The sequence below is a fragment of the Dendropsophus ebraccatus genome, chromosome 4, assembly GCF_027789765.1.
Source record: "Dendropsophus ebraccatus isolate aDenEbr1 chromosome 4, aDenEbr1.pat, whole genome shotgun sequence".
Taxonomy (NCBI): Eukaryota; Metazoa; Chordata; class Amphibia; order Anura; family Hylidae; genus Dendropsophus; species Dendropsophus ebraccatus.
In genome coordinates, this window is record NC_091457.1 from 135,918,191 (window position 1) to 136,037,780 (window position 119,590).

At 45.2% G+C, this 119,590-nt stretch overlaps 1 protein-coding gene across 3 annotated transcripts; it reads right to left on the minus strand.

The window, feature by feature from the left end:
• Positions 1 to 44,205: 44,205 nt before the first annotated feature.
• EFCC1 (EF-hand and coiled-coil domain containing 1) lies at positions 44,206 to 119,093 on the minus strand. Of its 3 annotated transcripts, XM_069967106.1 has the most exons (9): positions 118,362 to 119,093; positions 110,464 to 110,864; positions 61,037 to 61,161; positions 59,309 to 59,435; positions 57,871 to 58,036; positions 55,053 to 55,211; positions 49,674 to 49,743; positions 48,576 to 48,722; positions 44,206 to 46,862 (listed from the first exon to the last, which is right to left on the minus strand). In XM_069967106.1, exons 1-8 carry the CDS (start codon positions 118,887 to 118,889, stop codon positions 48,595 to 48,597), a joined length of 1,704 nt encoding a protein of 567 aa, XP_069823207.1. In that variant the 5' UTR covers positions 118,890 to 119,093; the 3' UTR covers positions 44,206 to 46,862; positions 48,576 to 48,594. The 3 variants fall into 3 exon arrangements, with proteins under 3 accessions (XP_069823207.1, XP_069823208.1, XP_069823206.1); XM_069967107.1 differs by having other exon boundaries at positions 44,206 to 48,722; positions 59,309 to 59,432; XM_069967105.1 differs by having other exon boundaries at positions 44,206 to 48,722.
• Positions 119,094 to 119,590: the final 497 nt, after the last annotated feature.

Below are 119,590 nucleotides of genomic sequence, written 5' to 3' on the forward strand. Positions count from 1 at the left end.
GGCCTCCAACCTGGCACCCTCCAGCTAGATGTTAGCAATACATGGGTAGGTCTCCTGTTACCACTCCATAACTGACTCTCCTCTCCAGATCCGGCCTTTGGGGTGTGCGACCTGTGTGCTTGCACAGGGCGCCTCACTCCCGGCCAGCTAGGGGGCGCTCTGGCAGATAGAGAGCTGCACTGCACATCTAACTTAGAAATGGAAGTTAGATGTGCTGCCTGTCTGCCGGGGCGCCCCCCCCCCCCCCCCGCAGCTGGCCGCCTGCCTCTTCCATGCAGCAGGGGTGAAGAAAGCTGAGGGAGAAGCACGGAGAAAGGGAGAAATGGGACCGAGGAGGAGGCACAGACAGAAGGTGGGAGAGACAGCAGCTGCACGGGGGAGGGCAGACACACAAGAAGTGCTGCAGGAGACACGGCCCTCCCGGGAACAGGCAGGTCAGAGCTGTGGTGCCGCTTATACAGAACACAATCACCAGCACTGAGGAGAGGAGAAGGGCTGCCATACAGGGCCGTCTTACCCATTGGGCAGGGTAGGCGGCTGCCCGGGGGCCCTTGCGTCCTAGGGGGCCCCTGCCCTCTGGGACATACCTGTATTTTTTGCTTTATAAGACGCACTTATAAAACTAAGGGCCACATGTATCATCCGGCGACTGGCTGTTTTTCGGCGGAAAGTGCCGATTTGCGTCTTTTTTTAAGCAAAAATGGCGGATTTGCGAATAAAATATTCGCAAATCGGCACTTTCCGCCGAGTACGCCAGGGGGCGGAAAGGGGGCGGAAAAGGGGCGGAGAGTGGGCGGAACGGAGGGCGCGGACTCAGAGTCCGCGCGATTTATCATCCGTTCCGCCAAAATGTACGCCGAAAACCTACTCCAGTCCTCAGCTGGCGTAGGTTTTCGGCGGTGCGCAACGTCGCGCACGGGATTTATGTAGAGGCAGTCCGCCTCTACATAAATCTCCGTAGCGCCGGAGCTGCGGGGGCATTTTTACGTCCGGCGTAAAAAACGCCGGACTTAATAAATGCCTCCCTAAGTGCTTCCTATAAAGCGAAGGCGGCTCCCAAGCAGTGCTGAGCACCGCAAGGAAGCCGTCCCGCCCGCCCCCGGTATTGCCGCTCACTATGCATATGCATAGTGAGCGGCCCTGAGCGACCCCCTCCGCCCGCCCCTTCTATCGCCGCTTAGCTGAGCCGATCAGAAGCCCAGGAAAGTGCAATGAGCAGCACTTTCCTGGGCTTCTGATCGGCTCAGCTAAGCGGCGATAGAAAGGGCGGGCAGTCCAGGAACTCACCCGTCCACCGGCCCCAGCAGCTGATGTCTCCCGTCAGCGCGCACTCCCGTCATCCTCCGGGCACAGGCAGCGGGGTACAGAGACGCTGCCTGTGTCCTGGATGTGTCGTGCAGCTGGACACTTCCGGCACAAGCAGTTTCTCTGTACCCCGCTGCCTGTGCCGGAGGATGTCGGGAGTGACGCGCTGTCGGGAGAGGAGCTGCTGGGGCCGGCGGACAGGTGAGTAACTAGTTTGTTGTTTTGGGGGACACTGGCTACTATAGGGGTACTGGCTACTATGGGGGGCACTGGCTACTATGGGGGGTACTGGCTACTATGGGGGGCACTGGCTACTATAGGGGGCACTGGCTACTATGGGGGGCACTGGCTACTATGGGGGTACTGGCTACTATGGGGGGCACTGGCTACTATGGGGGGCACTGGCTACTATAGGGGTACTGGCGACTATGGGGGGCACTGGCTACTATTGGGGGCACTGGCTACTATGGGGGTACTGGCTACTATAGGGGCACTGGCTACTATAGGGGCACTGGCTACTATAGGGGTACTGGCTACTATGAGGGGCACTGGCTACTATGGGGTACTGGCTACTTTGGGGGTACTGGCTACTATGGGGGCACTGGCAACTATGGGGGGCACTGGCTACTATGGGGGCACAGGCTACTATAGGGGTACTGGCTACTATGGGGGGCACTGGCTACTATGGGAAGCACTGGCTACTATGGGGGGCACTGGCTACTATGGGGGGCACTGGCCACTATGCGGGGCACTGGCTACTATGGGGGTACTGGCTACTATGGGGGGCACTGGCTACTATGGGGGGCACTGGCTACTATGGGGGCACTGGCTACTAAGGGGGCACTGGCTACTATGCGGGGCACTGGCCACTATGGGGGCACTGGCTACTATGGGGGGCACTGGCTACTATGGGGGGCACTGGCTACTATGGGGGCACTGGCTACTATGGGGGGCACTAGCTACTATGGGGCACTGGCTACTATGGGGGGCACTGGCTACTATGGGGGGATTGGCTACTATGGGGGGTACTGGCTACTATGGGGGCACTGGCTACTATGGGGGGCACTATATGGGGGGCACTATATGCAAAGATGTGGAGGATTTGATGGCGGCGGTTGGGGGGGGGGGCAATTCGCACCTCTGCCCAGGGGCCCATAATGCTGTTAAGACGGCCCTGCTGCCATAGTGTGTGATGAGGAGCCCTGTACACACTGGAGGCTGCCATAGTGTGTGATGAGGAGCCCTGTATACACTGAGGAGGCTGCCATAGTGTGTGATGAGGAGCCCTGTATACACTGAGGAGGCTGCCATAGTTTGTGATGAGGGGCCCTGTACACACTGGAGGCTGCCATAGTGTGTGATGAGGAGCCCTGTATACACTGGAGGTTGTCATACTGTGTGATGAGGAGCCCTGTATACACTGAAGGCTGCCATAGTGTGTGATGAGGAGCCCTGTATACACTGGGGAGGCCATACCTCCCAACCGTCCCGGATTTCGCGGGACAGTCCCGTTTTCGGGGTGCTGTCCCACGGTCCCGGAACGGCCCCCAGTGTCCCGCATTATATGTGGCCCCAGCGAAAAAAACAATAAACCAGTAACTCACCTGTCCGCCGGCCCCAGCAGCTCCTCTCCCGGCAGAGCGCGCACTACCGTCATCCTCCGGGGCGGGCAGCGGGGTATACAGACACTGACTGTACCGGAAGTGACCTGCAGCCTCTGTCATGAATTACTTCCAGTACAGTCAGTGTCCGTATACTCCGCTGCCCGCCCCGGAGGATGACGGGAGTGCGCGCTCTGCCGGGAGAGGAGCTGCTGGGACCAGAGGACAGGTGAGTTACTGGTTTATTGTTTTTTCCGCTGGGGCCACACAAATGGGGGGTATTGGCTACTGTGTGGGGCACTATATGGGGGATTGGCTACTCTGTGGGGCACTATATGGGGGATTGGCTACTCTGTGGGGCACTATATGGGGGATTGGCTACTATGTGGGCACTATATGGGGGGATTGGCTACTATGTGGGGCACTATATGGGGGATTGGCTACTATGTGGGGCACTATATGGGGGATTGGCTACTATGTGGGGCACTATATGGGGGCATTGGCTACTATGTGGGCACTATATGGGGGGATTGGCTACTATGTGGGGCACTATATGGGGGCATTGGCTACTATGTGGGCACTATATGGGGGATTGGCTACTATGTGGGGCACTATATGGGGGATTGGCTACTATGTGGGGCATATATGGGGGATTGGCTACTATGTGGGGCATATATGGGGGATTGGCTACTATGTGGGGCACTATATGGGGATTGGCTACTATGTGGGCACTATATGGGGGATTGGCTACTATGTGGAGCATATATGGGGGCATTGGCTACTATGTGGGGCACTATATGGGGGGCATTGGCTACTATGTGGGGCACTATATGGGGGATTGGCTACTATGTGGGGCACTATATGGGGGCATTGGCTTTTATGTGGTGCATACTATGTGGGGCACTATATGGGGGCATTGGCTACTATGTGGGGCACTATATGGGGGCATTGGCTACTATGTGGGGCACTATATGGGGGCATTGGCTACTATGTGGGGCATATATGGGGGATTGGCTACTATATGGGGGGATTGGATAATATGTGGGGCACTATATTGGGGATTGGCTACTATGTGGGGCACTATATGGGGGGATTGGCTACTATGTGGGGCATATATGGGGGATTGGCTACTATATGGGGGGATTGGATAATATGTGGGGCACTATATGGGGGATTGGCTACTATGTGGGGCACTATATGGGGGGATTGGCTACTATGTGGGGCATATATGGGGGATTGGCTACTATGTGGGGCACTATATGGGTGCATTGGCTACTATGTGGGGCATATATGGAGGATTGGCTACTATGTGGGGCATATATGGAGGGATTGCCTACTATGTGGGGCACTATATGGGGATTGGCTACTATGTGGGGCACTATATGGGGATTGGCTAATATATGGGGGATTGGAGACTATGTGGGGCATATATGGGGGGATTGGCTACTATGTGGGGCACTATATGGGGGGGATTGGCTACTATGTGGGTGTAACCGGTAAAGACCGGGGGTATGTAGCTTCTAGTCAGCCTCAGCTGGGACCATGGATGGAAGGTGCCCAGCACCCTGTCATCGAGCGAGATGGGTGTATATTAGTCCATAATATACAATGGGGCTTCCCATTTCATTGTGGAAGGAACAACCATGCATCTGTACCATCTGTTACTGCAGCTAAGTATTGTTTTCTGTAATAAATCTCTTATTTTTCTATAATTCTGTGTGGTTATAGCCTTCTCAGACTATTATCAAAAGCAACCGGTTACAGTGGGCATATATGGGGGATTGGCTACTATGTGGGGCACTATATGGGGGGATTGGCTACTATGTGGGGCACTATATGGGGGCATAGGCTACTATGTGGGGCACTATATGGGGGCATTGGCTACTATGTGGGGCACTATAATGGGGGATTGGATACTATGTGGGGCACTATAATGGGGGATTGGATACTGTATAGGGCACTATTCAGTCAGCAGCATGTGGTGACTGTAGGGGAGTGGCTATGGAGGGTTGCTATGGGGCGTGGCTATGGGGGCGTGGCTATGGGGACCGCGGCGCACATGTCCCTCTTTGCTCTTTGCAAAAGTTGGGAAGTATGGGGGAGGCTGCCATAGTGTGTGTGATGAGGAGCCCTGTATACACTGGAGGCTGCCATAGTGTGTGATGAGGTACCCTGTATACACTGGAGGCTGCCATAGTGTGTGATGAGGAGCCCTGTACACACTGGAGGCTGCCATAGTGTGTGATGAGGAGCCCTGTATACACTGGAGGCTGCCATAGTGTGTGATGAGGAGCCCTGTACACACTGGAGGCTGCCATAGTGTGTGATGAGGAGCCCTGTATACACTGGAGGCTGCCATAGTGTGTGATGAGGTGCCCTGTATACACTGGAGGTTGCCATACTGTGTGATGAGGAGCCCTGTATACACTGAGGAGGCTGCCATAGTGTGTGATGAGGAGCCCTGTATACACTGGAGGTTGCCATACTGTGTGATGAGGAGCCCTGTATACACTGAGGAGGCTGCCATAGTGTGTGATGAGGAGCCCTGTATACACTGAGGAGGCTGCCATAGTGTGTGATGAGGAGCCCTGTATACACTGAGAAAGGCTGCCATAGTGTGTGATGAGGAGCCCTGTATACACTGGAGGTTGTCATACTGTGTGATGAGGAGCCCTGTATACACTGAGGAGGCTGCCATAGTGTGTGATGAGGAGCCCTGTATACATTGAGGAGGCTGCCATAGTGTGTGATGAGGGGCCCTGTATACACTGAGGAGGCTGCCATAGTGTGTGATGAGGAGCCCTGTATACACTGGATGCTGCCATAGTGTGTGATGAGGAGCCCTGTATACACTGAGGAGGCTGCCTAGTGTGTACATAGCTCTGTCGTGTGTCTGTGTGTGTGTGTGTACATAGCTCTGTCATGTGTCTGTGTGTGTGTGTGTGTGTGTGTACATAGCTCTGTCATGTGTGTGGGTGTGTGTGTGTGTGTGTGTGTGTACATAGCTCTGTCATGTGTCTGTGTCTGTGTGTGTGTGTATAGCTCTGTCATGTGTCTGTCTGTGTCTGTCTGTCTGTCTGAGTGTGTGTACATAGCTCTGTCATGTGTCTGTGTGTGTGTGTACATAGCTCGGTCATGTGTCTGTGTGTGTGTGTGTGTGTGTACATAGCTCTGTCATGTGTGTGTGTGCATAGCTCTGTCATGTGTCTGTGTGTGTGTACATAGCTTTGTCATGTGTCTGTCTGAGTTTGTGTACATAGCTCTGTCATGTGTCTGTGTGTGTACATAGCTCTGTCATGTGTGTGTGTGTGTGTGTGTACATAGCTCTGTCATGTGTGTGTGTACATAGCTCTAGCATGTGTCTGTGTACATAGCTCTGTCATGTGTGTGTGTGTGTGTGTACATAGCTCTGTCATGTGTCTGTCTGAGTTTGTGTACATAGCTCTGTCATGTGTGTGTGTGTGTGTACATAGCTCTGTCATGTCTGTGTGTGTGTGTACATAGCTCTGTCATGTGTGTGTGTCTGTGTACATAGCTCTGTCATGTGTGTGTGTCTGTGTACATAGCTCTGTCATGTGTCGGCCTGAGTTTGTGTACATAGCTCTGTCATGTGTCTGTGTGTACATAGCTCTGTCATGTGTCTGTGTGTACATAGCTCTGTCATGTGTGTGTGTTAGTGTGTACATATCTCTGTCATGTGTCTGTCTGAGTTTGTGTACATAGCTCTGTCATGTGTCTGTGTGTCTGTGTACATAGCTCTGTCATGTGTCTGTCTGAGTTTGTGTACATAGCTCTGTCATGTGTCTGTCTGAGTTTGTGTACATAGCTCTGTCATGTGTCTGTGTGTGTACATAGCTGTCATGTGTGTGTGTGTGTGTGTGTGTACATAGCTCGGTCATGTGTCTGTGTGTGTGTGTGTGTGTGTGTGTACATAGCTCTGTCATGTGTGTGTGTGCATAGCTCTGTCATGTGTCTGTGTGTGTGTGTACATAGCTTTGTCATGTGTCTGTCTGAGTTTGTGTACATAGCTCTGTCATGTGTCTGTGTGTGTACATAGCTCTGTCATGTGTGTGTGTGTGTACATAGCTCTGTCATGTGTGTGTGTACATAGCTCTGTCATGTGTCTGTGTACATAGCTCTAGCATGTGTCTGTGTGTGTGTGTACATAGCTCTGTCATGTGTGTGTGTGTGTGTACATAGCTCTGTCATGTGTCTGTCTGAGTTTGTGTACATAGCTCTGTCATGTGTGTGTGTGTGTGTGTACATAGCTCTGTCATGTCTGTGTGTGTGTGTGTACATAGCTCTGTCATGTGTGTGTGTGTGTGTGTGTGTGTGTGTATGTGTGTGTCTGTGTACATAGCTCTGTCATGTGTTGGTCTGAGTTTGTGTACATAGCTCTGTCATGTGTCTGTGTGTACATAGCTCTGTCATGTGTGTGTGTGTGTGTGTGTGTGTGTGTACATAGCTCTGTCATGTGTGTGTGTTAGTGTGTACATATCTCTGTCATGTGTCTGTCTGAGTTTGTGTACATAGCTCTGTCATGTGTCTGTGTGTCTGTGTACATAGCTCTGTCATGTGTCTGTCTGAGTTTGTATACGTAGCTCTGTCATGTGTCTGTGTGTCTGTGTACATAGCTCTGTCATGTGTCTGTCTGAGTTTGTGTACATAGCTCTGTCATGTGTCTGTGTGTGTACATAGCTGTCAAGAAGGGCCGGAGCGCGGCAGCAGGCTTGCGTGCAGGCCCGCATGACTGGGCTGGTAGGCTGGCCTGCTCACGTGCTGGGGAGCCTGGGGGCGGGGGGAAGTTAATAAAAGGGGCCGGCTTCCCGCCTCAGGCTCAGTTTGAGCGGGAGCCGTGACGAGTTGCAACTCCCCCTTACCTTCCCCTGCAGAGCGGCCATGGCGGAATTGGAGGCAATCCTGGAGCGGCTTCGGGCTGCTGCCGGCGGCGATCGCGGATGGCTGCAGCGGTTAGAAGGTCTGTTGGCTGAGGCGCCGCCTCCTCCCGGTCCCCCGTCCCCGGTGCCTCAGCGTAGGGCGCGCAGGTCCCGGCCTCCCGTTCGTTTGAGTCCGGAGCCTGTCGTGCCCAGGTCCCGGCGGCGCCCACAGAGCCCCGATAGGGACCCTCCAGTTCCGGGTAATCGGCGTTCCGCCTCCGGGCGCCGGTCCCGGGCCGGGAGGAATCTGACCAGGCGGCCGGGCCTAGCGGCGGTGTCCGGACCTCCTCCCGGCCACAGGGGGGGTTCGGGCGCTGCCTCTGCATCTGCTCCCATCAGCTCCCCTGCGGCGGCGCCTGGTGAAGTTCCGGCTGGGCGGCCTGCCTCCCGGCAGACGATACAGGTTGCTGCAGAGGTCCACCCCATTCCCCTGCCCATGAGGTCTGCTGTGCTGCGTGAGCACGGGGTGCAGGCCCGTGTAGCCCCTCCCCCTCAGTGTTTCCAGAACGGTGGTCTGGGTGATCCCCAGGGCCTACTTGCCTCCCTGAGCCCGGCCCCCAGCGATGAGGTTGAAATGGAGGAGGGTGAGCTGGTGCGGTCTGGGCGCGGGCCCTCTGCGGTGAGGGGAGATCGTCATCTGGGAGTGCCGTCGTCGGCTGGCGGGCCCACAGCCCCTGCGCAGCCCGGTGAGTATGTGTCCTTGTCTTGTCCGTTTCCTCCTATTCTTATGTCTCAGGGTGTGGGGGTTAGTCCCTCGGGGGGGTCTGTGACTGTGCCTGGGGTGAGTGATAGGGCGTCTGGTTTGACTGAGAGGGTTGGTGAGGGGGCGTTTGGTTTGAATGAGAGGGTTGGTGAGGGGGCGTCTGGTTTGAATGGGGCTGTTGGTGAGTTGGTTGGTTGTGTCCGTGCATTGCTGGCGCGCTGCAAGGCGGGGGGCGTTCTTGGGGGAGGGGTTAGCCCAGTTGCTGCGTGGGTGCCGGTGCAGTCGGAGGCGGTGGCTGTGGGCCAGGGGGGTGGACCCGCGGGGGGTGGGGCGGCAGCGAGAGGAGCTGGGGTGGCCGTCTCGGTGCAGACTGAAAAGGAACGGGATGGGGAGCTAGTGCGGTTGGATGACAGGGCCCGGGGTGAGGTTTATGTCTGTTTTGAAGGGGCGTTGGGTGCCCATCTGAAGCAGGAAGTGAGGGAAAAGATTTGGCGTGATGAATACGTCGAGATTTTTTCCCTCCTGCCCTTGGAGAAATTTAATCTTGATAAGGGGAAAAAGGAGGACAGTAAAAAGGAGGAGGAGGAAAAGAGGAGATGGAAGCTTATTCCGCAAACATTTATGAATTGGCTCCAGGCGTTTGCGATTATGGCAAGCGTCATTGGGGAGAGGGCGCCCGAGCATTGCTCGGCGCTGTTTTGTTACATGGATGCTATTAGTGAGGCTCATCGGGTGTATGGGGGTCAGGCTTGGCTCCGGTATGATGAGCAGTTCAGGCAGCGGAGGGCGATTAGACCCGGCATTAAGTGGGATCACAAGGATATAGGGCTGTGGCTGCGAGTTATGGCTCCGGTGAGATATGGTCAGCCCTTTCAAGGGGGGGCCGGCTCGGCCGGCCAAGCCTCATCCGGAAAGTCTCAGAGTGGCCAGCAGGGCGGACAGAAGTCCGGTTTCTGTTGGCAGTTTAATGACGGGCAGTGTAAGTTCGGGGCCAGTTGCAAGTTCAAGCATGCATGCTCGACTTGCAATGCCTCTTTCCATGGGTCAGCAAGATGCTTTAAGAAGGGGAAGGGGAGGCTTGGGGGAGGGGGTGCTGACAAAGGGGGTGACGCCGGTGAAGCTGGCCGCGATGGTCCCACATCTACTTAGGTTTCCGGATAGGCAGCGTGCGGATTTGTTGGGGCGGGGTTTTCGGGATGGGTTCGTTATTCCGGCCCCCGACCATGTGGTGCCGCCTACGCTTAGGAATCTGAAGTCTGCGTATCTGCATGCCGGGGTTGTATCTGACAAGTTGAGGAAGGAGGTTAGGTTGGGAAGGATGGCGGGGCCGTTTGCCGAGCCGCCGGTGGTGGGGTTCGTGGTGTCTCCTCTGGGGGTGGTGCCCAAGAAGGAGCCGAATAAATTTCGGCTTATACATCATCTTTCTCATCCTCGGGGTCAGTCGATTAATGATGGCATTGACCCGGAGCTTTGCTCTGTGGTTTATACATCATTCGACGAGGCAGTAAAATGGGTGAGACATTATGGGCAAGGGGCGCTTCTGGCCAAGACCGACGTGGAAGCGGCGTTTCGGCTGTTGCCGGTTCATCCGGACAGCGTGGGCTTGCTGGGGTGCTACTGGGATGGGGCTTACTATGCTGACCGTTGTTTGCCCATGGGGTGTGCTGTCTCATGCGCTTACTTCGAGGCGTTTAGCTCGTTCCTGGAGTGGGTGGTGAGGGACCGAGCGGGGTTGAAGTCGGTTATACACTACCTGGACGACTTCTTGTGCATCGGTCCGGCTGGCTCCCCTGTGTGTCGCACGCTGTTGGGTACGGTGGAATGGGTGGCTAGGTCCTTTGGGGTTCCGCTGGCCCCGGAAAAAACGGAGGGGCCTGCAACGTCCCTGAATTTTTTGGGAATCACTCTGGATTCCGAAAAAATGGAATGTCGGCTGCCGGAGGACAAGTTGCTGTCCTTGAGGCATGAGGTGAGAAGGGCGCGTGGCCTCAAAAAGATCACGCTCAGGGACCTGCAGTCCTTACTGGGAAAGCTTAACTTTGCATGTCGGATCATCCCTATGGGTCGGGTTTTTTGCCGGAGGTTAGCTGGGGCAACTTCGGGGGTGAGGGCGGCGCACCACTTTGTGCGGCTGACCAGGGAACATAGGGATGACCTGGCTGTTTGGGAGAGTTTTCTGGAGCGATATAATGGGCGATCCATCATGCTGACGGGAGTGGTGGAGAATGCGGACTGTGAGTTGTACACGGACGCGGCTGGGAGCGCTGGGTTTGGAGCTTTCTGCCGGGGACAGTGGTGCGCGGGAGTGTGGCCGCCGGAATGGGAGGAGGTGGGGTTGTTGCGAAACCTTGCCTTTTTGGAGCTCTTCCCGATTCTGGTGGCTGTGTCCCTGTGGGGAGACAGTTTTCGGGACCGGAAAGTGCGTTTTCATTGTGACAACATGGCGGTGGTCATGGCTATCAATAATTTGACGGCCTCATCGCCTCCGGTGATCCGTTTGCTGCGGCAATTGGTGTTGGAATGCCTGAGGTTGAATGCGGGGGTAGTGGCTGTTCATGTTCCAGGTGTTTTGAATTCAATAGCCGATTCTCTTTCTCGGTTGCAGTTCGACCGCTTTCGTCAGCTGGCGCCCGGAGCGGAGGCCGAGGGGATGGCATGCCCGGGGCACCTGTGGAGACTGGCCTTCGAGCGGCAGGGGGATTGATCCGTAATTCCTTGTCGGCGGGTACGTGGGCAGCTTATGAGGCAGCTTGGGTTTTGTGGTCGGAATGGGTGCAGTCCGTGGGTGCTGGGGATAGTGATGATGAGAGGGTGGTGGCTTTGCTTTGCTGGTTGGGACATGTGGCGAGTGAGGGTTGGTCGGTGGCGAAGCTGAATAGAGTTGTGTCGGGGCTTGCGTTCGGGTTTAAGCTGCGTAGGATGAGGGATATCACGAAGGATTTTGTGGTGGGGCAAGCGCTTAGAGGCTTCCGGCGGGGTAGGGTGTCGCGGGATTCTCGTAGACCTGTTTCCTTTTTGTTGTTGGAGCGTTTGGGTGGGATTCTTGATGGGGTTTGCGACTCGCCTTTTGAGGCGGTTTTGTTTAGGGTGGCGTTTTCCCTGGCGTTTTTTAGGGCTATGCGGGTGGGTGAGCTGGTGGCCCCTAGTAAAAAGGTGGCTGGGGGTTTGCAGAGGGATGATGTGGTTCTATATCCTGATCGATTGGAATTTTGGCTGAGGAAGTCTAAAACGGATCAGCTGGGCAGGGGAAGGCGTGTTGGATTGGGCGCGGTGCAGGGGGCAGTTATGTGTCCGGTTCGTTGTCTAGGGGACTACTTGCGGGTGCGCCCGGAGGGAGGGGGGTCGCAGTTGTTGTGTCACGGTGACGGGGGCCCCCTTTCCCGATATCAATTCACGGCTGTTTTTCGGCGTTGTTTGGAAGTCGTGGGGTTGGATAGCGCCCGTTTCGCCCCCCACTCTTTCAGAATTGGGGCAGCTACGGAAGCAGCCGGTTGGGGGTTGGACGCTGGTGTGGTCCGGCGGATTGGGAGGTGGGAGTCGAGCAGGTATCGATCCTATGTTCGTCCGCAGTTGCTCGGGTGAGTTTTTGGTTGACAGGGGGGGGTTGGTGTAAGGAGGGTAGGTGCTGGTAGGGGGCTGGGGGTGTTTGTTTTGTTTGCTGCGTGTTTGGTGACCTGTTGTTTTGTTGTGGTTGTCGTTTCAGGTGGCACCCCCTGCTTGGTGTGGATTTTGGGCCATTCTTTCGTGTCTAGGGGGGCTCGGCGTGCGGATATCCGGCCAGACGGCAGGCAGCTCGGGTTTCCCAGGGATACTGCGGTCGTGCGGTGGCTGGGCCTCGGAGGTATGGTCTGGAACAGAGTTCTCTCTGAGGTGCATCGTTTTGTAGTCCTGGACCGTGCCCCCGACGTCTTGGTCATTCACGCGGGGGGAAATGATTTGGGTATCCGCCCGATACGGGATTTGATGAGAGACATACGGCATGATCTGTTGCGGCTGTGGGTGCAGTTTCCGGGTTTGATTGTAGTCTGGTCCGAAATTGTGCCTCGGTCGTGCTGGCGAACGGCTAGGTCGGTTGAGCGCTTGAATAAGGCTCGCATAAAGGTGAATCGGGCTGTGTCGGCTTTTGTGGTTCGGAATGGGGGTTTGGCCGTGCGGCATGTGGATTTAGAAAGTGGTAGAGGGGCTTATTGGTTGGATGATGGGGTCCATCTGAATGCTGTGGGTTCGGACCTGTGGGCATTGGGCCTTCAGGAAGGGATTGAGAGGGCGCTAGTGGTGTGGGGCAACTCGCAGGCGGCATGAGGTGTCAAGGCCTGCTCGTGTTGGCGGGGGAGGTCCTTGAAGTTGGTGGTAAATTGGTGAGGGATGGGACGGGGCATCACAGGGGATGACTCCTCCCATCTCGGTTATGGTAACATCTGTGTGATCGGCTGGCGCAATTTTCGGCTCTCTAATGGTGTATCAACCGAGAGTTAGGGAAGTGTGGTAGCCAAAAGTTTGGCTTGGAGCCTCCGAGCCGGGAGGTGGACGGCTGGGGCAGGATAGTGGTGGTAGAGTTTAAAGTTCCCTAACTTGGGGCGCCAGCCTTTGTAGCTTCAAGGACCTTCCTTGCTTTGTTTGAGTATATTTCAAAGTATTTTATTAAAGGTATGTTTTAATATTTGGTGTTGGTTATTTGTTAATAAACATTGGCTGCTGTGGCCAGATTTATCCAATCCTGGTGTCGGTGTCCAATTTCTGTGGGGCAGTCGGGAAGTGGTAGTTGGGTGGCACGTGGGTAGTGGGGTGGGTGACTCCGGGTGGGGGGCTGGTAGGGCAATTCAAGGAGGGGTATGATGCTCGGTCTACTTTGAGATTGTGGAGCAGGGTTACGGCCGGGCTCTACAATGCCAAAGTCAAGAAGGGCCGGAGCGCGGCAGCAGGCTTGCGTGCAGGCCCGCATGACTGGGCTGGTAGGCTGGCCTGCTCACGTGCTGGGGAGCCTGGGGGCGGGGGGAAGTTAATAAAAGGGGCCGGCTTCCCGCCTCAGGCTCAGTTTGAGCGGGAGCCGTGACGAGTTCCCACCCTCCCTCCCTTCTTTGTTCATATTGTATTTCTATTGTGAGGGGGTTTTTGTAGGGATTGGGTGAGGCCGCGGGGTTAGCTGGGTTGTCATAGCAGTTATAGGCGGGGGAGGTCCTTGAAGTTGGTGGTAAATTGGTGAGGGATGGGACGGGGCATCACAGGGGATGACTCCTCCCATCTCGGTTATGGTAACATCTGTGTGATCGGCTGGCGCAATTTTCGGCTCTCTAATGGTGTATCAACCGAGAGTTAGGGAAGTGTGGTAGCCAAAAGTTTGGCTTGGAGCCTCCGAGCCGGGAGGTGGACGGCTGGGGCAGGATAGTGGTGGTAGAGTTTAAAGTTCCCTAACTTGGGGCGCCAGCCTTTGTAGCTTCAAGGACCTTCCTTGCTTTGTTTGAGTATATTTCAAAGTATTTTATTAAAGGTATGTTTTAATATTTGGTGTTGGTTATTTGTTAATAAACATTGGCTGCTGTGGCCAGATTTATCCAATCCTGGTGTCGGTGTCCAATTTCTGTGGGGCAGTCGGGAAGTGGTAGTTGGGTGGCACGTGGGTAGTGGGGTGGGTGACTCCGGGTGGGGGGCTGGTAGGGCAATTCAAGGAGGGGTATGATGCTCGGTCTACTTTGAGATTGTGGACCAGGGTTACGGCCGGGCTCTACAATGCCAAAGTCATGTGTGTGTGTGTGTGTACATAGCTCTGTCATGTGTCTGTCTGAGTTTGTGTACGTAGCTCTGTCATGTGTCTGTGTACATAGCTCTGTCATGTGTGTGTGTGTACATAGCTCTGTCATGTGTCTGTCTGAGTTTGTGTACATAGCTCTGTCATGTGTCTGTGTGTGTACCTTAAAGGTGTGTGTGTTGGGGGGGGGGGCGAAAAAAAGGTTCGCACAGGGCGCCATTTACCCTAAGGCCGGCCCTGCTCCTCTCTATATTAATCTAGCACCACCCACCTTTATCATACTGGAGGGAAAGAAGGGGAAACTAGAGCTGCTATTTTGTCAACACTAGCAGGTTACACTTACAATTAAAAAGGTATCAGGATCCCTTACACTGAACTGGACTGAAGCAATATTTATAAAATTCCAGCTATTATAATTCATGTCTCTAGTGCTGTCTCTAGTTCTGAATAAATTGGTAGTTACATTGGCTACCCTTAATTATGTTTGTGGCTGATGCATTACAATGAGCCTTTCCTCTGTTATTCTTAATGGCGCTGTACGAATGAATTGCACAGGATTGCTTGTGTACGCGGGGGGAGCAAACAAGTGAAGTAAATATACTACAGAGTGTAATAAAACACAGCGCACACCAATTAGAGACTATTCCGATGCCAGGGTTCCACTTCTTTAAAAAAAAGCTTCCTTGTATTAAATCATTACGGATCCTGTATTCCAATGGCTCTTAGACACTGCTCCACCAGCATCCACTTTCTGAAAAATAAAACTAATGAGTCATTTTCCAGAAGATTATTATACTTTCCATCCATTAGCGGCATAATTTCTACCCATCGTTTGGAAATATAACATTGTGTAATAAAAACCAAGCAGAGTATTGTTTAGGAGTGAAATTCGCAGCAGTGCAGCCCGGTTCAAAGAGTCATTTTTCCTTTTATATTCTATCAGTCCCAGGAAATTGGTTATTTTGCAGAATGGCACGAAATCCTATATTCAGTCTCATAAAAGTATTCACAAAAGGCGCTTTACCATTTAAATGCAGGTAGAAGCTTTGTATTTTTTTTTTCACGGATAAGGTTATTGAAGAGCCAGAAATAGAACAGCCGGGAGGATGATGTACGCTGGCGGTGAATACTATGCCTTGAGATCTGCTAAAAGATTTAACATTTTTTTTCACTTTTTCAAATATGTCCTAAAGCAACCATCAGAAATATAGATTTAGCTGGTTACAGTGATCAGAGGATATGTCAATGTCACTACAAATGAATAGTCTGAGAAGTTTATTCAATACAAGATGCTTGCTTCTCCAATGGGGGTAGCTACAAGTGTACGCTTAGGGGTCCAGCTACTGTCACATGAATGTGCAAGGATTGGGGCAACAGATGTCTTTGCATAAATTATTTTCCTGATTAAAACTAAAACTATAATGTTCCTCATGGTCACTAGCCTGTAGTTTATTTCGCTATAAGTGTTAGTCAATTTACATTTATTATGACATGTTAGATTGTTTAGATTTTGGACTAAAGCCAACTTTCTATGTAAGCGCGCATCAATCTGCTAGATCGGTGCTTGCCTACCAAACCTACTACAGTCCATGCAGACCTTGCTTTACACAAAGAATAATAAATTTATTACTTACCTCTCAATGCTCCCCGGTGTCTTCCTGTCTGTTTCCTGCTCACCACAACCCCCTGCTCCCACCTCTGAAGCTGTCTCTGCAGTGACTGGCTTTTCAACCAATCACAGGCCAAGGCGGACTGGCTGCGGCCAGTGATTGGTTAAGCGGCTTGTCACTGCACAGACAGGTTAGAAAGTGGCGGTGGCGGCTGCAGTGAGTGAAAGCAGGCATCAGGACACTGGTGGAGCCTGGAGAGGTAAGTAATAACTTTATTATCTTTTAGGGTACAAACCCACTTGCCGGATCCGCAGCAAGTCCCCTCGCTGCGTATTTTCACCGAGACTCGCTGCGGATCCCGGCCCTATACTTTTAATACCAGACAAACTCGCAGCAGGGATGTACATCCCTTCTGCGAATTTGTCCGCAGCCCGCCCCATTAACCCCCCGCCGGCTGGACACTATACATTACCGGGTCCCCGCTCCTGCTTGCTTCGGGGCTACCGGTGTCTGCACGTCCTGCTCGGCCAATCAGTGCGCTGCGGCGGGGCAGCGCCCTGATTGGCCGGGCAGGATGTGTCGGGAACCGCCGAAGCAAGCAGGAGTGGAGACCCGGTAATGTATAGTGTCTAGCCGGCAGGGGGTTAACGGGGCGGGCTGCGGACAAACTCGCAGCAGGGATGTACATCCCTGCTGCGAGTTTGTCTGGCATTGAAAGTATAGGGCCGGGATCCGCAGCGAGTCTCGCTGCAAATACTCCCCTTGCTACGGATCCGGCAAGTGGGTTTGTACCCTTATACTTTTTTTTACCAGCTGCTGACCGCTCACCTCCTATTATATGGAGAGATGAGTGTTCAGCAGCCAATGATTTTTAAACTCTCTGAAAAACAATGATCCTCCAATCTCATTATTACTGCCCGATTCTGCCAGATTGGGCAGATAATCACCCTGTGTAATAGGAACCTAAGACAGATGTTGACTAGGGGTAAATTTTTGAATATGTTGAGGCTATATTTTGCCTCAAAATTTTGTCTGTCCAAAAATATGTCAGAAAAACAAACCTCAGACTAAGGCAAGAGGTCCACCAGAGTGAGAGACGCCATATATAAGTGCACTACGCTCTAGTCAACAGATTATACTAAACAGACAATCCTTCTCCGTTACTAGGATATGGATGTGGATATAGCTTGTGTCTTGTATCAAGGTAAGAGTACGTGGTTACATGCACATGCACCACCTCAGACATACATACCAGGATGGAAGGACCTAGAAAGAGGCAAGCCTGTGGTCAGTCCTCAACCCCTTTTAGGGAGGATATCCTGTTTGGGAGTAGAATATGTCCCATTGGTGAAGTAAGCTAAAAGATTGAGCAAGGGACAGTCAAGGACCCCTATAATACACTGCAAGCAATCCTCAGGATGTACCCTTCTTCTGATCATCTAGTCTGGGCAACATTTATTTCCTTGCTTCTAGACTGTAAATTGTACCCTGTGCCATAAGCTGTATCCATGTTTTCCAGGACTCCCTATGGCTATTTGAATGCTAGTGGTATTTAAATGCTCTTTTGTGTCTGCAGCATTAAAAACACTGTTTTATGTCTATCTATGCATCTCCATGGCAACAGACTACAAACAAACTGTGTAGTCAGATTCTGTAGTCATATTCCCTCTAAGTTGCCTTACTTATTATACTTATTGTTTTCATACATTTGGCAAGGCATCAGTGGAAAACATGTATAGCTGGAGATTTCAACTAGACAGGGTTTATAGCCTGCCACCATAAATTCACAAAGCTCTGTATAGAATGTGTAGAATAAGTCTATAAGAAATGTTTATCAAGTTGCTTTAAATGTCATTTTAGATGCATTAAAAAGAAAAAAAAATGATTTTAAGGAAGACATAGGCTTTTAAAATATTTTTAAAAAGGGATTATAAACTTTTGGCGTTTATTTTAGGTTTCTACTTATATTCTGAACATATGTGCTGTGTGGTGTAACAGGTAGAGAATACAGTGTGATGAGTGGTGTTACAGGTAGTAGATGTGTGCCGTGTGGGTGTGAACACAATGAAATGATAAAGTACTGCAAATAATTCAGTAACACAATGAAACTGCAGTGTGTGAACACAGCCTAGATGTTCTGCAACAGCTTTGGGTGGGGAATGTGCAGGGTGAAGGACTGTGATGAACAGCTGAGGGAAAGCATTGCATTCTGGTACCTGTAGTACTGTGTACAACTGCTCAACCAGGAAGTAAAGCCACACAATAAAGAACAAAACCTCCCAAAACAAATGGATTTTTAGTAGTTTCAAAACGGGGATAGATAGGTAAGTAATGCTATTTGCTACTGCAGAAGGTAAAAAAATTTTTTACCTCTACCTGGAGTTCCCCCTTAAACCGTATGTCAACAAATTGCTAGTTTTATGACTTATATTCCAGGGTACAGCTATTTGGTATAAGTAAAATATCTTTTTTTGTATCTGTTCATAATAGGTAACATTTTCTATGATCACATGGACAGTAAGAGTGACAGGAGGTGTTAGTAATTATTGCATTTGCTCCTCATAGCTTTTTCCCTACAGAGTTCAGTTCTGTGTGATAGAGTGAAGAAAAAGAACAATTCTTTTCGGTGTCACCGTGCCTCATTGCTTGTTATCTTTTCCTCCTGTTTCCATAGCTACCAGTTATGTGCCGCTAGAATTAAATTAATTAGAAACACAATGTCACTTTTGCTGGTCTCCAGGTCACCGTAATGTGACTCATGGTCAGGTCACCTCGATAAAGACTGCAGGCTCTGCTTGCTCTGTTTGTGGTTTGCAGTACTTAATGTGAACAATAACCACCAGCATGAGGTCACCTCATGACAGGTTCTCCAAGTAACAGATTGTCAGCACCTGAGTGGATTGCAAGCTACGGGTCCCCTAGTTGCTGGAAGCCTACTACTATCAACCTTTTCAAAGATTGCAAAGCAAAAAGCACTGTTCCAACAAGAAAACCAATTACTTTTGTTTCAATGAATGGCTTAGACATTACAATTTTGAGCTAAGGAGCGCAGACATCTTCATAAATCACAGTTTGCAACATCTGAATGCAATTTCCAAGGGCACGTCTCTTCAGGTGGATCGATTGACTTGCATTCTAATCAAGCGTCGCCCAATACCAACATGTCAGGATGTGATGACCTGACTGTGAATGGCAAGCAGTCACCTGACTAGATAGCAGGGAGTCTTCATCCATTTTGGAGTTGACTATCAATTATAATCAAAGTTGTGGCGCTATCTATCTCCAGCGGTAATTTCTGATTGAATTGTTCAAATGTTAAGGACATGGTGGGGGTCAGGTTTTAGTTTGGTTAAAACCAAATATTTTACCGAATATTCCAATTCAATTGTTAAAAATCTACCTAAGGTTATTGTTCTGCGCCACCCACTGTATTTTCAAAACAGCAAATGTCAAATGTAATTTAAAGGTTCTGCATATTGTATGGCTTCTCAGTTTCTGGAACCTAAAATTGGCTAATGGGCCTTAATATAATATTAGTTTATATGATGCAGGGAGCAATAGATACAGTGACTTTTTTTTTTTTAATCTTGGCAATTATTGTATATATGTTTTGTGTATGCTCACTCATGAGATTTTTTAAAGGCTATGTTTTTTAATGCAATTAATTTTTATTAGAGTTATATAAATATTTCAGCAGTAAGACAGGAAGGACAGAGCTTATATAGCCAACGAAAAAGGGGAAAGGCAAAAGACATGAGTACTTTTGCCATAATATTTAATTGTTAAAGGTAATCTGTCACTAAGTTTATGGCGCCTTAATTGAGGGCAGAATAGACTAGTGACAAAAATGCTGAACAGATTGGTGTATTACTTACATCATTTTGTTTAGCCGTTCTCCTAATATGCCTTTCGGCTGCTGATTGACAGTTAACTGCCTATACACAGCATGGATAGATAACTGCCAATCAGCAGCTGGTAGGCTGAGTTTTCTGCTGCTCATGAATATTGAGGACTACTGGGCTCATGCACATAATAGAGAGGACTACATATTGTCCAGGTAATTCAGAAAGGTTCCATTACTCAGTGAGCACTATTTGAACTGAGCGCAGAGGACCTGCCCCAGCAAGTGTACAGACTGTAATGCACAATACAAAGAATTATTGCATACTGTACAGGTCTCTGAAGTGAAGTTTATGTGGCCCTCTAAATAGTGCGCAAGATACTTACACTGTATGCCCTACTGCTCAGTAAACACTCACTGGGCTGAGCACAGAACAAGTTTATAAGGTAGTAACACATACCTCTAATTAGGGCTGGGCGGTATACCGTCAAAATACAGATACCGTCTCTGGCATCGGTTAACCGACCTCAACTCTGCCAGGACGGTATCTGCGGTATTTCTCCCCTCCCTCCTCCTCCTCCTCACCCTGCGGCCGCATGCTCTGCTCCCCTCTGTTAATCTTCCTGAGGAGGAAGACTGGAGATGTGACAGGCTGCGCACAGGCGTGCTGTGTGCTCAGTGCTGTTGCTGCTTCCGGGCGGCTCTGGAAGCTGCACGGTGTGCCCTGCCTCCTCTCTCCCGTACATAAAATGGCTGCTGGGGTCAGGTATGGGTCAGCACATCCTCCCCCCACCGGGCACCGCACTCTGTCCCGCACAGGAATCCTCCTCGCCTCATCTTTTGGCAGTGGTGAAGCAGCCGTGTGTGACGATCTGCCCGGGACGCTGCCGGCAGATATATGTGCTACAGCACTGAGTGACAGGGGGCAGAGGATTCCTTCCTGTGCGGGAGAGAGAGGCCGGGGGAGCATGGAGGTGCTGACCTATACCTGACCCCAACTGTATGTGCGGGAGAGGGGGGGGGGTCCAGAACAGCATGTGACAGTGACTGGGGGCAGATATTAGATAGAAAGGTATAGGAGCTAGAGAGATAGATAAATGATAGATGTAATGATAGATAGATAGATAATAGATAGGAGATATCTATCTATCTATATACTGTCTACCTATCTATCTACTATCTATCCCCTATCTATCTATCTATCTATCTATCTAGTAAGTAGATAGCCTACGGCACTCAAAGGGTTAATGGTGCGTAATGTACTGTAGATTTATTCAAAAAAACATAGTGCAGCACATCGGGTTTTTTTTTAATAAATCTGCGTTTTGCACCGTTAACCCTTTGAGTGCCGTGGGCTATCTACTTACTATTTGAATACGGTCAAGAGTCAAGACCTAGGTCCGCTGGCACCAACCCAACGCCAATTGAGCAGTGCTGCTTTTTCTCTTTTTTTGTATCTATCTATCTCCTATCTATCTATCTATCTATCTATCTATCTATCTCCTATCTATCTATCGATCTATCTCCTATCTATCTATCTATCTATCTATCTATCTATCCATCTATCTCCTATCTATCTATCTATCTATCTATCTATCTATCTATCTATCTCCTATCTATCTATCGATCTATCTCCTATCTATCTATCGATCTATCTCCTATCTATCTCCTATCTATCCATCTCCTATCTGTATGTGTGTGTGTATATATATATATATATATATATATATATATAATATATATACACACACACACACACACACACACACACACTGGGGTAGATTTCTCAAACATGGTGTAAAGTGAAACTGGCTCAGCTGCCTCTAACAACCAATCAGATTCCACTTTTCATCCCTCACAGACTCTTTGAAAAATGAAAGGTGGAATCTGATTGGTTGCTAGGGGCAACTGATCCAGTTTCATTTTACACCTTGTTTGATAAATCTCCCCACAGTATAAAGATAGATATAGCAAAAAATATAGGCAGCACAATAAACAAACTGTGGGTGGCAGCAGATGAATCCCAGACCTTGGATCAAGTCAGCTAGTAAAAATATTCTGATGGTAATACAAACGTGAAAACGTGGATTTATTCCATATAACAATGTGCAGCAAACTTCACAAGTAATATACAACGTTTTGGCATCTCCTACACCATTTTCAAGTGGCACTTTTAAATGGTGTAGGAGATGCCAAAACATTGTGTACTACTTGTGAAGTTTGCTGCACATTGTTATATGGAATAAATCCACGTTTGTATTACCATCGGAAAATGGGGTTTTCAAAAGGGGTGTGGCTTTTAAAAGGGGCGTGTCATAATTATCGTTCAATTTATCGTTACCGCCGCTACATGTACGATAAACCGCGATATTGATTTAGGCCATTATCGCCCAGCCCTATCTCTAATCACGCAAACCAGAAGGGAAACTGTTGGTTTTCTAGTTACCCTATAAGTCTATGTTTAGGGCATGTCCACGCAACGTAAGTTAAGTATTAATCACGGCCATTGTTGCCGATTTGCAACACAAGACTCCCTGCTTGTTCTGGGGCTGTCTGTGTCTTCCGGTGTTTTTTTCTTCCTTCTGCTGCAATGACACCCCTGGCCACTAGGGTTTGCAAGCAGCCAACTGCTCTAGATTTATGGAGGCAGTTTGTCTGTACCTGCTACTGCCGTCTGCCAATTCAAAGCCACATGCACCTATTTAAACCAGCCCCACCTGCTCTTTCCTGCCTGAGCATTATTGGAGTCTAGCATTCCTTCTGTCTGCTGGTTCTGCTGTATTCCCGTGTATCCATACACGTGCCTGTTCTTCAGTTTATGCTTTCTACCTGACCCTGGTCTGTACTGCCTGCCCCTCTCATTGCTGATTCGGACTGCCTGACCTACCTCTGAACCCGCCTGCCCTGACCCTTCGCCTATCTGACTACGATGCCCGTCTCATCCCTGATACTGTACTCTCCTGCTGATGATCACATATACTCGGCTTGTTCCCTAAGGCCTTGCACCCAATTCTGTCTGGTTCTTGGGAACCAGCTTCTGCTCACATTGGGACCACATTTGTGGAGTGACCTGGTGTCCTCTAACCGCAATCCAGTTTCCGCATCCTGAAACGGGATAAAAGGTGAAGGCCTAGAGCGCACTGCGACTCACTGGCATGGCACCAAGCCAAACCCGTTAACTAGCACAGCGGATCCACAATTGCCGTCTGTTACAGGGCCATACAACATGTTTCATAGTGATTGGTCAAATTTTCTCTTTGAAAATAATGAAGCCTGTAGAAACAACATCTGCAGATATGAGAATAATGTCTCTAATTTACATTCAAAGGGACAATATTTTCTCTACATTCTACAGGATATCATTCAGACCAAACAATTAAGACAGATGCCTCTTTCACACTTTATCATGTATTGGAGTATATAACAAAGCCATTTAATTGGAACTCTTCACGGTCTGCATCATGGGAATCGTTGTACAGATACATTTATTGTACCAACGCTCTAAACGGTTTGTTGCTGTCAGCATCTGTATTATACCAGAACTGGAGCCAATTACATCCACACTGTACAGATCCAATCTGACACTATATACATAAAATATATCACATAACAGGACAATTCAGCTATTCAGAAAAGGATGTGACTAGTAAGTGACCTCAATACCAAACAACAAGACCTATGGGGTGTACATATTGGTGGTGGGCCTGTTCCTCCTCCCCTTCTCATCTATTTTAGGGCAAAACTAAGTTTGCTGACACAGTAATATCCATAGATACATTTATATTGCTCTATAGTAGCCACAGGTGCAAGCATCAAGGAAAAGAAAAACTTAAATGGATTTTCCAGGACTTTTTCATTGAGGGATTATCCTATGGGTAGGCCATCGGTAGCTGATCGTTGGAGGTCTAAAACTAAACACTCCCACTGATCAGCTGTTTGCCAGAGAAGAAAGATGTGAGAGAAGGGATTACATACCACTGGCTGAGAAAGGCTGTAGACAGAGAAAAAAGCACACATAAGGTTGTAGGGGAGAATCACATAGGCTGTGTACAGTTGTAGAAAGGAAGCAAGGATCACTCAGCAAACTGCAGAGGCTTTATAATAGGAATTAAGAAAACATTTGAATAAAACCAATAGAGAATTTTTTTGCCCTATAATAAGTACAAGGCAAGAATAGAAACAAGTAAAACAAAGTTTTACAAAGCAAATGTGTCAACTGTTTGTACATTCGAACTCCACCATGGATTTAACCCCTATTCTAGTAGCTGATGGAATCTGTCATAAATCTTTACTAATAAATAAAAAAAAAGGGTTGACCGATGGACCCCGTAGTAAAGGAACAGGGTTAGTTAATTTAAAATAGTGCTTGAGATAGTAAAGTGGGTTGACATAGTATCTGTATGGAAGAAGATGCTAGATGAAGGATCAGCTGAGTTCTTGTTTTTGTTTCACAAATCCTTTACAAAGGAATGGCAGCATTGACTGTGAGATTTGGATTCTATAGTGAAACATTTAGGCTATATTCACACAACATATAAACCACGGCCGTTATTGGGCACTCAAATAAACAGCCGTTATTTAAAGTACCAAAAAATGGGTGCTGTTTCCAATGAAAATTGCATTGAATTCTATGGACAACGGCCATTGTTTTCATTGCCGTCAATGGAAGTCATTGCGTTATGAAAAGAATGGCTGTATAAATTGAAAACAATGGACGTTCTTTTCATAAAAAGTACATTGTGTGAAAGGTTATTAGTGTCTATGGGGGTTGTGTAAATTGTGTACGACTGCAAAGTCGGCTGTTTATGGCTTCCACAAACAGTCTGGAGATGCCTGGGAAGCCACCTTCATTGTACCCTTTAACTAATGCTGCGTTTACACGGAACAATTATCGTTCTAATTTTCACAATAACGATCGCATTTGAGCGATAATCGTTCCGTGTAAACACAGCGAACGATCAAGCGGCGAGCAAGAAATGGCTCATTTTGATCTTTAAACATGTTCTCAAATCGTCGTTCGCAGATCGCTTTGTGTAAACAGTCTTTCACCGATTCACCCTACGTGAAAGATGGGCTTAAGCAATCTTAAAAACGATTTTTCTAACGATTTTTCTAACGATTTTTCTAATAATTTATTAGTCTAAACGCTGATCGTTATAAAACCAAATTGTTGCTTCAAAATCGTTAAACGATCGATTGGGCGAATTATCGCTCCGTGTAAACGCAGCATTAGACTTTTCAATTCCATTTTCATATAGTATGATTTTTGGCTATTATAAAAGAATCGTCCCATGAGTCCTTTTCAGACAACACATTCTGAAGGTCTATACAGCTGTTTTAAAGTAAAAGGATATGTTTGCACACCGTATTTTTTTGGCCATTTGACAGACGTCCACATGGCGCTCAAAAAATGGCCGTTATTTGTACTATGATGGCTAATAAAAGACAGTGTGTGAACATAGCCATATACTCTGTTTTCACAGTAAAATTATACTTTTTTTTTTAATTTTTATGCTTTTATGATTCATGCTGCTGCTCATCTGTGCTGCTGTGATTGGACCTTGAACAGAATCAGTCTCCTTCCCCCACTGGCAGCTGACAGTATGGTCCTTTCTAATTTCCCAGCTATACTTCCATGATTATGCCGAGGTGCTGCTCCATTCTTGACAGGCATGGTGGAAAGCTATTTTTTAGACTCCTCTAACTTTTTTAGACTACTCTGTAGTGAACAGATCATGACTATGCAGAGCACTGGCTATAGTAATGGTGTGTTTACACAGAAAGATTTATCTGACAAATTTTGGAAGCCAAACCCAGGAATGGATTTGAAAACAGGAGAAATCTCAATCTTTCCTTTATGACCTGTTCCCTGTTTATAGTCTGTTCCTGGCTTTGGCTTCAAAGATCTGACAGATAAATCTTTCTGTGTAAACACACCATTATGCTACGTTTACACGGAACAATTATCGGGCGAATTTTCGCGATAATGATCGAATTCAAACGATAATCGTACGTGTAAAGGCGGCGAACAATCAATAAATCATTCATTTTGATCTTTTAACATGTTCTTAAATCGTCGTTCGTCGTTCGCAAAAAATTCGCTGATCGTTCCGCGTAAACAGTCATTGCGTGATAGTCCGGCCTCCGCAGCAACGCCCGCCGCCCAGCCCCCCGCTCATCCGCAGCCCCCTGCTCCGGCTCGATCGCCCCCCCCCCCGCCGCCACCCCCGCCGCCGGCCCGATCGCCACCGCCGGCTCGATCGCCACCCCTGCCACCGCTCTGATCGCCACCCCCGCCGCCCCGATCGCCAACCCCGCCGCCGCTCCGATTGCCACCCCCGCCGCTCTGATCGCCCCCCCCCCGCCGCCGCTCCGAGTGCCCCACCCGCCGCTCCAATCGTCCCCGCCACCCCGGCCTCAAGCATACGTTACCTGCTCCGCGTAGCAGGTCTTTGAAATCCCCGGCTCCCCTCTTCAGCGCATTCATTGGCTGAAGAGATGAGCCGTTTGAAATTCCCGGCTCTCCTCTTCAGCCAATGAATGCGCTGAAGAGGGTAGTCGGGGATTTCGAAGACCTGCTACACGGAGCAGGTAACGTATGCTCGTGACGGGGGCGATCGGAGTGGCGGCCGGGGGCGATCGGAGCGGCGGCGGGGGGGCGAGCAGGGCGGCGGGGGTGGCGATCGGGGCGGGGCAGGGGGCTGCGGTAGAGCGGCGGGCCGGGCTGCGGTTGAGCGGGGGGCCGGGCTGCGGTTGAGCGGGGGGCCGGGCTGCGGGCAGGCAGGGCTGCGGGCGCGCAATCGCAAAAAGATTTTTCCGTACGATATATCGTACCGTCTAAACGCTGATCGTTATGAAAAAAAAAATTGTTACTCCGACATCGTTAATCGTACGATCGGGCCAATAATCGCCTCGTGTAAACTTAGCATTAGACACAGTCAGTGCTCTGTTCAGCCCTCAGCTCAGCAGGTGGACAGGTGCATAGAACACCAGGTAGCATTTGAGAATCAGTTCAGTAATTAATGTTTAATCTTTACTGAACTTCGATATTTATTAGTGGGACATCCCTATAATGGGAATTATTATGACTAGACCTTTACTGAAGACTCGCTATAATATTGTTCACTGCTATCAATTACAGGTATAACATTACAGTGTGCAGAATGGAGATTTTACATTTCTTGTTGCAAAGGTCGTGTCAAGCTGAGATATCAGCAGAATACCCTTCAGGTGATAGGAGTTAGTTTTGTTCAGACACTCTCTACTCAGGCAGAATTCATCGCTTGTAAGGAAACTCTCTGTATTCTGTGTGACTTGATGAAATAAGTGCTGCTCTTTGTGGCTTCTCCTACTTGTGGGATGTATTTTGTCTTGATGTCTCTAAGTATATCTTCCCCAGTGAATAATAGTTCCTGTTTTCGAATATAAATTTGCCAGCGAAATGTCCAATTTATGGGGGGGGGAATGCAAATGTCACATTGCTCAACAATCCCTACATCCAATAAGCACAGGAAATACTTACTGCAGGCATACATCCTAACTTTCCCTCTTTTGGAGAAACAGTCCCTACTTTTGACCCATGTCCCTCCTTGCTCCTTAAAGCGACTCTGTACCCACAATCTGACCCCACAAACCACTTGTACCTTCGGATAGCTGCTTTTAATCCAAGATCTGTCCTGGGGTCAGGTGATGCAGTTATTGTCCTTAAAAACAATTTGATTTGATACATAGAAGAATAGGAGCAACCCTCTCCCACTTCTAGAATCCTTAAAAATGTATCTTTATTTCCTATAAACTCAGCAGTGAGACATCAATACAGCGGGGGCCTTAGGCCTGGGCAGTTACCTGCATTTAATGCGCCCCCTGTATTTACACTGCTGTCATTGGATCCCTTCACTACTATGTGTCTTTTAAAAAAAGGCTGAGAGCTTGACTCCTGCTGAATGGAGTGGGTCCTTGCAGGAGTAGTGTCAATGGTTTTGTTCTTTGTTCCTTTGAAAAAATTCTATTTCCCTGTGATTTTTGTGCTAATGATTACATTCAAAATCATTGAAGTGTATACATGTGGCGGAAAAAATAGATCTTCACACAATGGATTATACACGTCCCTCTTTGAAATAAACAAATTGGAGGCATTAACCTGGCAAGCACAAATAATAAGCATCACTTGTACCCTTGTACTTGTACTTCACTGATGTCCAGGAAACCACAGGTACTGGGCATCATTGGTATCCAGGCAACCACGTCTGTTGGGCATCACTGGTATCCTGGCAACCAGAAGTACTAGGCCTCACTGGTATCCAGGTAATAGGCCTCACTAGTGTTCAGGCAACCACAGATAATGGGTATCACTGGTATCCAGGCAACCACAGGTATTACCAGTACCCAGGCAACTACAGGTACTAGGCCTCACTGGTATCCCAGCAACCATAAATGATGGCATCACTTGTATCTAGGTAACCACAAATGCTAGACCTTACTTGTATCCAGGCTACCACAGGTAGTATGCATCAATGATATCTAGGCAACCACAGGTTCTAGGCCTTACTTGTATCCAGGCAACCACAACTATTAGGCCTTACTGGTATCCAGGCAACAACAGACTATGGGTATCATTGGTGTCAAGTCAACCACAGGTACTAAGAATCATTGGTATCCAGGCAACCACAGGTACTGGGCCTCACCGGTATTCTAACAACCACAGGTACCAAGCCTCACCAGTATCCAGGCAACTACAAGTACTAGGCCCCACTGGTATCCAGGCAACCATTGTTACTTGGGAAAGTACTACAGTAGGAACAACACTCTCTTTACTTACTCTCACTCTGGAATACTTTGACTAATCTGCCCCAAGTAGCTCCACATCAACATAAATGCCCTTCAGGGCTGGGAGAAACACAACCATGTAACACAAAATATGGACTCTGATAGGCTAGAAGATAGAGGAAGGCCCTGGATGAGGTAGCTTACATATAATAACATCTTATAGAATAGTACAGAGAATGAATTACAGTTAACCCTTCTAGTAACCCTCCTTCAGCTGTGCCTTTACTGCATACAATACAGCAACTACAATCTTTCAGCCCCGAGCATATACAGAAAATAGTACCAACCTACACACTAGATATACAGCAGTGAAACACCCGCTCTGAGACACTGAAAATTTGCAATAGTAAACAAATTACTCCGCAGCACCACAGCTCCCTGTCTGCCGCAAGTACCCTGTATCCCCTGATTTCTGTGACATCATGGTTCCACTGGAAATGCCAGCTCAGCCAATCAGAGACTGCAGTGGTATCCCACCTCAGTCACTGACTGGCTGAGCATACAGTCCTATGAGACCGCAATGTGACAGAAACTGGGAGAATAAGGAGACTTTTTTTGTTTTTATATATTTTGCCAGAACTACCCCTTTAATACTTTTGCAACTCACAGATTTGTGATATTGGTTTGTGATTCTTGTTTCTTAAGAAGTTAGTAAACAGGTCTAACATTTATGATTCTCTATCTACTTTGTTGAAATATGATATTTAGTTTCAGATAAATTGTTATAAATTTCATTTTTCTATTAGGGAGAAGTTTGCTTCCACCAAGTATGTGTAATTTTAACCTCAGAAAGTTTCACTCATCTGAGGTACGATGCGTGAAGTCCCTGGAAGCCTGCTGTTCAAACAGGGGAGAATTATGGTGCATTTACACGAAACGATAATTGGCACGATCGTACAATTATCGATGTCGGAGTAACGATTTTTTTTTCATAACGATCAGCGTTTAGATGGTAAAATCGGAAAAATCGTGATCGCGCGCCCGCAGCCCGGCCCGGCCGCCCGCTCGCAGCCCGGCCCCCCGCTCATCCGTAGCCCCCTGCGCCGGCTCGATCGCCACCCCCGCCGCCGCTCCGATCGCCCCCCGCTCCGGTCGCCCCCCGCTGCCGCAGCTCCGGTCTCCACCCCCACGCCGCCGCTGCTCCGATCGCCCTCGCCGGCCCGCGACCATACGTTACCTGCTCCGCACAGCAGGTCTTCGGTCTTCCGACATCCCCGGCTCCGCTCTTCAGTGCACTGATTGGCTGAAGAGGGGAGCCGGGAATTTCAAACGCCTCCTCTTCAGCCAATCAGTGCTCCTCTTCAGCACTGATTGGCTGAAGAGGACCCGTTTGAAATTCCCGGCTCCCCTCTTCAGCCAATCAATGCAAGGCAGCACTGATTGGCTGAAGAGGAGCCGTTAAAAATTCCCGTCTCCCCTCTTCAGCCTATCAGTGCTGCCTTGCGCGAAGCAGGTAACGTATGCTCGCGGGCCGGCGGGGGCGATCGGAGCGGCGGCGGGGGTGGCGGCGATCGGAGCGGCGGTGGCGGGGGGGCGTCCGGAGCGGGGGTGGCGATCAGAGAGGCGGCGATCAGAGCGGCGGCGGGGGTGGCGATCAGAGCGGCGGCAGCAGCGGGGGTGGCGATTGAGCCGGCGTGGGGGGCCGGGCTGCGAGCGGGGGGCTGGGCTGCGGGCGGCCCGACTATCGCGCGATGACTGTTTTCACAGAACGATTGGCGAATTTTTGTCGGACGACGAACGACGATTTGATGACATGTTGAAAAATCAAAACGAACGATTTCTCGTTCATTGTTTGATCAATTGCTGCGTTTACACGTACGATTATCGTTCAAATTCGATCGTTATTGTGCAAATTCGCACGATAATCGTTATGTGTAAACGCAGAATTAGTTGATCAAATAGATCCCACTTTTAAGAAACAAAAAATAAAAAAAGATACTTTTAAAGAGTTTATATTTTTATTATAGTGTTGTAATTTTTATATAATTCTATTTTAGCTTATCAAATGCATGTGTTTTATGTTAGTTTGAGGAGTTTTAGAGGTGATAGGCAGTGTTAACAATGAATTCAATGACTGCTTGACCCAGGAAATTTGAATTTTGAAGCACCTGTGGGTCCTGACTATAAAGCTCGAGAAATATCTATGTTTGTAATAATCTGATGAAGAGGGCTACCCTCGAAACGTATGGTTTTTACGTCATATTAAAAAAGGTGTCTAACAATCTGACCCCACGACTCTCATCATCTATCGGACTACTATCCGTGGCTGATTCGCTCTGCACCAGGCTTCCAGGGACTCCTTGCATCGTACCTTAGATGAGTGAAACTATCTTGGATCTTCTCACCGAATTTACGGACCCCCGGATAGGCAGCGGGCATTAAGTTGGTTCAGCTAAAGCTTCTGGCGGTGTCAGGCTCGTAGCGCGACCGCCAAAGGTGAGCAACACCATATCTGAATTAATTGGACACAATATGCTTTGGTAATACACTATGTACACCGGGTGCTGTTTTCTTCTACTTCCAGTAATTTTAACCTCAGCACTACACCTCTGCGTACGCCATTGAATTATCTATTGTATACAAAGGATGGCTAATTTATATGAAGAACAACATGGGGAGGGACATGTCTCCCTTTGGACACTGATCTTATGAATACAGATAAAAATGGATCATGTTCTGTGTAGAATACAAGGTCATAGCACCAGCAGATGTGGAGCAGACAGGGGTGAAGAACATGCTGTAATAGTAAAGGAAATGCTCCCTGCTGCTAATGTGTCAGAAGCAGACAGGCGCGTTAAGCCCAGAGCTCGGCGGGATATCCGTCTTTTATTGTCTATGACAGGTGTATTCCTCCTGCAGCGGCAGATTGAGTCAGAGCAATGTAAACAATTATTAATGAATAAATCTGCACTGAAGTTCCTGATCTGAAATAAATGAACCTCATCTATGATAAACACTTTATAAAGTGCTGCGGTATCTTTTATAAGTTATGTCGGCTTCAATTTGGGAAAATGAACCATTAATAGGACCAGAGTCTAAGACAGCAAAGTCTATTTCCTACCGCATTACCAACAATATCACTGGAGAAGCCAGTTCATCTTTTTGATTGCTCAGAAAGAGACATCTCTTCCTTTTATGACTTGTCAACATACCTTTTTTTGAAAAGCAATGGCTCTCATAATACCTGATCTGATATGTCATGTAGCCGTAGCCATAACCCCTTAATGACAAGGTCTCTTTGGGCTTTACGCATCAATGTTTCTTTTGTTTTAATCAGTATATTAAAGGATAGGGGACAAGTTAGAGATTGCAAGGGTCCTAACCCCCAGCAATCTCCAGACCAGCCCCATAGAAGCCAGGGGCCGATCAGGAGATCAACAGGGAAATGAAGGTCAGACCCCCCTTGTGACCTGTGGATAGGGGACATGTAAGTTTTAATCAGAGAACCACTTTAAAAGGTTTTTCGTGTTAAAACATCTTATTCCCTAAGATTGCTAGCAGTCAGCCCCCCCACAAGTGGTGAATTGCGCATGTTCACCGCTACTCCATCCATTGTCTATGGAGCCCACTTTTTTCAGCAGTTCCCGTATAAAATGAATGGATGCTGCACACATGGGCAACTCTCTGCTCCATTCATAACAAACATCAAGGGCCCCATTCTGGAAACTGTAGGCAATCCCAGCAGTCATTGCCCTTGTAATCTGATAGTTACCCCTATCCTGTGGATAGTGTATAAGTTAGTTGATCTTGGAATACCCATTTAGGCCGGGTTCACACGTACCATATCCGCAGCAGATTTTAGGCGGGTACCTACCCATTCAATTCAATGGGTGGCATACTCTCAGCAGGATTGTCATTCCACTGTGAGTATGTCAAAGTCAGCGCCCTTGAGCCTCGCAGCCCAGGTACATACTTTACGGGGTCCCTGCTACTGCTTGCTTGCCTTGTCTCCCGCCACTCAGCCAATCAGTGCGCTATGACGGAACAGCCACAGCTATGAGTATGTCCTCCCATTCAAGTGCACAGGCAGGTATTTGCAGCAGATTTAGCTGCGTACTTGCAGCATAAAATCCGCTGTGGATAAGGTACGTTTGAACCTGTCCTTAAAGGGGTACTCCAGCGTGGGGGCACTTTTGCGCTGGGACCGGGGACGAGGTGGCCGAGGCAAAAGACGTCCACTCATCTCCCCGGTTCCAGCAGCGGGTCCCACATCGCGGCACTCCGGTGCCCGGTTCCCGGCCGCGAGACGTGACGTCTCAGGTCCGCTCAGCCAGTCAGTGAAGGAGGCGGGATCCCGGGCACCGGAGCGCAGGGATGCAGGAGCCGCTGCTGGAATCTGGGAGGTGAGTGGATGTCTTTTCCCTCGGCCACCTCGTCCCTGGTCCCAGCGCAAAAGTGCCCCCATGCTGGAGTACCCCTTTAATAATTTTCCTCATAAATCTAGCTGTCTCACATCTTGTTTTACTCAGGATTTGTATTTTTTAATTGGTACATATAACAATGATTTACTTTTATGAACTTTTTCTGGGGAGGAATAGGTGGGGAAAAAAATTACCTACTAGGCATAAGGTAATGGCTGGCCTGGGAGCTGTTGAGCTTTTGTTAGGCCTTTGAATGGCATAGCAGCCATATTGAGGATTCCCTTTAAGCCAAGGCAAAAACATTGTTACCCTAGAGGCTGCCATCCTAAACCCAGTGGTGATTTTCATATCCCCATTGCATATACTGTAAGCACTACTCACAGCACAGGAGTGCTCCTTTTATAAAACTTTACTCTTGGGGCAATCCTAGGAAAACTGTGACTGTTGCCAGGCAAAAGCCCACAAGTGGAGCAGGTGGAAGCAGTGATGACTAAATGTTGTGATGGCAATGAAGTTTAAAGGGTACTCCTGGCAAACACTATAATTAAATATTGTGACCATAACCTGAAGATATACAACTTTGTAATGTACATGCATTTCAAGTTTGGTATCCTTACCCACTTTTTTATGTATGCCTCCCCCACCCGAGGTCTTGTAGTCCAGATTAAATTTGCAGCAAGTGCCATCTTCAGAAATGACTTCATAGTGTTGTGAGCAGTAATCCCCCTCGTGGGTCGGGCTTCTCATGAATATTATTGAGGACTACTCGTGCTACTAATAGGTGAGGACTACTCGTGCACATAATGGAGAGGACTACTCGTGCACATAATGGAGAGGACTACTCGTGCACATAATGGAGAGGACTACTTATTGTCCATGTTATTCAGGAGGAGATCTTAGAATCAGCTGCACAGAACAATGTAAGTGATTCATCATTCTGTTCAGCTTCTCTGTCACTAGTTTATGCTACCCTTAGATAAGACAGCAGAAACCTACTGATAAACCTACTTTTTAAGGAAGCACCTAGCATTAACAATTTCTATACAAAAGAATACCAGCCTTAGCACCAAAATGATCAACATTTGTTTTCGTATGCTTGACAACACATGACATCACAAGACCTTACAACATCCCTACATTGTGGAACTCCAGGAAACAAGACCATGTGTCATAATTTTCTATGACATCACAATGATGCAGTTGCATAAAATGAATTGTGCACTGCTAGGACTGCTCTTTTGCAGGTGAGGAGGCCTGGAAGAAAAGCTAGGGAGTAGCTGATAAGGACCACTTATAGGACAAAGGATGACTATGCGAGGAAGAGTGCCTGTGCTATCCCTAGAATCTCTCATAAATAGGTCGCGTTCTGAAACGGTAGGCAGATGATAAACGTGACCCAGGGTGATATGCTATCGTCACTTGTTCGGTAAGAAATAAATTTATTTTGTCCCCTGACATTAAGATCTCCAGGGATTTTCTTTGCCTTCCTCTGGATCACTCACTCTCGATGCTCCAGAAGACCACAAGCCTCATTATTTATAGAAGTCCCATGAAAATGAAAAATGGGAGGAAGTGCCAGCCCTGAGTGCCTTTGACAGCAGCCGGCCTCCTGCTGCAGCTCTTTCAGTGGCAATGTCACATACCAGGGTGATGGACTGACTGCTCAGCCAATCAGTGACTTGGGCGAGACACCACCCCAGTCACTGACTGGCTGAGTGGCAATCGCTCACCCGGGCTGGAAATATAGTAACATAATACTGAATCAGACACATGCCCTGAGACTCCTGACAGGCAGACATAGTGACTGTATTTTATAAGCAGACCAGTGGCGCACGGATGAAAGATACTGAGCGGCCTACTGGGTATCTGGCAGATTGTGAGTATAAGATAATTCCTTGCATAAGCATATACTTTTTTTTTTAGCAGATTGTCGGTTCAGGCCTGTACAGTATATACATTAGTTTTGCATGGTAGGAAAGGTTTTAAATGCATACTACACATGTCCTATCTGGAGAACTTTAACATTGACATTAATTCTATTCAAATAGGCAGCAAGTTGGATTGTTCAATATTCCAGGACAGAGGAGAATAGTGGAGACAATTAATCAATGCAATCAATCTGCTAGGTAGAAATCCCTTGCTGCCAACGCAGTAAGAAGTCTAACAAAGACTGAGTGCTCAGGCCGCTTGTGTTGAATCATCTGGGACTCTTAAAGTACAGTCATTGTTTTTAGTTACCTGGAGACCAGAGTTGCTGGCGTAGTGTCAGCTATAAAAGTTTTATGTCAGGCTTTTACTTTTTATGTTAAGAATTTTTGCATATTTAAAGAAACAATGACAGTACCCATCTTGGATCGGCAGTTGTTTTATGCCCCATCCGCAAATAGAAAGTTACCTTTTAAGGCCCCAGACAGTTCTAGTGTATGGCCAGATTTAAAAGAATACTCCAGTAAAAAAAAAAAAAAAAAAAAAATCAAGGCAACTGGTGGCAGACAGTTATACAAATTTGTAAATTATGTAAGAATCTTAAGTCCTCCAGTACTTATCAGCTGCTGTATGTCCCGCAGGAAGTGGTGTATTCTTTCCAGTCTGACACAGTGCTCTCTGCTGCCACCTCTGTCCATGTCAGGAACTGTCCAGAGCAGGAGAGGTTTCATATGAGGATTTACCACTATTGTGGACAGAGTTGGGAGCAGAGAGCGCTGTGTCAGCCTGGAAAGAATACGCCACTTCCTGCAGGACATACAGCAGCTGATAAGTACTGGAAAACTTGACATTTTTAAATAGAAGTACTTTAAAAATCTGTATAACTTTCTGACAACAGTTAATTAGTTTTTTTTAGCCCTTTAATGAAGCCTACAGATATTCTTGGTCCTTTGAGAACCAACTCTCTTATCAAGCGGAAAAGCTTTAGCTTGCTGCTATAAGTGTGATCATCCAAAACCAGCACAATTATGACTTTTTATTCTTCTCACACCATTACCACAGCAGATAAAACACAGGGGGTCAGTTTGCTGGGGAGTTCATGGAATAAATAACTACGTGCCTCCTTTTATATTTTGCATGTCTGTGTGAACTCTTTCAATATTCTGCACCGTACCTGCATATTAATGAAAAGCCTTACTAACAGCCCTGCGACTGTTCACTAAGCAGATAAACAGGGAATTATTTCATTACTTCCATATAGAAAATTAGAGGCACAAAGTGCAGAACACTTCCAATCATATATAAACAAATTACAGCTCATTGACATGAGAGGGGAGCCGAGTTGAATGCAAATGTATATTGTAAACTATTTTGCATGATCAACATCACATAGGGGCAGTTCATGTAGTACAATGGCAGCTTCTTCACATGATCAGACCCACAGCACTATGCCTATGGAGGACACTGGGGGCGGGGCATGGTCACATGCGCCTCCATGTCGGCCATCTTATGGACAGACTCACCACGGGGCAGAACAGCACAGCCGACAGGAGGGGGAGTCTGTTTTTAGCTGTATGAGGTAGACAGGGAGCTGCTGTCAGTATATACAGTGAGTACTTTTACTAACACTGTACTTTGAAGAAATTTACTATAAAGTGGCCAACCACTTTAAGTTTCTTACGTTCATCCTCTGCACCATTTTTGTGCAGTTTGTTGTTAAATCCCTATGCTAATAAGACTTGGTGCACTGGGGCCTTCCCGCTTCTGCACATCTGGCTTTGGCCCTTTGGCTTGCTGCCCCTTTTGTTAGTTTGCAAAAGAAGGAGTTTTTTTCAATACCCCTATGTAGTACCATTTTGTTGGTGTCCGCACAGTAGTAAATTAAAGCTTCTGCAGATTATAGGTACAATTACAAAGCGATGATCTGCTGTAGTAGGATACAGAGGATGAGGATATGCTAGCAAAGTGAGGGACCAATGATGTCTGGGCATCAAACTCTGCAGAAGTAAAATATAGCTCCAAGAAGTTCTCTAAGTCTGGTCCAGATGAAGTAAAAAGGGAAGAATACAGAGAAGACGTCCCCTTGAGTCATTGATATCAGCGCTGTAATCACTGGTATGTTCTGTAGTAATGATGGATGAAACAACAACTCCCAGCATTCCCATACTTGCTTAGATCTTACAGAGTTTTGCAGTAGTAATTTTTCATTAAAAAAATTATTTTCAAAAATTAAAAATTTTAATTCCCCCCCCCCCCCCCCCCCCGATTAGCCGGCCATTGGCCATCACCAACACTTATCTTACACTAATGAGACGAATCATTTGTCAGCCATTTCAGCCGGCTATTATATCATGTGTATGGGCATCTTAAAGGGGACTTGTCATCAGAAAATCACTTATTGTTTAAATTAAGAATGGGTACTCCGGCGCTGGTAAAAAAAAAAAAAACAACAATCATAATAATAGTTTTTACATTTACCATCTGTTGTCTCTGTTTAAATTTTCCACTGTTTGCAGGTCCCTGAAGCTCCAGTTGATGGCTTAATTTTTTCTTTACGTCCTGGTTTGGGCTTTCCCATGATGCACTTTGTCTCCTGTGATGTCTAACTGACTCTGTAAAACTGTTAGATGGCTTACATCTTGCTCAGCCAATCAGAGCTGAGCAAATTTTGATCTTAGTGTTTCCGTTTTTCCCTCCTCCCCTTCTAAGAGCTCTAGCACTTTCAGTTTTTTATCTACAAGCCATGTAAGTGCTTGTTTTTTACAGGAATAGTTGTACTTTGTAATGGCGTCATTCATTTTACCATAACATGTATGATGGAATTCCAAATATATTATTTATGAAGATATAAATAGGTGAAATCGCAAAAAAGAATGCAATATGGTAACATTTGGGGGGTTCCTGTGTCTACGTTATGCACTATATGGTAACAGTGACATGATACAATTATTCTATAGGTCAGTCTGAACACAACCATATGCAGGTTACACAGATTCTCTAATGTTACATATTTTTTTTTAAATGAAATCCTTTTTTTTGGCAATTAATTATAAATAAAATGGGACTATTGTGACGCTTATAACGGTTTTATTTTTTCACCTACGGGGCTGTATGAGGTGTCATTTTTTCCGCCATGATCTCTAGTTTTTATTAATACCATATTTGTGAAGATCGGACGTTTTGATCACTTTTTATTAATTTTTTTATATATATAATGTAACATAAAATCGGTAATCCGCGCACTTTTTCCCCTCTTTTCGTGTACGCCGTTTACCGTTCGCAATGACACTTGTTATATTTTAATAGATCGGACAATTACGCACGCTACGGTATATTATATGTTTATCTATTTATTTATTTTTATATGTTTTATTTATATAATGGGAAAGGGGGGTGATTACAACTTTTATTGGGGGAGGGGTTTTGGGGTAGTGTGTTAGTGTTTTTAACTTTTTTTTTTTTACACATTTGAAGTCCCTTTGGGGGACTTGTACATAGATTACTTTGATTTCTACACTGATGAATGCTATGCCATAGGCATAGCATTGATCAGTGTTATCGGCGATCTGCTCATTGAGCCTGCCTGTGCAGGCTCAGTGTAGCAGATCGCCGATCGGACCGCATGGAGGCAGGTAAGAGACCTCCAGCAGTCCGTTTTACCGATCGGGACCCCCGCAGTCACACTGCGGGGGTCCCGATCAGTAAGTGACAGGGGACTCCCCCTGTCACTTACACTTAAACGCCGCGGTCGCGCCGCGATCGCGGCGTTTAAGGGGTTAATGACACGCGGCAGCGCGATCGCTGCAGCGTGTCATTGCCGGTGAGGTCCCGGCTGCTGATTGCAGCCGGCCCCCACCTGCTATGAAGCGCGCTCCGCTCCGGAGAGCGCTTCATAGCGGGAATAACACCCAGGGCGTACAGTTACGCCCTAGGTCGTCTGGGGACAGACTTCCATGGCGTAACTATACGCCCTGGGTCGTCTAAGGGTTAAGAGCGACCTGGGTCCCTTTAAGAGCGAAATATGTCCGTTTAAGAGCAAAATGGGTCCTTTTAAGAGCGACCTTGGTCCCTTTAAGAGAGAAATGGGTCCCTTTAACCCCTTAAGGACAGAGCCAATTTCGATTTTTGCGTTTTAGTTTTTTCCTCCTTGTGCTTAAAAGGCCATAGCACTTGCATTTTTCCACCTAGAAACCCACATGAGCCCATATTTTTTGCGTCACTAATTGTACTTTGCAATCACAGGCTGAATTTTAGCATAAAGTACACTGCGAAACCAGAAAAAAATTCAAAGTGTGGTGAAATTGAAAAAAAAAAAGCATTTTGTTTATTTGGGGGAAATGTGTTTTTACGCCATTCGCCCTGGGGTAAAACTGACTTGTTATATATGTTCCTCAAGTCGTTACGATTAAAACGATATGTAACATGTATAACTTATATTGTATCTGATGGCCTGTAAAAAATTTAAACCATTGTCAACAAATATACGTCACTTAAAATCGCTCCATTCCCAGGCTTATAGCGCTTTTATCCTTTGGTCTATGGGGCTGTGTGAGGTGTCATTTTTTGCGCCATGATATGTTCTTTCTATCGGTATCTTGATTGCGCATATATGCCTTTTTGATCGCTTTTTATTACAATTTTTCTGGATTTGATGTGACCAAAAATGCGCAATTTTGCACTTTGGGATTTTTTTGCACTGACGCCGTTTTTCACGCGAGATCAGGAATGTGATTAATTAATAGTTTGGGCGATTACGCGCGCTGCGATAGCAAACATGTTTGTTTATTTATTTGTTTACTTTTATTTATAACCTGGGAAAAGGGGGGTGATTCAGACTATTATTAGGGGAGGGGGCTTTTTACTATTAACAACACTTTTTTTTTTACTTTAACACTTATACTAGAAGCCCCCCTGGGGGACTTCTAGTATAAGTGCTTTGATCTCTCATAGAGATCTCTGCAGCATAGATATGCTGCAGAGATTCATGAGATAGGCACTCGTTTACTTCCGGCTGCTGCAGCCGGAAGTAAACGAGTGCCGAGCCGGGGACGGCGCCATCTTGGAGCGGTCCCCGGCCGGCTTCAGAAACGGAGATCGCTCCTCCGGGATAACATCCCGGGGGAGCGATCTCCGCCACTAGACACCAGGGAACAGCTGAATCCGGTAATCGGATGCAGCTGTCATGTTTGACAGCTGCATCTGATTACTGTATTAGCGGGCACGGCGATCGGACCGTGCCCGCTAATACCTACGGTCCCGGGCTACAAGCGGCACCCGGGACCGCCGCGGTTCAGAGCGGGGTCGCCGCGCGGCCCCGCTTTGAACGTCCTTACCGGCATCAGGGCGTAAATTTACGCCCGATGTCGTTAAGGGGTTAAGAGTGAAATTGGTCCCTTTAAGAGCGAAATTGGTCCCTTTAACAGCGACCTGGGTCCCTTTAAGAGCGATCTGAGTCCCTTTAAGAGCGAAATGGGTCCCTTTAAGAGCGAAATGGGTCCCTTTAAGAGCGACCTGGGTCCTTTTAAGAGTGACCTGGGTCCCTTTAAGAGCGAAATAGGTCCCTTTAAGAGCGAAATGGGTCCCTTTAAGAGCGACCTAGGTCCCTTTAAGAGCGACCTGGGTCCCTTTAAGAGCGAAATATGTCCATTTAAGAGCAAAATGGGTCCTTTTAAGAGCGACCTGGGTGCCTTTAAGAGAGAAATGGGTCCCTTTAAGAGTGAAATTGGTCCCTTTAAGAGTGAAATTGGTCCTTTTAACAGCGACCCGGGTCCCTTTAAGAGCGATCTGAGTCCCTTTAAGAGCGAAATGGGTCCCTTTACGAGCAAAATGGGTCCCTTTAAGAGCGACCTGGGTCCCTTTAAGAGTGACCTGGGTCCTTTTAAGAGCGACCTGGGTCCCTTTAAGCGTGAAATTGGTCCTTTTAAAAATGAAATTGGCCCCTTTAAGAGCGAAATGGGTCCTTTTAAGCGTGAAATTGGTCCCTTTAAGAGTGAAATCGGTCCCTGTAAGAGCGAAATGTGTCCTTTTAAGAGCGAAATATGTCCCTTTAAGAGCAAAATGGGTCCTTTTAAGAGCGACCTGGGTCCCTTTAAGAGCAAAATGGGTCCCTTTAAGAATGAAATTGGTCCCTTTAAGAGCTAAATGGGTCCCTTTAAGAGCAAAATGGGTCCCTTTAAGAGCAACCTGGGTCCCTTTAAAAGCGACCTGGGTCCCTTTAACCCTTTAAGGACATGGCCCATTTTCGTTTTTACGTTTTCGGTTTTTCCTCCTTGTGTTTAAAAGGTCATAGCACTTGCATTTTTCCACCTAGAAACCCACATGACCCCTTATTTTTTGCGTCACTAATTGTACTTTGCAATTACAGACTGAATTTTTGCATAAAGTACACTGCGAAACCAGAAAAAAATTCAAAGTGTGGTGAAATTGAAAAAAAAAACGCATTTCTTTTATTTGGGGGAAATATGTTTTTACGCCATTCACCCTGGGGTAAAACTGACTTGTTATGCATGTTCCTCAAGTCGTTACGATTAAAACGATATATAACATGTATAACTTATATTGTATCTGATGGCCTGTAAAAAATTCAAACCTTTGTTAACCAATATACGTTCCTTAAAATCGCTCCATTCCCAGGCTTATAGCGCTTTTATCCTTTGGTCTATGGGGCTGTGCCAGGTGTCATTTTTTGCGCCATGATGTGATCTTTCTATCGGTACCTTGATTGCCCATATACGTCTTTTTGATCGCTTTTTATTAAATTTTTTCTGGATTTGATGCGACCAAAAATGCGCAATTTTGCACTTGCAATTTTGCACGCGGCGATAGCAAACATGTTTATTTATTTATTTATTTGTTTACTTTTATTTAAAACCTGGGAAAAGGGGGGTGATTCAGACTTTTATTAGGGGAGGGGGCTTTTTACTATTAACAACACTTTTTTTTTTTTTTACACACATATACTAGAAGCCCCCCTAGGGGACTTCTAGTATATACACTTGGATCTCTCATTGAGATCTCTGCAGCATATCTATGCTGCAGAGATCCATGAGATCGGCACTCGTTTGCTTTCGGCTGCTGCAGCCGAAAACGAACGAGTGCCGAGCCGAGGACGGCGCCATCTTGGACGCGTCCCCGGCCGGCATCAGTAACGGAGATCGCTCCTCCGGGACAAGGTCCCGGAGGAGCGATCTCCCCCACTAGACACCAGGGAAACGTTGCCTCCGGTAATCGGAGGCAGCTGTCAACTTTGACAGCTGCCTCCGATTAGCTAATTAGTGGGCACGGCGATCAGACCGTGCCCGCTAATAGCAGCGGTCCCGGGCTACTCGCGGCACCCGGGATCGCGGCACTTCAAAGCGGGGCCGCCGCGCGGCCCCGCTTTGAAGTGCAAGTGAGGACATAGGACGTACCGGTACGTCCTATGTCCTTAAGAGGTTAAGAGCGACCTGGGTCCCTTTAAGAGCGACCTGGGTCCTTTTAAGAGCGATCTGGGTCCCTTTAAGAGCGAAATGGGTCCCTTTAAGCGTGAAATTGGTCCCTTTAAGAGCGACCTGGGTACCTTTTAGCGTGAAATTGGTACCTTTAAGAGCGAAATGGGTCCCTTTAAGAGCGACCTGGGTCCCCTTAAGAGCTACCTGGGTCCCCTTAAGAGCGACCTGGGTCCCTTTAAGAGCGACCTGGGTCCCTTTAAGAGCGACCTAGGTCCCTTTAAGAGCGACCTGGGTCCCTTTAAGAGCGACCTGGGTCCCTTTAAGAGCAAAATATGTCACTTTAAGAGCGAAATGGGTCCCTTTAAGAGCAACCTGGGTCACTTTAAGAGCGACCTGGGTCCCTTTAAGAGCTACCTGGGTCCCTTTAAGAGCTACCTGGGTCCCTTTAAGAGCAAAATGGGTCCCTTTAAGAGCGACCTGGGTCCCTTTAAGAGCGACCTGGGTCCCTTTAAGAGCGACCTGGGTCCCTTTAAGAGCGACCTGGATCCCTTTAAGAGCGAAATGGGTCCCTTTAAGAGCGAAATTGGTCCCTTTAAGCGTGAAATTGGTCCCTTTAAGCGTGAAATTGGTCCCTTTAAGAGTGAAATTGGTCCCTTTAAGAGCGACCTGGGTACCTTTTATCGTGAAATGGGTCCCTTTAAGAGCGAAATGGGTCCCTTTAAGAGCGACCTGGGTCCCTTTAAGAGCGACCTGGGTCCCTTTAAGAGCGACCTGGGTCCCTTTAAGAGCGACCTGGGTCCCTTTAAGAGCGACCTGGATCCCTTTAAGAGCAAAATGGGTCCCTTTAAGAGCGAAATTGGTCCCTTTAAGCGTGAAATTGGTCCCTTTAAGCGTGAAATTGGTCCCTTTAAGAGTGAAATTGGTCCCTTTAAGAGCGACCTGGGTACCTTTTAGCGTGAAATTGGTCCCTTTAAGAGCAAAATGGGTCCTTTTAAGAGCGACCTGGGTCCCTTTAAGAGCAACCTGGGTCCCTTTAAGAGCGAAATAGGTCCCTTTAAGAGCAAAATGGGTCCCTTTAAAAGCGACCTGGGTCCCTTTAAGAGAGAAATGGGTCCCTTTTAGAGCGAGCTGGGGCTCTTTAAGAGCGAAATATCCCTGGGTCCCTTTAAGAGCGACCTGGGTCCCTTTAAGAGCGAAGGGAGCCACGTTGCTCTTAAAGCGACCCAGGTCGCTACTAAAGGAATCCATGTCGCTCTTAAAGGGACGGGAGCCAAGTTGCTCTTAAAGGGATGGGACCCAAGTCGCTCTTAAAGGGACGGCACCCAGGATTAAAGTTAAAAGGAAGTCACTGGTAAAGGGTCGCTCTTTTCAAGCACTATGTATTTCCCTGGAAATGCAAATCTAGTTCTCATTTTCTATTTAACAATCTACTAAGCCTAATAATAAGCTGACACTTTATGTTTTATAAATATTACTTTCTGGCAGTGTCCCCTTTATTAACACAGACAGGATTACAGTATAAGGTGACACCTTGTATAGATAACACACCATTCTTAATAGCAAATTTTCAGCGCTTAGCCTCCCCCTCCCTGCACAGGTAAAAGAGCATGCCTAGAAATTTCTTGCATACAATTGAATAGGGTCTGCTCCAGATTACTGTGTCTACATCTAAGGGGCTGTAAACCATAGCTTTAAATGCTGTAAAAAAAAAAAAAAAGCAGCTTAAGCAAGATGGTGCCTTGATAATAAAGTACAAAAAATGTAATTAAAAATTTAATAATAGACAACAATAAGCTCACATAAAATATTTGGGTGAAATGAGTTATAATTTTTTTTTTTTAAATAAAGCACTATAGAAATTTAACTAAATGAATTGTCAAAAGACTAAAACAAGATAATTTATTGAATACAATGGACATTATTAATTCAGCTACAAATTATGCATATTATATTTATTCACACCATTGCAGCCTGTATAAAAATAAACCCGCATAGGATGAAAATATGATAATAAGTGCCAAGCTTCAAGCTGATCAAATATTTTTTAGACATATTTCATAAAAAGAAACCCTATAAGCACTTTTTATTGAAATACCTGCAGGGGTAGAAGAGATTGGAAAAAAAATCTTTATTAACCTTTTTTATTAACATATCAAGCTCTATGGCGCCTAATCTACATATAAACTCTAATGTAACCGTCTGTCAGATGTAAATATATTTCTTCATGTCACCATTTTGCTCATTTTATCTGTTGTTGGAGTGATCAGTTAAGTTACTTAAAGGAGAAGACATCTATAGCAATGTTCATGTGCATTATACTAAAAGCTATGTTCACATGACAATTTTTCATAGTTTTTTTATTTTTTTTATTTTATTGACCTCCGTCATTTTGGGTGCACATCATTACCGTTGGTACATTATTCTAGTTTAGGCCCTTTGATGTGGTTCTTTTTTAAATGTCTGAATGTCATGAACATTAATTTGATGTCCGTGCAAACAACATGTGTTTAATACACTATGGGGGGAATTTATCAAGGGCTCTGTGCCTATAATTAGGTGAATAATTGGATCTATGAACCAACATTCTTTTTTAATCTACCTGTTTTGAGTATTCACCCAAATGTTAGTATAATCCGGGATTAGTGCCCAATTTATCATTTGCAACTTTTTAAAAAGTTCCACAAACAGGTGCAGGCCTACATCTGGTCAGTACCAGGTGAACATGCTTGCGCAATCTTTGAATTTTTTGCGGCTTTTTAAATTGCCAGTGCTAGATTTTGATAAATCAGTGTCAAGATATTGGAACAAAATATACACCAATCCTCATTAGAAGAGTTACACACTTTAGACTCTTTAGTAAATGTCCCCCAGAAGCTGCCCCAGAAGCTCTCTGCTCCAGCCCTGCGGTACCTGCACTCTCTTCTCTCCTGACTTTCACACGCAGCTGCTGCTGCTGCTGATGACATCACAGGTCAAGGACAGCAGGAGAGAAGATGAAAGCTGAAGCTGGAGCTGTGACCTTCGGGGACAGGGAACTGGGGGGCTACTACAGTGGGACCTATGATGAGGGGGGTAACTACAGTGGAGCCTATGACGAGGGGGGGTTACTACAGTGGAGCCTATGACGAGGGGGGGTTACTACAGTGGGACCTATGATGAGGGTGGGTGGGATATGATATTGGAATCTATGATGAGAGTGGGGGGTTACTACAGTGGGGCCTATGATGAGGGTGGGTGGGATACTATATTGGAACCTATGATGAGAGTGGGGGGTTACTACAGTGGGGCCTATGATGAGGGGGGGTTACTACAGTGGGGCCTATGATGAGGGGGGTTACTACAGTGGGGCTTATGAGGAGGGAAGGTTACTACAGTGGGACCTATGATGAGGGGGAGTTACAACAGTGTGGCCTATGACGAGGGGGGTTACTACAGTGGGGCCTATGATGAGGGAAGGTTACTACAGTGGGGCCTATGATGAGGGGGGTTTACTACAGTGGGGCCTATGATGAGGGGGGTTACTACAGTGGGGCCTATGACGAGGGGGGTTACTACAGTGGGACCTATGATGAGGGGAGGGTTACTACAGTGGGATTAACAAAGGGAAGGGGGGTTAGTATAGTGGGATTAACTGGAGGAGGGGGATTGCTACAGAGGTATTAACTAGGGAAAGGGGAGGTACTACAGTGTGAGTGGGAGAGGAGTGTCCTATGGGAAGATGGGGTTACTACAGTGGGATTAAATAGGGGGAGGGGGTACTACAGTGGGATATGGAAGCACAGAGGGATCTGTACCATATGGGGACACAGAGAGTTACTGTGAAGCAGATGAGGATGATACTGGAGAGAAGAGCCTAAAATGTTTGTCTCGCAGATGGCCGGAGAGGTTTTTAAGATGACCGGGCATGATGGTGAAGAAACACAAAAGTGATCAACAAGTGAATACGTCCCCTGTGAGTCACTAAATAACTGCAATACAATCACCTGTGTACAGTCTAATCTACCGCTATATGGTCAGTGCTGAGGGAGAGTACCGCTCTTTGTATAGTGGATGTTATGCAGTAATGGTATGCGGGGTATAAGTCACTATGTGGTAAAGATGTCGAGATAATATTTGTTTTTCATATAATGGTAATAGGTGATGTGGCTATAGGGGTGTTGCTATGAGGGGGGTGTGGCTATGGGGGGCGTGGCTATAGGGGGCGTGGTGCATTGCCGTCACTGTCCCTCTTTCCTCCCAGTAAAAGTTGGGAGTTATGTGCGTCACATAAACCAACAGGGCTTCCTCTTGCATTTACTATAGCTGCAAAATGGACAAGTAAAGAGAAATCTCATTGATACAATGCAGAAAAAAATCCATGTGCAAACCGACCAGCAGATTATAAATCTGCAATGTATAGATATATTGTGGATTTTTCCCATTTACTTCAAATGGATAAAGTCCACCTTCCATGGCCCCATAGAGCAATTAATGAGATGCAGGCTGAGTTGGCTACGCTGGCGTGGTGCATTCTTTGCAAGGTGATTACAATCCCCGTTCTCAAGATCGATGGGGGTCCAGGTGGTTTTCCTGTAGCCTATGTATAGGGGATAACAAAATCAGATGTGAATACACTTTAGGCTGAGTTCGCACTGTAAAAATGATGTCCTTGAAAAGATAACGGATGTTATTTGCACAATGACTTGTGCACTCATGTCATATCTTAAAAGGGTTACCCAAACTTAGAAAAACATGGTCGCTTTCCTCCAGAAACAGCTCCACTATTGTCCCCGGTTTATGTACAGTTTTGCAGCTCAAATCCAGTAAAGTGAATGGAGCTGAACTGCAATACCACACATAACCTTGGACAGGGGTAGTTCTGTTTTTGCGAGAAAGTAGCTGTGGATACATATGGCTGTAGCCTGTAACTTCTGGAGGCCATCCTTTAGGGCTCATTGGGCCTCATTTACTAACAATGAGTCAATTATAAGCCGTTATGCTGTCGTTTTTTCACGCTTAATTCATTAATGTGGCGCATGCCCTTAGTAAATCTGGACGTTTTTTTACAGGACAAAACTAAAACCCGACCATCCCTCCACCCTAGAAGTGGCTGGTTATTAGAATAGAAAACCCGCCAAAAAATGATGGTTTACTTAGTAAATCTGTCAGTTGTGGTGGGTTTTAAAGGACGTTCCCATGACACACTCACGCCAAAGTTACAGGTTTGCAGGGTTTTTGGAAAAATTGTGTCACACTCCTTTAGTAAACATGTCAGAACACTAAACCGACAGGGAAAATGGAAAACAAAAAAACAATTTGCTGATGGGAACACATTAGTAACTCAGCCCTATTGCCTACATAACAATCACTTTTTGTCCTAAGTAGACATTGGTTGATCCCAGGGTCACTGCTGCTGAGACCTCCAGCAATCACTTGTAGTATATAAACAAACTGAGCAGCAGGTATTCAATTCTCATATAGCACCACCACTGGTAAAGAGAAGTATCACACTGAAATCAATGGAATGCAAGGACGTGCCAGGTCCTCCAGAGTGGGAGACACTCTTTGAAGGCACAATAGACTCCCTTCTATTAATGCAGGACTCACTAATAGGTTTTTAAAAATAATCATTTACAGCCATCAACCATTTTATCCAGTAAGTTCCTAGGCATTAGTAGGTATAGCACGGAGTCATCCACAGAGGAGAAACAAATGCGGCGTGGTAGCCTATAGTGATATATAATCTTATCATTTCATTGCTCCATCAGCTTAGTCCCTTACAGAGCAATTTGTAAGATTTATTGATCTTTTTGTCAAACATCATATATCATCGCCTGTGGTAGCCCTGGATGTGTAGATTGTTGAACCGTAAGTTTATTAGCTTTGCTGTCCGCTCTGCAGTATTACAGTCAAGCGTTTCTAGTCTGGGGGAATCTGTCATTTTTATTGCTGTATTTTCATTTTAATTTTGGAATATATTCTAATTTACTGTCACTCGTCCCCCGTATGACAGTCACTGGCGGTGCTGACTGATGGACTCTTTTCAGGCTATTGGAGCCTCTGCAGGTATAAATAGTTTTTTATCTGTGTCAGCCAATGAAAATATTTCCTACGCTCATTTGTTTGGTTCTTCCCAGACTGCTTTGCCCTGGCACTGCGTGATTCAGATAGGGAAGAGCAGCTTGAGGGAGATGGATTAGTGTTGCTTCTCCTTGTCACACAATCCAATTGGCTTGATAAAACTCACAATCCCTTGCAGTCTGTCCAGAAAAATCAAACATTCATCTGAGATGCATTGTCATGGACCAACCCATAGATGGTGCTGTTGCTCAACAAGATATGACTAGTGAGCCGGCCAAGGACTGCCCGCTATCTTCCTCACTGTGGTGGTGAAGTAATTCACAGACAGATAATTCATGGTATAAAGTGTCCAAGACATCAAAGATATGTTCTTTTCCTAAAAAAAAAAATAACATGAAAAATTAATTCATCCCCCAATTCTATAAGAGCAGATAAGGAAAAGTGACAGGATGGACTTGGCCATTAAAGAAGACAGCACTGCATTGCCCATGTTACCAGTGATGCTAGAAAAATGTCACCGTGCCTAAGTACCCAAGATGGAGTATTGACTGAGACTGTGTCCAGTTTTGGGCAGAATGCCAAGCTAATTGCTATGAGAGGAAGGCTATATTGACACACCCAAAGGGCAGCCCGCGGCCCGCACTACGAATGTGTTTCTGTAGTGCTCCATGCTTCACGGAGCACTACATTGACGCTTTATTAGCATAGTGACGTGTGAACAGGGCAATCGAATACCATTGGTCCTATGTTCTGCCCGCGATTGCGTGCCCGCAATTGAAGACAGAACAACGGATGTCTGAATGACGCCGAACATCTAAAAAAAACTTGCAGCACCTTTATGTGCTTACCGAGAGGGAAGGGTAGTATTCTGTGTTTAGTAAGAAAGTTTTCATCAAAACAGTAACATGGTAGGATGCTTTTTTAAAAAAAACACTATTGGGGAAGTTTGCAAATAGTGTAAATATTTGTTAACAAATATTTCCAATTTAGATGTATTTGGGCAATAGAAAATACACATAAAGGTTATAGACATTGGGGGGGGGATTTATCATTGCTGCATCTGGTGCATTTTTTTTAAATAAATTATTTCTTGCAAGCTTATCAAGTGGGCAGGGCTTAAAAAAAATGGGCGTGGCAACACACAAAGGGTGGGCGGGATTGCATACTGCAAATTCACTACGAACTGGTGTAAATTGTAGATCTACCCTGTAGACATCTACCCTGTTATGAATATGTTTGGCTTTAGGATCATTTCATATTTCCTTACAACAATAATGTAGCATGAGAGTAGCCTTATTCTAATATATATATATATATATTTTCCTACCATGCTGTGGCTCTCTACATCTTTCCAGTGTGTTCAGCAGAACTCTTCCCAGTTCCTGATGAGGTATTGCCTAAAATAAACCCATAAAAGTGAAGTGAGTGACCTGTGACAATCCATCACTGAGCAGTACAGAATGCAAAGCAGACACAAATGCAAATAACAAAATGTTGATTTATGGCAATATTACACAATGGCATATGCACCATATAATGAGCACTGCATACATTACTCTACGCGCTTTTCTCTAGTCTTATCTGAGACGCAGTTTCATCTGCAACTAAATGAGCTGCGGCTGCTTCAAGCTCAATATAATATTACAGAATCTTTTGCTGATTTGTTAATTTCCTGATTTATGGCGGCATAGACATCATATACGTATTCAGTAAAATACACGGTAAATATTACAGAAGGCAATGCAAGGCTCTGGAGTCCTGGGTTAAAACTAAACATCTGCTTTGTATGTTCTCCCAGTTTCTATGTCCTCCAGTTTCCTCTCACACGTATAGGTATTTTCTATAATATTGGGCCCCATATATTTTACATAGGGAATAACTGTTAGCAATGGGGAAATTGTTGGCACTATATAAGCAACAAGATATAAATAGGACTCATACATTTTGTAAAAATGGAAGCCATGTTGCCAGAGCGATCAGAGCCTTGCCTATATATTGAGCATAGGCTGTTATAATGTACAGGTGTTTATATGAGCTGGGAATGAAGTATGGTAACAAGTAACACCCCAACAAGAGATGTCCCATTGTTGTTGGTGCTGGGAACAACACATGTCCACTATACCAAACAAGTTGTCTACTGATTGGCTGTTAAAGTCTTTTTTTTTATTACCTGTATTATGGATAACTTTGGCTGGTATGATGGTATTATATTTGGTGTGGGACTAGTTCCAATCCCGCATGTTCATGGCCTATCCTCAGGACAAGCAGTCAATAAGTGATAGTTAAGGTGTTGACACCTAGCCCCTCCACTGATCAGCTGTTCAGCAGGACTGCCATGGCCAGATCTATGCTGTCAACCAGGCCAGAAGCAGCTAGCTCCATTCACTGCTCATGGCCCATGTCTGGTTACAGCAGCTCGGCCCCTATTGCAATGAACAGGCGCGAGCTGCAGTAACCAGACATGGGCCACTACATAGTGAATGGAGCCATCTGCTCCCGGCATTGTTCACAAAGTAGATTTAGCTATACAGAACAGGTGTCAGCACCCCTCTGGTCAGATATTAAAGGTCTATCCCGTGGACAGTCCATCAATAAGTGGAACTGGAAAATGACTTTAAGGAGACAGCGGTAGTAAGAGGGGCAAATAATGAGTGGTGCCCCATCATGGATGTGCAGCAGGGCAAAAAAATATCAAATTAAACCTGTGACTGTAAAGAACCAATGCAGGGCACACTATTATACTTTGGCTGATGCTCTTAGGGCCCTATTCCACCGGACGATTATCGTTTGCATAATCGTTAACGATTAATGATCTCAAACGACCGCTATTGCGAAAGACCTGAAAACATTCACTCATTTCCATGGAACGATAATCGTTACTTATGGTCGTAATTGCGATCGTTTTTTCTTACCTATTTATTCGCTATTGCGTTCGTATCTATTGCGAAAGACCGAACGATGTCTTATTCAATGCGAACGATTTGCGAACGTTTTTCGAACGAGCGACGTTAAAAATATGTCCAGGTCTTATAAAGCAATCAACGATTTCTCGTTCGGTTGTTAATCGTTAACTGCACTTCAACCGGACGATTATCGTTTAGATTCGAATGATTTAACGATAATCTGAACAATAATCGTCCGGTGGAATAGGGCCCTTAGAGACCCGCAATGCTTGCATTGGTTGACACTTTTATAAGCACCATAACAGACACCATTATATGTTTTCACTATTGCTGAAACCCTACACTATACATCGCTGTATTTTTAACTGTATGCACTTGAAGTCAGCTGCGGTCTGATGACTCCGCTCCTATTGCACAAAGTGAAATGCAGCAGATCGAGATCGGAATCCTTCAACATGTTGAAAGGCCACAATCAGCTTTATAACATGTCCTATTTAACAAGTCCCACCCCAGTCACTGACTGGCTAAGCGACCAGTCCATCAACCAGGTGGTGACCTGTGCAGCCCAGCGGGGGTCCCGAGGCCGGTCCTGTCGCTCACTGTGGGCACGGGGAGAGGTAAGGTCATACTTGTTATCGAATCCCCTCCTGCCCCTACCGTCTGCTGGACTTCCCCTATAAGTGTATGCATAGCCTACTTATAGTGATGATGCAATAAATATTTCTATAGTACTGCCACGTAAAACCACAGATGTAGTAATCTTGGTCTTTGGTTTTACATACATTGCTACAAATATGAAAACTCTCTACATATATTACCTAAATGTGTTTTTCAGTGACGGGAATGGATTACCGAATGTTTGTGAATGTCATCAAGTCTGCTGCATATAAAGAGGTATTAAAATGGTGTAATTTGTGGCGGCCATTAAGAGAAGTCTCATTTCCATGCAGCGTCCCGGAGAAAGGATATGACAGAGATAACATTGTATTGACAGCGTGTCCCGGCGGCGGTAAGTGGTCTGTCATTGTCATAGGATCCTCCAGCTTCTCTTCGTGTCATTACTTGTATTTAAAAGAAAAATATTTATTTCCGACTCAGCGCTTCTAGAGAATCACACACATACATATTCATTAAGAACGACAGGAAAAGTCACAGCAGAGGGAGGCGGCGGGGACACCACAATATCGGAATTATTCCTGATGAGAGACTATGAAAATCTATAAAATGCTAATGAATGACAAACTGGGGTCAATAGAGGCAGCGAGTTTAAAATGGAAGCAGTCCAAACCCTGACAGAGAAGCGTTTCATATCCTGATATTTCTCACTGTTATGAATTTTCACGGCGTTCTTTCTTCTATACGGGTTAGGCTGAAATGACACATTCCGTTTTTGACAGTTTTTTTTATCAAAATACAGAAGGTACAATAGAGAAGAGATACATTAGAAAAGGGGAGAAATTTTAAGCGGAATTTACGCTTAATTTTATGCGTATGTCTCTTGAAGTTCTGCCTGTAAAATAAGTACAGAGCAATGTCCCATTGTTTTCAATCGGATTTTCTCTCGGTTGTTCGCACAGGGGAATTTACATGTGGAATGTTCTGCCGCAAATCCGCTGCCCCCCCAAAGAATTGACATGTCAATTTTTTGGGCAGCTTCCGCTAGAGAAATCCCATTGAAGTCATTTGGGGCTTTGAATTTTCACTTTCTGCTCAAATTTCACACTTATTCTGCCAGAGCTGAAGAAGAGGAAATTTTAAGAAGAAAACTTTCCTCTTCAATTCCTCACCTATTTCTGTGTGAACATACCCTTAGGGGGAGATTTATCAAACATGGTGTAAATTGAAACTGTGTCAGTTGCCGCTAGCAACCAATCAGATTACGCCTTTCATTTTCCAAAGAGTCTGTGAGGAATGGAAGGTGGAATCTGATTGGTTGCTAGGGGCAACTGAGCCAGTTTCACTTTACACCATGTTTGATAAATCTCCCCCCTATAGTGTTTCTCCTGTGTCTCCAAAAAATGCTGCACCAAAACTGTTACAAAAACTATGTGTGATTGTGTCACACTATGTCAAACTATGTGAGAATGTATCATCAGGTGCACGGGGATAGAATGGCACTGTACACGGGAATCGGGCCGCGGTTCAAAAAAACTTACAATGCTTAAAGCGAATGTACCTACGCTTTAAAGAGGTTATCAGGAGAGCAAAAAAAGGTCCTGCCTGTTCTGCTCTCCAGCGCTCCTCTTCCTCCCTCTGGCCATCTTGGAAGCATACCTTCTGAGATGAGAGGGGGGTGGTGCACGTTGTGAGCATGGGAAAGCTATTGGACAATGCTGACATACAACTGCCCCCTCCCCCCCCCCCCCCCCCACAATACGTCCAGAGAGACATAGTGGAACAGATCAGGTAGGCTCTTTTCTGTACGGTATGGTATGTCAAAGTTTGTATAGGTGGGGGTCTAGGTGAAACCCCCACTTATCACTAGAATGAAGCAGGAAAAGCATACCCCCCCCCCCCCACCATACATTTTTTTCCTATGCTCAGCCAATCGCGGCTGAGCAGCTGATGACGCGGCCGGCACTCGGGAAGATCGAAGGTGTTCGGGCCGGCCGGCCAAAGATGACGTTTGGCACAAGATGGTGGACGCGTGTCGGCACGGATCAGGTATGTATAATGCACTACACTTCCGGGTACACGGGTGGGGGTGGTGGGACACGGGGAAGGGGGCCATTCACAGACATAACATACATTACAAAGTTGTATAACTTTGTAATGTGTGTTATTCTGTGAATAATTTTTTCCGTAGCACTACCCCTTTAAGTCTTCCAGTTCTTATCAGCTGTTGTTTGTCCTGCAGGAAGTGGTAGATTCATTCCAGTCTGGAGAGCAGGAGAGGTTTTCTATGTAGATTTGCTACTGCTTTGGACAGTTCCTGACATGGACAGAGGTGGCAGCAGAGAGCACTGTGTCAGACTGGAAAGAATACACAACTTCCTGCAGAACACACAGCAGCTGATAAGTACTGGAAGACTTGAGATTTTTTTAATAGAAGTAAAATACAAATCTATGGGACTTTCAGTTGATTTGAAAGAAAATTTCTTTGGCCAGATGCCGGACTGTCTACATGATAGCTATGCCCTGCTTCTGATGTGTCACTATGAGATATGGGAAGTCTGTTCAAATGATAGTAACACTTTAAGTTCCTTATACACGTTCGACTATTGTCAGCTGAATCTACTGATTTCAGTGGGACTGGATGACTATCTAATAAGTAAGGGGCCCGACTCTCCCAACTCTTTCAATAATTCTTCTGTGTCCGGGAAAACTGCAATTCTCTGCTGACTGCTGCTTCAAATGCCAACTTGTACGTGGGATATAAGAAAGGATGTAGGAATGTAATCTTCACGTTCTTTGCCCTCGCGATAGTTTTTGCGGGCGTTCATCAAAAGCTTTTCTATACTTACTATGGGAGAAAAATCCTACGATCCCTATTATGGGCAGAATGTAGATTTCAAGTTTCGAGATAACATTGTTTAATAAAAACTTCATGGTTCATTTCGCCAGAAAAACATGGCCACCACTCTTGTCTCTTGTCTCCAGTTTAAGTGGAGGTTTTGCAACTCATTTCTATTAAAGTGAATAGAGCTTAATTGCAAACCATACCTGACCAGGAGACAAGAGCGTTGCTGTCTCTGGAAGAAAGTGGCCATGTTTTTCTAACACTGGATAACCCCTTTAATCCAAATAGGGGTCGCTGTAATGAGAATTTTACAGTTGTTTAACTAATATGATGGATCTCTTACCAGATTCCTTAGTTGATGAAGAATCTGTAAAACATCAAGAAGTTTTTCCTCAACTAATGATAGGCGAACCCTCTCTGTCTCCAGCATCTGGAGGTCTATCCTAAGTAGCTCAATCTCCTCCATTTTCCTTTCCAATTCATCAATGAACGGTTCCTTGATCTAAAAGAATGTAAAGAATAATATGAGTACATAAGTCTAAGGTTATCAGACAGCAGTACATCACAAAAAAGAGCGGTGAAGAATAATGGACTAAAAGTTGAGACTCTCATGATTAGCTAATATGGCCAGGTAAGCCACAATGTACATGTACAGTATATGAAGACCTTTATAACCCTCTTAAAAATCAAGGGCTATTGATTATTTAAAGTGATACCGTAATCAGCTATCCACCCCCCTCCCCAAAATCACAGGTAGTATCCGTCTAACAGAGCCTGCCGTACACAGTATAAAAATATACAGTACACCATGGGGGGGGGGGGGGGACAGGTCCCTTCTCTGTATAATACTGTGTGGCAGTGCTTGATCAGAGGACAGCATTAGAAACTGCTCAGCTTAGACAGCCCTGCAGTTCCCAATGTAAACATTAGTGGCAGAAGAGGGGTCCATGTTGCCCCTCACTGCTGAGATGAGCGAATCTACAGTAGGAACAAAGCAAATCCCTTCTTTCCTATCTGCATTCTGCTCATCAGGCTGAAGTCTTTGGGCTTTGAAGTCTGCTCCACTTTGTGCTGCTGCTCCCTGGGTGCTGGGAAAAGGTCGATCCAGTTCTGGGAAACTGGGAGAAATTTCTCAGGACTAAATCCAGCTTTTCCCAGCACCCAGGGAGGAGCGGCACAGAGTGGCTGTCAGTTAAAAGGTAGAAGGAAGTGAATTGCAAAAATAACAAGACACTTTGCTTCATTATTACTATAAATTTGTTATTACTAGTAGTCATACTGTGGTAACACTACTGCTCAACCAGTGACATGCTAAGCTATTACTAGTGATGCCACTTCTGTGGTGGTTGGTTGGTGTAGTGATACAGCCCAGCCAGTGATGGTAATGTTGTGACGCCAATGCTAGTCCAGCACACAGGTGTGATGTTGGTACCTGCTTTTTATAGAGGCTGGCTGTACTGTTCCCAATGTTCAATGACCTGCAGGATTGTGATGGTTCCCTTGGGCAATTGACCCACCCGGACTATCGGTACGGCCACCCACAGAAAGGGGGAAAATGACCCAAGGTGTGTAGCGGATGTGTATAGGAGCTGGTGCAGATGAAGAGTCCCAGTTAAATAAATCGAACAACTTTACTGTACAGTCTCTGCATAATATAAACACTTTGAGAATAGATAGATAATCTTGATACCGACTTTAGTGCTTCAGTGGATCTGTGCTGAGGGATACGTGTAAGTGCTGAATACAATAAAAGTAGATAGCGGTGCTTGTAGAGCTTTAGAGTAAAGTGGAACAGCGTAGAGGAGAGGAGTTTGTCAAGGGAGACCCAACCCAAAGTAGTACTGTGCTCTGCCGAAACTTGAGAAGAATACTTGAGAGATACTTGAGAGTGAGAAGTTTACTTGTCCCTGTGTTTAGACTGTTGTCTGACCACCTTCTGCCCTACAGTGTCGAGTTACCCGTCCTACTACGGTGACACAAGCCCCAGTCGTGGTTACCTGGGTGAAGCTAAGTGTCCGAGCATTCCGGGTTTCACCTGCACTGCGAGATATAATACGTAGACCTTTGTTACAGTAGCTTTGTTTTATCCGGGTCAGTTCCTCTGTAAACTAGGATACTGCCCTGCACTCTGTAGAGTGGTTCTTGGCATGGGCTGAGATGATCCCGACTTACCCTCCTTGTAGTGTCTAGCACAGCATAGTAGATATAGGTACACTCTGGAAACTGAGCGTCTAGCTGTTTCATACACGTGTCAGTTAGACTGAGACTGTCCCGGACAAAGGTCTTGACAAAGCCAGGCCCTGGCTCGACTACAGCAGGGACGTCTGTGTGGAAGTGTAGTGCACTATACATACCTGATTCGTGTCGAACTCGGCCTCCATCTTGGGGACAATGACGTCGTCTTCGGGAGGTCGGCCGGCATGAAGGAGGGCTGGTGCGGTCCAGCTCTCCCTCTGCCGCGTCATCAGCTGCTCAGCCGCGATTGGCTGAGATTAGTTATGCTCAGCCAATCGCGGCTGAGCAGCAACAGATGACGTGTCCCTCATGCTGGCCCCCCCTCTGCCACGTCATCAGCTGCTCAGCCGCGACTGGCTGAGCTCAGTTATGCTCAGCCAATCGCGGCTGAGCAGCTGATGACGCGGCAGAGCGGGGCCGGCATGAGGGACGGCTGCAGCGGTTCGGCCGGCCTCCCGGAGATAACATCTTTGTCACAAGATGGCGGCCGGGGGTCGGCATGAATCAGGTGAGAATAATGCACCACACTTCCGAGTTTAGTGTGGGTGGGGGGGAACACGGGGAAGGGGGCCATTCACATACATAACACACATTACAAAGTTGTATAACTTTGTAATGTGTGTTATTTTGTGAATAATTGTTTAGCACCGCACTACCCCTTTAATTAAATGTTTAAAAGTAAAAAATGTTAATGCATGGAGTTCTGAAGAGTCTCGTGTAAACGCTATGAAACAGTTGGGTAAATGTTTCTTCAATGAAAAGAAAATTTTCTTCCTTCACAGACCTAAATTGGCTCTTGCTAATGACACCTGGTCTATCCTGGTAACAAGTCATGGGCACTATCCCAGATGGCTGTAGTTAGATGTAGTGACTGCCTCTGTCGTCACCTGTGGATGGATCACTAGTTACCTCTGCCGTATAATTACCTCTTCCATCAGCAGCTCCAGATCCCTCATTTCCTGCTCTTTTGCTGTCAGCTCTTCCGTCAGTTTGGAGATCCTCTCCACTAATAACGCAGGTACATCCCTAGGATCGATAACATCGCTTCCAACAATATCAGTCAGGAGCTTCCATATCCTCCTGTCTTCGCACCTGAGATGATAAAATCCCACATGAGTGTGACACTATAATACTTTATATTACTGGATTTTAACTGAGATCGGATAGAAGCGCAGAACTTTTGCATAATACAACAATCATTCTGGTACATTAATATCAGCTCTGGGGGATATATAGTACATCTTCAGGTTGCAGGGAATAGATGTGATTTATGTATAGAGGCAGATTCTGGGAAGGAATGGAAATGGGAACGTTTCTGAAGTATAGATAAAAAATTTAAAATGATAAAGTCTTGTTATACTGTATTTTATGTAAAATCTAACTTTTTGAAATATTAATTTTTTTAAATAGAATAAAAGGAGTAATTCCTTGCTGAGAAATCGTTTGGACACTGGTAAATTTGCAGTGCTGTGTCAAATTGGCGTGACCTAGAATGGCTGTGCCCTAGGTCTGCGACACCTCTCCATCCCTCCTCCCCACCCTCTTCACCATCAGGAATGCTCCAGGCAGGATTTCTCCTAATCAACACTTGTCTGAACACTGCACATGGGCCTTAACGATCCAACACATGTGCAGTGTTCACACAAGTGATGAATAGGAGAAATCCTGCCTGGGGCACTCCTAATGGTGAAGAGGGCGGGGAGGAAGGATAGAGAGATGTTGCAAGCCTAGGGCACAGACACTCTAGGCCATGCCAATTTGACTCAGGGCTGTGCAAGTTTAAAAGTAGTTTTTTAGGACAATAACTGCATCACCTGTGGAACGGACCCCAGGACAGATTTTGGATTAAAAGCAGCTATCCAATGTACAAGCGGTTTGGGGGGGGGGGGCAGATTGTGGGTACAGAGTCACTTTAAAAGAAGACCCTGCACATTATTGGACGCATATATTTCCAGAGAGGGACACTTCCAGCAGGTTAATACACAAGAGTGGTATAGTCATGGACTGGTTCCAGGACAGTGCCTAGATATTAATCCTATAAAGTATCTCTGGGACAAGGTAGAAGAGAGCATGTCAGTACTGCCATCTAATGAGCAGTAATTGTGAGAATTGATCCTGTCCCAATGGGCTAATATTCCTGCTGAACCTAGAAGAATTGCTGCCGTTCTGCAAGGAGGTCCAACTTGCTACTAGATTAAAGTCTCTAATAAAGTGGCCATTCAGTGTATACACAAAAATAGAAAAAAATACAAATATGTTAATCTTGATAGTAATTTTTTTTTTTTATTGTGTAACTGAATTTAATCTCTTCTATGACTAATCTAGCCAAGTATCATCTGGCATCTTATGTTGTTGTTGACATACCCACTTGTACAGCATGAGATACTGGATAAAATCCCTTGCACTGCATCTGCCGGGTTCCCTGCCCACTTGTCCTCCTCTTCATCAGATGCTGCTTGCCCTTCCACCGAGCGAAATATCTGATCTTCTGCTACAATAACAGAAAATTTTAATATATATTACAGTCACCCAACATATGACTCAGTACTGAGGAAACTAAAATGTTGTCACAATATATTTCAGATCTAATATTAAAGGGGTAGTTGAGCAAGGGCCAGAGATTTGTAATTTACTTGTATTAAGAAAAATCTCCAGTCTGCCAGTACTTATCAGCTGCTGTATGTCCTGCAGGAAGTGGGGTCTGACACTGTGCTCTCTGCTGTCATCTCTGTCCATAACAGGAACTGTACAGAGCAGTAGCAAATCTCCATAGAAAACCCCTCCTGCTCTGGACAGTTCCTGTCATGGACAGAGGTGGCAGCAGGGAGCACTGTGTCAGACTGGAGATGGAGAGAATACACCACTTCAAGCAGGACATACAACAGCTGATAAATACTGGACGACTTGAGATTTTTTAATAGAAGTAAATTACAAATGTCTGTCACTTTCTGTCAACAATTAATTTGAAAAAAAAAAAATTTTGTTAACTACCCCTCTAATTATTATCAGCTCATGGCTGCAATGTGTTAAATCATGACAAAATCCAATAATCCATGGCTACATAGCACAATTAGACAGTGTTACCATTACATATTATGTAAAATTTAAGTTTCACAATGGTAAAATTTATTAAAACGGTACTCAGGGAAAATGTATTTAAATCAGCTGGTGTCAGAAAGTTATACAGATTTGTAAAATCCTTCTGTTTAATACACTGAAACCTCTGAATACCTTATGACCTGCAGTATGAATTGGTGTATTTCAGAAGCAACGTGAGAAAATATTACTTTACTGAAAGAGTAGTAGATGCTTGGAACAAACTTCCAGCAGATATGGTTGGTAAATCTACAATAACAGAATTTAAAGCTGTCTGGGATAAACATATATCTATCGTAAGATAATACGAAGGGAAATACTAAAAGGGCAGACTAGATGGACCCGGTGGTCTTTTTCTTGTCAGGAACTGTTTAGAGTAGTAACAAATTCCCATAGAAATCCTCTACTGCTCTGGACAGTTCCTGACATGGACAGAGGTGGCACCATCTTAAGCTATGTTGACACTACGTAAGTTTCCTAATATTCACGGCCGTCGTAATAACATCCGTGATTACTACAGCACTTACGTAGTGCTGCCTTCTAAGGAATCCCGGCCGAAGTGTATACACATGATATACACCCTGGCCGGGATCCCTAGCAGCGCAGCAAGAAATTGACATGTCGGTTTTCTGTGGCCGCTATTAAGTGAATAGCGGCCGCAGAAAAACTGTCAGTGCACACAATGGAGCGTGCGGCTCCGGACGCATGCTCCATTGTGTGCAGCGGGAAATTCGGATGTGGGCACGCACAGATGCGCCCGCATCCGAAATCAGCAGCAGGGAAGATCATGCGGCCAGTACATATTGGGGTGCTATAGGATTAGAAAACACTCAATTATAGGCTGTCTCTAGTAATGCAAGTGATCCCCATTTACCATCCCCATTACCAATTCCCAAGTGTTTCACAGTAATGTGACATCAACAAGGTATATACAGTCCTACATTTTAACTCTTTAACAGTAAGTAGTGGACTAATGGAAAGGAACGTGACACATACCACTGTGATCAGCATGTATATCTTCAGCGAGTGATCTGTGTCCTGGTTTGGTAGAGGATTGATACGGCTTTGTGGTCAAGATATTTTGCTCCAGTTTCATCAAGTTTATCATGCTTTCTTCTGACCTGCAATAAGACAACATAATAAATGTACATCAGATTCCTACATCGGGGCTGTAGATCCACTAGTACCACTGGATGTTGATAAACACATATATAGATAAAGGAATGAAAGGGGGGGGGGTGATCCCATAAAAAGGTTGGATGCAAAAATCCTGTGCTTACTCAGGATTGGCCATGGCCATGCAGCTGCTAAAAAAATGAGAGGACCTTAGTTGGTTTCTTAAATGTTTTTTTTTTTTCATATTGCAAATCCCTATGTAGGCTCCCCTCTACAGAGGAAGTTCATTGTTGGTATACAAGGATTACCACTAAGGGCCCTATTACATGGGACTATTATTGTGTGTTCGAAAAATTGTTTGTGTGTCATTGACCGTTGATTTAGATCTGACCCTAAAATCATTGTTAATCGTTCACTGTAATTCTGCATTTGTTCTCTAATCGTTTAGTATAATTCCAAATCATTCCTACTGGGATCAGATGGAGTAAATTATAATAGCAATGATGGTTGTAACGATCGTAATATGGTGAACGATTTCAGGTTAACGATAAACAATCTTGTTTGCGATCATTTATCATTAATCGGGTATTGTTAATAATTGCTAATAGGACCCTAAGTGTATGAAAAGACTATGGAGGAGTAAAAAAAACACCAGACCCTTTAGACTTTAGTGACAAAACCTGGCACTACAATAGTGATCCAATTCAATCTTATACATGAGGGGTCATTGGTTTATCTTTTAGGGTTGTTACTTGAGACCTTACGTGTTGGCTCAATCTACTATACCAGTGTTTCTCAACCTTTTCAGGCCAAGTACCCCCATGTGACAAGATGCTCCAGCCGAGTACCCCCAACGATGCCATCCATTAATAACATTGCCCGGGGTAGATTTACATGTATGTTTCACAGCAAAATCCACTGCGATACTCTGTACTGTTATGGCCTATGGCTCTGCATTCTCACAGAGGATTTTCAATCTGCTGCGAGAATGTAGCCGCTGCCTATTTACCTAATTAGCTGCCGGCCCCTAACAGATCCTGCTTACCTGCCTGTACTTCCACCTGCTTCTCTGGCTCCCAGCTCACTGACAGCTCGCTCATCCAATCAGTGGCTACGGTGGGACTGTGCACTGATTGGCTGAGCAGGCTGTCAGTAAACCGGGTGCCAGAGAAGCAGGTGGGATATATCCCACAGAGATGGATATGTCCCCCTGGAGCCAGATACCTCCCCCCATGTAGTCAAGAGGCCTTCTTCTATGTAGCCAGATATCTCCCCCATGTAGTCAGATACCTCCCCCATGTAGTCAAGAGGCCTTCTTCTATGTAGCCAGATATCTCCCCTATGTAGCCAGATACCCCTTATATGTAGCAAGATATCTCCCCATGTAGCCAGATACCTCCTCATGTAGTCAGATACCTCCCCCCATGTAGCCAGATATCTCCCCTATGTAGCCAGATACCCCTTATATGTAGCAAGATATCTCCCCATGTAGCCAGATACCTCCTCCCCATGTAGCCAGATACCTCCCCCCATGTAGCCAGATACCTCCCCCCATGTAGTCAGATACCTCCCCATGTAGCCAAATACTTCCATGTAGCCAGACATCTCCCCCATGTAGTCAGATATCTCCCCATGTAGCCAGATACCTACCCCCTTGCAGCCAGACATCTCCCCATGTAGTTAAGATACCTCCTTCTATAGCCAGATACCTCCCCATGTAGCCATATATCACTTTTCCTTTTCCTCTCCATCTGGCCCAGACCACCATGATGATTTCTTGCAGCTACAATTTACTTCTTGCCAGAGAACCTGCCAAACATCTTAGGCGTCACAGTTTTCCTTTAACTTCCCTCCCTTTTTCCTACCAATAGGCTCCCATACAGTAATAACTTCGCTGTTTGGTGTAATGCGCTGTAAAGTGAGTAGGTGTGTGGGTTGTCCCCGTATTTAGGATCCCTCATTTAAAAATAATATCCCCTTCTATGACCCCCCATATAGTAATAATGCCTCCTGCCCTGCCCCCATAGTAATGCCCACCATTCTACTCCCTCCCCCTCCTGCCCCAACAAACAAACAAACAAAAAAATCATACTCATGTTATCCGCCCATGGAGGAGGTCTTCCTCTCTTCTCCAGCCTCTGAGCCACAAGGAGATTAAGGGGAGAGTAAGGTCTGAGGGGGAAAAGAAGGAAAGAGGAGGATAGAGGAGGTAAAGAGGGAGAGGAAGAGAGAGAAGGTGAAGGGGGAGAGGAAGAGAGAGGAGGTGAAGAAGGGAGAGGAAGAGAGAGGAGGTGAAGAAGGGAGAGGAAGAGAGAGGAGGTGAAGGGGGGAGAGAAAGAGAGAGGAGGTGAATGGGGAGAGGAAGACAGGGAAGAGAGTAGGTGAAGAAGGGAGAGGAAGAGAGAGGAGGTGAAGGGGGGAGAGGAAGACAGGGGAGAGAGGAGGACAGAGGAGGGGAGCGGTGATGGGGGTGAGAGAAGGTGATGGGTGATGAGAGGTGAGAGGAGGTGGTGGGGGTAGGGAGGAGGTGGAGGGGGTACAGAGGAGATGATGGGGGTAGGGAGGAGATGGTGGTAGAGAGAAGGTGGAGGGGTACAGAGGTGATGATGGGGGTAGAGAGGAGGTGGAGGGGGGAGAGAGCTGATGATGGGGGTACAGAGGTGATGATGGGGGAAGAGAGGTGATGATGGGGTACAGAGGTGATGATGGGGGTACAGAGGTGATGATGGGGGTAGAGAGGAGGTGGAGGGGGGAGAGAGCTGATGATGGGGGTACAGAGGTGATGATGGGGGTAGAGAGGAGGTGGAGGGGGGAGAGAGCTGATGATGGGGGTAGAGAGGTGATGATGGGGGTAGAGAGGAGGTGGAGGGGGGAGAGAGGTGATGATGGGGGTACAGAGGTGATGGGGGTACAGAGGAGGTGGAGGGGGGAGAGAGGTGATGATGGGGGTAGAGAGGAGGTGGAGGGGGGAGAGAGCTGATGATGGGGGTACAGAGGTAATGATGGGGGTAGAGAGGAGGTGGAGGGGGGAGAGAAGTGATGATGGGGGTACAGAGGTGATGATGGGGGTAGAGAGGAGGTGGAGGGGGGAGAGAGGTGATGATGGGGGTAGAGAGGAGGTGGAGGGGGGAGAGAGCTGATGATGGGGGTAAGGAGGTGATGATGGGGGTAGAGAGGTGATGATGGGGGTAGAGAGAAGGTGGAGGGGGGAGAGAGGAGGTGGAGGGGGTACAGAGGAGGTGGAGGAGGGAGAGAGGTGATGATGGGGGTACAGAGGAGGTGGAGGGGGGAGAGAGGTGTTTATGGGGGTACAGAGGAGGTGGAGGGGGGAGAGAGGTGATGATGGGGTAGAGACGAGGTGGAGGGGGGAGAGAGGTGATGATGGGGGGAGAGAGGTGATGATGGGGGTAGAGAGGAGGTGGAGGGGGGAGAGAGGTGATGATGGGGGTACAGAGGAGGTGGAGGGGGGAGAGAGGTGTTTATGGGGGTACAGAGGAGGTGGAGGGGGGAGAGAGGTGATGATGGGGTACAGACGAGGTGGAGGGGGGAGAGAGGTGATGATGGGGGGAGAGAGGTGATGATGGGGGTAGAGAGGAGGTGGAGGGGGGAGAGAGGTGATGATGGGGGTACAGAGGAGGTGGAGGGGGGAGAGGTGATAATGGGGTAGAGAGGAGGTGGAGGGGGGAGAGAGGTGATGATGGGGGTAGAGAGGAGGTGGAGGGGGGAGAGAGGTGATGATGGGGGTAGAGAGGAGGTGGAGGGGGGGGAGAGAGATGATGATGGGGGTAGAGAGGTGATGATGGGGTAGAGAGGTGATGTGGGTACAGAGGAGGTGGAGGGGGGAGAGAGGTGATGATGGGGGTAGAGACGAGGGGGAGGGGGAGAGAGGTGATGATGGGGGGAGAGAGGTGATGATGGGGGTAGAGAGGAGGTGGAGGGGGGAGAGAGATGATGATGGGGGTAGAGAGGTGATGATGGGGGTAGAGAGGTGATGTGGGTACAGAGGAGGTGGAGGGGGGAGAGAGGTGATGATGGGGGTAGAGACGAGGGGGAGGGGGAGAGAGGTGATGATGGGGGGAGAGAGGTGATGATGGGGGTACAGAGGAGGTGGAGGGGGGAGAGAGGTGATGATGGGGGTACAGAGGAGGTGGAGGGGGGAGAGAGGTGATGATGGGGGTACAGAGGAGGTGGAGGGGGGAGAGAGGTGATGATGGGGGTAGAGAGGAGGTGGAGGGGGGAGAGAGGTGATGATGGGGGTAGAGAGGAGGTGGAGGGGGGAGAGAGGTGATGATGGGGGTACAGAGGAGGTGGAGGGGGGAGAGAGGTGATGATGGGGGTAGAGAGGAGGTGGAGGGGGGAGAGAGGTGATGATGGGGGTAGAGAGGAGGTGGAGGGGGGAGAGAGGTGATGATGGGGGTAGAGAGGAGGTGGAGGGGGGAGAGAGGTGATGATGGGGGTACAGAGGAGGTGGAGGGGGGAGAGAGGTGATGATGGGGGTAGAGAGGAGGTGGAGGGGGGAGAGAGGTGATGATGGGGGTAGAGAGGAGGTGGAGGGGGGAGAGAGGTGATGATGGGGGTAGAGAGGAGGTGGAGGGGGGAGAGAGGTGATGATGGGGGTAGAGAGGAGGTGGAGGGGGGAGAGAGGTGATGATGGGGTAGAGAAGATGTGAAGGGGGAAGAGAGGTGATGATGTAGTGGTGCGCTGGGTTACCCCGCCGGGGGCTTCTGCTGCACTGGATTGTGGACCGGGAGATGGGGCACACCACTTCCACAGGCAGCAGCGTCAGCCGTAGGGGAGAAGCGGCGCCAGGTGGACATGGGGGGCGCCCCATATCCTGGTCCACAATCTACTGCAGGAGCCGCGGGCAGGGTAGCACCACTACCCCCTCGCAACTCACTGAGGCCCTGCTGGTCCGGCCGCCTGCGGGGACATCAGCCTGCCGCCGCCGCCGCATCTCCTCTCCGCCGGGTCACCTCAGGCAGCCTGTTCGGGATTCGTCCCCAGGCTGCCGTATATCCTCCTGGGGCCCCCGGCTGGACGCTGCAACCCGATCCGGCAGCCGCGGGGGAAGAGCGTGAGGCTGCCTGGGGACGAATCCCGAACAGGCTGCCTGAGGTGACCCGGCGGAGAGGAGATGCGGCGGCAGGCTGTTGTCCACGCAGGCGGCCGGACCAGCAGGGCCTCAGAGACAGTGAGTTGAGAGGCTGCTGGTTTGTGACCTCGGACTTCATCCTTCCCCCAGCAGCCTCACCATGTCCTGTACCCCACAGAAAGCTGGTAAGGTTGCTGTTGGGGGAAGGATATGAGAGAAGCGGCGTGGATAGGTGCCGCGACACTGCTGGCACCCAAAATAATTTTTTTCCCCACGTCCCGGCGTACCCCCTCAACCTGCGGTGCGTACCCCCTGGGGTACGCGTACCGCAGGTTGAGAAACACTGTACTATACTACCTATTTCTCCAGCATAATCTCTTTAGCAGGACTCTTCTCTTCACCAATGAGACTCCTAACCCGTAAGACTGTTTGATGGAAATGCCACCTTGCCTGTGACTCTTGCAAATGTCCCTGTTAAACGTTAAGATTTAGTTCAATGCTAAAAAGTGTTGAATTGAACTTGCTATCCAGAATGCAAATCTATTTGTAGCTTCGACTACTAAAAATCAATGAATGATGTGAAGTATAGCGCCTCCATCCATTAGACTATCCAGTGTTAACGCAATCACCGTGACATTTCATTGTGCCCGTGTACAGACCACTGACAGCCCTTTTGTTCCCATCTGTTACAGAGGATCTGGACTACTAGGCATTGGGCAGCTGTTGGATAGCACTGAATGGCAATGGATAGCAGCTAATTATAATTTCCGCCCATGTGGTTGCCTAAAGAAAGCCGAGTGACGTTGCTGAAACTTTTAGTGATCCTTGAGGTCAAACCCAGAAAAACATGGGCTCCTAACTATATTTTCAGCTGATTAAAAAAAAAATTTTTTTAAAAATATATCAACATTTTCAAAGGGCTCCGACAAGAGAAAGTTCAGCCCATTTCTCAATGACAGGACAACACAATAGTAATTATGCATCAATACAAAGGTCCAGAGAGAGACAATGGGGGGGGGGTGTGTCTCTGGGAGAAAACGTCTATAATCTAACAGCTGCTGCCAGTTTGTAAAAGATCAACCACAATCAGATTCAAATCCCTTCATCTGGAGAGGCCTCCCCGGGACTAAGGAGAAAATTTTTTATTTGCTTTGACAGAATATAAAATTATGCAGAAAACAAATGATTAATCCATTTTATCATATTCATTAACTTGACACCTGTTCAACAATTTTATGGTAAGAAGGTGCGACGGCTGCCAAATGTGATCACCACACAACAACGCCGATTCACGAAAAGGTGACAGAAACATCTGTATGACAGGAGACCTAACAACCGTACACAGTGGGGGCCGTACCCTATACCAATACTGGGAGAATGAAGACTATGACTAGTGTCAATCTCATAGAAGCCTTGTGCCGGCCAGTGTAACTCTGTATTTATTATATGTTCTACAGAGATTCAAAGGACTTAAAAGTCAAAGCTGTGCTTGCTTCAGGCAAAGATCATGGCAGAAAGTGAAGGAATTGACTACGAATCAGAAAGAATTCTGTCTGGTAGGGATGGGGGGTGTAGAAAAGGTTTCTATGGTGATCTTTAAACAAAACTCATTCATCCCGCTTCCTTTGTGTTCAGGAAAATGGTGGCTGAATCTAAAGGAATCTGTCGTTGAACTCAATGTGTGCGAAAATTCAAAGCGATAATAGAGCTGTAACTGGATTTAATGCAGGAATAATAGCCTTGGGTTTTTTCCCCCCATTTCGGAGAACAGGCCTGAAATTGATATCATGTATTATGTATCTACTTCTAGGACAGCAATTCTAAACTTCATTTCATAAAGTATTGGATATGAAATGCGTGTAATAGAAGCCATGTTAGTAAGCATAGCTCCATGCTTCCACTATAGGCCACCTTAGGCACATGGCCAACAAATGGGCACTGCCATAAATCGGCAAATTGTCTATGCCAGAGAAGCACCCTCTGTAAGATGCAGGATAAGGCTAATTTAAGGGGTACAGAGATTGCCGATAACCCAAGTCCCAGAGGAAGGTGCTTTAACCAATTCCTTTATTTTGGTCTTTGAATAGTGCTGCGAGTAGTTCCATTGCACACTTATACATATACTAGAAGCATGTGTGTGGGCTCATTCCAGCACAGCCATGCAGAAAGCCTATAGAATACATCATGACTTTGACTTGTTTGACCTCAAAACCCTATTTGTATTGGCCATGAAAAGGATTTTAAGCAACATTTCAATAGGCAACTTTCCCATCCTCTGTATTCTTCACTCTCTTTGTCAGAACAATTGGGCTTTCTTTACCGAGTGCTAATCCTAGAACTTCTTCAGTTCCCATATTTGAGATGACCTGTTCATTTTACAAATACCTTGATGATACATAAAGTACCGTATAATATTTCCTATAAGCAAAGAATCTAGTATGTACCTTCTACCTTCATTAATCATCTCTATGTTGCAAAATGGATAGTGACCCTTGGCACCATTATTAGAACGGCAATAACTAAATGGAAACTAAAGAAGCCTTAAATCTACCACCAAGTTTCTGCACGAAGAACGACCTTCAGGAGTTCCTGGTTGCAGTGTTTTATAATGTGGAAGATATAGGTAAGCAAGCTAAAGAGACGACTACAGGTGGCAGTGAAGTTAGTATACATTGATGAAATTAGAATTAGAAAATGGACCAAAACCATATAGTATGCCAGCAATGTATGAAACTTAAGTTTTGGAAGAAGTAAAAACTTTTGTCCTTTGTTTAACCCCTTAAGGACAGAGCCTGAAATGGCCTTAAGGACAGAGACAAATTTTATGAATATGACCTGTGTCACTTTAGTCATTAATAACTTCGGGATGCTTTTACCTATCTGGCTGATTCTGAGATTGTTTTCTCGTGACATATTGTACTTCACATTTCTAGTAAAATGGAGTCGATACTCATAACGAATCTTTATGAAAAACCCCCAAATAATGTGAAAAAATGTGAAAAAATGCATTTTTCCAACTTTGAAACTTTTGCGTATACAGAAAGTGGTTATACCACATAAATTATATATTAAATAGCATTAGCAACATGTCTAATTTATGTTGGCAGCATTAATTAAACGATCTTTCATTTTTTTTAGACAATAGGAAGCTTAAAACATTAGCAGCAAATTTCCAAATTTTCTGTAAAATTTCAAAATCAGATATTTTTAGGGACCTGTTCAGGTTAAAAGTGTATTTGAGGGGCCTGTATGTTAGAAAGCCCCACAAAGCACCCCATTTCAGAAACTGCACCCCCCACACTCTGCAAAAGCATATCCAGAAAGTGTTTTAACCCTTTAGGTGAGTCACAGAAATAAAAGCCAAGTGTGTAAGAAATTTGAAAATTTTAATTTTCCGTGCAGAGATTTTATTGTAATCCAATATTTTTCATAATTATAAACCTATTACCAGAGAAATGCACCCCAATATTGATTGCCCCGTTTCTGCAGTTTATAGAAATACCCCATATGTGGCCCTATTGCGCTATTTGACGCAACCACAAGCCTCAGATATAAGGGAGCGCCTAGTGAATTTCAATGCCTCCGTTATATTTGGTCATTTTTGACTGTACCACTTCAGGTTGGCAGAGGCTCTGGGGTGCCAAAACCTAAAAAACACCCCTAAAGGGACACCATTTAGAAAACTACACCCCTCAAGGAATGTAACAAGGGGTGCGGTGAGCATTTGGACCCTACAGGTGCTTCACAGATTTTCCGAACAATATGGCGTGAAAAAAGAAAAAAATATTTTTTACACTAGCCTTCAATTTTTCATTTTCTTAAAGGGATAAGAGGAAAAAAAAGACACAAAATGTGTAGCGCAGTTTCTCCCGAGTACGGAAATACCCCACATGTGGCGATAAAGTGCCAAGGGGGCGCAGGATGAGCCTCCAAAGGGAAGGAGCGCCAATTGGCTTTTGGAAGCTGAATTTCACTGGAAAGGATTTCAAGGGCCATGTCGCATTTACAGAGCCCTCGTGCTGCCAAGACACTGGAAACCCCCCACAAGTGACCCCATTCTGGAAACTACACCCCTCAAGGAATCTAACAAGGGGTGCAGTGAGCATATGGACCCCACTGGTGACGGGCACAAATGTGGAACAATGTGACGTGAAAGGGAAAATTTTCATTTTTTCACTTTCATGGCACAAATGTGCCCGTCATCAAGGGGTCCATATCCTCACTGCACCCCTTGTTAGATTCCTTGAGGGGTGTAGTTTCCAGAATGGGGTCACTTGTGGGGGGTTTCCAGTGTCTTGGCAGCACGAGGGCTCTGTAAATGTGACATGGCCCTTGAAATCCATTCCAGTGAAATCCAGCTTCCAAAATCCAAATGGCGCTCCTTCCCTTCGGAGGCTTGCCCTGCGCCCACATGGCGCTTTATGTCCACATGTGGGGTATTTACGGACTCGGGGGAAATTGCTCTACACATTGTGTGTTTTTTTCTCTTTTAACCCCTTGTGAAAATGAAAAATTCAAGGCTAAACCAACATTATAGTGTAAAAAAATTTAATATTTCATTTTCACGCCACATTGTTCCACATTTGTGCCAGTCACCAGTGGGGTCCATATGCTCACTACACCCCTTGTTACATTCCCTGAGGGGTGTAGTTTCCATAATGGGGTCACTTTTGGGGGGGTTTCACTGTTTTGGCAACACAAGGAGTTTTTAAATGCAACATGGCCCTCAAATCCATTCTACTCAAATCCAGCCCCAAAAAGCTAAATGGCGCTCCTTCCCATTGGAGGCTTGTCTTGCGGCCGCATAGCGCCTTAGGTCAACATGTGGGGTATTTTCATACTCGGGGGAAATTTCTCTACAAGTTTTGTTCTGTTTCTTCTCTTTTAACCCCTTGTGCAAATGAGAAATGTCAAGACTAGATCAACGATGTTGTGTAAAAATAAAATTTTTAACACTAAAACATTAGCCTAGCCGTGAATGTTTCATTTTCACAAGGGTTTAAAAGAGAAAAAAACCCACAAAACGTGTAGAGCAGTTTGTCCCGAGTACAGAAATACCCCACATGTGCACATAAAGCGCCATGCGGCCGCAAGACGAGCCTCCAATGGGAAGGTGCACTATTTGGCTTTTGGAGGCTGGATTTGGCTGAAATGGATTTCAAGGGCCATGTTGCATTTACAGAGGCCCTATGCTACCAGGACAGTGGTAAACCGTCACAAGTGACCCCATTTTGGAAACTACACCGCTCAAGGAATCTAACAAGGGGTGTAGTGAGCATATGGACCCCACTGGTGACGGGCACAAATAGGGAACAATGTAACATGAAAGTGAAAATTTTCCATTTTTCATTTTCACAGCACAAATGTGCCAGTCATCAAGCGGTCCATATGCTCACTGCACCCCTTTTTAGATTCCTTGAGGGGTGCAGTTTACAGAATGGGGTCACTTTTGGGGGGCCTCCACTGTCTTGGCAACACAGGGCCTTTGTAAATGCGACATGGCATTCACCATCCATTCTAGCCAAATGGTGCTCCTTCCCTTCGGAGGCTTACCCTGCACCCGCCTGGCGCTTTATGTTCACATGTGGGGTATTTTCATACTTGGGGGACGTTGCGCTACACATTTAGTGTTTTTTTTATCTTTTAACCCCTTGTGAAAAAGAAAAAATAAAGACTAGATCAATGATTTAGTGTAAATTTTTTTTTTTTTTACACTAAATGTTGGTCTAGCCTTAATTTTTTTCATTTCCACAAGGGGTTAAAAGAGAAAATAAATGCAAAACGTGTAGGGTAATTTCCCCTGAGTACGAAAATACCCCACATGTGGATATAATATGCCATATGGGCACAGGGCAAGCTACCAGAGGGACAGAGCGCCATTTAGAGGCTGGAATGGAGGATGGAGGCCATGTCACATTTACAAAGCTCCTGTGCTGCCAGGACAGTAGAAACCCCCCACAAGTGACCCCATTTTGGAAACTACACCCCATAAGGAATCTAACAAGGGGTGCAGTGAGCATATGGACCCCACTGGTGACGGGCACATATGTAGAACATGTGCTGTGAAGATGAAAAATACCATTTTTTTTCATTTTCACGTCCCAAATGTGGCCGTCACCAGGGGGCCATATCCCCGCTGCCCCCTTGTTAGATTCCTTACGGGGTGTAGTTTCCAGAATGGGGTCACTTGTGGGGGGTTTGTACTGTCCTGGCCGCACAGAGGCTTTCTAATTGCATCATGGCACGCCTCTAATGGGAATGAGGGCCATGCCTATTTAGTTGGGGAAAAGGGACAATTTTAATTAATTTGTGGGTATTAGGCCAATTATTAGTTTATTAGGTTGAAAATGACAGGTGTCCATCAAATTCAACCTGTGTTGATCCAGAGGAAGGCAAAAAAACCTCGTGAGGCAGACGACAGTAGCCTCATCACAGGGGAAAAATTCCTTCCCGACTCCATATTGGCAATCAGACTAATCCCTGGATCAACGTGACCACTGAAATAGGAATAAGGGACAGAATTTAGAAAATTTAGAACTCCAATGACGTGTGGTACGTCTTGAAGCAATCCTTTATGCAGAGGCCGGGGTGATCAGGACAGGTGTCACACTGGTAAGTGGTGTCCTTCCTGATCCCCCTTTTACGGCACACTCTGCATTTCTTTTGGGATCTCCCCTTTTTTCCAGTGTGGGGGACTTCACCTGGAAAATGTTGTCCCTGTAAGATACGGGGTCCTTCATATCCAGAAGCGCTGGGGCCCGCTCCGTGGCTGCCGAATATCAGGGCTTTGATCACTGCTTCCTGGAAATCAAGGAATTTCCCCGGGTGGCCGGCATATCGGTACAGCACAAAAGCGTTGTACATCGCTGTCTGTACCAGATATACGGCCACCTTTTTATACCACGTTCTGGTTTTTCTCGTGGCGTTATATGGTTTCAGGACTTGATCTGAGAAATCGACTCCTCCCATATACTGATTGTACTCTAGAACACAATCAGGTTTGTTCACCACGTTTGTGGTACCACGTACAGTGACAGGGGTGACGCTATTCCTGTGAATTGTGGTCAAAATAAGGACATCGCGTTTGTCCTTATATTTGACCAACAACATATTGTCACAGGCATAGGCCTTGCTCTCCCCCCTTGGCATTACTTGTCTAACAGGGTGACTTGGGAGGCCTCTTTGAAATTTTCGGATCGTGCCGCAAGCTACAGTAGCTCGGGCAACGAGTGACCGAAACAGGGGGATGCTGGTATAAAAGTTATCAACGTACAGGTGATAACCTTTATCCAGCAGTGGGAAGATCAGTTCCCAAACAATCTTCCCACTAACTCCGAGGATGGGGGGGCATTCTGGGGGCTGGATTTGGGTGTCCCTACCCTCATATACTCTAAATCTGTAAGTGTACCCTGAGGTACTCTCACAGAGTTTGTATAGTTTCACGCCATACCGCGATCTTTTGTTAGGAAGGTACTGGCGGAAATGGAGTCTTCCTTTGAAGCTCAGGAGGGACTCATCTACTGAGATGTATTTCTCTGGGATATACATCTCAGTAAATTTGGCTGAGAAGTGCTCTATGACCGGCCGTACTTTGTACAGTCGGTCATACAAGGGATCATCTCGTGGGGGGCACCTTGCATTGTCATTGTAATGCAAAAATTTTAGGAGGGCTTCGAATTGAAACCGTCCCATGGCCATACTGTAAAGTGGGGTACTATAAATAATATCCCCACTCCAGTATTGCCGAATTGTCGTTTTTTTTACTAGGCCCATGTGCAGCAGGAGCCCCCAAAATTTTGTCATTTCGGCTGCATCAGTAGGGGTCCACGCCATGGGCCTAGCAAAAGAAGAGCAGGGGTTCTGGGCCAGGAATTGGTGCGCGTACAAGTTTGTTTGCGCCACCATCAAATTTACAAAGTCATCAGAGAAATAGAGCTTGAAAAAGTCTATTTCTTTGAGACCTGTGGTGTTAATTTGGATTCCCGCCGTTGCCATAAAGCCAGGAATCCAGGGCTGATAATTTTGGGGGTCTGGGGTCCAGATGGGGTCACCTATCTGGGGGGCGGGGGGCAGGATGGGGTCACCTGTCTGGGGGGCAGGGGGCGGTATGGGATGACGTGTCTGGGGGGCGGGGGGTGGGTTGGGATGACGTGTCTGGGGAGCAGGGGACGGGATGGGGTCACCTGTCTGGGGAGCAGGGGGCGGAATGGGATGACGTGTCTGGCGGGCAGCCCGAGGCGTCCTCCTTGGACGCCTAGGTGGAAAGTCATCATCACTGGATGATGATGATAATGATGATGAGGATGAATAGAGGAAAGAAGGATCCCCCCATTCATCCTCACTGGCTGTTTCGGTGTCGGAGGCAATAAGCGCGTATGCCTCCTCCACCGAAAACACTCTCTGGGACATTATTTGGGGATTGGTGTATGGGGGGTATGTAAATGTGATGTGGTGTAGTGTAAAACTTTATTTCAAGTAGTGTAATGTGTAATGTGGGGTAGTGTAGTGTAATGTAGTATTTTATACGTGTTTTTCACAGTAAGGGGGGGAAAAAACCTACGCCAAAAAAGGAGTTGCTGATAAATGCCGCACTTATGTGCGGTACTTATCAGCAGACAGTGGCGGTAGGATATAGAAAAAAAAGGGGGGGGGGGGGGGGGGAAAAAAAAAAAACCCTACGCCAAAAAAGAGGAGTTGCTGATCAGCGGCGCACGGAAAAAAAAAAGCTAACTCTTTACCCCAAAGCCACTGATTAGTGTATTATATACACTAGTCAGCCGCTAGGGGGCAGTACAAGTACCTGGACGAAGATCTACGAAGAAAAACGACGAAAGCCGACGAGAGCCGAGCGAAACCGAGAGGAGCCGAGCGGAGCCAAGCGGAGACGACGGAGAACCACGTGGACGCCGCGGGACCGCAGATCTTCCGTCCGGACGCCGGGATCCGGTGAGTATGGTCCTCACACACCACACACACCTTCTCTGCACCTCTTGGCTAACTAGCTGAGGGGTGTAGAGAAAAGTAATAATATTTATTTTTACTTTGATCGCCGCTATTGGCCGGCCGGGCTTGGCCGGCCAATAGCGGCGATCTGGGGGGTGGCACCATGGCCCCCTCCAGTATACACAGTAATGGTGATTGGTGCTGTCTCGTACAGCACCAATCACCATTAAATTCCGGGGCCCCAGGTCACCGATGACCCGGGAACCGGAAAATTGCTGTAGTTGGCTGATTTGAATAAATCAGCCAATTACAGCGATCGTCTGCACGGGGGGTGTATTACAGCAGTCATCGTTACCGGATCGCCGTGTGTTTACACACAGCGATCCGGTAAACATCGGGCGTATGTGTACGCCCGTTTGCGTTAAGTACCACGCTGCGGGGCGTACACATACGCCCGATGTCGTTAAGGGGTTAAAGGCTATAAGCAACTTTGAATGCATTAAATTATATTGCACTTATCATTGTTTAATTTTTTTCTTTATATGTTTTTTTTTTTTTTAATTTGCTCAGTTTCTCTTCTGCAGCCTCCTTGTTTTCATGTATTGTTCAGGCTGCTCTGTTGTTCAGAGGAAGAGAAGTAGAGATGCTGCCTGACAACATTGACTAAAGGCCAACTCTTCTCTCCTGAAGGTAAAGTGTCCTACATTTCTCTGTGTAGGTTGCACTTTTAGTTTTGACTCCCAATACTGCTGTCTGAATGGGTCATTATAGGGAAAAGTCAAGCTCTCAAGGTGAATGATTGTGAAAAAAATGAAGAGTTGTGTTGTTAAGAATTTTTGGTTTTTTTTGCTGGACATAAGGAATGCTTAAGATCAGGTTATTTTTCATCACCCAAGGTCTCTGTGTCCTGTGGATAATTTAATGCTTCACAAAGTCAACTACTGGGACAGAAGGAAAAGAACAGGAGAAAATGCCCTAATATCAGAGGTCAGAAATCTCTATCAAAATCATAGCAGGACAGGCTAAAGCAGTCATTCTGAAGGGAATCTGCTAGGGGCAGGTAAAGCATTCTATCATCCATATGCTACCTATGGTTTGCTCACTACTCTGCCTCTCTCCATTGTATTGTATGTTTATAGGTTACCATTACTTTGAAGAGTTATTAAGGTGTTTCATATTTGCTGTGAGCTAAAGTTCCAGAGCTTGTGGAAGTTGCTGTGGTTGGTGTAAGCCAGTACTCCGCCAATCAGTGGTAGTTATGAGGCTGGGAACTTCCTCCCAGGCCTGTGACAGGGTGTTTGGTGGGTCCTGGCAACCATTCCAATCTTGCTAGTTAGTTGCCATCTAGATTGGTTAGCAAATTAGTATGTTAAAAGAGCTAAGTTCCTGAAAGTGACTGTGTATGTGACACCACACTCAGAAGCACTGACGACTACCTCCTTCCCTCCCTCATCGAAAGAACCTGCGGACTGGTCCGGACAGGGGGACAGGGTGCTTCGCCATACATTTGCACACGTATCCTTCCTATCCCCCTTACCACCAGAAGAAATCTGGCACTGACTTGGGGGAGGGGGCTGGGGAATGCTCAGTTGGTAAAGTCTTTTGGTATTAAAGGGAACCAATCACCCCGAAAATCAATGTAAAGACAAGGATATGTGCTGATAGATCACCCAGCACACTTCCCAAATATGCCCCTGTAACCTCTGTGCCCCCCTCAATGAGACAGTAATCTTACTTTCTTCTTGTCACGCGCTGTATGTAAATTTTTGCTAACTAGTCCGGGTGGGCGTATGTAGTCCTGGTGGGCGTATGTAGTCACGGTCCGTGGGCGTATCTACTCACGGTCCGGGGGCGTATGTAGTCGCGGTCTTCGGCTGTAATCACGCCCAGAGGGGCGTGATTCGGCGGCTTGCGGTCCAGTGACGTCATCCGGCGGCTTGCGTTCCGCGTCGCGGCCGCGCCGACGTGTTCGAGAACCCGCGCATACGCAGTACGGCGGGAGACGACGCTGACGTACTGCGCATGCGCGGGTTCCCGAACACGTCGGCGCGGCCGCGACGCGGAACGCAAGCCGCCGGATGACGTCACTGGACCGCAAGCCGCCGAATCACGCCCCTCTGGGCGTGATTACAGCCGAAGACAGCGACTACATACGCCCCCGGACCGTGAGTAGATACGCCCACGGACCGTGACTACATACGCCCACCAGGACTACATACGCCCACCCGGACTAGTTAGCAAAAATTTACATACAGCGCGTGACAAGAAGAAAGTAAGATTACTGTCTCATTGAGGGGGGCACAGAGGTTACAGGGGCATATTTGGGAAGTGTGCTGGGTGATCTATCAGCACATATCCTTGTCTTTACATTGATTTTCGGGGTGATTGGTTCCCTTTAATCTCTCAGAGGAACTAAGAACTCAACAGAACACTGAAAACCGAAATGACATTTCCCGTTATCCTAGAAACCACATTTCCAATATCAAACTAAAGCTCCAAGTGTTTAGTATAATTATGTGTAACCTGAAGCCATTGTTACACGGCGTACACGGCAGATAAGTCATTTCACCGACCAAATTAGCAAACCCCTTACAGCCGGCAATAGGTTGCTGTGATAAATCCAGATAAAATTATATTTGTCTTTGATGGTGAATTAGATCAGAGACTAATAAGAGATCTACTGCAGAGAAGAAGAAAAGATCTCATTCCGCATATTCCGCCATTGTGCGTAAACAGTTGTGCTGATGTCACTGAAGTAAAGTGTTCTTTTGTATGTTCTGTATTACAGCGCACAGCCGGCTCCGGCATTAGGAATTATTCTTCTACAAATGAAAACAAATCAACATGAATTACGCAAGAAAAATACAATCCTGTGGTTTTCTGCACGAAAATGAATGTTTTGGGACTGGGAACTAGTATACATTTGAAACGTTAAAGAAACTGTCTGCAATAAGAAAAAAAAAAAGATCTGCTTTTTTTCTCAAAACAGTTCCGTACCTGTCCATGGGCCGTGTCTGGTGTCAGCACAAGTGGTGCTGTTTGTGGAAGGAAAGCAGATACCTTTTTCTAATCGCTGCCAACCCCTTTAAATATTTAAAGGAAATCTGTTACCTTAAAAATCACTATGAAACTGATCAGTGCAGAGAGAGGCTCAGTACTTGTATAATATTCCTCCACGGCTTTAGGCTGGCTTCCCATTGCCTTAAAGGGGCACTCCAGATAAGAAAAACTTGTATTCTATTAAGGCTATGTTCACACAACGTAAGTTAAGTATTAATCACAGTTACTGTTGCCAATTTGCAACACGGTCGTGATTAATACTTATCTTACATTGTGCTGCAGCTAGTGGGAATCCTGGCCGGAGTGTATACACATAATATACACTCCGGCCGGGATTGCTAGCAGCCACGCAAAAAACTGACACGTCCGGACACCCGCTCCATTGTGTGCAGCGGTGGATTCGGATGCGGGTACACCCGCATCCAAATTCAGCTAAGGTGAACATCATCCAGTCGGTGAGCACAGGCTGATGATGCAGAGAGGGGGCAGGGCGTGATGTCACAGGAGGTGGGGCTGGATCCCCCAATCCCCTGAGTGATTCACCATCTCTGACCGGCCAGAAGCAGGTGCTGAAATTTCACTAATTGTGAAAAACTCTGCAAAACTCTGTTCACACATGTTGGAGTTTCATTGCAGTACTGCAGTGTATTCACAAAAATGATGCAGTAACACAATTACATGATGCTAAATGTCACAGAGGATCAGAGCCAGCACAGCCAATCCCACATGGCATTAAGTCCTTATTGTGGGGCTCAACCTCAAAGATAAAAGATGCTTGATCATGTGCATGCTGATGAAAAAAGAAAAAATTTGAAATTAAATTCAAAAAGTTCTTTACTTTATTCCAATTTTAGCGTTACTGGTAAATAATACAGTGTGCTGTGTGGGTGCGACCACAATGAAATGATAAAGTACTGCAAATAATTCAGTAACACAATGAAACTGCAATGTGTGAACACAGTCTAGATGTTCTGCAACAGCTTTGGGTGGGGAATGGGCAGGGTGTGGGGAATGTGATGAACAGCTAAGGGAAAGCAATGCATTCTGGAACCTGTAGTACTGTGTACAACTGCTCAACCAGGAAGTGCAGAAACACAAAACAGAACAAAAAAACCCCAAACAAATGGATTTTTGGTAGTTTCAAAACTGGGATAGCTAGGTAAGTAATGCTATTTGCTTCTACAGAAAGTTCATTTTTTTACCTCTACCTGGAGTTCTCCTTAAAAGGGGTTGTCCAGTGAAAATATTTTTCTTTCAAATCAAATGGCTTCAGAAAGTTATATGGATTTGTAACTTACTTCTATTTAAAAATCTAAAGTTTTCCCATACTTATCAGCTGCTGTATGCCCTGCAGGAAATGTTGTTTTCTTTTCAGTCTGACACACTGCTATCTGCTGTCACCTCTGTCCATGTCAGAAACTTTCCAGAGCTGGAAAGGTTTTCTATGGGGATCTGCTGCTGTTCTGGAAAGTTCCTGACATGGACAGAGGTGGCAGCAGAGAGCAGTGTGTCAGACTGGAAAGAATACACCACTTCCTGCAGGACATACATCAGTTGATAAGTATGGGAAAACTTGAGATTTTTAAATAGAAATAAATTACAAATCTATATAACTTTCTGAAACCAGTTAAACCAGAAGATTTTAGCTGGATAACCCCTTTAAAAATGTTGGAAAAACACCAATAAAACGTCATGGTGTTTATTTTCTTTTCTTTCTTCCAAAAATGCCAGTGGCCAAATGTTAGTTCGAGATTAATAGAAGTTTATGATCTGCCGTACATACTGTTGCTCCTGCCTGGCCTCCATGTTGACTGCTGTTGCTCCTGCCTGGCCTCCATGTTGGCTACTGTTGCTCCTGCCTGGCCTCCATGTTGACTACTGCTGCTCCTGTACTGGCCTCCATGTTGGCTACTGCTGCTCCTGTCTGGCCTCCAAGTTGGCTACTGTTGCTCCTGCCTGGCCTCCATGTTGGCTACTGTTGCTCCTGCCTGGCCTCCATGTTGGCTACTGTTGCTCCTGCCTGGCCTCCATGTTGACTACTGTTGCTCCTGTACTGGCCTCCATGTTGACTACTGCTGCTCCTGTACTGGCCTCAAAAGACTATTGCTGGAACTCCACTGGCCTCCAATGACTACTGCTGCTCCTTTACTGGCCTCAAATGACTATTGCTAAACCACAGAAAAGATCATTCACACATAGTGAAGTCAAAAATGACAGAAAAAAAAACAGAAAAGCAAAAAACGCACTGCCAGTTTTTCTGGCATTTTTTTTTTTTTTTATCAGTGAAGACATTCCGCTCTCTCCATCTTACGCTTTGGGGCAGGTCCCATAGGTCCTGTGCTTGTATAGAGAGGTAGTGGAGCCTCAGTGATGCTGGTTTGCTTACCACTGTACCGCATTACATGGTGCCCTTGTGCAGGATTTCTATGGAGTGGCGAGGAATTTGGGAGGGGGGACGATTTCAAGCACTCAGAGGCATTGTGGCCGGTGGCACTAAAACATTTGCTCTTTTTAGGCAGATTTTAGAAAGTTTAGAAGGTTCAATGGCAAATTGATCAGGGCATGGAGGAAGGGTTCCTAGTCAGCAGCTCAGGTCATACACTGGAGAAGCATCTGTGGTGCAGGGGTGAAGCCAGGAAACAGGTTGAGATCATAGGACTCTAACACTGGCCGATTACTGCCAACGAGCATTGCTAGAAACTCTCATTCAGACAACAGCCAGTGAAAAAGCTAAGGAGCTGGAAGACATAGCTTGCCGACTTATCGTAAGTTTTGTGCATCATCATTTATCGCCCGCACATCTCCCTATGTAAACCGGTCATCCGCAGCAGCAAGCAAAGTTCCAATCTCCCTTGAAGTGCCTTTCCATGACATTACAAATCGAGCAGCCAGACGCATCAATGATCCCTGTATAGTTCGTGAGGCCTTTTAAATAAACAGTGTCGTGTAAAGTGCAAGTAAAATCGGCACTCGTTTGTGGCCACGGATGGCTGAAGATCGTGTCATCTAAAAGGACCCATACACTGAAACAGAACTGCATTCAACTAACACCTTCACAGGAAGTCATGAGCGAGGTGGAGCCGGTGTGGCTGCCTGATATGGCAGATGATGGCAAGCGATTGGGGTGGGGGTTATATGTGTGTTCTGGCCCTTTAAGACTAAGGGGCCTATTCCCCATTCAGCCCGATTCGGACGATTATCGCTCCTTGGAATAGAGAGAACGATCAGCCGATGATCGTGTCATGGGCTGATCGTTTATTTAGGTTCAGACCTAAAATCGTCATTCGCCACCAGCGCATCGCTACGGTTAAATAGTGGTGCGCGGCGGTGACTGACAATTTCATCTGAACCATACATTACCTGTCCGGTCGCAGGTCTTCTTCTCCCGGTCCCGCGCCGCAGCATCGGCTTCAGAGCGGGGCTGTCTGAACTGACAGACCGCTAAGCCAATCACTGGCCGAAACCTCCGCGGCCAGTGATTGGATGAGCGGTCTGTCAGTTCAGACAGCCCCACTCCGAAGTTGCTGCAGCTCGCGGGACCGGGAGAAGAAGACCTGTGCCTGGACAGGTAATGTATGGTTCTGATGAAATCGTCGGTCGCCGCCGCGCACCACTATTCAACCGATCATCAGGGCCGTGGAATAGGCCCAGTAAACGAACGCAAATCTAGCAGATCGGCGCTCGTTTACGTTGATGCTCGGCCCGTAGAATAGGACCGTAAAACCCCTTGGACAGAGCCAAGAGTGGCAGTAATAGGGGCAGATGCAATTAAATGCCACCAATTAACATAATGTGTATGCTGAGAGCAGTGGTGCACCAGCAGCAGTACAGCCAGCATTATACAAATATAGTCTTACATTAAAGTCCAGCAAAAAAATTTATTAAAGTGTTGTATTGCCCCCCAAAAGTTATACAAATGACCAATATACACTTATTACGGGAAATTCTTATTAAGTGTTTTTTTCCCTGCACTTACTACTGCATCAAGGCTTCACTTTCTGGATAACATGGTGATGTCACTTCCTGGATAAAATAGTGATGTCACTTCCTGGATAACATGGTGATGTCACAACCCAACTCCCAGAGCTGTGCGGGCTGTGGCTGCTGGAGAGGATGATGGCAGAGGGATGCTCAGTGTCCCTCCAGTGCCCTGTGTCCCTCAGTGTCCCCCTGCCATCATCCTCTCCAGCAGCCACAGCCCGCACAGCTCTGGGAGTCGGGTCGTGACATCACCATGTTATCCAGGAAGTGAAGCCTTAATGCAGTATTAAGTGCAGGGGAAAAAGCATTTTATGTGCATTTCCCATAATAAGTGTATATTGGTGATTTGTATAACTTTTGGGGCGCAATACAATACTTTAATAAAAAAAAACTTTGCCGGACTTCTCCTTTAACTTACATCCAATCAATTCACTTTCTATCAACCTGTATGCAAAACTGAACATTATGGGGGAGAATTATCAAAGGGTGTAAAATTTAGGCTGGTGCAAACTGCCCACAGCAACCAATCACAGCTCAGCTTTCCTTTCAGCACTGCCTAAAGCTGAGCTGTCATTGGTTGCTGTGGGTAGTTTGCACCAGTCTAAATTTTACACCCTTTGATAAATTTCCCCCTATGTTTTCTAGAAAACTCAATGGAACATTAGAACAGAACTGAACTGTGATATCTTGTATTCTCAGATACTAAACTCAATCTGCTCTGGCATGCAAAGGATCAATGTGTATTTGGGTAGAGAGGGTTCACGCTGTAGCTGCCGCTCTCCTCACAGTGTGTTCAGTTAATGATATGCGCCTAACAGGGTAATTAATGGAGCGACCAGCGCAGAACTGTCGAGATAAGTGCAACATTCTAGAACTCGCACCAAACTTCTACACACTCGATTACTGGGTTCACTGCTCCTCATTTACTGACAACCTTATTTTAATTAATAGTCCGAAAAATTACTTGGGATTCAATACATTCATTTGCTCCTAGGCTCACAAAGTGGATTTTGCATTCCATATATAATTTATTAGATGAATAATATATGTAAAGTGTCAGCATTTTAAACATACTGAAAGCTTTATGACAATAATAAATATAGACAAATATAACGGTTATTTTTTTTCATGTCCAGCAATACATAACTGTCCCCGCTAGTTAAAGGGATATTCCAAGTTGTAATTTTCTTTTCTAAAAATGGGCTCATTTTGGTGTAAAACATTAACAATAACCCTTCTCCACTCCCTCCCCTGACTCCGCTCTCCCAGTCTTTATTGCACAGAGTTTCTTGTGTTTGGGGCTGGCACATGTACTGCCCGCTCAGCCAATCAGCGGCCAAGGTGGAACACTGCTGCGACAGCTAATTGGTTGAGCAGCCAATATTATATATTTACCCAAACACATGAAGCACAATGGAAAGAGTATAGTGTAGGGGATTTTTTTTAAATTTTTGCCACTGACTGATATTTTTAGGGGTGGGGAAAACACAGCTTGGAATAATCCTTTAAAAAAAGAACAAACCCATATTAATATTATATTGTTGTCTTCCTGAAATACTCAAGGATAGCCATAACATTTAAACAAGTGAATAACATTGATTATCTTACAATGGCGGCTATATTAGACAACAAGAGACCAGTCAGTTCTTAAAGCTGAGCTGAGCAATCTGTACAAGTGCAAGAATCTGAGCAAAGGCCAGGCCTGGGTCAAGGCTTTTCCAAAACAGCTGTTTTTTGGGGGCGGTCCCAGTGGTTCATACCTACCACAGGTGGTCCATTGAAGGACAACTGTTAGCTTATTGACAGGGTACTGAGCTCATTGATGTGTACAGGGAGAGAAGGCTACTGGTTTCATCCAATGGGCATTTAAAGGGGTTATCCAGCGCTACAAAAATATGGCCACTTTCCCCCTACTGTTGTCTCCAGTTTGGGTGGGGTTTTGAAACTCACTTCCATTGAAGTAAATGGAGCTTAATTGCAAACCGCACCTGAACTGGAGAAAACAGAAGGGGGAAAAGTGGCCATGTTTTTGTAGCGCTGGATAACCCTTTAAGCATCAGAATGGGACCATGGAGGAAAATATGTTCAGGAATGGATTTGAGGAAGGGCTGGGCGATTAACTGAATCAGTTAAGTGATCTGGTGCCAGGAGAAGGATTCTGATATACTCAGCCTCTTTTTCATCAAAAATTTGCAACTAAAATTATTTTTTAAGCCCTATTGCATGGCAATAGTTTAATCAACCGAAGAGTTCAAGGTGTTGACTTGTCCTCCAAATTTCCCAGATCTCAATGAGACTTCCAAACAGCCAAGTGCTCGGTGGTCAATTAAGTTGGATGACAAGGGACCATTTTAATGATTGGTGGGGGACCCAGAAGTTAGATATGATCAGCTAGTTGTCCCATATCTTTTGGTATAACAGGATACAAAAGCTGAGCTCCTTCATATACAGTATATTTGTACAGTATCTGATATTTGTGCATAAAGCACCATATAAATGTAGTTTGGACAGCACATGCAGGCGTTGCCCTGAGAGTTAAACCCACAGCCCCAGAACTTTTTTTTTATATCAAAAACCTATACTTTCAGTGCAGTGGACACTGGAAATGAGCCAGCTGTACGTTCTTAATATTCACAACACTATGAAGGATGCTTCCGCACATTTGATCGCCAGCAATTGTTTGGTGTACTGAAGCATTAACCTTGGAAATATGACTAACGCTTCCATCTAGGTATCCAGGCATAAAACTCCAGCCGTGATTCTGCATTAGAAAAATTCATTTTGCAGATGACCATAGTAAATGCAGTCTGATTTTGTAAAACACTGGAAATACGGACACAATATGAAAAAAATATGCTTAGACAAGTACAACAATATGAGAAATTAATATTTTGCACAGCCGTAAAACAATGTAGTGTATAAACATTGCTACAGAGAGTCGATAAGCCTGGGTGAATGAACTCTTACCTAGTGACCTATTACTTTACTGAAAGAGTAGTAGATGCTTGGAACAAACTTCCAGCAGATGTGGTAGGTAAATCTACAATAACAGAATTTGCCTGGGATAAACATATATCTATCCTAAAATACTAAAAGGGCAGACTGGATGGACCCAGTGATCTTCTTCTGTGACAATCTTCTATTTTCTATGAATGGCCACCGTGTAACCCAATAGCTCCCATGTAGCAAATGCTACATGGAAAATCTCTCTATAGCAGGCTGTATTTCCCCATATTAAGGGGGTGATCTCTAATCACACCTTTTAATATCAGTTATACATAAATTATGTCCTACACAATCAATTACTTGGGGTCTACGTGACCCGACATAATCTTGCATCACATTTTCTTTTCCCTGTAGGTGTTTTTCGATCTTAGTTTGCAAAATTACAAACTTTATTATCTGGCTAAAAGGTGGCATTTCACCTTTTTCCTTAAATTTATGCATTTAGTAATTATGTTCTCAATAGCGTTTTCAGAATCTGCTGGTAATGTGACCCCCATGATAAATTAATTTGCCTGGAGTTTTTAATGTCAACCAATTAACCAATTAAAGATACAGAAAGTAGTGATTAATGGAAGACATTAATCACTGGGAGCTGAGAGGCGCTCATTGTACTGACGCCGGAAAATGCAGATTGTGTATGTCTGTGGAGGAACTTTAAAGAGTACCTCAGACATATGTAAACCTTTAAAGCCATGCTGATGTTACCTTGCTTAATAAGCTGGCCACGTAGCCTATTAGGGTCTATGCCTGCTCTAATAAACAACAGAGATCTGGGGGTCCCGGCTGCTCAAACCTAAACCTTTATCATTCATTTCCTGTGGTATAACAATCTTTCCCTAACAGGTACCGTTGTAAATGTTACTATACTTTGGGAAGTGGACAGCTACCATATTGCATGGTATCTTGTGGTTTTCCTGGAAAAGGGTGGGATGCATTGTGGGATGCCGGATAAAGTAAGTATTGCTTTTTTCTGTTGAGGCGCTTATCGTTCGTATGTTTAGTATGATGTATGCTATGATATTATTTGACTTGACAGGAACAGTCTGACTTGGGTTGGTAAAATTCAGTCCATTTTAGTTACTTTACCCATGTTAAAGCTCACTCTCCTCATGCCTCCAATTTCTCCAACACCAGCTATAATATAATACCAAGATCTGCAATATAACAGAAAAGTGCTGTAACATGGCCAACAGGAGTAGTGGATCCACCAGGTTACTAAAGGATTTGACTTTGGCATAAACTAGGGTACAGAGCTGGCAATATGCATACGATAGCTGTCAGGCATAAGGTATCTCTCCTGGGCCTTCTAGATATATGGATGCTTGGCCAGATCTCTGAATGGTGGAGCAGTAAGCTGTTGCCAGATTCCTCTAGTGGCAACTTATCTCCCAGAAAACAAAAGTTTGGGACAGTTGAAATTCAACAGGTCCAGTCCTGCCCTTCCCCAACATCTGTCGGGGTAAGAGTTGGAAGGACCCCCTACACATTAGCTAGCCAGACTATAGGCACGGAATTTTCCGGTTTGGCCAACATGTGTCTAAGAGATATAGGGACCTTAGAGGGGTATTCCCATCTTAGCTTGTTATCCCACATCCACAAAAGAGGTGATAACAAATTGATCACTAAGGGATTCATTGCCGGGACCCTCAAACAATTCCGAAAACATGGATACAAACTCCTTGCAATGAAAGCAAAATGAATGGAGCACTGGCCGTGGTGACCACGCAGGCACAGTGAACGCTCCATATCTTGTGGGGTTGGCTATGTCCTTATTCACAGGATTGTGGGGGTCCTGACGATCGGACCTCAAGCAATTAGCTTGTTATTACCTATCCCATGAATAAAGGGTAACAAGCTACGATGGGACCTCTGTAGGGAGGCAGGTGAATGTGACATGCATTGCTTGGCATACAGCACGGTAGCTCAGTGGTTAGCACTGTAGCTTTGCAGTGCTGGAGTCCTGTGTTCAAATCCCACCAAGGGCAACATCTGCAAAGAGTTTGTATGTTCTCTCTGTGTTTGCGTGGGTTTCCTCCCACAACCAAAAACATACAAATAGGTTAAGGGCTGTGGAATCTGTGTGTGCTATACAAATAAAAATAATTACAGCCACTCAATGCAGTCAGTATTTTCATCACCTCTTGTAGTGTCCCAGTACAGGTGTGCCAGTAAGTCTTTATGCACCTGGGCAAAGTAACTCACTTAGGTTCTCACAGAAGGGGATGAAGGAGATTGTATTGTGTATTTTTCCCCACTAGGTGTCATTGTTGTATTTATTGTATGTACTGTATTATGCACAGCTTAAGGTCTCATGGGTTAACCGTTTTGTGTCACCTGCTATGTTTTATCCTATCACAGGTGCAGGCTTGTTTCCCTCAATTTTCTGCCTATCCTCTTTCATCTCTCTTATCCAGACACAGCCCCACCAATCAAAGGCCAGCTAAGGTTGCTAAGGAGCTACTTCGGGGCTGGAGGGTCTTCTTTTGTCAGTAGAGGTGGAGAGAGACAGACACAGAGCACAGGTTCTGTTAACTACGGCTAGCATGCAGTAATAGACCCTAAGGAGGGAGTGACCTCCTCTGAGGAAAATCTTGTCCACGCCAGGGATACCTTCTGCAATACACAGGACAGTCACCTGGAGCTAGGTACTGGCCCCAGTAAGACAAAGAGCATGACCGACATATCCTACTGCAACACACGGCTGCACTGGGAAGTCTCAGACAGTCTGCTCAACCCAGCAGAGGGTCCTTGGACCTCGTACTGCCCTAGCAGGACGAGTATCCCGACACTATAGGGCTAAAGGTGGTCAGATCAGTAAATCTATACGTGAGTACAAGTATCTTCTTCTTCTACTTCTGTTCTCCACTACACTATCCCAGTAGAGTACATTGCTTCATTGGACAGGGCCCTCAAGACGCTTCTCTACTCTACACCGTTCTTACAACTCTTACTACTACTACTACCTCCTGCCTACGCCTGCAGTTACCAAAAGTGTATTTATCTTGTATTGCACTGAAGTTTCATAAAGTAAACCAAGTTATTCTGGCTAAGCCACTCGACTCTAGGTGCACCTGCACCTATACACCTGTCTACACTTGGGTTATCCTCAACCTCAAGTGCAGTGCCCATTTGTCCGGAGGTGGGTTCTAACACCACTCCTGGCCACCATGACAAGTGCCCAGTAACCCTACACCCACGCATCAGCCACAACACCGCACAGCTACCCAAAATACTATTGTTATTTCCAATCAAATAGGTATACGGGATGAGTCAATAATATCACTTTCAGTAAGTTAGGTCTGATTTACATTCTTAGACTTTTTAAGCTTTAATGCGGAAAATGCCCATTTTCATAATAGGATTAAGCAGACCCTATTGTGGAAGTCGGAGCCTCTCGGGGAAATATGTTTTCTCACTTAGCGCTGTAATGACGGTTTATTCTCTGGCTGTAATATTTGTGGGTTTTTTTGTGTTTATGCTGCAGACTCTCAAGCATGAAATTAGCTGTGTGCTCACGCTCTCCTCTACTCCGGCTGCAAATCTGCTTTCTCCTAATTATAATATTTAAGATCTATTTAGTCTCCTTTTTTCTTTTGTGCAGGGAAATGAATGAGCCAAGTCGCTGAGATACTACTTGGCGAACGCAGCATTTTGTTAATTAAATGTACATCCTGTTGGACTACAGAAATCGCGGTTATCACTAGAGAGAAAAAAAAATGAAATAAGACTTGTAATATATTCTCTTAAGAACAGAGGTGACACAATGTTTCTGCACCCAAGGGCAGACCGTGTTCCAGCTGTGTAGTGATGCTTCATGGGTCTGGATTATCATACTGGGTGTTCGGAGGGCCAGAAACATATTTCACGACATGTAGTACTGTATAGCAATTCTCCAGCTGCTCTTCATATCATTTATATTCGGAGAAGCTTTGGCCCCGGAGAAATCCTGCACCGTGACAGATGCCATGTCTTAGATTTTGGAGGTTCTAATGTTCCAGAAGAGCACAGACTCCAAAACAGGAGTTTACGTGCCCCGCAGACATATACATCAGCTCAACTGGGCATTAGAGCCGGACGAAAAGTCGGAACATGAAATAGGTTTTATATTGTCACTACTGTAAGGGAACAGCTGTTATATAACACATCTGGTACTATATCATATGGGCTATGCAGTGGCTAAATGGCATTAAGTGGCATTAAGTGGCTAAGTGGCATTAGCATTAAACAGCCTACGTGGCTGGGTTCACCGGTATAAACCACCACCCTGTGAATATAGGGGATGCCGACATACACCATAATACACAGCAGCAAGCCCATTTAGTTTCATGGCTTGAAAGTAGTCAGCTACTGTCTACATTTAGGCCATTTTCCACCTGTAGACATTTATTTAAAGGGACTCAAAAGCACAGCAGGCCACACTTTTAAGTCCCTTTAAATAAGCATACACACATGAAATGTCCTGAATGTAGCCGCTACATGACTATGCTTTGGGGATTGAAATGAATGAACCCACTGCAGTACACTGCAGTATGTTGGCATCTATTTTTTTATAGGAAGCCAAGACATACTTGGTTGACTCGGTGTGAACCCTGCCTTAATAAATTTTCCCCTCTAAAAATAAACAGCTGGATGTACAGGTCCTTAGACAGTGCTAGGGGGGCACATAAACTGCTGTAAAGACAGATGGGCCATGAAAAAAGACAACAGTACTCCTCTGGTGATGCTTTATAGCTATTACATGGACAATAAGGAAGCCATTACTCTGGTGATTCTCTAAGAAATATCATGTGACAGGTACCAGCTCTCCCGCTCCACTGTGGACACTTTGAAGAATAATTTAAAATGACAGCAAGAAAGATTCGAGGCTTATTGTGTTATAGTCCACACCTTACGTACTGATTTATAAAAGTAATCAGGTAGACACCTGCATAGTCTAGAGCAGCGGTGGTCACTCCTCAAATGTGGCCCTTGACTTCATCAAAGAGCTGTACATCACGTTACCCAAGGGCCATGTCAAGGGATGACATACAAATGGTTATGACCTTATTTATTAGAAAAAAAGTATATGTGAATGTGAAAATTAGAGCTCATTAAAGGGGAACTATCAGTAAGTTAGATGAATGTAACCCGCTGATAGCTCCCTATTGTGCATAGGGTGCTGTTCCTGTGCAGTCGTAATGTAGTCCTCTGTCCGGTAAGGCCGCCAGGAGCACTGCCCCGCCCCCAGGGCGCCAATCCGCCCCTTCTAAATATTATCAGTGGAGCCGGCTATCCAGAATCAGTGGTGGATCAGTGCTCTGGGGCCAGGGCAGTGCTCCAAATGGTCAAACATTGTCCTTTAAGAAGGAAGACAGGTGGCTTTCTAGTGCCACCTATTACAGTTAATATCGTTAATATCAACATCCAGTCCAGTAGAGGTTTAAAGGAGAGCAAGGGCAAAGGTTAAAAAACCAGTAAGGGTAGGGGGTGGTGGGCACATAATAATGAAGTTATATTTAGCCTCTGAAGTGCAGCATCTACACTCACAGTCACCAGCCGGTCCCCTGTATCTCCTACTCCTGAGACAGGACATCACTGCAGTCACTCACAGGCTAAGCAGGTACTTCTTGTGGTTTTGTGATGGCAGAGAGACCAGGAGAAAACACGAGTGCTGAGAATGACAGTGAGCGGTGGTGCTGACACTGCTAATGAACCGGAACAGGTAATTATAAATTCATTATTATTTCCCCACCACCCCCTGCCCATACTTTGCCCGGAGTACCCCTTTAAATGGCCACTGTCCACTGACACAACTTCCCTATACAATAAGGCTATTATTTTTTGAAACCCCCTTGTTATTATTGAGCTACTTTTCTTTCCAGATGGTTCTAATTATCTATTATTAGGCTCAAAAACTGTTAAGTTTGCAACTAATTTCCCTGAATGAACCAAACGTCATGACTCCACCACCGTGGTACAAACAATCACGCCCTACGGCTAAGGAATAGCTTTCTTGGAAAGCCGAACAAACATAGTTGCCTAGATACAAAGATTCTCTCTGGGGCCAACAATCTGACATTTGTTTAATATTGAAATGTCCTTTTTCATGACAGATTCCTGTAGAATATTTTAGAGAACATTTTGATCAAATCTGCTAAAACAAATGACTATAAAAATGTTTTAAAGGGAATAAGTCATCAGAAAATCAGCTATTAAACATAGTTTTGAAGAATTTTTGATATTCTTATTTTCTAGTTTATTATCTTTATTTGAAAATAATCATTTAATCTTGCCATTTTCATTCTCACCACTAAGCCAATAACTAGGTTGGGGCTTCCTGGTATGTCTGTGATGATAAGGAGGAGGCTTCTTAATAGTGATCTATTACAGAATTACAATGAATGTGACCAGTAGATAAAGAGACGACAGATGATGTTCACAGCTCAGCCTCCCCTCCCTGTGGAATGAACTTTACAAAGGTCACAGAGCATTCCCACAAACTTTTCTCGTCCATGCCAATTGGACATTGCAAAGTATATATCTAAAAGTTTTTGAAATCCCCCCCCCCCCAAAAAAAAAAGTTGTCTGTCTCCATAATAATGTACAAAAGATAAAAAAAATGTTTACTCTAGTTAGCTATACATTTCTTTTAAGCAAGATATAAACATTTTCTGGTAGATTTGTCATTTAGAGGTTATGATTATTGGGCCAAATGTTTTGCTAGGCTGATTTTATAGAGACTCTCTTTATTCATTGTGGGTATACATCAGGAGGCTACCTAACATATACCTTCATCATATAGATACGGTAAGAGAGCTGCCACCTGTATCATACATAGTGTCCCATTTATAAAAAAAAAAAAAAGAATCCAATATGGAGGTGTTTTTCTGGATCTGGACATCTGAACTACTCAATCGGGCAAACCTTTGGCCTCATTTGAATAATGCTGGACTATCCTGACACATACCAGTAATATGCATTGCTAAACCCAGTGTGGGATATCTCACCAGTAGTATCGGCAGCTTACCTGCTTGTCTGTTTGAACTTTAGCTAGTATTTCCTAAAACAATACAGGGATTTCTGCTACTTCTCTTTCTTCACTTCTTGCATTAAACTATTTTCCAAAGTCTTTCATAACCTTGAGAAAGTGTGCAGTGTCCTGGCCTTCTGGCTGACAGACCTGCCTTCCAGATCAACTCCAAAGCTCATCAGAGAGTCTGTCCACGCACCAGGCCTCCCAGCTGGATGGAAAACAGAAGCCAAAAGGTCAGAGCTTGTCAGTCTGTTGCTGTGTGTGTTTTTGTTATTATTGTACTTTGTCTTTGTTCTTAGGGGTGTTTGGAATGGGATCTCTGGGATCTCTTACTCTCCTGTTTTTAGAGGTAGAGGTCTTTATATCTTATAAGTCACATTTTAGGTAATTACAGGTAATGACTATGAGACCTAATTATAATGCGGCTTTTAATTTTGCTCCTCTGCATTTGTGCTTGTCCCATTTTTTTTTTATAAGCGCTTCTGATTTAATCTATGGGCTTTCACATGTGTAAAAAAAAATCATTATTTTCACATTTAATTATTCCAATGATGATCTATTGCTTCATAACTTTATACAACACTGACACGCAGATTTTACTGATGGGCTTAGCCAATAACCTGTGGCCATCTACTACTGGCATGGCTGTAGGCATCATCACAAGATTGGACCCTGGTTGGTCCTCTATGGTCAATTAATATTCCCTGACATCAAGAAGAGATCTTGTAAATAATCTGCCCATATTATAAAGCAAGGGCTGTACTGTTATAGTGATACAAGATCGATTTTGACCATAGAGCTACACCTGCTGTCCAAAGTAGTGTTGACCGGAGAGGCAAAACTGTTTGGGTTCAGCAACTTTTTCCGAACCCGAATGCTCGGCATTTGCCACCCTGCAGCTGCAGAGGTGTAGATGCAGCCCAACGGAGTCCTGGAAAATACAGCGTAGGGCCGGGTTCACACATCATAAGATACCGGCTGTTCTGTGACCCGGCCAGGTCACAGAACGGCTATTGTCAGTGAACATCATCCCGGCCGGTACTGCAGGAACAGCTGGATGATCTTCATTTGTGCTGAATTGGGATGTGGACTTACACGGATGCCAATTCACCATAGCCAACAATAGAGAGTGTGGCCAGAGCCGCACTCTCCATTGTGTGAGCTGTCAGTGTTGTGCAGCCACTATTCAATGAATAGCGGCTGCACAAAACTGACATGTCAGTTTTTCGTTCGACCGCTAGGGATCCCGGCTGGAGTGTATACTATGAGTATACGCTCCGGCCGGGATTCCCTCAGACTGCAGTGCAAGGTAACTTTTGTATTAATCACGGCCATTGTTGCAAATCTGTATGAACATAGCCTGACTTCTGCAGCTGTGGGTAGTCAAATGCAGAGTGTTCAGGTTCAGAGAATGTTGCCGAACCTGAACAGTCGACCTGCTCAACACTAGTTAAAAGCAATACACTGAGTTATAAGTAATCTTGAGGACTGCAAATGGCAATTAATGGCTCCCAGACCCTGCCGCAAGGCATTTTCCCCCCAGTAGTGATGATGTTATGACTCGGGGGAAAATGCCTGACCCGGCTGCTCAGTCAATCAGTGGCTGGAGTGGTGTCCTGCCCCAGTCACAGACTGGCTAAGCAAGCTGTCAATCAGCCGAGTTGTGGCGTCGGCTGAGAAGAAGATCCTGGAGCGGTAATCTGGCGCTGGACAGGCACAAGAACAGGTGAGTAATGGTGGTTAGGTTGCCCCCTCCCCCATCCACATTTTCAAAAAATCATGGCAGCTCTGGACTTCTCCTTTAATAGTAAAAAAACAATCTTGCATCACTACAAAAAGTAACAGTAGTGCCCTGGCCTTAGGCAGATGCTCATACAAATTTGGGCAGCGTCTAGCAAATAACAATGGTGATAAAATGTCTTTAATAGAAACTGCCTATAAAACTGAATGTAGACTATATTATGTTTCAATTATGGTAGGTATAGCTAGGCATGAATCAGTACATGTCACGCCATGCAATATTTTACATTAGAATCCATATAAAATATTGATATGTGAATTACAGTATTACAGATGAGACATCATTATTGCTTATGAGTAAATCTATCAAGACTGTTTAGCAAATAATGCAAGTAAAGGACGGCTATTGAGTGGCGCGCACAGACTGATGCACAGCTTAATACTGATGTCAGCACAGTTTTATTAGCCCTGTGAGTGGCCCAGATGCTGGAAGTGCTGTGTGTGCACAAATCCGGCACTACTTATCTCCTCCTGCATCGGCTGCGGTGACACAGTCCTACCGTCTGCTCTGTCACCGAGCAATAATTAAATGCCCCTGCAATCTCTAATTGAGACCCATAACTCGTCTACCTCCGCTCTGCCTGCATACTATTACAATGCGCTGTCATGCAGACTTCATTACCAGATATTGGGAAGAACTATTAGATATCTATGCTTTACAAGTATGGGAAAGTTGTATCAATTTCATTAGAGGAAAAAAAACTTTTTAATAGGGCCCTTGGGAACAGGGTCAGACTTAATTTGGATGGTTCTCTGCACAATAAACTTCTATTGATGTCCTGCTTAGCTTGGAATGACACGTGCCGTTTTGATGCAGCGTTTGAGCCAAAGCAGATTCATAGTGAATGGGAAATATACAGGCAGGATTTATATTCCTCTTTCTTGTTGGATCCATATCTGGCTTTGGCTGGAAAAAAAAAATTATTTAAAAAAACTGCATGTGTGATGCAGGCATTTATTGTCATAGATATCATAGCAACGGCACGAGCTCTCTGCTCTCGAACCTCTCTGTCTCTTTGGCAAAAAGTCACAAAAATCTTGTGCAAAATGGGAGTGCAAAGCTTCATAAATACCCCCTTTTTGTTAATCCGAGGAGCAAATTATAAGTGCAAAGAATATCAAGACCCCTGTAAGTAGTAACAGATGTTTCCCACAGACTTGGGTACCTAGTACTGATGGATGAATAAAGGAAGTGTCTACTGTTATTCAGCATTTGGTATGATAGGTATTATGACAGTTTTGACACAATTGTCCTATGTGTATTAAAGATGTTGCCTATTTTTCTCCCTTACTATAAAGAGGTTGCCTATTTTTCTCCCTTACTATAAAGAGGTTGCCTATTTTTCTCCCTTACTATAAAGAGGTTGTCCAGGAATCTAAAAAAATGTATACAGGGCTGTGGGTTGGTTAAAAATAAAAAACAACCTATACTTACCTCTCCCAGTCCCCCCATCTGCCGCGTTGATGCTGGTGCTTCTCAGTCCTCACCACTAGCTCCTTCTCCCTTATAATGTATTGTCTCAGCAGAAACTTCCTCACTTAGCCAATCACTGGCAGCAGCAGTGTCCTGATTTACCCAGCGATTATCTACTAAGGCACTTCTTGCTGGGACAACATATTATTAGGAAAAAGGAAGCAGTGGTGAGGACCGAAAAACGGTAGGGGACAGGTAGAGGTGAGTATAAGTTGTTTTTAACATTTAACCCACCTCCAGCAATATACATTTTTTTTTAAAGAGGTGGTCTAGTGGAAAAAAATTTTTTTATAAATCAACTGTTGCCAGAAAGTGCCAGAGATTTGTAACTTACTTTGTAAAAAAAAATCTCCAGTCTTCCAGTACTTATCAACGGTTGTATTTCCTGAAGGAAGTGGTATTTTCTTTCTGATCTGACACAGTGCTCTTTGCTGACACCTCTGTCCGTGAGAGGAACTGTCCAGAGCAATAGAAAATCCCAATAGAAAACCTTTTCTGCTCTGGACAGTTCCTGACACGGAAAGAGGTGAAAGCAGAGAGCACTTTGTCAAACTGCAAAAAATACACCACTTCCTGCAGGACATGCAGCCGCTAATAAGTACTGGAAGGTTTGAGATTTTTTAAATAAAACTAAATTACAACTCTGGCACTTTCTGGCATCAGGTCAGAGAAAGAACAGCAGGTGAGAAGAACGGCATTCCAATACTGTTCTTATTACCTCTAAGCAATCCTGGATAAAGCAGAAAAAGAACTTTTCCTGGGACTGATATCTACTCATAGGGGGAAGGGACGCCATTAGCCATTTGACGCCATCAGGCAAACTTTTTGGTTTTAAGTTGTTAGTATGGGAGGCAACCTGGTCTATGTAAGGCCCCAGAGCAGGAGTGTGGTGAGGGAGACTCCAGATGTTAGCAGTTACTGGATATAGAGACAGGCCACTTCCTGTGTTTATTACAGATCCGACTTTTACCATAATATAAGTGGGGCTGCAAAGTTTAATTGCTCACAACATAAATCGAGACATAAAAAGGTTTTCACTCGCTTGCAGTCAGTCTGGCCTCTCAGCACAGCTTGTATATTACTGCTGAAAGCTGATTAGGCTGAAATGGAGGCAATTTAGGGCTGTATTTAAAATAACCAACCCCAGAGGGAAATATTATTTTTTAATATCCAAAATTAAGAAGACGGCCTGGGTTTGTTAAGTGCACCTTGATAGAAGACTACATGGATTTTTCAATAAAACATTACTTCATGTAATTAATCTATTATTAGAAAAAGTTATAATAAAAAAAAATTCCACTTCCTCGACGCATAGCTATACACCCTAAGTTATATTGCCTTCCTTCACAAAGTATAATAATGAAGATTAATGCTAAACAAATTGCTTGAGCCAGTTAAAATGAAAGTTACTTATACCTCAAATTTTCACGTATAGTAATAATATGAATTATTATTATCAGCAACTTAGACGAATCTAACCTGCTGATAGCCCCTTATAACACCCAGGACACTGAGGAGGAAGGTATGTGCCTTACCTTCCTCCTCAGTACTGGTCGCGTTCTGTTAGTTGGAGTAAGCTCTACTCCGGAGCACTGAAAGAAGTACTGCCGCGTCACCAGGGCCGGCGTCAGCACAAGGCTTCCCTGGGCAAGTGCTGGGGCCCACAGCATCTCTAGGGGCCCAGAGAGGGAGAGGGGCACGTTTTTCTGATAATCAGCCTGCTCACTGTAGTGCAAGGTGAGAACTAATCATCAGAAGACACAGGAGACAGAGCCGGACCTGCACAGAGAAAGGAAAAGGACCTGATCACATGATAAAGGTCCTCAACCTTACTGTGTGGAGAGCACCCGACAGAGAGGAAGCGGGAGAAGACTTAGCTGTAACTGCTGTGTGTCAGTCAGTGTCTATGTCAATAATGTATGTTTGTACATGTTAGTGTTGTCTCGCGTTATTGTGCATAGTGTGTAAATGAGGGGCCCATGGAGGCTCTGTCGCCCAAGGGCCCACAAAAACCTGGAGCCGACCCTGCGCGCCACCCAGCCTGTCCCACCTCCCTTCCAAGAGCTATGATGTAAACAAGTCCCTGGCTGGCTTTATCTGCAACTTTGTAGCTTCTTTGTAACGCCGTGAGAGTTAATCTGAGGTCAAGATGCTAAAGAACTCACTGTGATTATCCCTCCCAGCATTACAAAGTTGCTACAAAGTTGCAGATAGGGACTTATTTATATCAGCTGTCTCGGAAGGGAGGGGGAGGAGGGGGAGACAGAGAGAAAAGCTTACACACAGATTTTTGTTAGTCTCACCATGGACAGCAACATATGAAAATTATGTTTGAGGTTAATACTCCTTTAATACCAGAGGAGGGGCACTCCGGCTGCAACTTGTTGTCTTACAAGCAGACATAGGAGAGTGAGGAGGAATAGAGTGAGATAATTCCTTTATATTTAGGAGTTCCACAATTAAAATTCTAAGAGGGCTATTCACTAAGAGGCACCTGACCTAATTCCGCGGCGGACCTCTCCACCACGGAATCGCGCCGTGCTCAGTGTGGTGCTGTAAGTGAATAAGCGGATGGACGAGCGTGTGCCCTGTCATTCACTTACAGCAGCACACTGAGCACGGCGGGATTCCGCGGTGGAGAGGCGACAGACTTTCTGTCCTATTTACTCAGTGTGCACATACTCTTATGCCGTGTTTACTCAGTGTGAACTGGCCCTTAATCTGTCCTTTACTCCTGGCTGACCTACCAAATAAACTTCAGTACAAAGTAGGAGACTAATAGATGAATGTATGAGTCTGGAAGATAGTAAGATTACATTACAAAGAATGTGTTTGCTGTGTTACCATAGAGATGTTTAATCTGCATTGGGGCTATAGAACAAACAATTATTTATAATTATTTAGTTAAAATTATTTTCTGGGACTTTATTATTAATGACCTATCCTCATGATAGTCCACCAAAGTTTGCATCCAACTGTGGGCATCCCATAGGTGAAAAAATAAAACAGTCACATTTAATCATCATTATATGTCCAAGAAAAGTTTTACTGGAAAAAATAAATAAAATAAAACAGTTTTACCATAGAGTGCGTAAACATGGGTACCCCCAAAAGTTACAAAATCCCCCCGCCCCCCAAATTTGACCTCATACATAAGAATTATGGGGTTCTGGCATACATTTTATGGTAGATTGAAGGTCACAATTATAAAGTACTGTATTTTTCTGCAACTTTTTACCCCAAAAAATCTTCTTAGAAGTCGTGGGCATCTTATACGCCGGGTATGGTCGCTCCATACGGTGGGGGAGCTCAAAAATGGCCGCATCCCCACCGTATGAGACGATCACTATAAAAAATAAGAAAAAAACAATTCTGCTCAACTGTGACCTTTTCCCGGCAACCGCGTGCCTCCAGTCCGTTCCAGGCGCAGGCAGTGTGACGCAAACTGCCTTTGCCGGAGGTCCCCGAAGCTCTTCCAGGCAACCGAGCGCTTGATCGGAGAAGGACAATCGGCTGCCGGAAGAGCTTCGGGAAAATGACAGAGGCTCCAGAAGTCCCCGAAGCCTCATTCGTTCTCCCAAAGCTCTCCTGGCAGCTTCTCTGATAAGACGCTTGGCTGCCCAGGAGAGCTTCAGGGACCTCCGGCGCAGGCAGTGTAAGCCACACTGCCTGCGTCAGGAACAAGACAGGAGACGCGCGGCTGCCGGGAACAGGTCACAGGGGATTTGATAGTTGTTGTTTTTTTTTTCTTTAGCTGTAGTTAACCCCTCCTCCAGCTAGTAAGTTAAAAGTTAACATTTTCTGACGTATAAGGCAAACCCCTGACAATCTTCTTAAAAGAGGTGGTCTTATACGCCTAGTCGTCTTATACGCCGAAAAATACAGTACACTTGTTCCTGAAAAAAAACGAGCCCTTACATGGCCCTGTAGATGGAGAAATGGTCATTTATGCCATTTTGGGCCGGGTCATGAAAGGGTTAAATACTGGGTTACAGTATAAATTGAGTTCTAGCTGTATGTGCTTAACATTACAAATTATGGCTTCTTTTGAAGCTTTTATGTTATATAGTTATCCTATTATACTAAATCTTCCTTTTTATATTTCATATAAAATACAGAGCTACTAGCGTCCATCGCATTTTCTTGTATTTACCAAGAGGAAACCAATTAAATGGAACTCTCGGAGCTGTCAGGGCTCATTATTCCACCCCATTGTCTAGCGGTGTCGAGGGGTGAGACAAACAGCTCCTCGTTCTCTGGCCCTTGTCTAACTCTAGGGAATTAGGCCAAAGCTTGAGGGTCTCGGCCATTTTCCAGACTCTAAACTTATTGTTACAGAGAGAAAAGCCTCTTCTCCTTGGCAGAACCTTTGTGAAACATTTGCACTGTGTGATAATAAAGAGCAGGAACAGACAGCTGAGCATTTTCATCTGTCTCCAGCTGGTGATTGCCCTCTAACAATGCTCCGCGCCCCTTGTTTTTTTCCCTCCGTTTTTTTCTCTCTTTTCCAGGCGGCTTGATATAAACCTTTCCTCCCATAGGTCAGGTAAAGGCCATGATTCAAGTCAATGGATGATGTTTATTTGAAGTGTCAACTTTTTTCTTTCATCCTCTGAATTTCTTGTATTTGTTACATAAGTATTTTTCACTCCATTTATTTTAATGCACAGGTCACACGCGTCATTCGACGTAATTAAGTATCGAATACCGAATAGACGTTGCTAGACGCAGGTTTAGGTTTCATCCAACATTCTAAATATTATAGATAAACTGTTTACATAAAAGTTTTCTATATACAGTGGTACCTTGGTTAAAGAGTAACTTGGGTTGAGAGCGTTTTGCAGGAGCTCACAGTTTTTCTAAATTGTGACTTGGTATAAGAGCATTGCTTTGCTTTAAGAGCTCCCTATACTGGGTGGAAGGGCGAGTGGGGGAGGGGCATGGTCTGCATAGCGAGGTCTACAGCACTGTACTCTAACCCAGGAAGTCTCCCTCACCTTCCAAATCATAGCAGATCCACTTCAGGCTGGGGCTTACATCAGGGGACAGGACTGTGAAGGTAATCTCTTCATAGCTGTAACCCCTCTCTCCCCAGACAAAGAGCTCTGCATTTATGTACCCACATCTGCCCTGCTCATTCCTTTATACTCCCTACAGTCTCTGTCAGCCCTTGTGTTTACCATCCTCTCCATTTCTGCTATAATGTGCCTGCACTCACACTCAGCTATACACACTGCTGCTATAATGTGCCTGCACTTACACTAAGTCATTCACACTACTTCATGTAATGTTTTCAATAAAACATTACATGAAGTAATGTTTTATTGAAAAATCCATGTAGTCTTCTATCAAGGTGCACTTAACAAACCCACCGCTAGATACACCACTTCCTTCAGGACATACAGCAGCTGATGAATACTGGAAGTGAGGTTTTGTTTAAATAAAAGTAATTTACAAATCCGTATGACTTTCTGGCACCAATTGATTTTATTTTTTTTCTCCAGATTGCCCTAGCATGAGTGCTCCAAAGTCTGGCAAATCTATATTTTTCTCTGGAGTAACCCTTTAATGAAACATAATTAAATTAAAAAAAAACATATTCGATGACCAGGAAATAGATGGTTAACAAAGTAAGGTAAATAATAAAAAGAAAAATAATTTATATAGGTAACAGCAGCGGATTTGCCTTCTGGTTTTAATTATTTTTCAGGTAGGCCTGAAAGTTATTTCAATTTATAAAGTTCTGCTAAGGTAAGGGATTCGCCCTTCTCCACCCTCGCTTCAGTGCCAAGTCTTTCCTAAGCCAATTCTAACATACTGGTTGTAAAGGAAACTGAGAACATGACATGAAAAGCTGTGGATGTTGAGGAACCTACTCTTAGAAAGGCATCCGGTCATGCTTATGCGGGGACCATGCTAACCTTCTGTTTATCATTCCATTTTTGTAGTATATGTACTGCCATAGCACGTAGATGTCCAAGAGTAAGGCAAGTCAGCACTTCCCAAAAAGAAGAAGGCATCTATATGTAGACAGTGTTTGCCGAACACAGGCCTCACTGCCGCCAGTCAGCACCCTACTGCAGATGGGCAAGAACCCTGGAACAAATGTGTCCCTTCTTATTTTGGGAAAGGTCTGACTTGGCTTATTTTTGGTCATGTACCTAAACATTTACTTAAAGGGAACCATTCACCCCGTGGCCCCCGGCAGAAACTGACATACAGTGACATAAAGGTCAATATACTTACCACATCGCTCCCGGTCCCGTCCCGGATCCCGTTGTTGACACGGAGAAATCGCTGATTCTTCTTCTCCCGCCCATTATGGTAATGAGTTGAGATGAGTCCAACGTCCATAGGAAACGACGGACGAGTCCAACTTATTCATGAGGTCCTCTTCTCGTCGCCGCCCATCCACGCCTCCTGGAACTTGATTGACGTCTTCAGTCTTCAGTCTTCTGCCGAATTCCCGCGCAGGCGCCGCTGTGATGGTCTCGTCACCTCTTCTGCGCCTGCGCGGTAAACAGGATACGGTGTTCGAGCAAATCGGCGCACGCGCAGTAAACAGTGAAGCTGCGGAGCGGCTTCAATTGTGAACTGCGCATGCGCCGAAAACGACTGTCACGGCGCCTGCGCGGGATTCGGCGAGAAGAAAGAAGACGAGGAGGAAGAGGACCTGGCGTCAATCAAGTGTCGGAGGCGGGGAGAAGGCTGGACTTCGGACCCGGCGGCGCTCATTACCATAATGGGCGCGAGAAGAAGAATCGTCGATTTCTCCGTGTCAACAACGGGCTTCGGGACGGGACCGGGAGCGATGTGGTAAGTATATTGACCTTTATGTCACTGTATGTCAGTTTCTGCCGGGGGCCACGGGGTGAATGGTTCCCTTTAAAGGGAAAGCTACCTCTAAATGGTGGCACCAGAGAGCTGCTTTGCATATCCTTCCTCATAGAATTCTCAGTAGAACAGGGTTAAATCTTAACCAGAGTTCCCCTTTAAGGTGAAACATTTCAGTTTTCAGATGAATTCTGACTGCAAAGAAGAGGAGAAACAGCAGGGCCCCAATTGTCATGTCATTTTCAATCCCTACTTCTGTTATATTACGTATGTTGGTATAAAAAGTTAAATATATCACAAAAGCAAAAGATAGCAAAATTTTGGCGAGCCCTACTTACATGAGAAAAGCATAAGCCGAAGGACAATTTCTAAATACATGTGTATTACCAAATGCTATCTTTTTATGATCAGTACTGATTCTGGTAATGGGCTCACCTATAAGGAATTATCCAAAGGGGGAGCTTTTGTTAATGGAAAGATATTAGGGATATTTACTTATAATTCCTTAAAATATAGTTCCCTTATCTATAAGAAAACATTGACCAATGCCCCATACAGATACAAAGTCTTTTGAAAATGGTTGTAATACTTTTTGTTTTAATGTTGCCTAATTTCAAAGGTTACTGCCTACGCTGTTGTCAGATATATTAAAGCTTAACTACAAAGCCAAACAATCATAGGTATTGAATGGAATAGTAGTAGGCATAAACTGAAACTTCCATTTTCCCCATAGTTGGGCTTTGGGGTCAAGATTTCGGAGCTCTGAGGCTGTTCCTAGATCAGGCAGCTTATGCTGTAGGATTGTTAGAAGCCATGGGGGTGTATAGGATGTACTCCCTCAACAGGGTAACCAGAATAATCCAGCAGGGAAAGTATCTCATGGGAACGGCTCTTGGCAGAGTCACACTTAAGCTGTGGGCTGAGATGAGCTAACTTTTTAAAAGTTAGGGTCGGCAGGTACGACAAACTTTATTGTAAAGTTCGGGTTCGTCCCAACCAAACCTAAAATGAACCTCATGCAGGTGTTAAGCTGTTGTAGTGCTGTTGTGTTGTAGTTCACAAAGTTCACTCATCTATACTTACCTGGTGTCCTCCTTCTCCATTCTCTGATGTCCCCCCACAGCCGCCAAAATCCCACTCAGCTAACCAATTACTGAGACAGGGGAGCACCGTACCCATTGATTGGATGAGTGGGCTGTCACCCTCAAGACAAGAGTGACAGCCTGCTCAGCCAGTTCAGAAGATTTGGGTCGCTCATCTCTACTTGTTAGCGACTTGCCGGACGTGGGCTTATTTACTGAAAAACTGGGTGTCCATTACAAGGGAATACAAGGATCTTCTCTGACAGATCTCAGTCAGTAGATTCTTGCCCTATGTTCCCTGAACCACATGCATCAGAGTAGATCTTGAAACTCTGGATATCATTTCATAGAGCTCCAGATTTCCTCAGGGGACCTGACAAGTGATTCCATTTTGGAACCTAAGAATAACCAGGACAAAAGGAGGCCAGGCATGTCCTTTGTTGGGTTTACGCTTTTCAACATCTGAAGCAAAAGCAAACCCCCTACTGATTCATTTGGGAAAGAGACATAGAAAGATAACCCAATGAAATCCTGGTAACCCCACTGGCTTTAGATACATTTGTCCTGGTATACATGATTTATACAATTGGAGGAAAACTTTTGATACTAAACAATTCACATGGCCTAATCTGGATGCAAGTAGTTATTATTATTATTACAGTATTATTAATGATACAATAAAGTACTATAAAGTAGTATTTCTAAACAAATGTAAATTACCCAAAGAACAAAAGAAAAAAATGTGTATTTATCTATATTTGAAAGTGCAGCATACAGGAAAGCATCAGCTCAATGAGCAGCTTCTTGGTGCTGTAGAATTCTGTTAATCTGGTACTAGTAGGTCTTATCAATCCACCAACATATTTATACAGGATTATAGATGTAGGAGACATATTGTTACATACAGTACATTTCCTCGCCGCAACCCCCGAGCCTTAAGGATGACTGCGCTACTTAGCTATGGCCAAGGCAGCAGCTTATATCCATAAGAACAAAAGGATAGAGTAGTTGAAATCCAAGATGCCCAATACTTCTCTCTCCGCCATCAACTATAAGGGGAGAGTCATGAGACCCCTATGCGCAACAGAAGCTTAGCCAGTCCTGCCAGAATTGGCTGGTTCACCTAACATATGTCTACCATGTATTGGGGCCTTTAATCATCACCCTAGTCAGCACCAGCCTAATTGCAGTGCCAAGGGCTACCTAACACATACATTTGGGGCATACCAATATCTCATTTCTTCTATAGGACACATGACTCTAAAATTCAAACATGTCCAGACAACCAGTGGAGTCATATAAGTCTTGGCATGCTGCCTACGTATGTATTTATATAATTAGCCTCCCCACCTAACTAGTCACTGTCTGAGATCAAAGCTGCACCCATATTCTAGGTGGATTTATAGTGTGACAATATTATATTTTGACTGTGAGTTTTTATTACTGTCATTATAGAGTCTCACAATATATTTGGTTCTGTAGCCTTAGTCTGGTATTGAGTGCGGCTGCTTCATCTACTAGTAGCCACCAGTATATCTTATCTCCAGATGGATGACATACGATGCGTATGCAGCTATATTATTATCACATTATTTACATTTCTATCAGGAGAGGATAGACATATTCGTTGTTTGCTTGTACGCAGTACAATTCTATAGGCAATCTATATTTAGACAGTATTTCTATGGTGATGTTATCTAGCGGATAAGTATTCCACATTAAAAGTTCTGTACTGTAAGGAATGTGAAGAACAGTTCAGTTCTTATTCCGGCTGGAGCAGAACATAGCAGAGTTCACATCTGCGGACACTTGGTGCTCTCCAAACGTTGCGTCATGTTGTTTTGATGGAAAGAATGCTAAAATGTACTTGCTGGCCACCCTTTGTGATACGAGGCTGTGTGCACTAACACATGGAGTTATGGGATCAGAAAATCGTAATGGACTTTTAAGAGATGCAATCTAGTAAAATAAAGTACTGTGGTTAAAGAGAGATAAAAACAAAGAACAGAGATAACAAAGCATTTAAGATAAAAGTGCATTGTTAGGCATCTATATTAAAGACGCAAATACATGATATGGTATTTTTATGGATCGGCCAATAAATGTATGTATATAGCCTACTGATAAAAGAAGTGGCTTCTCTGTATGTTAAGCTAATATTCATCACTGTCAACCCAAGTAACTGTGCAATGTCCACAGTAAAAGTATTGCACTCCCTATTTCTAGGATGCTGTGCAAGTAGGACAGCTATAAACTATAAACAAGTAGGAAAACTATAGAATTCAAGAATTCAAGTTTCCCCAGAGAGTGCTCTTAGCATGAGCCCTAGGCTTGCATAACCGGGCATAGCTAGCCACTCAAGGTTTCCCGAAATGGTCAAGTGAAGATCACAATATTTCAGCCTTAGCTGCTCTTTGCTCCAATGTGGTTTCTGGAATGTCCGGACTAGTATATAAATTAACACCCCTGATGTAGACCTGAATAGGTTGTGCTAAAACGTAGCGGCACACCTGTTCTGGGACATTACAAAAACAGCCTGTGCAGACCTGTTCTGATCCTTCTCCACTGCAGTTCCAACAGTGCCTGATCTCTGCTCCTCACCAATTCCTGGGAACTGTCTTGACACAAGAAAGGGGCTGCTCGGCCAATCACTTGCTGAGGTAGACTACCACTGTGGCCACTCATTGGTACCTTGCATCAAGGGGCTAATAGTGAGCACAGGAGACCGGGAACCATTGATTGGAATGGAAGCTGCAGTGGCTTTAGAAGTAAAAAAATATATATATTCTGTTTAATGGTCTTTTTCCATTTAAACATAGCCAAAAAAAGCCCCAGATAATGTCCACTGTAAGGTGGAAAATATCAACTATTATACTACTCAACTCAATATTATTATATCTCTATAAATGATATTACCGGTGGCCCAGCACATATCTTGGTTCATATTTGCTCCTCTATCTAATACCAATATATAATAAAACAAAGTTAAACCTATATTCCTGACATTTAGTCTTTAGGATATTGTCCCAGAAAGATTTTCATCCAGTCCCTCCCAACATGAGCGTTGTGTTATTATACCGATGATGGATGTGGCGGTGATCTATAGAACAAAGCCGTCACCATTCATTCTCACTGAGTTCAGACAAATTGTGAGAGATGTGATGTTAATTGCACAAGTGAGCAGATGTGACCTGGAAGTCAGGCACTAAGTGAAAGCGCGGCGTCAAACGTGTATTAATCTTCAGATACGCAACATATGGCCTGTGTACAGTGTATGGATCGGATCTAGCAGTCCCATTTATTACAAGCTAATATGGCGATGAATACAAATGGAGGCTTCTATTGCATTTTATATCTGGATAACCTCATATAGTGTTATGTGGGACTCCTACTGAGTGATGGCTCCATACAAACTCTGATCTGTCTATTGGATACAGCAATCAATTGAACAAATGGACTGCGGAGCTGCTGGGTCCTAGCAAATTCAGATTAGCTCTTTGTGTGACTAATGGACTACAGGAGGCGGTTTTCATCTAGAACCCCTAGAACTAGAACTGAGAGAAATGACTATGCCTAGCAGTATACATTTTTCTTATTAATAACAGTCAATGGCAGATGTATATAACTCTGTTGCCATATGTTCGATGCAATTGCGAATGGCGGCACCAAATGTCATCTCAGACACCCAGTTAAGTCGTCCTTAAACTGTCCATACACATGAGACAAAGGTTGGCCAATTTTGGCTATTTTGGCCAACTATCATTTGTACATTCATGGTGAATAATTGCTTGTGATGACTGATGGCAAACTAATGCTTGACAAAAAAGTGATAGGCCAAGTCGTCACGTGGCAGGATGCTCTTTCAAGACTCAGTGCACTCCTTAGACCAATTTTTAGTTTGTCCAGAGGCGTTACAGTAAGTGTGCAGAGAACTGTTAATCACTAAGAAGGACCACCCCAATGACCAGGGGTGGATTAACTTTACCATAGGTCCCGGGCTGTTCACCAAGCTTGGGCCACCCCCCAGTTTAAAAAAAAATGGATAGCAAAAACACAGTGTGAACCCAGCCATACACAGAGCAATAGCATTTTTCAGAATAATGGAACATTCCCATTGAAGTCTAGAGGAGAAAAAACACCAGTTTGCCAAAGAAACACCATACCCTCAGCCTGCTGCGTTTTGTAAAAGCTGCCAAAGAGGCTCAAAAACACCAAAGAGGAGAGAAAAACGCCACACTAAAAAACGCCATGCCTGTAAGGCAGATCATAAATTTCCACTGACATCCAGCTAACATCTGGCCACTGGCATTATTGCAAAAAAAAAAAAAAAAAAAAAATGGCATGGTGTTTTTATTGGCATTTTTCTAAGATTTTTTTTCAAAATGAACTGGTTTCAGAATGTTATATAGATTTGTAATTTACTTCGATTTAAAAATCTCCAGTCTTCCAGCACTTATCAACTGTTGTATGTCCTGCAGTAAGTGGTATATTCTTCCCAGTCTGACACAGTGCTCTCTGCTGCCACCTATGTCCATGTCAGGAACTGTCCAGATCAGGAGAGGTTTTTTATGGGGATTTGCTGCTGCTCTGGACAGTTCCTGAGATGGACAGAGGTGACAGCATAGAGCACTGTGTCAGACTGGAAAGAATATACCTGCCTGCGGGACATACAGCAGCTGATAAGTACTGAAAGACTGGAGATTTTTGAATAAAAGTAAATTACAAACCTATATAACTTTCTGAAACCAGTTGATTTGAAACAAGAAAAAATAAATTGCCGAATTACCCCTATTAGGCAGCGTGAAGCCAGCATTAAAAGTGTTTCTATGTGACTATTAATGTAGTAAATATCTAGAAGCCTGCTCAGTATACACATATAAGAGAATAAGCTTCTCACCATCCAGTGCTATAATAGGGACATCACAGATACGTAAATAGTTTACATTAAGCAGCGCCTGGATTCATTCCCATTTAAACAACCCAATTTTCGGTGCCATGCCTCTCCTCGTGTACAGCTATAATTTACCGATTAATTTCATAGTCGTGGCGCCCATGGCAGGAATCTGCTGCAGATAAAACAGTTATTGATTTCTTTCTTTTGCTTGAGAACATGTTATCTCCCAGGGGCATAAAGAGGCAGAAATCATTAATAATGGTTCTTAATTGAGGTGTTGTAAAGCCTTCTGGTTTTTGCCACTGGCAGTTTTCTGTTTTCTTTGATGCCTATAAAATTACCAGCTTGAGTTAGCGTTCGGTAATATCAGGAAGCACACAATTTGCAATACTGCTGTGATGTGGGAAGCTTGTATCTGATGCTGGCGGGAGTTTTACATAAACAGCATTTTCTTCTAAAATCAAGTAAAATCACCACTTAATATAATGTAATAAGTCCTTTAAATGTCTTCAATAAGTCTTCCGGGTTTTTAGCACAATGTCATTATATAACTAAGTGGGGGGGAACCAAATCTACATCTCAGGAGCCTGTATTCATTCCTCTGCATTCATCTCTCCTTTCTATCTCTTCCCTGCAAGCACACCTCCTTCTGCCTGCAAGCACGCCTCCTTCTGATGATTGACAAGTTTATGTCACCATCAATCATCAGACAGGAGGTGTGCTTGCAGCATGGAAAGGAGCAAGAACAGAGGAATGCAGAGGAATGACTCCATGATTTGGAGATGCTATGTAAATCCTAATGACTCCAGATACTTCATTTGCATAAAGCACAGGAAGCAAACAACCTTTAATATCTAAACACATATTACTCAGAGACATATATTACAGACATCAGTAAAATGGGTAGTAAATAACCTTTAACACAGTGCCAGCAGCTATACTTTGGAAAATCTAATGACAGATTTTCTTTAACATTTACATAAAGTACATATCATTTGCAAGTCAGAACCCACTACTCAGTATTCCCATATGCAAATATTCAGCAATGACCCTATACCCAGTCCTGTCTAAGTGCACAAGCTTACTGGGCCTACAGGTAAATACAGCCCTGCTAGGGAGATTTGCTCTTCAGGAGACTGAAAAGCATTATATGTGGGAGTTAGACATGAAGCAACCTCAAGTACGCTCGGGTTTGTCCAAACCTGAGTGTGTGGCATTTTATTACCGGCGGCTAAAGAATTGGCATGCAGCCCTAGGGGGTCCTGGAAAACATTAAAACAGCCTATATTATACAACAACTGTGATTTATACGAAAATATACGTGCTTTTGCTGCCTATGGGATCCCGGCCGGAGCGTATAGACATAGTATACACTCCGGACAGGATTCCTAGCGGCGCCGCAAACATCTGACATGTCAGTTTTCTGCGGCTGCTATTCATTGAATAGCGGGCGTAGAAAACCATGTCAGTGCACACAGTGGAGCAAGCTCCATAGAATGCTGTGGGGAGTTCGGATGTGGGCGTGCACGGATGCGCCTGCATCAGAAATCTGCGTCCATAAAGATCATCCGGCCAGTACTGCAGTACCGGGCGGGATGATCTTTTCAAAGACCGGCCGCTCCGTGACCCGGCCGGGTCACGCAACGGCCGGTCTCTTACTGTTTGTGAACATATCCTATGGTTATATCCATGTTTTCCAGGCAGTCTTAGGGCTCCATCCAACTTCTTCAGCCACAGGTAGTCAAATGCCGCACACTTAGGTTTGGATAAACCTGAGGGTACTTGAGGTTCACTCATCTCTATGAGGAAGCTGGACCAGTGCAGCGATTCTATGAACAGTGCCTGTTTGGTGGAGGTGATCTCTCAAGAAACAACTAAGGGTCCCAGCTGCATCCTGGAGATTTGTATATTGGCCAAGTAGTTGAGACCCTTCCCCCCCCCACCCCCACCCCCGGTTATCTCACTACTAGTTCAATAATATTAAACGCGGCCAAATTGAAGTTCTCCAACATGTTTCTCTTTAGAAACAGCTTCTTCAGGGGACTGGGACACAGCACAAATAGCCATAATCTGACATGTTAGAAAAACCCTTGTGTTATCCCATAACGTTCCAGATTTTCTGACTTACCTATAGTACTGCAGTTGAGTCTCAAGCTGGTCTATATGCATCTGGAGAACAGGAACTCTCCGGGATTTTTCTTCCAAGTCCTTCACTTTACTATAACATGCCAGGACTGCTTGGCGGGCATCTTCCACCTTCTTTCTCATCTCCGCCTGTTCTTTCAGCAGCTGCTGGTTTGATTCCTCCAATAGAACCATAACTTTTTCAGTTTTGCTTAACTTCTCTTCCAAGTCTTTCTTCGCTTTGATGACTTCCTCTATCTCTCCATCTTTGGCGCTCTGTATCACGTTGATCTCTCTCTGGACACATCTGGTTGTCACTGTGTAACTTTCAGATAAAACCCTTCTGTTAGCTTTGGTAGCTGTCAAGTCTATTGGCTGCGATGCACGACTTCTATACAGGCCAACCTAGAAAAACATAAAGGGAGAAAGAGACTGAAGTATCTTCCTATTTGTGCTTGAAATCGGAATATGTTCTATTGTATGTTCCACAATACAGACCATGTGAACTTGATTTCCCTTTGACTTCCTACCTTAGTTACCTTTAGCCATCCAGTGTTCTTTATTGTAAAATAAAATGGACCTGTACTTAGAGACGCAATAAATCTTACACTATGTGGTGTTGTTGAGGCCTAAGGTCTTTTATTGCAATCTGCTACAATGATCCTATGCAATAATTCATGGAATATTGCTGCAGCCTTTCCTCCAATAAAACAGATCATAAGTACTGGGTTCTCACTGAATATTGTGGGTTTTACCTTTGATGCTCATTTTATAGTGGGATTAACATTATATTATTTTATTTTACTTTCAATTAACTCATCTTATTTTCTTTTAAGATCTGAACTGGTCTAGTCTAGTATCATTGGGATCTTTACTGTTTAATAAGAGCAGGACTGGCTGCTGTGCATTCTGGTGAATGAAGAGACTACATAAGGGATATAAAGTATCTCAGAATGCAACACAACATGCTGTACTGAATTACAAGAGTGAAAGTATGTGCTGACAATTCACAAGTAGCAATCAGCAGAATTATGAATTCAGCTGTGAATGAGGACTATAATATAAATGTATTCCTAAGAAAGGTAGAGTAGAGATTCTGACTATGCGCAGTGTATTTTACAATTTGTACATTTAGCCATTTTTCAGCATATTACAAATAGCGGTCCTGCTATTCCATCCTCTCCTATTAGGGTCCTTTTACATGCCCCCATATGTGCCAGGACACAGACGAGTACAGGTCTGCAAGATCAGCGCTCATTTGCAGTGCCTTCAAAAGGCTCGATCAGGGCCATTTACTTATATTACTATAAGCCGCACATCTCCAGTTTACACAGGGATATGTGTGGCTAATAGTGAAATACTTTAACACGGCCTAAAAAATGTGATCAGCTAAGGACGGGGCATTTTCCTGCTCCGCTTACTCTTACAGTGTCGTGCGGATTATAGCATATGCTCGTTACATTTTAACCCAGATTTCCTAATACAGTGGTACTTCGGTTCTCGAACTTAATTGGTTCCAGAAGGCAGTTTGAGAACCGAGCAATTTGAGAACCGAGAAGTGTTTCCCATAGGAAATAATGTAAATGTGTTTAATTGGTTCCAGCATTCACCAATAATTACCTACAGCACCCATATACAGTATTACATTGTATAGTGCCCAGTGTAATCACTGAAGTACAAGACAGAACAGCACTATACTGTACAGGACATTATACACAAGAAACATTCAACAAAACCAGTAATTCTAGTACAGTAGTCACCAACTCTTCACTCATCCTTTACTGTATAGAGTCCCCCCTATCCTAGCACAGTACAGGATTGGAGATGGTGGTGGACTGCCTGTACTACTACTGTGCTGTATATGCACTACAGCAGTCTTATACAGCACTGTACGATATGTGAAGCCTTACCAGTGCTAAACTCACCACGTACAACTCACCATCCATGCTTGCAAAAATGTTCAAAGTTTGAATTCTGGACGTTACTTCCAGGTAAATTTTTTTAAGAATACCGCGGTATTACTGTACTTCGAGACTGGGGGCCCAAAAAGTGTTTGAGAACCGAGCAAGGGTTTGAGAATCAAAGCAAACTTTCCTTGAAAATACAGTTTGAGTTCTAAGCAGTTTGAGAACTGAGGTATCACTTTGTTCCTCTTCTAGCCTAGTTTTGCCTCCAATCAGTACAATTACTGTAGTTCTCTGTCCCTATTTCTGCATTATGTAGTCACTGTAGTCTCTCCTTGTTTTATCATGCATTCATTTCGTAAAGTACCCCCAGCCAACCTGTCTCTTTCTAATGATAATGAATGGAGCGGGCCAGCTGGGGGCGGACCGGATTGGTGCTATGGGGCAGGCAGGGGCGGATTAACTTTACCATAGGGCCCGGGCTGTTCACCAAGCCTGGCCCCCCACCCCACTGTAACTATGGCAGCACTAGCCTGCCGTTCATAGTACAGGACAGATAATGTCATGATGTCCCGATTTGTGCAAAATTGCCATTAAAAAAAACTGTGATTTTTGCAAATCATGGCAGAAGTGTAGCCAGGAGACAGTACACCACTGAAAGTATAAGTTTTTTTGGGTGGTCATGGGCCCCCCAGGAGCTCAGGGCCCCGGGCTACCGCCTGAAACACCCCTATTATAATCCACTACTGGGGGCAGGCAGTGCTTTTCTTACACCCTGCCTCCAGTGCTCCTAACAGTCTCACCGCACCATGGAGAACACAATTAACTGCACCAGAACGGCGCCAAGGAGAATGGTAAGACATATAGCTTCCTCTTTCTCCTGTGCAATAGGGGCAGATCATCAGGTTAGAGTTGTATAACCTTCTGATAGTTCCCCTGTAGTGCTCAGTCTTTGTATGCATGTATGTATGCATGCACTTGTAAGAACTCTGATAATGACTGCTCTCTAGTGCTACCTGTTGAAGGTATCTACCCTTGACCCTTGAAGGGCTTATCTACAATTAAAAAAAGCACAGCTATTAGTTCAAAAACAGCACCACCCCTGTCCTGAATTCAGCTCAATCACTTCAATGTAACTGGTGCTGCAAAACCTGCACCCAAACTGAGAACAAGAGATGAGCTGTTTCTGAAAGAAAGCAGCCATGTTTTTCTAAGCCTGGATAACCCCTTTAAAGCAGCCTTAAAACATGGCTTGGGATAAGACAAACCAGAAGTAAGAGTTGCTCTTCTGTAGACAGCTAGAGTCATTGCCCCTCATCATCAGTACAGAGCAGAATACTGGTTGACTAAGTAAGATACTTTGCCCACAGGGAGCAATAGGTGGTTAATAAGATTCTTTATGCCAACATGGTGATCACCCAAAGAAGACACATTAACCCCTCAGACCTACATCACTCCCCTGGCTACTAGCCCTCTGCTCCGTACTGTGACGTTGTGAAGCTTTCCTGGTTGCAATATCTAACGTACCATTAACCAGTATATAGCGGATCTTCAGTCTATGGATCAGCGAGTAAATCTTATGGTCTTATGGCAGGAAAACCTTTTTTACCAACCACTGTTGTAAAGCTGTTAAAGCAGAATAAACCCATAAAAGTCAATGTCCTTAGAGATACATACATACATGGCAATGTAAACTGACACTGCTTGTTCTGTGAGCTATAGGCCCCAGGATTTGAAGGGAATCTGTCACTAGGTTTATGCTGCCTTAAATGACGGCAGCATAAACTAGTGATAGAAATGCTGAGCAGATCGGCGTATTCCTTCCATCATTTTGTTCAGCCGTTCTCCTAATATGCAGTAGAATAGGATTCTTGCCACACCCCTCCCTCCAGCTGCTGATTCACTGACTATACACCATATGGATAACTGCCAATGAGCAGCTGTTGGACGGAGATTTCTGCTTCTCATGAATATTTAGGACTACTGGGCTCATGCACATAACAGAGAGTACTACTTATTGTCCATGTTATTCAGGAGGATATCTCTGCATCAGCTGCACAGAACAATGTAAGTGATACATCATTCTGTTTATGCTTCCCTGAGATAGGACAGCAGAAACCTACTGACAGAGTCTCTTTAGGGACTAAATTTAGAGCTGTTATTGGGGCCAGGTACCACTGTAACAATATACTTTGCCAAGTGTATATAAGAGTAAATAGGTTGCGTCGGCGGCTCATTATAGTGGGTCCTGTATGTGTGGTTTGATTTTGCACGTGTTTAGTTTTGTCTTTGAATTTTCTGCTTTTCCCTCCATATGGTAAACATCTTAACAATTACAATGTCAGAATTGTGGCTGCAAGTAATTGTCTTTTGCTGTATGGAGCCAGTATTCTGGTATATAATCTGTACCATATGGAATACAATTTCTCTCCGTTTTATGCAGCTGACCCCAAAACTGGCAATACAGCTCTATAATGCAAAAATCAGCCAGAGCCCTGTGTGTGTCGATTCAATCCAGATGTCAGAAGATGGGGGTCTGACAATAAGAAGCACTAGCAGGGCACCAGGTCAGTCTGGAGCGCTATCTGCCCACACAATCTGAAATCAAATAACTTTATGTAATAACCTCACCAGCTAAGCTATAAATTCTATATCATTTACTTTACTTAGTGATATGTAATACGCAGAGATTGCATAATGTGGAAGATTCTGCCAGACAGAGACGTAACCTGAAACTATTGGCTCTGCAATATCAGTAATAGCGTCTCTTTGGGCATCATTTATAGTTCTTGTGTCTATTCCAGGGAAATGTAACCTCTGCACAACCTAGAGGTATATGCTGCTGATGCCAGGAGTATGTTTTCGATATGAAACTTAGAAGATTGATGGCAGAAAACGACCATTGGTCCATCTAGTCTGAAATAGACAGTAGTGCAGCAGTGATGTTATAGCTGTCAAAACAGAACAGCTTTATTACAATTTTCTTGCTTAAAGTGTCACTGTTGTTATAACTTTCAAAATCTAAATCAACAGTAGATGTGAAATAAAGCAAGTTTGCAATTTACATTCATTATCTTTTGTTGTTGTTATCCTGCTGTAAAACAAAGCTAAACTTACCAGAAATCCAGGTCCAGTCTCCTGAAGGCAGACTAAACACAGGAAGTACAGAGAGTCACGGCTCAATGCTTCTATCAGTCACATGACTGCCTTCTCTCTGTGAGCATTGAGATGGCCTGGATACTCAGGACTTCCTGATTCCTGTTTCTTGAGAAAAAAAAAATGTCAGAAAACAGGAAGTGCTGTGTTTTCCATAAAAACGAGAAAAAAAAATAATGAATGTGAATTGCAAACTTGCTTTATAGCACATCTACTGCTGATTTAAATTTTGAAAGCTATAATGACAGTGACATTTTAAGATTTTAAAGATCTAAGGGCATTGTAAGCAAGTGACAGAGAAGCTGAGCAGGATGATGTAACACTTACATTGTTCTGTGCAGCTGATCCAGAGATATCCTCCTAAGAACAATAACTAGTCCTCTCCATTATGTGTGTGAGCATAGTAGTCCTGAATATTTATGAGACACAAAAAAACCCACCCACTAGCTGCTGATTGGTAGTTATCAATCCAAGCTGTGTATAGGCAGTGAACTGTCAATCAGAAGCTGGAGTGCAGGGGGAGGGGTGTGGCAAGAATCCTATTCTCCTGCTTATCAGGAGAACGGATTAACAAAATGATGTAAGTAATAAACTGATCTGTTCAGCATTTTTGTCACTAGTTTATGCTGCCCTTTTTAAAGGCAGCATAAACCTAGTGACAGGTTCCCTTTAAGAAGTTTCAATGGATTTAAAGAGTTATCTCCCTAAGTTTTTGTTTGCTACAAAAAGTAGCAAAAAAACAAACTCAAAACCCCCCAAAATTTTTTTTACAAATTTACTGTTACGACTGAAAAGTAGCAATTATCTGCTAATTATCTGGTAATAACCGCCAACAATCAAAGAAAGAACAAAAGTAAAAAATGATCGGTCATAACAGCAATTGGTGAGTGTAATAACGTCAGAAACGTTTACTACTAAATCGCTAGTTATCACTAGAGATCAATCTTTATAGCGAATCTGTAAATGATAATCGCTTTGTGTAATAGGGCCTTTAGGGGGATCTGTTTCCCGAAGACATCCCTATACCTATGCCCTATAATGATCATGCTGACACCACACTACAGAGCGGTCCTCTCCTCGCTTGTTCTGGTGATTGGTATGGTAATGATTTTGAACACTCAGACCAGGACCGACCAAAACTTTGCCATGTCTCTATGACGTCAAAAGTTTTCTATGATGACAGTGACTTCCAGAGAGAGAGAGAGGAAGATCGACCTTTTGAATACATTACAGTCTATGGCCAATCTCCCTCTTTTCTAATGAAATGACAACAGTTCCACTGCAATTACACTTTAACATTCAGTGTTCCTATAGAGTCCCATAATTTTTGATATTGTATTTCTTTTCTTTCTGTTCACACTATTGTCAATAGCCCCATTTGAAGCCACCATCGCAGGTCTGCATACAGTACCTGATAAGAACAGTTCATTATGTCTCACTGTTATTTTAATCAAAACAGACAAAACAACAGAAACGCCAACATACATACTGTACACATTTGGCATTTTTCCTTGTGTATTTTTTTTCCACCTTTAGAAGTCTATGGGAGCAAGAAAATTTTCTAGAGAATCCTGGGATTAAAAAAAACTGCCTACAACTATAATAAAGTCTGAAAAAAACGTAGAACAAGAGTATGGCATTTGATATTTACCCACCAGCTTCTAGCTGACATCTGGCCACAATGCTATACGGCCATAAAAAAAACACCATGCAGAGAATTGGGCATTTTTGTCCGCAAGGGCAATCAAATACTAGTGACATCGGACTAGTGGCGCTCTTCTACAACATGGCCCATAAGGTCACACAGTACACAACCCACTTTAATCTTAGTATTTTACAAGTACACTCTATGTATATACTGATAACGTGTTGTGTGTGCAATGACAACTGAAGAGTCTATGCCGACACTTGGTCCGTACTCCTGGATGGTGGGCCCTTTGTCTCTTATAGACAAAATGCAGCAGAACAGTGATTCCCATTTTGTGACTTACCAGCAACTGCTGAAATTCAACTCCAACCATACTTATGCAGTCAGGGCATGATGGGAGATGTAGTTTTGCAGCTGCCAGAGAGCCACAGGTTGGGCAACACCAGTCTGCAGATGGAAGATGCACCTGAAAGACCACAGGTTGGGGAATATAGGTCCATAGCTGTCTGGGAATCATGGGAGATGTAGTTCTGCAACTGCTGAAGAGCCACAGGTTGGAGAGCAATGGTCTGCAGCAGTAAGGGTATAATGGGAGAGGCTGGAGGGGTAGAGATTGGGTAACAAACAGGTCTACAACTGTCAGGGTATTATGGGAGATGTGGCGTTTCAGCTTCTGGAGAGCCACAAGTTGCAGAACACTGATGCACAGTTGCCAGGCCATGATGGGTAGTTTCGCAGCTGCTGTACAGCCACAAGTTTATGAACAGTGGTCTACAGAGATGAGAGTTGTAATATACAGTGACCTGGGGGACACTGCTCTACACTAAAGGCTCCAGGCAATAGGCCAGGGGTAGGGAACCTTGTCTATCCAGCTATTGCAAAACTACAACTCCCATCATGCTTGGACAGCCAAAGCTGATGGAAGTTATAGTTTTGCCACAGCTGGAGAGCCAAGGTTCCCTCCCCTTTATTAGGCAATCATCAGCCATCCAATAATCCAATAATAGTACAGAAGACAGAGCAGTAACATGCTGCAACACACTAATATAGCACCAAATCCCTCCTCAAACTTCCAGCACTTAAAAAACAAACAGGTGGCAAATAGTAAACTATAAGTGCATGTGATCTTCCTCTTATTGGCAGCTTTGCCCACCTCCTCTTACTCCACTGCCACCCCCAGACAGTGTCACCTACTTGTAATGCCAGGCAGCGGGCATCACTGCTCTGCAGCGCCCCCTTCAGGTCCTCCAGCAGTTGCCGCAGATGCAGGTTCTCCTCCTTCAGTCTCTCCAGCTCATCACTGTTTGCACTGTCCTTGGTAGATGCCCCGGGGCTCCTCAGCTGCATCTCCTCCTGGATCTGCTCGGGCAGCCGGGCGCTGCCAGCTCTGGAGCTGAAGTAGCCGCACAGCCGGGCATGGAACTGCCTGAAGCTGAGCCGCCCCGGGAGGTCGTCCAGCAGCTCCTCACACTCCTCTATGCCGGGCTCCAGCCCCAGCACCCGGCACAGAGCACGGAACTCTTCCCGGGAGATGGTGCCCTGTGCCTGCCAGTCCAGGTGATGGAAGACCTCCTGCAGGTACTGGTCCAAGCCGGTGGCCAGGACGATGATCTCGTTGTCCAGCCCCTGGTCCAGCCCGTAGTGATGGGCGAGGGCACTCACTAGCCACTGGGTCCTGCGAGCTGGCCGCAATGGGCTCCACTGCTCCCCCGGGGGCTCCATGCTGAGCTCAGGGGCTCCTGCGCATCCCCTGCTGGAGCAGTGTCTGGAGGGGAAAGTTTTCTTCTTCTGAGCAACTTTTGGAAAACTTCTCCAAACTTTCTAAGAACTTTGCTGTGTGTGATGTGTCACATGTAGCCAGGCAGCATGTAATGTAGGGTGATGTGCAGGCTGTGTCAGTCCTCTCCAGCAGTACAAGCTGCCTTCCTGCTCTCCTATTATCCCTGGTACCTCCCCAGGAGGAGGAGGCTTTACACCAGACAGCTCTGGTCACTCTTCCCTTCTGCCTAATTGTTTGACACTTCCTTATTGTTTCATGTCTGATGGATAAAGAAACTTCCTCCTTCTGCTTCTTCTTATTTTTTATTTTACCAGTTGTTACAGATTGTTCTCATGTCCCTTTGTGTTTCAATACAAATCCATTCTGAAGGGTTAAACTCCAAGCTCATTTGACCTCAAATCTTTTATAGAATAATTGTCCTCGCCAGAGCATGGGCAAAACTGCAATCTCTCTCTATATAATAATAATAATAATAATAATAATAATAATAATAATAATAATAATAATAATAATAATAATTATTATTATTATTATTATTATTATTATTAACATTTTTACTATGTAATGAGCTATATTATTTTTAAAGGGACAAATGACATTTTATCATAAAACATACTGCACAACAGAAAAATATATATATTTC

Excerpts from the sequence above, each read along its gene's own strand:
- EFCC1 (XM_069967106.1), bottom strand. The coding sequence starts at position 118,889 with ATGGAGCCCCCGGGGGAGCAGTGGAGCCCATTGCGGCCAGCTCGCAGG. Across the intron at positions 110,865-118,361 it reads CCCGCTGCCTGGCATTACAA|GTTGGCCTGTATAGAAGTCG; the intron begins GTAGGTGACACT and ends ATGTTTTTCTAG. Across the intron at positions 59,436-61,036 it reads TATACATGCTGATCACAGTG|CAGAAGATCAGATATTTCGC; the intron begins GTATGTGTCACG and ends CTGTTATTGTAG.